This window comes from Nelumbo lutea, chromosome 5, assembly GCF_056320005.1.
Source record: "Nelumbo lutea isolate HS-2025 chromosome 5, American lotus-T2T, whole genome shotgun sequence".
NCBI classification, from domain to species: Eukaryota; Viridiplantae; Streptophyta; class Magnoliopsida; order Proteales; family Nelumbonaceae; genus Nelumbo; species Nelumbo lutea.
In genome coordinates, this window is record NC_142688.1 from 46,312,403 (window position 1) to 46,456,581 (window position 144,179).

Consider the following 144,179-nt stretch of genomic DNA (forward strand, 5'->3'; position numbering starts at 1 on the left):
TTGGAAATTTATCATTTTTTTTGGAAATCACGTAAATCCACTTTTGGGAATTTTCTTCGATAATTTCTCATAAAGTGATTATTACGATGATTTTTTATAATTATTTGTAATTTTCTGTTGTTTTCTACTAATTTCTGGTAATTATTATATTTTCTAGATATATTAGTTATTTTCTTGGTTTTTTTGTTCATTTCTACTATTTAATGACAAGTTTTGGTTAATTACTTGTAATTACTATTATTTTTTTTTTAAGTGTATTTATAATAAGTACATATGTTCACATAGTATGTTTACTTCCACCAATAAATCCTGCAATTTGTTAATAATTGTTTATTATTAATTAAGTATGAGAAATAGTAAAAATAATTTGATATTAAATGGTTATTTTTATTGATGTTGATTTTTGGTAAATTATCATATTTTCTAGAAATAATATTAATTCATTTTTGGCAATCTTCTTGGATAATTTCTAGTAATTACTATTACTTTTTTATGATTATTGATAATTAGTACATATGTCTATAATAATAATAATATTAATAATAATAATAATAATAATAATAATAATATGTAATATAATTATTCTAATTATCTGTATTTTTTTGCTACAAGGGACTACACAACTAGGGGGGTAACCCATCCCCCAAACCCATAAACCCCCCCATCCTAGGTGCCAGCGGGATTCAATCCCAAGATAATTATTTTAATTATCTGTAATTAAAAATCTTATCATAAGCTTAAACTATTATCGAATAATTATTTCGAATATTTGTAATCAAAATAATAATAATAATTATCTATAATTAAAAATTTAAATAGAAATTAGATACAACTTAAAATATAATTTATATGTAATTAAATTTATCTAAATAATTAGATTAATATTATCTAATTAACCAAACTAAACTCAAATATAAAGTTGTAAACCGTTAAATTTATCTAAAGAAATATTTATAAGATGTTAAATGGCATCCAATCAAAGAAGTAATTAGTTAAGGTGTGAGAAAAGACTATTTATTATATAGTTATCTACAACACATTATTAGATTACCTAGTATGGCTATATGGGTTTTATTATGGGCCTAGGTTGACCCTTAGGCCTCAACCTCGAGCAAATGCTTAAACGGGTCTAGAGAAACTCAAGTTCTTCTTTACCTGTACATAGAAAAAGGGTCCACAAGCTGGACCGAGTTCAAATCTGTGCCCCACTGCCTCTCACAAATTTGCCCGACAAATGCCCCACACACTAAGCATCCACCACGTGTCCATTCGCATGGGGAAATGCTTTCCGCGTGCGGGGCTAACAGGAAGGCCGTTAGTTTGTCCCATTAGCCCCAAAACTAGCCCAAAACCCTCGTTTCTACATTCTTGCACCCTCAACCAATACCTCTGCTTCAACTGTCCATCCCCTGACCCCTTTCTACTCCCCTCCACCTGAGCTCTCCTTCTTCGGCACCGGCGACCACTCCGGTGAGTTCACCTTGACCATGTATTCTCCAACACTCATATTTTGTTTGTTCATTTTTAATCAACTAAACCTCTATTCTCCGATATTTTGTTTTCTCATTTCAGATCAGAGAAACAACCAACCATTTACAACGACCACCGATGATCATCTAGCCATTTCACTGTCACATTTACTCTCCATCTCTCATATCATCACTCTTTCACACATTTTTCTTATTTTTTTCTTTTTTTCTGATATTTTGCTTTTTCATTTCAAATCAGAGAAAACACCAGCAACAATGCTTTTTCTCAAACACCAGGGATTATCCAGCCATTCTTTCTCTTAAGTCTTACCTATATTGGATTCGCCCAATCATCTGTGGACAAGAAAACAAGCATTGTGTTTCAACTTTCAACATGGTTATTGGCAAGAAACGCGGAGGAAGGATTAGCATTTGTCAACTTTTTGTTTAGAATGGACAACATTTGTCATCTTTCAACTATCACTCTATTGCCGTGGAATTTGTTTTAAACCTCCTCAATTTAGGTTTTATTATGTATTCGTATCCTTTGTTTGAATTTAGTGGATGGAACTTGGAAGAGTAGTTTGGCAAGAAACGTGGAAGAAGGAAATTGAGGTTTTATTTTTCTCCTTTTTTCCATTCTTTTATTCTGATTCGAATGTTCAGATGGGATTTAGCTTCTTTTTTCATTGAATGAAATCATTCTCTTATTGATTTCACTCTAGTACTATTGCTTACAACGTGCTACATCATGTTGTATCTGTTCATTTATAAAAAGCCAATCTTTTATTTTCTTTTTTTTGTATTGTTTTTTTTTTTATTTGTAGAAAAAGCAAGATGAGAAATATATTAGATAGAAAAGGAGAAAGAAATACATCACCAGCTAAGGTCTAATTAAGTCTTGGTTGGCCATAACTTGGATCCACCCAAGTGGATCATGAACAAACAACCCAGACTCTTTTAGACCTTTTTTAGCCAGCACATGTGCAACATTGTTATAAGTCCTATTTACATGTACAAAAGATATTAACAGATCTTTAATTAGCAAGCTGATGTCCATGCACAGGAAATTTGGATCCAACACAAAATCAAAGTTTCTTGTATTTAAAGCCCACATCAGAGCCAAATAATCAGATTCCACTAAAAGGGCTTCGTCCTTGAACATACTGAAAACTTCTAGGCTATTGAGAATTGCCATCGCTTCTGCTTGGATAGGAGATGAGGCTGAGGATTTACCAAAAACTACCGCTATCATAGTCCCATCAGAATTTCTTAGCACTGCTCCAAAGCCTGAGCTACTTGGACACAAAAAACTCCCATGTACATTCAGCTTTAAGTGGCTTGGTTCTGGTGCTTCCCAAAAAATGGTGTGCAACTGACTAAGGTTTCGATGTTGAAAAGAAGAATCTCACAATTCTGCTTGGGAAGTCATCACTCTCTCTCTCCACATCCTGTAAGTTATAGCAAGAGTGACCCTAGGATTTGGATCAGAACTTTCAAATACTTTAAGATTCCTAGATTTTCAGATATTCCACAACAGCAAAAAAGAGAAAAAAATTAACCCATCCTTTCTGCCACTATTTTTCAAGAAAATATCCAACCACAGAGAAAGCCAATGTTTAAAAGAAGAAAAAAAATCTGCCCCTGGAGACCACATAATTAAAATGACACCCAAACCAAGTTGCTTGAGCATGATCACACTCAAAAAGCAATGTAAAATAGTTTCTGAATGTTGAAGGTAGACAAGACATTTATTATCATTAGAGAGCTTTCTTTTGTAGAGATTTTCTTTGACAGGTATGGCATTTTGAGAACATTTCAAAATGAAATTTTTTATCCTTGGGTCAATTCTTGCTTTCCAGTTTTGGCCTATTAGTTTTTTTCCCAAACCCTCCTCATTTCCAGTATTTGCACCCACATTTATTGAATTACTGTAGTTTGAAATTAAGGCATAGTATCCAAATTTTACAGTATAAAGAGCCTTTGGGTGATAGGTCCACTTAAGTTTGTCTTCCCAAGTACCCTTAGCCAGATTTAAGCTTAAGATGTTTTTAGCAATTATCTCCCCAAAATTCTCCTCAATCAATCTAGTGTTTCATTTTCTCCCACTATCATCCACTGGGTCAGCATTTGGTCTAGGACCCATTACTCTAAATGATTATATTTAATGCAGCCAAGGGTCCTCCCAAATCTTTACTTTTGTTCTAGTGTTAACTGCCTAGAGGCCCCTTTTTGGAGGACCTCTTTTGCTGCTAACAGGCTCTGCCAGCCCCAAGAGCCCTTAGTTGGAAGCTTATCAGTCAGAAAACTTTTCCCTTTCAAGTGTTTTGCCTTGATAATTTTTACCCAAAGATTATCCTCATCATTGCAGATCCTCTAAACTTGGTTTGCTAGGAGAGCAAGGCTAAATTTATACAGGTCTCTAAATCCTAACCCTCCTGCAAACTTATTTTTACTGAGGACTTCTCAACTCACCCAATGAATTTTCCTTTGATCTTTAGAGCCCCCCCCCCCCCCCCACCAGAGTTTAGTTTGAATTCTTTTTAATTCATTGCAATCCTCCTTAGGGAGCAAAAAGCAGGACATGGTGGAATTTGGAATGGCACTAGCTATAGCCTTTAATAGGATTTCTTTCCCAGCTTAAGAGAGCACATATTCATGCCACTTGGATAGTAATTTTCTAACTCTTTCAATTAGAAAGTTAAAGAGGACCTTTTTTGATTTACCAATCTTTGCGGGGAGTCCTAGATAGATAGAAGGAGAATCTACTCTCTTCATTTTAAGAAATCTATCCAACAATTTTTGGAGTCTATGATGTAAATTTCTGTTGAGAGCATCCAGGATACATTACCCATCCCCCAGTTCTACTTTAGAAAATATATAACTATCATCTGCAAAAACAACAAATGAGAGGCAGTTGGACAATTTCTAGTAATTGAAATGCCATTAATCTTCTTTTGGGAAGCAAGATTTGCGAGTTTTGTAGACAAAGTTTCTAAGAAAAACAAGAACAGATAAGGAGACAGGGAGTCTCCCTATCTCAGCCCTTTCTCTAGAAAGAATTTTATGCTAGAATTTCCATTTTCCAAAACTCTTTAGGAAATTGTGATCACACATTTTATGACCCAATTAACCCACTTTACTCCAAACCCCATCTTTTGCATTGTTTTTTCAAAGAAACTCCACCCCACCCTATCATAGAGGCTTTACTCATATCAAGCTTGAGAATCATCCAAGGAATTTTACTCCTAGTGTTTTTCATGAAATTAATTATCTCATGAGCTGCCAGGATATTGTCTTGGATGTATCTACCCGGAGTGTAGGCACTTTGGTTCTCACTAATCAGACTACCTAACAGGGGTTTTACTCTATTAACCAAGACTTTTGCAATGATTTTGTAAACCAAGTTGCAGAGGCTAATAGGTCTAAAGTGGGATGCCTCTTCAAGGTTCTTTACCTTTGGAACCTTAGCAGATTTCCAGTTCCAAAGAAATTCTTGATAGCTTTAATAACCTCATCTCCTACTATTCTCCAAAATTTTTGAAAAAAAAAATTGGATAACCATCTAGACCGGGGGCTTTCTTTGGGGCCATTTGGAACAAAGCTTCTCTTATCTCTTCATTTGTTACCTCCCTTTCTAAGTTTTCCTTATCATGCTCACTCAACTTTGGTACCAAACTATTGAGAAACTCATCTTGTAGGCTTGGGTTAAACGAGTTGAGCACATTTTTGAAATGGTTTTTCTAACTCCATAGTGATATCCTCTTCTATAGTCACCCAATCCCCATTAGTTTCTTTGAGATGTACTTTTTATTCCTAATGCTCATTACTTTTGCAATTGAGTGGAAAAACTTAGTATTTTTGTCACCAGATTGCAGCTAGTTCACCCTTGATTTCTGAAGCCACATCATTTCCTCCCTTCTAAGCCAGGTATTTAGTTTAGATTTTAGATTGTTAACAGTATTATGATTGTATTTAGTTCCTATTTTGCTTAACTCACCGTAGAGAAGAGTTTGGCTCAATCCCTTTCTCTTTTTTCCTAGGACTTCTCAAGCAAACTTTGAAAATCTTCATGGTCTGTCCACATCTCCTCAAGCCTGAAAAGTTTCATTCTTTTATGATTCCCAGTTTTAGTTTCCAACAAGATTGGGAAGTGATCAAAGCCAAGAGCAACAATTACTTTCACTTTGGAATTTGTAGATTGCTTTTGCCACTGGGAGTTGCAAACTACTCTGTCTAGTCTTGCTCTAATTAGCCTATTACCTTCCTTCTTGTTTAACTAGGTGAAAGCTGGTCCCTCACTTTGAACCTCCTGTAAGCCACATTCCTCTAAAAATTTCCTGAACTTTTGAAGTTGAAATTCACTGTAAAACCTCCCCCTCCTTTTCAGAGCTATATAGAATGAAATTAAAATCCCCTATACAGGCCTAAGGGCCTATTATTAACTTTGCCAAATTACTCCACTTCTTCAAGAAAATACTTCTCTTTACTCTTTTTGGTTCTCCATAGATGAATTAGTACCAGACAACTCCCCACAGTTTGTGAATTTAACATGGATAATGTTTTTGTCAGCATAAAGGACCTTCCCCTCAATGTCCTTTTTCTAGAAGAGAGTTAGGCACCCATTGAGACCTGAAGAATCTACCCCCAACCATTCCAATCCTTAAACAATTTGAGAGATTTTTTGCAGTTTAGAAAAGACTTTTTAGTCTCCATTAAGAAAACGGAGTCAACTCCTAGATTTACATAGGAATTTACGAATTGTCAAAGCAGACCCTAGTCCCTAACAATTCCAACTTATAATCCTCATTTTTCACCCGGGGTCTATTGCAGAACAGAACCCCAAACCCACTTTTTTTTGTTATCCAACCAAGAGTACAAGGTAGATTCTTTACTGTGATTTGAAGAAACCCTTAAAATAAGATTTGAGGGATCAATTGTAACCCCAATCGGCTTCCTTTGATACCCCCTAATTCCACCAGTCCTCACTCAACCTCTTTTTTTCTTACTTTTAACATTTTTTTCCTTGAAGCAAATTTCCTACTACAGAGAGTTTCCCACTGTAACCATTGTAGTTTAAAATAATTTTTCCTAAGGCCTTTTATTATAGGCATTTTTAAAAGATTAGTCTTCCTGTATAATAATGGGGGTACTGAGATGTAGTTTTTTATTTTCTTTACACTTGGCCTTACCCCTATCCTCTTGAAACAAGTTTTAACTGAATTTAAATACTGAGTAAATGAGGCACAAACTCTAGCCAAGTCTACTTTAGTAGTGATAGCAATGGGATACTTGGAAATCATAACAAAATGATGAGGAGAACTTATCTCTTCAATGTGTTGATTACTGTGTCTTATTCTCCTCACCACGCAGCTTATAGCATCAAGATCCATATCCATTGTAGCTAAGTCTTTTTCATTATCACCTACATCATTTTGCTCAATATCCTCCACATTATCCACCAACAAATCATCAATGTCACTGTCCTCTTCACCATCCCAAACTTCAGAGACTTTCTGGTTCTCCCAACCAAACCCAGATCTACCCTAGTCGCCACACCTTGCAAGTATCAGCTTCTTAGTAGCTCAATCCAATTAATCTTCTGAGTTCGAGTTTGAATCTTCTAATTCTCTAATCAATACTCCCTCTGCTCCTCTTTTTTTCGAAGAACCATACTAAAGTTCTCTCTAGAAAATTCATTATTTCTTTCTTTTGTTTTTGTGCTCTCACACAAACAGACCCAGTCCGACCCCTTAACTCCAAGTCTCTCATTGGCTGACTTACCCCTTGCCATGTCAGCTTCGGTTCTCAGTTCGTAATGGGCCCGCTGTCATTCACTCTATGACTAATGTGCCCCCATCTGAAGCAAACCAACTCTCAAGCACCCCCCCTCTGGCATGCATTCCATCACAACCTGTATCATCTTCTTCCTCGACCACTGATTGCCGACGGGATTTCTCCAGAGATATGATCACTGTGAAGATACCCTCCAGTGGAAAGATGTTTCGGTTTCCTAGCTTAGGGTTGGAAGCCTCCTGGAACAACTTCTTTCTGCATGAACCACTCGACTTAGGCAAGTTGTTGCGATTTTTAATGTGTTTGAGAGAAACTTCCCTTGTAATGTTGACCCCCAAATTGGTTGGGTTCTTTTCCGTTTCCGCTCCTGGATTCCATTCCATCACACCAACTTGTGATTCCATGGCTTGCCTTGTAGTATTTTGCTGCTCTGCTTCCTTGCTGGCTCAATTGATAAATTTAAACTCCTTCCAATCTGGCAATGCTCTGAGTGAAGGGTCATAGTTAACTAACCCACTTTTCGAGTTCAAGTTATGGCCAGCTATTCTGTATGCAAGCTCTTCCATCATCTGCATGTTGGAAAACTTCTGACAAGTTTGTTCATCATGGCCAATAATCCCACAACGATAGCAGAATTTCGAAAGCTTTTCATACTGGAAGCTATACCACTCCTTACCCCCATTCCTATCCTCATCAAAGTTTCTAAGTCCAGTGGTTTACTTGTATCCAACTTGACCCTAATCCATAGAAATCTCTCCCATAGGAGCTCCACCCCCTCTGTTTCCTCCTCATTTGCAGTCTCATCATTCTCTTCTTCCTTCAAAGGTTTGCCTACAACTAAAACCATTTTCACACTCCATTCCCAACATTGGTGCCTTCAAGATTCATATTGTAATACACAACTCCTTAAACTCAACTTGATCTAAGGGAACATTCGTACTCCATTTTTGCAGCAATAAAGGGTAACCATCTATTAGTCAGGGTTCCTGCTGTAAGAATCTCTTCATTTCCTTTTCTTTCTTGAAACTCACCCATAAAACCTTCCAACCATTTTACTTCATAGTTACCACTCGCCCAGTAATTTTTGACTTGTTGAATAACGCCTTGGGCGTTCTTCCTGTCTACGATAAGGGCCCTTTTGCATTTGTTTTGAAGTGCCTTCAGTCTTCTCTCCATGGTGTTCTCTTCCTTATTCAACATAATTTGTCTCTCCATACGCATGCAGACCTTTCTATCAAGCTAAAAGTAGAAATTTTCCAGACGAAAAGACCTAAAAGAGCTCCTCAGAGCATATGAGCTACAGTAACCTCATAGGGTTATGTAGCAATTGGATTTTTTGATCATCCTAAAGTTGGATTTTCTAAGCTACAATATCCTCTTTTAGGAGACCTAAAAGAGCTTCTTTGAGGTTTTGGTTGGATTTTCTGACCATCCTTCAAAAAATGGAGATCCTTTGTAGTTTACAATAGGCTATCTCATTTAGATCTATGTAGATTTTTGTCCTATAGTGGATGGAACTCTGTATTTTATTGACATGCATGAGCATTTGATTCATGTTCCTCAATTGCTACTGCTCATCTTGCTCACCTTTGTATCTGGCCATCTGGGTAACAAGCATCCTCTTGAGTTCTAGCAATATTGTGGAAAATCCTCCTAAGACTAAAATTATTAGAAGAAGATTCTATTATTTCTTACTTTGTTGGGAGATCGCTGGTGATAGTGAAATGGCTAGATGATCGCCGATGCTGGAGAAAAAAGACTATTGCTAGTGTTTTCTCTTATTTGAAATAAAAAAATAACAAAATGTCAGAAATAAAGAAAAAAATAAGAAAAATGTGTGAAAGAGTGATGTTATGAGAAGTGGTTAGATGATTGCCAATGGTCATTGTAGATGGTTGGTGGTTTCTCTGATCTAAAATGAGAAAACAAAATATTAGAGAATAGAGATTTAGCTTATTTGAAATGAAAAAACAAAATAGCAAAACAAAATATGAGTGTTAGAGAATACTTGGTCAAGGTGAACTAACTGGAGTGGTCGCTGGTGCTAGAGAAGGAGAGCTCGGGTGGAGGGGAGAAGAAAAGGTTTAGGGGATGGCCAGTTCGAGCAGAGGTATCAGTTGATGGTGTGGGAATGTAGAAATGAAGGTTTTGGGGCTAATCATCCCGCCCCCTCAACCACCGTTAGCCCTGCATGCAGGAAGCATTCCTACATGTGAATGGATAGGTGGCAGACACTCGGTGTGTGGGGCGTTTGTGGGGCGAGAGGTGGTGGGGCGCAAATTTGAACTTGACTGGACCTAGTTGATGCAAGGACAAAAAACCTAGACTATGTTTTAGGACACATGCACATGACAATTAGGAGGACAACTATGTTTTAGGACCTACCCCACTATTGCAATAACCGATAATTGTGAAAGGAAAAAATAAATAAATAAAGAATAGGTGAAACTTCCCATCACAACATAGCTGATGTTCAATTATAAACTAGTCAAACTACCAGTTGCCAGCAAGATTAATGATTCACGAACACAATAAATAAGGGCAAGGATTAAGGAGAATATACTTGATTTGAACACAAATTGCTGAGTCAAACTCAAATTTTGAACTTATTGAATAACCTAAATGGATCTACAACTACAGTAACTAAAAATCATTAACAAAGCTCACTTCATTTATAATTAATTATAAATTGAATAAACTTAAATTTTCTTCAATTATTCAAAATTAATTTTATAAAAAATGAAAGTAAAATTAATATATGATTGTTATTATTTTGAGATTAATTAATAAAAATAAAATTAATTCAAGAGTAATAAAATGTAATAAAAAAAGTTAAATTTATGATAGGTAATAAAAATAACACAAATTTATCTAACAACACTAATTATATTGGAGTCGATACCACTTGACCCAATTAACATTAGATTTAGTTTCATAATTTCTTTTTATTTTATAAAACAAATTCATTAACTACTCAAAAAGAACATCATCAACAATACAATCCTTCAGTAAAGACGAGAATTATGGACCAAGTATACATTTGAGTAAATAACAAGAGCATGACGTGCAATCCTATATGCAACCTTTTTGATTCAGGGACAAACACAAATGCAATTCTCTCTGTCGTGGTTAATGAATCTCACTCTAAAGCGGAAGCTACAAGACAACAATTCTCTCTGTCGTGGACAAATATAGCATAATATTCCAGCACATAGGGTAGTTCATTGGGAAATGAATCATTAGAGTCAAACTTTTGTGGTAGAAAATTATCCCTCTAATAGGTAGCCAAGGAGCCTTCAGTCAGTCAGTCAGTCAGTCAGTAGGCAGCCTGCGGTAGTCTCCGCCAAGTCACTCATCAGTCAGTTAATCATCAGTTAGCCAGTACTCTCTCTATTTTGAGAGAGGCTCCCTCTCAAAGGTTTTTTAGGCTTTTGGGTCTTAGGCTTATTTTCTATTTATTAGGGGCGGCTCCCTTCGGGGAGTCCTCCCTTTCTTTCTGTTTTTTTTTTATGTTCTCCATTTCTTCCCTCCTCCATGATTTCATTATTCTTTCTTTCTCCCATCTGTTCTTTTCTTCCTCCCATTTGTTATTTTGTTCTCTTTGTTTCTCCTTTGTTATCTTTGTTCTCCCCTCTTCCTTGCTATCTTCTTTTTTTTTTTTTTGCTTTCTTTCTTTCTGTGGACATTTTGATATGGAGCTCCTTCTCTAGAATCCTTTCTGCTATATCCACCGATGGAAGTTGCTTCTCATATTGCCTTCTTGGGCGATTTGGATTGAAGTTAAAGTTCGTTTGGCATCCTAGATGGCGGTTATAGTTCTCTGACATTGTGGATGGATGTTATAGTTTTTCAATGTGTTGGATGGAAAATTGTAGTTGACGGTTCTCTGATGTACTGGATGGCAATTACACTTCTTGGCCTTGCCGTCTTTTACAAATTGGATTAGATTGGATTGGTTGGAAGTAACAGATCATGGCTGTTTGGCTTTGTAACTTCCACTTTCAATTACCGTTTTTGTTGGAAACCTCTCATATCAATTATGCTTGCTGGTTATGGTGGTTTGGAGATGTACTTATCCACTTCTGTTGGTGATTTAATTCACTTTGCTTTGGTTGTAGAAGTTCTGTCGATTCTCCTTCATCCATCTTTTTATTTTGTTCTTGATAAATTGTCTTTGAACTTAAATTGGCCTTTTCGGCATCTCTTTGTATCGATCTCTTGAAAGAATGAAATATGTTTTAAGCCTTAAAAAAAAATAATCCCTCTTGACCATCCATTGTGCAAGACTTTGTAAACTTGTGTTTCAACTAATATAGTTTCAATTAAAATAATTTCATTATCAATAAAAAACTGAAGCTACAAAGAAAATTTGATACTCATTAGGATAGTAAAGCTTCACTTTGACTAATTATTATATTCTATAGTGATTAAGTGCACTTCAATAGCTCTCTCATTCTCTCATTCCCCCTTCTCTTATCTCTCCTTAAACCTTTTACCTTTCTCTCATACCGCTTCCCAACTCTCTCTCTTTCTTTGTTCAAAAATAGTAAGGCTCAGTTTGGAAGGAGTATGAATGCAAATATATACATCATAAATACATACAAAATAATACAAAATATAAGGTTTTGCACTCTACATATTTGCATTTGTACTCCTTCCAAACTCAGCCTAAAGAAGGCAGAATAGAACTTATCAGAAATCGCTTTCCAAACCAAGAACTTGCAAAATTGTAGTGTTGTAGAATTGTGAAACTAAGAACTTGTATAGAGAATGAGGGCTGAGTCATGCCACTTGTTCACTCTCTTTAAAATCGTATTTTCCCCCTACAATGCAGCCAGATGATTACAAATCGGTCAGTAAGATAAAACAGCCCACTAGCCATTGGTAGGCGTGCACTTGCTTACCAAACCTCCACAAACCACCAAGAATGATGCTTAAAAAATTGACACTCGATTGATAGAGAGAAAGTTGTGTTGTGCGCAATGATATGTGCTTCTGAGTCAACCAACACTCATTTTATAGAGTGTTCTTAATCACTCGAATGGACACAAAAGTGTCCTTTCAGAGAGACCAAGTGGTACGACTCAGCCACATATACATGTACAAGTACACTCACACACGCATGCGCCCACGTCCTGTCCTGGCCTAGCCCGGCATGACGTACGTGTGAAAAGCACCCCCAACCCGCCTCACATGCATTTGTACTCCTTCCAAACTCAGCCTAAAGAAGGCAGAATAGAACTTATCAGAAATCGCTTTCCAAACCAAGAACTTGCAAAATTGTAGTGTTGTAGAATTGTGAAACTAAGAACTTGTATAGAGAATGAGGGCTGAGTCATGCCACTTGTTCACTCTCTTTAAAATCGTATTTTCCCCCTACAATGCAGCCAGATGATTACAAATCGGTCAGTAAGATAAAACAGCCCACTAGCCATTGGTAGGCGTGCACTTGCTTACCAAACCTCCACAAACCACCAAGAATGATGCTTAAAAAATTGACACTCGATTGATAGAGAGAAAGTTGTGTTGTGCGCAATGATATGTGCTTCTGAGTCAACCAACACTCATTTTATAGAGTGTTCTTAATCACTCGAATGGACACAAAAGTGTCCTTTCAGAGAGATCAAGTGGTACGACTCAGCCACATATACATGTACAAGTACACTCACACACGCATGCGCCCACGTCCTGTCCTGGCCTAGCCCGGCATGACGTACGTGTGAAAAGCACCCCCAACCCGCCTCACATGCATGTGAATATATATAGTGCTTTCCTCCTATGGGTTCTTATCCATAGAGAGAGCAAATTTATAGATATATTCCAACTCAACTCCCTTCCTAAGCAATGTAGGACAAGGAGTCTTCCCATGCATTCAAATGAGGGAAGAAGAAAAAACAAAATTCAAAGAGTACAAGGGAGGGACGAGAGATTTTTGAAATTTTGAATCTCCTTCCACCACACACACACACACGCACTCCTCCCCTTCTCTTACCTTGACCTCCCATTTTGCCACATAGCATCCTCTCAACCAATCTCAAAGATTCACAATCATAAAACAAAGAGGAACTTTCCAAAGAACAGTTATTTACATGCAAAGGAAAGTTGCCACCTTCCCTCAAATCTCCCAAATAGATCTCTCAGGTTATTCTACATTTGAAGTAGACCTGTATTTTACTATTTTTCCTCTATTGAGAGTTCTCATATTGTTTTGGACGAATCTGAGAGTTCAGAAGTTAGCCCAAGAAGTTCAAACAATCTTTAAAGGTTTGTTGTATTAAGCAAAGGTTCTTCTTTTTAATATTGTTTTGAAGTTTTAAAAGTTGAAAAACTCATTTGTATTCGTTGAAGTTGTAGGAACCTGGTTCGTGTCCTTTTAAGTTTTAGGCATCTCTTAAAACAGGTTATTTTAGATTTGAAGTAGATTTTTATTTTACTATTTTTCCTTATTGAGATTTTGGACGAATATGAAAGTTCAAAGGCCAGCCCAGGAAGTTTACACAATCTCTAAAGGTTTGTTGTATTAAGCAAAGGTCCATCTTTTTAATGCTTTGAAGTTTTTGAAGTTGAAAAACTCATTTGTATTCGTTGAAGTTGTAGGAACCTGGTTCATGTCCTTTGAGTTTTAGGCTTGTTAACCTTATCTGAAACAGGTGGGTTTTACTGTTTATCATGGACAGTTAGTCCCCTCAATAAGTTGTGGTTCATTAATCCTGTCATGGGTTCATTACTGCCCATTGGTGTAAAAAGTAGTGTCTCTCTTCCTCCTGCTCTGTCACCATTGAGTTTCTTTTGTTGGCACCCTCTTCCCTCAAGCTTCCTGTTTCCATAGTCTTTTTCGACTCCATGTGACCCTCTTCTCTCTTTCACTCTCTCTCTCTCTCTCTCTCTCTCTCTCTCTCTCTCTCTCTCTCTCTCTCTCTTTACACACACACACATTGTTTGTTCTTATTGTAACAAGGTTTGGATGCACTCTTCTCACAACATAGAGGATGTTCCCAAGAATCTCATCGTCCCCATCTTGTGACAAACAAGAAGGTACATACCTAAGCCAAATTTGCACGTTGTCTTTCTCCTCTGAGGGAACGATGTCAACTCGTCTCAAATTTGGAGACAACCCACTATAGATCTATGATTTGTTTTTCTATAGTGTTTATTTATTTATTATATGTTGTGTTTCTTAGATCTGGGATTTGTTGTTGTATTGTGGTTCTTAGATCTGCGATTTGATGTTGTATTTCTTAGATCTGGATTTTTTTATTCAACTGGATTTGTATTCCTTTGAAGATAGGGTCGTATTTTCCATTTATTTTATCTAGGTCTCTATATTCTTTGAAGATATGGTTGTTTTTTGCATTTGTATTTCTTGGATTTGGGTAGCTATGCTTTGAACCCAAACAATCAAAACACAAAAAACAAAAGGAAAGAAAGAAATCAGATTTCATCGACAATTATATTATGATGAAATTAGATTTCAGATTTCATCAGAATTGTATTATATGCTAGATTTCATAAGAGACATGAGAAATCAAAAATCATACACAACACAAGGTCAAGGTCCTCAAAAAATGGGGGACTGATGTAGGAACATTCATTGTGTTTAATGAACATTATGGGGCTTTCCTCAACGTCAACAATGCTATGGGTAGGTGACGGAGTTCACTTTTAATCTGTAGTAGTGCTTAATCTCCATGTTATTTTTTAATCTGTAGTAGTGTTTAATGAACATTCATTGTGTGAATGGATGGATGATGTAGGAACTATGATAGCAGGCACAAGAAACAGACTAGACTTTTATTTGTTGAAATTGTAATGCTTTTTGGCTTGAAAGGTTCATCGGTCTTCAATTAAAATTACAGGGACAGGAAACATACTAGACATTTTTTTTATTGAAAGTTGCCCACTTGAGGATAAGAATAGTTTTTTTTTTTTTTTGCATTATCTGTATAAATAAATGTTATTCTAAAATTACTTTGTTTTAGTCAGATTCTAATTGATACATATTTGGAATGTTATTCCCATGAGCATTTTCATACCCATAAAATGTTTCATAAAAATAATAATGGTATCCAAGGATCCTTCTAGCAAATTAAACATGGCCCTTTGACAGACTGAACCTCACTGTTTACCTTATTTTATAAAAATAGTTATATGTAGGAAAGAATTCCCACCACATGATTTTACTATATGTCAATGACTTACTGATAATGAAGTATGAGATTCTCTATCACTGAATTTCTAGCTCTAATTCACTAATAACATGATTTTTATATATTAAATTAAGTAAAAAGAAAATTTTGGATTTATTACAGCAGAAAAGAATAAGTTGACTCCTTAGAACTTGAGCTTGAGAAGGAACCGTATTTTGTCTGAGAAAGGTGGGTCAGAATATTTTCCGAACAGTATTTGATATGAGACATATCGATTTGCAGCCTCAGTATAGTGGATTCCATCCCATCCCAGTTAACATATTCAGTTGTATCATTGTACCCTTTGGCTATAATTGAGCTCCCATTTAGAGTCTTAGTTTGGCCTTAAGAGATCCTGATGTCATAGTTCAATGGTAGTGCACCTCCATACCCACAACAAGTCGTTATGGGCTGTTCAAATCCTGAAATTTTTCTTAAAACAAAGTGAGGATCATTTCTTAAAACAAATCAAAAAGCCATTTGACCATTTAGGAAAGTATTCAATCATCATCCTAATAGAGAAATCAACTGCCATATATCTATTTGTGTGTGTGATGCACAGATTTGTGATTCAGGTATCAGGGTGTAACAAATGATATCACTGCTTACCTTATATTACTCTTTTTCAGGAAAAGAAAAACTAAAAAGCAGCTAGCAAAGTAGAGTCTAGCATTGATTTAAGAATTATCAAAGTGACAAACATCACAATATTGGTTCAGTACTTAACTCACAAAGACAACCAACTGATTGGCAAAATGAACCTATAGTTGTTGATAGATTCATAGATCAGTGCTTTAATTCAATTCCATATGTTTTTTTTAATTTATTTAACTTTATGGTTTCATTTATGTGTTTGTTTTATACTTGTTATCTCTATTTCCTAATTAGATGACTTAATTGGTGCCTCTGTGGCTTTTTGATGCAGCGTGGAAGCAATGGAAATCGGGCTGGCTTTGCAAGCACCGGGTGATCACTAGCTTCTAGCGAAGAAAACCGAATTCTCTAGAGGAGAGAGAAAAGGTGGCAAAAATTGAAGAGAAAATCTGAATTGAAAGAACTCGACCCTGAGTCGTGACCGGGATATGCAAGCGTCATCTCTGGCAGGTAGCAATGGATGTCAGCAACATTGAAGGTCTTAGAGATACCCATATGATCTGGTAGGTCCACGACATAGGCATTGTCGTTGATTTTCTTCATGATCTTGTATGGATCGTACTTCTGAGGCTACAACTTGTTGTATTTTCCCATGGGAATCATTTCCTTCCTCAAGAATACAATTACTTCATCACTGGCATCAAATACTTGGGGTCGATGATGCTTGTCTGCTGCCAACTTGTACATGGCGTTGGTTTGCTCTAGTTTCTGCTTCACGACTTCTTGGACGGATTGGATCTGGTCCGCCATCTGTTATGCGGAGGCACTATCATTTGGTACTCTGGGTAGATTCACTAGGTCCAGTGCATGATTTGGAACCTTCATGTAAACAATGGAGAATGGGGATCTACCTGTAGAACTGTGCACTGCATTATTGTAGGCGAACTTGGCTTGGGCAATGGCGAAGTCCCATTGTTTTGGCCTCTCCCGACAAATGCTACGAAATAAATTACCAAGGGTCTAGTTTACCACCTCTGTCTGTCCATCTGTCTACGGATGGGCTGTGCTGCTAAAGTTTAGTGATGAGTCAAATAACCTCCACAGGGTCATCCAAAAGTGACTGAGGAACCTTGTGTCTCGATCAGATGTGATAGTCTTGGGCACCTCATGTAGATGGACAATCTCCCTGAAAAATAATTTGGCTGTCGCTGATGCATCTGTTGTTTTCTTGCATGGGAGGAAGTGAGCCATTTTAGAGAACCTGTCAACCACCACAAAGATGGAGTCCATGTTCCTTTGGGTTTTTGGCAAGCCTAGCACAAAATCCATGGACAAGTCTTCACAAATAGCAGTAGGAACGGGTAGAGGCATGTAGAGACCAGTGTTTTGGGTTTGTCCCTTAGTTGTCTAACAAATATAACATCTGCTTACAATAGTGGACACATCCCTTCTTAATTTCGGCCAATAATAACGCCCTTTAACTGCTTCAATTGTCTTATCCCTTCCCAAGTGTCCTGATAATCCACCCCCATGCAGATCCCTGATGATCTTTTCGCGGAGGGAGGTGCAAGGAATACACAGTTGTTCCCCCTTCATAAGGAACCCTTCACACATTTCTCCCATACAAAGTCATCTGCTAGCTGTCTATTCACACATTTCTCCCATACTTGTTGGAAGTCCTCATCCTGGGCATATAGGTCTTTTAAGCACTCAAAACCCACAATTTCAATACTAAGGGTCTTGATGAGGGCTACACGCCTACTAAGAGCATTGACTACTTTATTTTGTTGTCCAGCCTAGGAATGGGGAATTTGTACCCAATAGTAATTTTGTTAATGGCCCTGCTGTCGACACACATTCTCCAACTGCCATCCTTCTTAGGTGTTAGCAAAGCTGGTACTGCACAAGGACTCATACTGATTTGAATGTGTCCCTTCTTCAATAATTCATCTACATTTTCTTGTAAGATTTCATTTTCTTTAGGACTCGTCCCGTAATGTGGGAGGTTAGGTAGACTAGCACCTTGAACAAAATCAATATGGTGTTGTATGTCTCTCATGGGAGGGAGTTCACTTGGTAATTCCTCTGGAATTACATCATAGAATTCACCAAGTAGTTCATGCATTTCCACTGGAATTTTATTTTCATCATTTTCTCCCTTTACTACTAACAAATGTACCTCACGAGTATCCTTACATTCTTTTACAGATTCAGCATGATGATGGATAATGGTAAGGAAATTTTTTTCATGTGCTTTTGGGGCCTTTGTAATATTCTTTTCAGCCATGGGTAACAAAGTATAACGTATACCTTCTTTTTCAAGTTGGTAGGTATTCTTCCTACCCATGTGCCTTGCATCTGTATCAAATTGCCAAGGCCTCGCTAACAAAATATGGCAAGCGTCCATATCTACAATATCACAATATACTTCATCATGGTACTTACCAATAGAAAAAGGTACATTGCAGCGTTCCTCCACTCGTACGTCGCCTCCTTCCTTGATCCACCCAATTGTATATGGGTTGGGATGTTTTTTAGGAAATAATTGTAACCTTTGTATGACATCCCTGCAAATAATATTTTCTTGATTGTCACTATCAATAATTAAATCAAATAATTTACCCTTGACAGTACATCTAGTACGGAACAATCTGTGCCTTTGAGAAATATCTTTATTTTTCTGGGATAGCATTAATTTTCTCACAACACAGATATACTCTTCATGTTCATATGGACCCTTTTCATCTTCCCCATCAGGTCCACAATATATTTCCTCCTCTACATCTTCTTCCTCCTACCTTTCTACCATGTTAACCACCTTCCTCCTAGGATAGTCACTGGATCTATGTCTAACCTCATTACATTTAAAGCATTTAATAGGAGCAGAGTTTGCATAGGGATTAGTAGGTTTAGGAGGATTGAAAGGGTTACCTCGAGTATGTCCACCTATAGTGGCCTTACCGGCATTAGTTGTATTTGCCGGGTGAGAAGGATGTACTGTTGGGACTGATTTGTTCCTGTCGATAGTTGTCGGTCTGTTGTCGCTCCCGCTATACCGGTGATAATTATCATTGTGTGCCTTGTCTTGTAACATCAATTCTGCTTTCAAAGCTAGGTTCCTTGCTTCCTACACACTAAGAACCATTTGTACACCAATTTTATCTCTGATGGATGGTCTCAAACCGCTTAGATAACGGGCTGCTTGCTGGTTATCGCTTCAGATAATTGATTTCTTTAAGCTAATCTCAAAAATTCAGATGTATATTCATTAACACTACGAGAACCCTGCACACACCGTTGGTAAGATTCAAACATGTACTGTTCATAATCTAGGGGTAAAAATCTACCTCTTATAAGTTGTTTCGTGCGCCTCCAGGTTCGAACAGGACCCCTTCCTTCTCCGATCCGGGTCTCTCTCAGGCGTTTCCACCAAACAGATGCGCTTCCCTTTAATCGGAAAGCTACCAGTTTTACCCTTCGTTCCTATGGTATCTCCATGCACTCAAAGAATCTATCAACTTCTGCGATCCAATCTAGATGTCCCTCTATGCCAAGATCTCCACTAAAAGTAGGAATATCTACCTTGAGTTTAAATTCATCATTATTCCTACGGGGATTGAAATTACCTTGATTGTGCCAATTTCTGTCATTGTCGGGAAGAACTGGAGCACCACCAAATTCTAAATCATCTTCACTATTATCGTCAAGAACTGGACGTCAAAACGCAGTATTGACGGGTGGTTTGTCATGGTCGTCTCCTTCGATCTGATGTGGATTTTCCCGATTCCGTGGAACAACCTCCCGTAACAAGGTTCGAAGTTGTTCAATCACCTCTGTCAACTGTTGTTCGATGTTACGTGTGATCGTGCGCTGCTCTTTAATCGCTCTCCAAACAGCTTGTAACCCCTGATCTCCGTCACGGGGTGGGTTGTGGCTGATACCGTCTTGGTTGGCCATCTGACTGGGCGAACTCCCTGCTCTGATACCACCTGACGCAGCGTTGAAGCAATGGAAACTGGGGTGGCTTTGCAAGCACCGGGCGATTGCTAGCTTCTAGCGAAGAAAACCGAATTTTCTAGAGGAGAGAGAAAAGGTGGCGAAAATTGAAGAGAAAATCTGAATTGATCTTGAAGTGTTTATTAACTGAAAGCAATACCAGTATTTATAATACATCTGGAAATCATAGAATAACTAGGAAAGAACAACTAAGATAGACACCAAACATCTCATCTGAATGGATCGAATTCTTCTTGATCTTGATCTTGATAGGATCGGATTCTCTGCCATGATCTTCCCCGTCCGATCTCCATGCATGAATCTTGGAAGTCTGGATTATCTTGATCTCTGGAATTCTTGATGAATCTTGAATCCCTTCTTTACTTATCTCTTTCTTGGATCTTGGCTTATCCTTATCCTAGGAGCTGCCGCCCCTAAAGTGATGTGGGCCTTGGGATGGGCCTCCATCACTTTTGCTGAATGAGTTGAGCTATTGAATTCTAAGATAGAGGTGTTTATATTAGAGAAAGTCTTAAAACTTAACTAAATCCTACTATTTTTGGAAGTCTTCAGATAAAAAAACTGCTTAATGAAATGATCTTAGAATAATGCCCATGTTCCAATGCTGTAGTTCCCGTGTTGCTTGTTAGATTTTCATTTTCATTTTTTTTTTCTTTTAAATGAGGCAAACGGGATTGTGATATGGCACATCATCCAGGTATGCGAAACTTACCTAGTCCCGAAAATGGGCATTACATGTGTTCTGAGTGATTGCTGGGCCTAGCCGCCTAGGTCCAAATTGTAAGGGACGATGGCAATCTCAGGAGATGTTTACATGTGGGCCTAGGTCCAAATTGTAAAGGACGATGGCAATCTCAGGAGATGCTTACATGTGGGCCTTGAATCCATGCAACAGTTGAAAAAGGGCACCAACCAGCAGTTATCAATTCTGGGTGTAAACACCCAATAACATTTACCCGGTTAATTTTTCGCGCTAACACGGCTGACCAATTTTCTTCTACATCGGTGTAGTTAGGCTTCAGTCAGGGCCAAGCCGGACAGCTTGCATTGAGAATATCAGTATGCTTTATTTTAGGAGGAGATATTACCAAAGCAAGGGTAAAAATGGCTGTTAGAACGGTGTGGGTACAGCTTTGCCCTGATAGAAGTGAATCTTAATTTTGTGTTTACATCTCTTCCAAACGCAGCCTTATGGAGTTTTCGGCCATTTAGTTGTGCCCTCAACTAACCTATAATATCAATTCATTTCATTAGATGCGGGCATAGAACTAGGAGGTAAAATTGGGTCTTTCAAGACTTGCTTTGCCTTCACATATAGCCCCCCCTGTTCACTTTTCGGTAAGTTATTTATCCAAGTAAATGCAATTATGTGTGTAAGTTTTTTCTAAGAAACATTTATCTAAGTAAGTACATTTATCCATGTTTTTTTTTTTATTTCTTAGGTAACTAATTTAATGATCATTTTAGCCATAAAAATCCATTATTAAATGGGCATTTTTGTCCCATTCAAGTGTTAGCAACTTTCTCCCTATGTGGAAAAATTATTTATCCACCTAAGAGATGGGTATCACTTACCCGGGTATGTGGTACCCAGGAAAATAAACTTTCCTTGGTCCCCACATAACTCTGAAAAATGAACATGGAATTATTGATCAATAGGAACCAGAAGCCCATTACCAACTTCCCCCCTTTCAAAATTAAAAAAAAAAAAAGAATGCTCCCATAGAGTTACCCAAGTTTAATATTACAACCCATGTATTACTTATGTTATTTAACGTATCAAGTTATGGTTGAATAAATTAGACCGATTCAACAACATATTAAACCCATTGAAATATGGTATTATGAAAAATGTTTTGGCCCTACTTTCCATGTTTCAATGGGTTAAAAAACTTTTGATCAGTCAATTAGAATTATAAACATGATAGCTAATTAGGTACTATCTATGAAAATTGATAATTCATGGGTTGATTTTGATTGGTAATAATTTAGCCGTTTTGGCCCTTTTCCGCATCATTGATAATAATTTAGCCGTTTTGGCCCTTTTCCGCATCATTGATAATAATTTAGCCGTTTTGGCCCTAAGAAGCATACCTATTGAAGTAGGATGGGTTCACGGATAAACCCTGCATGAGTTTAATGAGTTTAATGAACACAAACCGCAGACCCAAACTCTAGATTGTGGGACCATTAAACTTGACCATTAAAGTAGGATGGGGTTGAAAGACTACATGTCAGACCATGCATTGCATTTTAACAAAGTAGGGCCACCTATTTGAAGTAGGATGGGTCCTTTAATTCTCAACTTTTTATTAATTAGTATTTAATAATTTAATAATTATCACGTTTGATTGGTTAGTATTTAATAATTTAATTAATCAATGTACCATTTTATTTTTCAGTTAATTAACATATTACTGCTTTCTTATTAAAAGAAAAATTATGGAGAGATTGAAAAAATAGCAGAGAATTAAGAGAAAATGAATAAAAGTTAACCAAATTATTGGTATTTTTAAAATATATAACAAATTTTGTTATTTATAGTTAACAAAAATCACTATTAATTACAGTTAATGGAAATTACCATTAATGATCACTATAAATTGTAAGTTATCAATTTAATTATCAACTAAATTACAATTAACAATTTAAATTTTAAAATCTTTGTAATTAAAATAGAGTAACAATAATTATTATTTACTTACTATAATTGAAAAATCATTAATTTAAATTATCAAGGGTAATTTATGTAATTAAATTATGGTAATTTAAAATTTTAAGTGGATAAGAATTACTATAATTAAAAATAAAGTAACAATAATTATAACTGAATTGTTGTAACTTAAAAATCACTATTAATTGACCTTAATAGTAATTAAAAATATCAATTTATAGTAAATTATATAAGTTACCATAATTTATGTAATCTAAAATATCAATTGTAATTTATGTAATTTAATTATGGATAATAATTTATAACTCAAGGGAAATTTAAACTACATTACTTTGTTTTACATGAGCATACATGATTCAATTATTTGTTTTAGATTTTGATATATTAATTACATTGGTTTATTTACATACATTACAATTTTATTATATATATTATTTTATTCACTATTAATTAATATTAAATTAATAATCAAAATTTGTTGTTAATTATCTAAGAATATTCAAAGGTATTGTTAATATCTACAATTTTAATAATTGTTATTATTTTTAAATGAAATTTTGATTAACTTTAAATAAACAAAAGTAATTATAAAAGCTAACGCTTTTATTAATTTTACTAATAATTAACAATTATATAGAAATGACAATAGGGTGGGTTCATGGCAGGGCACCCCATCCCTGTCTCTACCCTATAGCCAAGATACTCTACCCCATCCTTGCCCTGTCCCTAGTGTAAAGTAAGTTCAGGGCAAGGCAACCACTCCTTAATGTCAAGCAACTTAAGGGGCAAGTCACCTCACTACTCATCAAGGATGGGGAAACCTCAAATTTCCCCACCTCGTCCCTACTATTGGGCGGGTTCAAGTAGAGGTGTAAATCGGGTTGTGTTGGGCCAACACAGCATGATCTGCATGTGGCCCACACAAAGTGTGGGCCGTGCTGTGTTAGCCCACGGGGTCGTGCCGTACTTATGTTATATATAATAAATAATATATATATATATATATATATATATATATATATATATATATATATATATATATGTATGTATGTATGCTTCTTAAATTATTAATAAATATCAATTTACTATTAAGAAATATAAATTAGTTTATTAATTTATTAAATTATTACTAAACTAATATAGTATTAGTTTATAAAAGTATACTAAAAATAAGACATTTTGTGTATAGTTCGGGCTTCGGGCTTTATATAAGGGTTGGGCTCGGGCTCAAGTTCAGAGTCGTACATTTTTTGTTGATAAAAAGTCCCATGTTAATTATAATGCTATGATTTTTTACAAATTAAAATTTTTATTAAATTATAGTCTTGTATAAAAAACTATATATAACATTTCTCTCTCTCTCTCTCTCTATATATATATTAATATAAAATTTGTTATGTAAATATTATAAATATTTACCATATATGCATATAACTTCCAAGTTGAGCTTATTAGGGGTTGTTTAGCTTGGGCCCTATCCGCTAAAGCCATCATTGGACTTCAAAAGTTTGATACCAAATTAAATTTTAGATTTGATTATCTCTGATAATGTGTAGGCATGATGCATATCTCAACTAAACCTAACTGAAAAGAAAATAGTTGCTTGAGCCTACAAATTTATAGATCTAATTGGATTAGGTTAAGTTATAAATGATTTGTTATTTTTTATTATTAATTATTAAAATATTGTGATTGTTAAATTACTATATTTATTTAAAATATAGTAATTTCTAGAAATTCTCATATTTTCAGAAATATTGCTAATTTCTTGGCTAAAACTAATTAAATGTAATTTTCTACTATTTATAGCTTAAATTATAATAACGGTTAATTATAGTTTTAAAAATAATTATTGTCAATTATATTACTATTAATAATTAAAATACATTATTTTTTTTATTATTCAGTATTTTTTGCAATAAAATACAATTAATTTAATTTTTTAATTATTTCTAGTATTTTAATTAAGCTTTAGGTTTTTCAAAATTTTTGGATTTTTAATTAATTTTGATGTTTTTCATTATTTGATGAGGGCGGATTTGACCCTCCTGTGAAATTATGACACCTGGCACCTCATGCCAACTAAGTGCGGCTTCTAACAACTAGACAGCTTGATCTAGCTACAGGCAGCTCGTCACCTACAGGTAGCTCGCCACTTACAGGCAGCTCGGCATAGGCAACTCACCACAGGTAGCTCGGCACTTATAGGCAGTTCGCCACTTAGAGGCAGCTCGCCACTTACAGGTAGCTCGCCTCCTATTAGGCCACGAAGACCTGCCTCGGGTAGAAGCACCTCGGCACATTATCGGCAGCTTGGTGAAAAGTAGCTTGGTGCAAGGTAGCTCGTTGTAGAGTGGCTCGGCGTATTGTAGGAAGATTTCCTACCTGACAACCGTACCTGCCAAATCTGGAGACCTGCGCCCACGTCTCTCATCGTGCTTGCCAGCCCCGAGAGGTTTCCCTTGTTTGGCAGGGTCGTACTCTGCAACGGTTACCTGCACCCACCAACTCAACCTTGGCAAGTAACAACTACGATAGAGAATCAGAGGCGGTTACGCCAAATCTGTCAGAACACCGCTATATAAGAGCTCCGACCCCCAGAGAGGAGGGAGGATGAAAAAGGGAGGTAACCCCTGCTCTCTAGCTCTCTCATTTCTCTAATATCATCTTCAAGCTCTCAACTATCAGAGTGTTAACTTAAGCATCGGAGTGGCCTCGCCGGGTAAACACCCCTGGGTCCTCTGATTTAGTTCTCGTAGGTTCCTTGGCTCTCGCCATCTTTAATTAAGCTTTAGGTTTTTCAAATTTTTTGGATTTTTAATTAATTTTGATGTTTTTCATTATTATTCAGTAATTAATAATTTTTAGTATTCTCATAATTTATTTTTGCATATTAGCCATTACAAAATTAATTTGCATTTTATTTTAGTAAAAATAAATTAAATAACTAAATAAATACCATAGTTAATTAAAAAGATAACTAATTTTCAATATTTTCAATAATTTCTAGCTTGGGTATTTTTTAATAATTTTTGTTATTTTTTAAAAATAAAATACTATTAATTGTACTTTTTAAGTATTTTTAGTAAATACCCTTATTAATATAAAATATTAATAATTTTAATCATTTTTAGTATTTTAATTATGTTTAGGTTTTTCAGATTTTTAATTAATTATTGGTATTTTAAAACTATAAATTAATACTTTTTATTAGCGTTTATTAATGTCTCAACTCATAAGTTATCTAATAATATTATTAAAACTATCAATTAATATTTTTATGTTTAAATTTCTTGTTTTTATTAGCATTTATTAAGTTGGATTTTTAAGTGGAATTGAAACACATTTTTAATATTTACTAAGTTTTGTTAATATTTATTTTTAGTGAAAGACAAAACCAAGAACCGGTTAGGTGATCGGTTCCGTTTTACCCTAGAGCCGTTATTTCACCAAAAATTGTTGATTTGGTTAGTAAACCGTTGACCTAGGTGGTCAAACCGTTTGAATCGTCCAACGGTTTTGACCGTTTTTTAATTTTTAATCTTTTAATAGTTTTGTCAGAAACGGGCCATTTATTTGGTTCAAATGGTTGGACCGTCCAATTTGGGAACCGGATCTCTGACCGGTTCTTTATTCGGTTTGATTTTAAAAACCTTAATTTATATTATTACTATTCTCTCTCTTTTAAATATAATAATATGTATTAAAATAAAAAGTATTGAAAAACCCAGAGTCTCTCTTGAATATCTTTTTTTAAATATAATAATAACTTGTATTAAAACAATAGGCTTTAAAAAACTCAAAGGTCTATATTTAATAATATGCAGTTTTATTGATATAATGAAGATAAACAATAATTATTATTTTATACTTTCAAAAAATAAATAAATGAAAAAAAAATAATAACTTTTCTCAAACGAGAATCATAATCACGTCGATTTCCACTTTTATTAATATATAGATTGAAAGTTTGGAACCCGCCATGCATGAGATATGCCGTGTGAGATTACGAAGGTTGGAAGTTGGAACGTGTTATGACCACTTGCTTATGTGGCTTGTGGAACACGCTACCGGCGGCGTTACTGCATCCTGCATATCGCCGGTTTCACGGTTTGTACGTTCAACAGGAACCCCTCGACTTCCCTAGATATAAAGAGCTCCCAGGAAACTAGCAAGAGCATCGACTTTGAAGCGGTCCGTCTGCAGAGCCTAAACCCAGGTTTTTGTACAACTTCCGGTTTGCTTGCTGTTTTCTTTGTTATCTCTTCTTATTGTTTGTTCCATGTTTCCGAATTCTAAGCGTAACTCCGTTTACTCCAATAGCTACAAATGGATTCATGTTATTTCTAAATTCTATGTACTTGGTTTCTTTTTTTATCTTTAGTTGTTTTTGAGGCTTTCTTTCAAGTGGGTTCTACGTAATTCCACTTTGTTCGTTATGATATGGTATCTGTTTCATGAGATTTGTGAGAGAGAAGAATTTTATAAGATGCAGGATTTGGGGGCCACGGGGTGTTTTATTTTTACCCGAAAAGAGCAGGACTACTCCATGCCTGTCTTCTTTATAGTTGGGATAGTTAAGGCTGTGTTTAGTTTGAAAGAAAAGGTTAAGCTGTCTTCTTTATATCAGGTTTCCCTACCTTTCCATTATTCCTTTCCCTATCTTTCTCTTTCAAACCAAACACAGCCCTGAATGGTTAGTGAATTGGTTCCCCTGCTGCATGCATGGGATGGTTAGAACTTAGAAAAAACCTGGAACTTGAGATTGGCCTTCATCGTACAGGAAATCGTGCGCTCGTATGATATCTAGACAGGCTTGTGTGTTATCTAGACCTATTACACCTTAGTTTCTATTTCCTGTACTGTTGAATGAATTTTCAAAAAATCAATATTATTATTATTGATATTCCTAAAAATTTTTCACCTTAGGCTGCATTTGGATACCATGTAAATCAAGATTTTACATCAGTTTCATTTTGTATGCGTTTGGAAAGAGGGTATAATTATTATCTACGTCAAATTATGCTCCGGTTCAGTTTTGCGTGCGTTTAACATTTTACATACTTCCACTCATCATTATTTTCAAAAAAACAACGGTCAATGTCAAATGCAGCCTCAAGTAAACTTATTATTAGTATAATAGTTGATTCTCCTCATAAATTTGTTTTTAATTTCACATCCAAAGTGAATAGAAAATCAAGTATTAGCATCTGAAGTTCCACCATTTGTTTGTTTTACCTTTTAGCTAATTATCCTATACAAAAAGGCAGAATCAGACAAAAAAGTTTCATCCTAATTTTTGGAGGAACCTGGGCCTAATGCTTCAAGCCTTGTCTAGGCCTGACCCAGCCTGCATATCTTTAAATATGTATTATATATATAATGTATACATATCTATATATGCTATTTCATGTTTTATTATATATAAATATTATATATTACCTTATAATATTTTCTATATAATATAATGTATAAAATAAGTTTATATGGATGTTATATTCTATTCAATATAAATACTATATATATGCAATATACTCCAGATTTGTATATTCTTCTGTCAATTTTCTTGTTCTATTTTTCTTCTAATGTTGTGCCTCACTTCGTTTAAGGTTTGCAGTTTTGTTGTGCCTCTTACTTTTAAAACACTGATTCCCTAAAATACAATGGGAAGTCGTAAATGGAGGATAGAAACCATGGAGCAAACAAAAGATGACAAGACCACAAGGCTCGCAGAAAAGCAGAAGGTGTGCTTGAAGTTGAATGAATTATCATACGAGCAACAAACAAGTAGTTTTGTTTTATTTCTAGAAGTTACATAATTTTTTATTTGTATGTAAATTTAATATCAGAGACAGGGAGAACTTAAGAGACGATTGGTTCAACTAGAAAAGAAAACAAACCCTAAAGAAGTATTGGCCGTGGAACTTGAGAGAGTGAAAGATACTATAGATCTTATGATGCACATGGGTGAACAGTATATGGATGTTAAGATGAAGATGGGCATCATTACTACAGACTTAAAAGTGAAGATAAAGGCCATGAATGAAGACTTGAATGAAAAGATGGAAAGGGTGGATGATCTAGAAGCCTTAAGTCAAGTTCTTTTAGTCAAGCAGAGCAAGATCAATGATGAGCTGCAGGAAGCTCGGAAAGAATTAATCAATGTAAGTTTCTTACCACCATCTTGGAACTTCACATACATCATCCAATTCTCAGATCTGTTAAGTCTATGAATAACCTCATATGTTGTTGTTTCTTGATTAGCACTTAAAATGGATCACACCAAATTTGGATAGGGGTATATCCAAATTTGATCTATTAAAACTTGGCAGATCTCTATTTGATCCAGAATCCGATGGATAGGTGAACCATAGATGCTAATTTATTTCATTTCTATATCTGGATATCTGATATGGTTTAAAACTTAGGGCATGATTGGTAAGGTATCTGTTTCGCCTGGAAAACAATTTTACCTTGAAAATCTGGAGGGCAGGTAAGTTGTGCACAAGCTCCTGTGCATAAAAGCACCTACTTAGTGAATCTGTACAAAAGCAACATAAATCTATAGATTCTATACAACTAAATATAAAACTATCTATAAAATTAGACTTTGGCTAATCAGATCCAGCAGTTTCTGAATCCAATTAAATTAATAAATGAATCACATTTCCAATTCTGATCTGATTATGCTTAAGTGAATATTGGAATCCAACTTAAACAAAACATATTCAAATTCGAATTGGACTAAATTTGATCCATTTGCAGCCATGTTTTTGTGGTACACTTTTTGCTACTTAATCTGTTGCCTTATTAAACTGCAATGCAGAATTCTGTATTCCATTTTTATGGACTCGAGTTAGTAAGGATTACTCTTATGTAACTATGGATCCTATGCTTCTAATTAAAAGTTCCATAATGGTGGAATGTAGAAGATAATTTTTTTCAACGTGACCTGCAACTTGTACACATCTTCTTTATATTTTAAAAGCTTTGTCTTCCTTATCATGGCATATTTCCTAAGATTGATGATAATTATGACTAGTTTCCATTTCCATATAGGGTTTACAAGATGTATCTACATCAAATCATGTAATTGGAGTCAAGAGACTTGGAGATCTTGATGATAAACCATTTTTCAATGCAGTCAAGCACAAACGTTCTGGAAAAATGGAAGAGGAAAAATCTTTTGATCTTAGTAAAAAAGCTATAGATCTTTGGTCATTATGGGATAGACGAATAAGAGATGCTCAGTGGCATCCTTTTAAAATAATCAAGGTTGGTGGGAAACACCAGGTATGCATTTTTAATTATGTTCCTACTTCATTCATACTTCTCATTCTGCATATGCTGCATACTCTTCCATCTTAATTTAGTTTAATAATTTCTTAGTAGAAGACAATCCAATCTGGCATTTCCTACTTTCTGGGCTTCAGAGTACAATATTCAGGGAAGGTAATAAGTGAACCGATTACCATGTATTCAAGGTGGTGTTGGCATCCCTCTGAGGATGCATAGGGGTGCATACCCGCAGAAAATCTGGCTCTGTTTATTGTTTATCTGTGTGGGTTAACATGCATCCGTTCTACCCTAATCCTACTAACTGGATAACCTGTGTAGTGTATAGGACCTTGCCCATATGAGCAAGAAAGCAGCATTCATCACCATCATCATTATCTAAGCCTTATCCCAACTATATGAGGTTGGTTACATGAAATCTGTTTCACCATTCTGTTCTGTTTAATGCCATATACTTTTTTAAATTATAAGTTCATAAATAATTTCTTACTCCTTTGACCTCCCATGTCCTTTTTGGTCTGTGGCGTCTGCCTTTGGCCCTTCTAGCCTCTTTAGCTAGTAACAAATCACTTCCTCTTATAGGTGTTGTAGGTGGTCTTCTAATCACATGATCAAACCATCTTAGACTAGTAATGCAAGAAAGCAGCATTACTACACCAAAATTAGGGTGAGACAGTAAATAATATTAACTGCTGAAAAATAGCCTACTTGACTAGGATTTCAATGGCCCAACCTCAAAGATTCAGTAAATGGGAAATCAATTTTGTTTCTTGAGATCCATAGCTTGAGTATGTATATTTAGAGAACATATTTTCATCAGGTAATTGGTTACCATGTTTCATTAAGCTCAACTTTGATGGCAGCAGCTTGGGAAACCTGTGGCAATCAGGAGTAAGAGGGGTCTTAGAGATGAAAAGGGGAATGTAATGGCTGTATGGAACTTACAGAAATTAATTATAGAAGGGAATTCAAAAAGTGGTATAGGATTGTTATTGAACCTTGATATGGCGAAGCCCTATGGATATTTAGAAATGAAATGAAATGAATAAAATGGATGAGAAGAAATACGACAACTAGGCACTATGGGTGAACAGATCAGCTAATTACTTGGCTGATACCTTAGCTAAGCAAGGAAGCATGATGGATCAATTATTTTGGGCAATCTTGTAATATACAAATGATATTGAGTGGGCAGAAGTTTAAGCCTCCCTAAAAACAAACCATTATTTTGATGATTTTAAAAACTTTGATTGCTACCTTGACCAAGATCGTGTTTCATTTTTTTTTTGCTGATCTGGGAATTTTGAAAACAAATGAAAACTTTAAACATTTATGATGTAGAACACCACCTTTTGGGTGTTTTTTGTTTGTTTGATAAGTCAGTAAGATTTTATTAGCAATAAATATAGGCAGTACAAGCATCCTCACATAGGCATGAGGTGCTACCTCTTGCACAATAAGCAAATTACAATTGAGCCCAATGCAAATTATCTCTGTTTACCCCTTGTTTAGCTACATCTGCCACTTCATTAGCCAATCTCCAAATCCAAAAAGTATCCTCAAATTCATACTTCTAGTAAGCCATTTAAATTCCTTCATCTCATTCCTATAGCACCAAATTATAGACTCCATATCCTTCAGGCTTCAGCCATCCTACCACCAGTTTCTTCCCCTTAGGGTGTTCTTCAATGTGAATTATTTTTATTTTTTTGTTTCTTAAACAAATCAAAACCATCTGGTTTGAAAACAAATTATTTTTGACATAAAAATATAGAAAACATATTCTTGGTTGTATATGTGCTTTACTCCCTACAGCTAAAACGTACATGTTTTTAATTTATGGTTTAAAGAACATGTTTTCATCAGGTGATTGGCATCATGTTTGATAGATCATTTAATCTGTCTTCCAAAAGTTTTTGTTGTTTTAGAAATCATTATTTTGATGGTTTCAAAAACATGATTTTTTTGAGACAAAATGACGTTTATGCTTCTCAAAACAAAAAATATAATTGAATATGTATTTCAATTTTTTGGCTGATATGGTGATTTTAAAAACAAATGAAAACAAAGACATTCATGTTGTAGAATACCTCAGTTTTTTAACTAAACACTAAATATAATTTCCTAAAACTCATATTGGGAAATCCTGTTGAATTACTGACTATAGTTGTGAAAGTACACCGTTCTCATCTTTTTTAAGTGTTCAACTATGAACCATACTCCATGTGTACTTAAGTGTTCAACTTTCTATGCTGCATTTGGTGTTGTGTCCAGTACTACTGTATTCCGTGTGTACATTAAACATATTTAGGTACTAATACATGGTGATTGTGAAACATAAAATGGGCTAATGGGCTTTTTAAATAACAAAAAATAACTAGGGTGAACTTCTACTTTAACCAAGGAAATAAAATCAGAACTTGTCAAGTTTAAAAGTTTTGGAAAAAATATAATAACAAAGAAAATTTATCCATTGTATACTTGAAAAAGAATTCCTTGAGCAAATCTGCATAGACAAAAGAATACAGGCTTTAGGAATACAAATTCTTGACCTACAGTCCAGATCCATAGAACCTTATGGGGTTCCACCCTTCCACCAACCCTAAACGCAGGGATAAAGAAGGAAAAAGATAGGGTGTTTTTTACCAGTCATCTCAACAGCTCCAGATGAAGCCATTGATCTCTATATAAGGACAAAACATACATCAAAGAAACGTAGAAATGCCAGCCTGTAGATTAGGGCTGTTCATAAGAATGCCCAACCCAACCAAACCGACCAACCCGGACCGACCCAACCCGAGTCGGTTGGGTTTTCATCAGTACCGGTCGGTTTTGGGTTGGGCAAATATATAAACCGATATATCGGGTTGGTTTTGATTTTCTTGTGTGAAAACCGAAACCAACCCGACCCAAACCGAACTAGTCTTCTACTAATTCGGTAGTTCCTAGTTTGAGTAGTTTCTTAATTAATTATAACTAGTCTTCTACTAGAACTAGAAGGCCCTTTAGGCAATTACAATTAGAATAGGCAATCTATCCTAGTTTCTAACTTTCTACAATCTTTTACACCAAATAGGCAACCCATTAGGCAATTACAATTAGAATTCAATTAGGTGCCCTTTTGTACAGGAGCAAAACCGAAACCGACCCAAACCGACTCAAACCGACCAGGTCGGTTTGGCCTATCAGTGGGTCGGTTTCAGTTTCCACCTCAGGTAACCCGACCAGGTCGGGTCGGTTGGGAAAACCCCAATAAACCGACCCAACTCGACCCGTGAGCACCCCTACTGTAGATGATCTCTTATCCCGGTTTGTTGGTTTTGCAACTTTTCTGGTTTTCTTTATTTTGTGCACCAATCTCTTGAAAACCCTTATAGGATGCAAAATTCATCAAGATTTTCTCAAAAATCCTCGAAAGAAAGCCTAGGTTAGTTGATCATGTAATGATCAGCCCTTCAAATCCGCTTGCACACTTCTGATCATGGTAGTCTAGGGGTCATGCATAGGAAGAGGCACTGATACCAACTTGTCTAGTAAAGTAGTAATGAAATATGATTTGCAATAAGATTGCAAGATGGGAACAAAAACGGGAAGAGAGAAGAGTGAAGATGTCAAGAGACTACTCAACATCATGGGAGCCATCAGTTCTCCCGGTTCTATTTATAGTAGTTTCTGGTAGGGATGTCAATTGGACCAGATTTGGTCCAATATTCCATTACAGATGGACCAGGTCCAATCCGATCTGATGAATACTTAGACCAATTTGGACCATTCCAATCTGTTCAAATTAGTTTTAATTTCGATTGGTTCCAACCCAAACCTGGTTGGTTTATACCTGTATTCTTATTTTCTATCAATGGACCGGCTATTGGTTCAATCTGATCCAATCCAATATAAATCTCACCCAATAAATTAAGAGTTCTAATCACTATACCATACAATGACAAGTCTATGATCAGTAGCATAGATTTAAAATTAAGACTTTTAAGCAATCTTTTATAAAAAGTTGAAAACTAAAATTGATTATTTTTAATGAGATTTATATTAATTTCATAAGTAAACATGCATATTTTAATTCTTACCATTGCCATATTTCTTGATATGTTAAAATCTTATTTATTTGGATTTTCCTGTGTATCCATGTATTTTTTTTTTTGTTTTTCCACCATATATTATGTTTTCAAAGTATTTCCTGTTGTCGTACCTTAAGCCTTGGACCGTTGGACCAGTGCAAAGTATTTATTTTCTTCAATGGAGGGTGATATCCGACCAAATGCGTGCCTTCAATTTTGTCATATCCATTTATTGGAAAATATTCATGTTTTTCCAAATTCATGGTTGAGAACAAGGTTCAAAATATTGATATGCCCGATATGCCGGTAGGGGCGTACTGGGCGATATCGATACTGTTTTTTTTACTTTTTTAATTTCTTTTTTTAAAACCAGTTCAGGGGGGCTTGTTTAAGGCTCCTCCACCCCTGAACTTTTTCGAACCCTGGTACACCCACTGTATGGGGAGGTTCCAGAACGATGCATACTTGGTTGATAATAATATTGTTATAACAAAAAGGGAAAATTTTTTAAATTACCCTTATAGTTTAGTTAATTGACAAGTTCTTTCTTTACTGTTTATATATTGTCTTAAAGCATCCCAATTAAGTCGAATTTGCCCTCAATTCCTCATTTTCAAAATAAAATCCAATTGATTTTGTTAGTATTTTAACACCCAGTTATCCGAATAGGGTCGATGGTACAAAGGATTACAGACAAAGAAGTCCATTGATCCTAATAATAATAACATATTTCGTACTTTGATCACCATCACTCAATACTCTCTCAGTTGCAAGTCTTTTGCATGGTCAAACATATGATGTGGTGCCACTGCCAATTGCATTTGGTATAACTGGGCTTCTATTTAATCAATATGCTTGGAAATCATGCCCCACTTGCCTTCCCCCCACCCATATTTGTCTATCTCATTTCACCATCTTCATTTTTTTGTGAGGAACTGCCCCATTTACTTTGCCAACTAGTTTCAAATATAGCGTTGAACTCATCTTTTTTCATCCAAACCATTTCGAAGCTCGGCGTCCTATTACTCTCCCAACATGCCATGAGTGTAATAAGGTGGGCATGGTTACTATCCATCCTGCCCCATTTGCTTTGCCAACTAGTTTCAAATATAGCGTTGAACTCATCTTTTTTCATCCAAACCATTTCGAAGCTCGGCGTCCTATTACTCTCCCAACATGCCATGAGTGTAATAAGGTGGGCATGGTCACTATCCATCCTGCCCCATTTGCTTTGCCAACTAGTTTCAAATATAGCATTGAACTCATCTTTTTTCATCCAAACCATTTCGAAGCTCGGCGTCCTATTACTCTCCCAACATGCCATGAGTGTAATAAGGTGGGCATGGTCACTATCCATCCTGCCCCATTTGCTTTGCCAACTAGTTTCAAATATAGCGTTGAACTCATCTTTTTTCATCCAAACCATTTCGAAGCTCGGCATCCTATTACTCTCCCAACATGCCATGAGTGTAATAAGGTGGGCATGGTCACTATCCGTCCTGCCCCATTTGCTTTGCCAACTAGTTTCAAATATAGCGTTGAACTCATCTTTTTTCATCCAAACCATTTCGAAGCTCAGCGTCCTATTACTCTCCCAACATGCCATGAGTGTAATAAGGTGGGCATGGTCACTATCCACCCTGCCCCATTTGCTTTGCCAACTAGTTTCAAATATAGCGTTGAATTCATCTTTTTTCATCCAAACCATTTCGAAGCTCGGCGTCCTATTACTCTCCCAACATGCCATGAATGTAATAAGGTGGGCATGGTCACTATCCATCCTGCCCCATTTGCTTTGCCAACTAGTTTCAAATATAGCGTTGAACTCATCTTTTTTCATCCAAACCATTTCGAAGCTCGGCGTCCTATTACTCTCCCAACATGCCATGAGTGTAATAAGGTGGGCATGGTCACTATCCATCCTGCCCCATTTGCTTTGCCAACTAGTTTCAAATATAGCGTTGAACTCATCTTTTTTCATCCAAACCATTTCGAAGCTCGGCGTCCTATTACTCTCCCAACATGCCATGAATGTAATAAGGTGGGCATGGTCACTATCCATCCTGCCCCATTTGCTTTGCCAACTAGTTTCAAATATAGCGTTGAACTCATCTTTTTTCATCCAAACCATTTCGAAGCTCGGCGTCCTATTACTCTCCCAACATGCCATGAATGTAATAAGGTGGGCATGGTCACTATCCATCCTGCCCCATTTGCTTTGCCAACTAGTTTCAAATATAGCGTTGAACTCATCTTTTTTCATCCAAACCATTTCGAAGCTCGGCGTCCTATTACTCTCCCAACATGCCATGAGTGTAATAAGGTGGGCATGGTCACTATCCACCCTGCCCCATTTGCTTTGCCAACTAGTTTCAAATATAGCGTTGAACTCATCTTTTTTCATCCAAACCATTTCGAAGCTCGGCGTCCTATTACTCTCCCAACATGCCATGAGTGTAATAAGGTGGGCATGGTCACTATCCATCCTGCCCCATTTGCTTTGCCAACTAGTTTCAAATATAGCGTTGAACTCATCTTTTTTCATCCAAACCATTTCGAAGCTCGACGTCCTATTACTCTCCCAACATGCCATGAGTGTAATAAGGTGGGCATGGTCACTATCCATCATGGGAAGATGTTGGAACAGACACCAAAGGGAACAATCTCAACCATTCATAAGTGAATGGTTCCGACTTCCGATTGAACCAAGTGAAAGCAGGATCACTGAAGCCAAGTTGAGAAGCCCACAATCTTGAAATAAAGCCTGTTTATTATTTTAAGATTATGTTTGGGAGTGCTTATGTTAAAAAATAAGTGCTTATTCAAATAACAACTTATTTGCATTTGACATTCAAGTTTTTCAAGTGTTTATTTTAAAAAATAATCACTTATTCCATATTGGGTGTTTGGTAGTCTTTTTCTCCAATAAGCACTTAAAATTGGCATTTGTGACTATTTTGTCCTCAATTTTCTTTCAAATTTTATAAAAGTACTTTTATGAAAGCACTTTTGCAAAAGTAATGTTATGAAAAGTATTTTTACATGAAAGCATTTTTACGAAAGCACTTTTATGAAAGTACTTTTATGAAAGCACTTGTCATTATACTTTTATAAAAGTACTTTTGCAGATGATAGATACATCTTCTGAAGGCAGATATTTCTCAAAGTCTGCAGTTCTTGGAAGTTATAACCTATGAGGGAACTCAAAATCTGAAGCAGTCTTTAACTTATGAGTGTTGAAGCCAACCATCTATCTAGGTCTTCCCAGGAGTCGAAAGAAATTAAACAAGGGTCTTGGATTCTGAGACCATCACATATTTAATGTGGCTTTGCTTGCAACGCTAGCATGGAGGATCTATACAAATCAAGATAGTCTCTAGGTCAAGATCATGAATGGAAAGTATTTCCAACCCCCCCTCCCCCTCCACTAGCTCATGGGGCGGTTGGAGAGGCCTAATAGTAGGTAAAGAGCTTCTAAAACAGGGTATAGGTTGGGTAGTAAATAAAGGGGAAATAATAAGATTTGGGAGTCGAAATAGATTCTAGTTCTAAAAGATTTGAAGGCCAAAGGTACTCTACTAAAGAGACTTGTTTTATTTGTAACAAAGAAGTGGAATCAATCATGCATGCTCTTTTGTACCTATGATTTTGCTAGATGCATCTAGTTTGGATGTAACCTCAACTTGCATATGGATTCCTGTGCCAGTTTCCTTCTTTTGTTTCATGGTTCTATGGTTGTATGACTTGGTGTAAGAGGAAATACACTAAGGCTGCATTTGGAAATGATGCAAATGGAGTGTAAATTCTGGTTCTGGGTTAATTTGCACTCTAGTTCACTTTTTGCCTGTGTTTGGCAACATTGCATTTATGCATTGACAAATGACAAAAAAACACATTTTCTAATGCATATTTACATCGATAATGAGATGTAAAAGTACATCAATAAAAAAAAGAAGTAAATTTGCAATCAAGTGGGTTTTTGATAAAAAAAAGACATGTTTTATTGGAATTCTTGTTTGCATCAATTATAGCTAAAAGTCTGTTTGGTAAGAAGATAAATTTGTCAGTGCAAAACTAGCCCAACTTCGCAATTTAAATGGACTGTTTTACACTCTAAATATTTGCATCGCTTCCAAAAGTAGCTACTAGAATGGTTATCTATTCTAAAACAACTGGAAATTCTATTTGGAACATTTGGAAATTCTAAAACAACTTTGTTTTTAAAGAATCTAACCTTTTTCCTTTTCTTATTGATGTTATTAACAGAGCTTTATAGAGAGGAGGAAGATTTTCCAAGCAAGATATTAAAGTCCTTCCCCTCTAGAGATACTCTCACTTAGTCAAGTCGAATGGGAGGTGCCAGAGGAAGGCTAGATCAAGATAAACATAGACACTAGCTTCATAAATAAAGGTGTTTTGGGCTTTGATTTTGTAGCAAGAGATCATTTGAGCATGTGTCTTTTGATTCAATTTGGTCCTTGTTCAGCGGTGAGCCCCCTTTTGTTCCATTTCCACAGTTTAGACTTGAGCCAACAACCCTTGTCTTTTAGAGCCCTTCTAGTTTGAACCCCCCTTCCCCAAGCTTGTTTTTGCCAAACATCCTTAGCATGAGTGACACACATCTCCTCAAACCTAAAGGGCCTTTTGCATTTGCCTACCAATATGGATTTGTTTCAAGGGTGATAGAAAGATGGTCAGAACCACTCAGGGACATATTGAAAACAAATGCTTATGGAAAGAGCTTAAACCACCTAGAGCTTGCAACACCCTTATCCAACACCTCTCTCACAAGACCCCACAGTCCCTCTTGCTACACCAAGTCTACTTTGGCCCCGTACTCTTAATATCGCTCGGACCCAAACTAAAATTTCTTTTAACCTCCCAATTTGCTTCCACAGCTCAAAAAATTAGGCTTTCTTTCCTCTATTTGGCTCACTTTAGAAAAATGAACAGTACCACACATCTATGATCTATATATTAAAATGGAATGTGCCAAACCTGTACTTTTCTGCTTTCTGGTTACTTTTCATTATCTTTTTTTATTTTTTTTTCTGGTTTTCTTGAATTTTCTAATTTTAAAGTTGAACAAAATAACTCAATTGATCAATCATCTTTAAGACTTTTAACACTCCTCATTAATTCGCCATTCTCTCTCTCTCTCTCTCTCTCTCTCTCCTCTTTAAATAAATTTTCCTCATTAATAATGCCATTAACTCTCTACTTCAATAATTAATACCATTAATTCTCTCTCATCTCCATTACTCCATTAAATTTCACAAAATTCATTAACTTTATCTATATCTTTATCCATTTTATTTAACTACGATTATATATATATATATATATATATATATATATATATATATAAGATAGATAGATAGATAGATAGTTAGATATATTTACATTAAATTGTAATTATTCATAAAGATTATATTAAAAATGAGATATTCAATGATATATTATTATGCTAAATAATCTACTTCCATTTAAAATTATAATTCATTTATATTCCATTTGAAAATAATAAAATTAATTATCAATAATAAAAATAATTCAATAAAAGTTATCTAAATAAAATAACTATTAATTATTGTTATTGATAAAAATATTTTTATTAATATAATAAAAATAATTTAATTAAGAAAAGGAATAATATAAATTAAAAACTAAAATCAACTTAAAATTTATATAAAACTAATACAAAATTATCTAATAATTATTAGTTTTATAATTAACTTTTTAGTAATTTAAAACTAACTTAAGTTCTACTAAAAATAAAAAATTAATATAGTTAATAAAATTTCATAAGGAATTTAAATTTAATAAAAACTTAATATACTTAATTTAATTTTTACTAATTTAAAAAATTAATATAAAATATTAATTTTAAGTATAGTTTAATTATTTTAAAAGAAATTTAAATTCCATTTAAAAATAAGGAAAAATATAAAAACCTCCTTGGGTTTTCTAAGAATACTATCAAACTTCCTAGTGTTTTGACCTTGACAAAAACATCTCCTATTGTTTTGAAAATAGGTGCAAATACGTTCCTTTCGGCATCATGCCAAATAAAAAATGTTAATGTAATGCATTAATTTTACTTCGCTTCAGCCTTTTTGCCTTTGTCCAAGAAGAATAAGAAAAACTATTCTTAGAAAGTTGTCTAGCAAAATAAATTAGTGAAGGGTAAAGTTGAAGCTTTAAATTGTGTATGATAATGCATAAACAATGATAAGGGTATTTTGGTCCCTTCAATGTCTTTGTTACCAAAAGCCACAGGAAATGAGATATTTACACTTTTTTTCCAAAATTATAGGAAAACCATTGTTAGGGTCAAAACACAAACATGGTTTATAGAATTATTATTTAGATTCTTTTTATAAATTTACCTAAAAATAATAATAAACCAATAAAATTTAATAATTTTTTTTCAATAGAAATAATACAAAGCCTTTTGACTAAAGTGCAACTTAAATGAACACTACATTATTGGACCTCCTACTGTGAACACTTCTAAGTTGACCATTTGACTTCCTCCTTCAATCCACCAAACGGGCATTTAATAGGGTCAAAGTTCTCTCCGGAGCCCATAAAAAAGGATCACGTACACGTGACGTGAAAGATCTCTTTCCGTTATCCTTTTTCTAGGGTTAATTTTTCCAAGACACATGTCTGACACGTGTCAGAATAAACCTACCTATTCCTTATCTGGAATTTAACTCAAAGTTGGATTCGAATTTTTAAAGGGGTATTTTGGACATTTGATCGAAATCCTAACTGGAAGGAGAAACGATTATATCGGACGGCAAGAGTTTGGCCAATTCTCTCTAACAAACACCAGCCGTTCGATATATGGGTCTCACTTCAATAAGCGCCCTAAAACCGTTCGAAGTCGACAGCCGAGGTTCCAACTTCCCAGCAGGAGAGAAAGAGACGAAAAGGGAGGGAGAGGAAGAGTCGGAGAGAGTGGGATATTACAAGCTGCCACCATTAACGATGATTCGATCTCAGAGGGAGAGCTTACTATTAGTTGTGTGGTAACTTTCCTTTTTTCCGATAACAAAGATGGTTATAAAGAGTTAGGGCTTGGAAACGAATTGGTTGTACAAACAAGAGGCCTTCTTTTACGATCGCCGATCGAAACAATGGCGCAGGAAAAGAGAGTGATGGGGACCGTGAAGTGGTTCAGTGGGCAGAAGGGTTTTGGTTTCATTACTCCCGAAGAGGGAGAAGATCTCTTCGTTCACCAGTCGTCGATCCGATGTGACGGCTACCGGACCCTCTCGGAGGGTGAGCAGGTTGAGTTCGTGATCGAGAAGGGTGAGGATGGACGTTTGAAGGCGGTTGACGTGTCGACACTGGGTGGAGGAAACATCTCGGGAGGCGGTAGTGGAAGAGGGTTTTTTGGTGGAAGGGGAAGAGGCGGCGGTTATGGTAGTTTCGGTGGTGGCGGGTATGGAAGAGGGGGAAGGAGTGGCGGCAGAGGAGGTAGGAGTGGAGGGTTTGGAGGCGATGCTGGTGTTTGTTATAATTGTGGTCAAGCTGGTCATCTTGCCAGGGATTGTAATCAGGGAAGTGGTGGTGGGGGTTTCAGTAGGGGTGGTTCTGCTGCTTGTTATAACTGTGGGCAAACTGGTCATCTTGCCAGGGATTGTAATCAGGGCAATGGTGGTGGTGCAGGCTACGGTGGGGGTGGTGCTGGTGCTTGTTTTAACTGTGGTCAAACTGGACATCTTGCCAGGGATTGTGATCAGGGACTTGATGGCGGCGGAAGCAATTGGAGGTCGGGCAGCGGCGGAGGTTTTTCTGGTGGTGGCGGGAGTTGCTTCAACTGTGGGGAGCAAGGACATTTTGCAAGGGAGTGCCCCAACAACGATCAGAATATGACCATCTAGTGATGAGTTTTGAGTTTGATATCATTTTATAGTTTTACTTTTTTTTTTTTTTTGCATTTTTTCTAGGCTTATGGGAACTGATGGATTTGGGGTTAATGCAAAGTGGAGGGATATTGTTATTACCATGCAGTTCTCTCAAATTTTACTTCTTTTTGGATGCTTCTCTTTCCTATTTTCTGGTAAAGTCTCAGAATTTGATATGGTGGGTAATTGTTTAAATGAAGATATTTATAGTTTTTCCTTCAATTTCTCCCTTTCCCCAGTGGATTATCCTTACATGTGATTTATAAGAAATGGAACATCTTTTTGATTGTTCCTAACTTCCTACCTGTTGATGTTTAAGCTACCGTTTAAGTTTGATCTCTGTGCAGCGTTATGCTCGTTTCTGTTTGAAATTCTGATGGTAGACTTAAATTGTCTGGTTTATTTGTTATGTTCAAATAATACTCTTCAATCATTTGATTTTTTCTATACACGCAAAATATTACACGGAAACCCTTTGCCTTTTGATTCGCTTTGATGCTTTTGCAGAGTTTTTTGAGGTTCCTATCTTAAATGGTTCGACAAAAGGGCTGAGGTTGCCTTGGTCTTTTCATTGCCTAATCTTTATATGTTGATTAGATATGCTCGGAGTCTTTTAATTTTTTATTTTTAAAATGATACTATTTTGTTTCTGGCGACAATGGAAAGAGGTAATATGTTCTGGATGGTCTTTTGTTTTTTTTTTTGTAATAATCAAGAAGAAATGTTTATGAACTGTTACCCTTGGGATGCCATAAGCCTTGGTTTATTGTTAGGGTTTCTTGTTTCTTTCTATGGGTAAACTATGTGATCTTATGGCCTTTTTAATCAAGAAGAAATGTTTATGAACTGTTACCCTTGGGATGCCATAAGCCTTAGTTTATTGTTAGGGTTTCATTTCAACTTTTCATTGTATGTCAATTATCAATTAATTTGAGCAAGAACTAATTTGTATTATATTTTTGGTGGAGCTTGAACCAGAAGATGCCTTGTCCTATCTGAATAACTGGATCAAGTGGCGTTTTTTCCATTGGGTTTAACTTTCATTGCTTGGTATGCCTTGCCTATTGTCATGTACTTGACGTTCCAATGGTGCTCCTTTAATGATTGCCATTTGCCACCTTGTATTTTTATACCCAGCATCAGTCCCGTGAAAACAGAAACATATCAGTAAAGGGAGTCAATAGTTGTAACTTGTAGGACTGTATAAAGGAAGTGATAATAATCTGAACACTTGGATATTGTGTTAGAATGGGAATTCAGAACTAGAAGAATGTGTGTCCTCCTATATGTTCTATATGTGTGGCCCTAGTGCTTACAACTAAATTTAGGAAGTTACTAGAAGAAAATCTCGGCTTATCAGATTCTCCTGGCTTGTATATTTTTCTTAAACTAGTCATTATGATCCATAATTCAATATGATGGGTCAGAAAAATCAAGTTGTCAATTAGAATTGAAAAATGCTAGTGTGTGAAAACACTTTTTCATATGATATGAAATGAAAAGTGAGCCACACAACCCCCCTGAATTGGCATACCTCCCACTTGATGACCTCAGCTCCCATGAAGTGAGGCTGAGGTTTCTTCTTTATCGTGTGACAAATGCTAGTGTGTGAAAACACTGTTTCATATGATATGAAATGAAATGTGAGCCACACAACCCCCGTGAATTGGCATACCTCCCACTTGATGACCTCAGCTCCCATGAAGTGAGGCTGATGTTTCTTCCTTTTCTTGTGAAAAATGAAGCTTTTCGTACAGTAGTTAGGGCCCATTAGAAGTATTTAATTTCTGATATTTGGCGATGGTTTAATTTTTGGACCTAGTATCCTTTTTAAAGCAAGTAAATAAATGAATAAAATCTTTTCAAATTATTTTTTGACCTATTGCCCTTGGATTCCTGACCTATCTGCATGTTTTTTTCCACATGTGATGTTTGCGAAAGAGTAGTACAGATGAACAGGATTGGCTTCTTTTGGAATCCATTTTGATTTAAGTATTCCTCCAAAGATGACAGTGATGGTTAATGTTATACATTTAAATAAGTTGAAAAGAAGTGATGGTTCAGTTCTGTTTACACTCAACTTATGACTTGTCCTTCCTTATTCCCATCATTATTTGAAGCATTAATAGTTTTGGAAGAACACTTTTTATGTTGACCGATTTTAGATATGCCTTTAATTCTTTTGAACTGTTTGCAAAAATGCCAGAGCACCTGGCAGTGCAAAACATCTTTTTATGGATTGGTACTTATGAATTTAGCATTATGTATATATATCTATTGATAATGTATTACTATTCATAATGTGGTTTTTTACTTTCTGTGATTGTTCACCATGTCCTTTCAATCCTATTGTATCTTCTACTTTTTTTCCTTTTGTTGGGTTTCTTTTACTCCTTGATAAGCACCAAAATACTCCTTGTCCTTGGTTTCTTGAAGTTGGTGTGATGGTCTAAAAATATAAACATTGAGAATGGTTTGAAAACAATTTTTAATCTCTGAGCTCTTGTCATTTTTGTTAGTTCCATTGTGGTCATCAGGATTGTGAATGAAACAGTAAAAGCTTAAGTATGGTATATACTTGGACTAATTGTACTCTTATGATTATAACTGCTTGCATAAGAGTTTTCCTTGTATGGTGGGCCTTCAACATGTTCTGCTAAAAGATTCAGACCTTGTTCTGCAATTTGGAGGTGATTCCTAAAGACGTAGTACTTTAGTGAGTTGTTTATTTTAGTTTATGGAATTTTTGCAAAACCTGGTTTCTTTTTGTAAGTTCAAGGTTATAGTAATGTCTTCATTTGAACATAAATGCTGTTGAATGAAAGATGCAAGGTTGTTGAATCTGTGTTTGTACTGCATGCCATGTATATCGCGGTACGGCATCTAGCAAGTACGAACATGAACACACTAATTTGATGATTTGCAAGGATTTGAATGAGTTTGATCTCCAATTATCACATATTTTCTGTTTAATATTCTTGGGTCATTCTAATACAAGTGCTACTGCAGTAGAGGCATTGATCATCATCATCCAAGCCTTGTCTCAACTACGTGGGGGTTGGTTACATGAATCTTGTTTTGTCATTCTGTTCTGTTTAGTGCTATATCCATTGTTAAATTATGGATGTGTAGTTGCGTTGAAATCATTTTTTTATACTTCCATGCAAGTCTTTTTCGGTCTGCCCCTAGCCTCTGCCAGCCCCTTCAACCAGTCAGATCACTTTCTATAACAAGTTCTCTTCTATGCACATAACCAAAACTATGTTGATCTACTTTATTCTTAATTTTTCTCATATTGAATCTTCTTTTAGGTTTTTCTTCGAGTATGACTTAATTTTACTGCCCATCTATCTAGGCATTTGCGTTTTTGCCACAGTTATTTGTTGGAGATTTTTTTAATTGGTCAACACTGTTATTCCACTAATTCTATGGGAGACATCCTCCTTAAGTAATGAAGGAGGCCTCATTTAGTTATTTTGGTCTCCAATCATGTGTACCTTGGTAGTTTGGTTTGCATTCTTATTATTAAGTTTACATTGCATATATCATGTTTATTTTAAAACCTATTGCTTCTAATGTTGTCCATAAGCAAACATCAGTCACTTACCATATTAGGAGTTGAGGATCTCTTTTTTAATACTCTTTAGCGTCTGTTTGGCATTGATGCCTTTTCTCCAGAAAATGGTGACACATCAGCATCACATTTAAAAAAACAGTGCTCTAGGAAATGTCTGTATGTTTGGAAATGTTTATCCATAAAAAACAATGTTCTAAGCCACGCTTTGAAAATCAGGAAGGTGTAGCTTGGAGTAATGCCTAATTTGGGATCCTGGAGCATTGGTACCAAATAGAAAACACTGCTGTTGCTCTAGGAAATGTGCAGCAATGTTTTCAAAAATAAAAGACATTGTTTTCTTAAATAACGGTGCTTTTAACCCACACATCAGCAATGCTTCCAAAAAAAGACACTGTTTTTAATTACTAAAATAATCTTCATTATTAATATTTTATTTTTATAAATTTTGTTTCCATCCAGTATTGTATGTCTGGTACCAAACAAGATATGTCCCGCACACAGTAAGTTTTTTTGGTCAAACATGTACAAGAAATTGATTCCATTGTTACGCATGTAGAGCCATCGCCATATCTTTTGATCAACCAATGATGTTAATTTATAATTAAACAATAAATATTTTAAAAATTAAAATATTTTTATGGCGGTCTGATCTATGATGTTATAATTAAAAAGTTTGGTTGAGATCCATATGGCGGTCTGGACCAGATAATGAACACCCCTAATGGCTGTTAGAATGGTAATGCGAGTCAAGCAATAGTTGTGGTAACATAAGCCAAGGGATGGAATAAGAATGATGTTGGATCATTAGGTAGCATAACAGAACTTAGTGAGGTTGGATGGGGCGGAACACGGCGGCAATGCACAGGACTTGGTGATGAGCTATTCTTAGAAAGATTCAATAACTAGGTAGACACTAAGGGGCTGGTGGTACACACTCCTAAACAGGGGGATAGAAGATTGACCAGGACACTTGCGGATGGAAAAACTTTAGACGTTGGGGGGTCGACAAATAGGCCTGTTGAGAGAATTTCAGAGAATGTCACGTTATTATGAAAATGGATAAATTAGTAATTATATATTAATTTATTTTTACTAAATATCAAAGTATGGGCGTGAATAAACAAACTACCCAAACATGTTAGAAATGGGAAAGGTAATTGTGGCAGCTAAGCCAAATAGTTGGGAGAATGTTAGAAATGCATAAATGATATGGGGTAGTGTTGGGAGAGAAATAGGATGGGAGGGCTTAGAGATCTATGTTATCTTATTTTTGGAGGGGCTTTTAATGGAATTTTCCTGTTTTGGAGGAGCCAAGCACCTACTTTATTACATTTTCATCCCTGGTTGGCATTAACATGGTTGCCGGTAGTTGTCTAGTAGCCAGCCTTGGTACCTGTGTGCATGCTGAGCCATGCCATGGCCTTATGTTTGGTCCATGCGGCTCAAATTGACATGGCCTTAAAGTGCTTTTGTTCTAAATAGGCAAATTTTAGACAATATTCTCATTGCTCATGAGATGTAGGCTATAATAAAGAAAAATAGACAAATCTGAAATCTTGACTTGCAAAATTAATATAGAAAAGTCCTATGATAGATTGAAATGAGATTTTATTGAAAAGTATTAGAGAAGTTTGATTTTCACAACAAATGGATTAAATGGATTATGGAATACATACAAAAATGCTTCTTACCAGATTCTTATTGATGGGTCCCCCACAAAGGTGGTGAGAGTCAGTAGGGGATCATGTAAGGGAATCTTCTCTCCCCATATATTTTTGTCTGTATGCTGAGGCACTCACTAGTTGCATGAAAAAGGAAGCCAGTAATGGTGACATGCTTATTGGTTGCAAGGCTTTTAGAGGTGGCCCCACCATCCCTGTCTTGCAATTTGTAGACGGTTGTATTATTTTTGCTAAAATATCTATTAATGCCTGCCTTAGAATTAAAAATATTACTGATAAATTTGCTTTAGCTTCTAGCCAATTGCCAAATTACTCAAATCTACTCTCTTTTTCCATAGATATTCCTATTAGACTCCAAAAAATAATGTCTAGAATTCTTAAAATCCCATTGGAGAAAAAAAATAAAAGTTATCTTGGAGCCCCTATAATTGATGGGAGAGTGTCTAATAAAGTGTTTAAATCTCTCAGTGAAAAAATGAAGAGTATACTAATTGGGTGGAAAAAGAAAATCTCTTTCTCTTGTGGGGAAATTAACTCCTATCAATTCTGCAGCATCAATGGTCCCCAATTTATGATGTAGTCTTTCAAAATCCCCAATAATGTCATAAGTGATATGGAAAAAGCCCAAAGGGGCTTTATATGGTCGTGTAAACTAGAAGAGAATGTGTATGGCCAAAACTCTTGGGGTATGGGTTTGAAAATTTTGAAATGGGTAAATAAGGTGAATTTGTGGGTGAAGGTGGTCAGTTTCAAGTATTTAAATAGAATGAACTTTAGGGATGTTGAGCCTAAGATTCTTGGGTAGGTAGCTTTCTTATTTTAAATGTTGTGAATCTAGAGGCAGTCTCCACTATTGATTTACAAGTACGAGTGTTATTGACCATGAAAGAAACATTTGGAAGGAAGACCTTATTAGGTCTTTAGTTCTGAATAATGTTTGGCGTTGTGTAAAATCAATTTTAGGATTGTTTGGAAGTTCACTCCGGATGGTAAGTTATCAATTAAACCAGCATATAATAAAGGGTGTTTTTGTAATAGAGAAAATGACAATTTTGTTGATGTTCAAAAGACTTCCTTAAAAGCTTAAATTCCCCCTAAAATTAAAATGTTCCTTTTTCTATTAATTGCGCGTTTTGTGGAGTGGTAGAGAACTCATATCATTTATTTATTAATTATTCTAATACTAAGCAAATATGGCTTAGTGTAGATTCCTTTCTACCAACCCCAGGGAGCACTGATACCTCGATTAACAACTGGTGGTCCAAAGTCTTGAATAGTTGAATTAATAATAATGATCGGTTTGTTAAGGAAAAGCTTGCAATTTTGCTTTGGTTTGTTTGGAAGAAACGAAATGACAAATGTTTTGGTAATAAATCTTCTCAGATCCAAATTATTGTTGATAAAGCTTTTTCTTATTGGAATGAAATTAAAAATTGTTTCTCAAATGAAGCTTTAAAATAGTGGAATTTTATTAGTTGCCACAAACCCAATCCTAGTTCCATCAAGGTCAACTTTGATGCTTCTTGTAGGCTGGGTGCTTGGTACTCTGTTGGGTGCACTGCTAGAGACCATTTGGATTTAGTTTTGGATCTCAAATCTTATTCTATTGGTTACTCTTCAATAAACCAAGCCAAAGCCAAGGCTGCTTGGAAGGCCATTAACATTGTTTTGAATTTTAGTTTCCAGTATGCATTTCGTGAGGCAAATTAGGTAGCAAATTGGCTTGCTCATAATGCTCCTTCAATGGGTTCTGTCGGTTCAAGCGTTGTCCTAAAGCGTCTTAGGGAGACTTGTTTCTTTGATTCTTTGGGTAGAGCTACCCTTGTCTTGTGTATCTTCTCAGTGGTTCTATAATAGCCGATGAAGATACAACGACTGGAGCGAGCTGAATAGTTGTCATGAGTTCTGTGTATAGTGTGAGAGTAACAGAGACATCCAAAAACTCTGAGGTGGTCATAAGATGACATTTTTCCAAAGAGAAATTCATATGGGCTTTGCCCTGATAGAACCGGACTAGGTAAATAGTTGATGATCTTGATGGGAAGACCAGCATGGAACCTTAAGGCTCTTACCACTTCTAGTAGATGACGATGCGTTTGACAACTCCATTTTGTTGTGGGGTGTCGACGCAAGATCGTTGGTGAGTGATGCCATGATCACACAAACTACTGTTTTAAGGGTCCATAAACAAACTCGCTACCATTATCAGATCCGATCCCTTTTATTTGAAGATCAAATTGAGTGTTCACCATATTGCAAAGCATAATAGTGTGAACAAGAACCAGATTTACATTTTAACAAGTAAACCAATTTGTTCTGGTAAAGTCATTCACTATTGTTAAAAAATAATGGACTCATGTGAGAAGGAGTTTTGTATCCTCCCCATATGTCACAATGGACTAACTCAAATGGTGAGGTAGTAGTATACAACTTAGTGGAAAAGGTGTTCGTATTTGCTTGGTTGAAACAAACATCACAACAATCTATTTTATTGTGTACAACCATCGGCAAATCTTTTATTTTTGAGATACTATTGAAGGAAGCATGGCCCAACTGATGGTGCCAAATGCTTGTAGGTGTGGTGGTATGACTGGTGGAATGTAGGGCTATGATGGGAGAGAAATAGTTAAGTAGTAGAGACCATCACGCCTTTGACCCACTCCGATTGGCCTCTTGGTTGGTAGGTCCTATAAAATACAAAAGGTGGGGAAGAACAACACAATGCAGTTATAATTAGTAGGGGTGAGCATTCGGTTTATTCGGTTAAAAATCAAATTGAATAAATCAAAATTTAGAAAAACTGAAATAACCAAACCAAAATTTTCAGTTATTTTGATTAAAACCAAATTTTAATTATATATACTTTATTATATATATTATAAAATAAATCGAATTTCAGTATATTATATATTAATATATAAATATATAGTATATTATATATTATATATTACATATTGCATATTATATATTACATATTATATATAATAATAAAAAGTTTGGTTAATTCGATTAACCGAAATAGTCGAACCGATTTAACCAAAAATAGGAAAAACCAAACCAAAAAATCCAAAATTGAAATTTTCGGTTCGGTTATTCGGTTTTAACCAAATTATGCTCACCCCTAGTAATTAGATGTGAGTTTGCTGACAGATATAAGGTTGCATCAAAAATTTGGTATGAACAAAACATCGTGTAAGGGCAAATCAGGAGTTAAGGTGACATCCCCTTGGGAGGAAACCACCATTGTTTATCCATTAGGGAGTTGAACGGGTTTAATCACAGGATTCAAAGTCCCGGATGTGGGAGCCATGTGATCAGAGGCTCCACTATCCAGAATCCATACTTCTGAATCAATGACCCAAGTAGGTGGAGTGGATGACTTACTAGCAAAATTGGCAGATGCCAATGTACTAAAGTTGTTGAGCAGAGAAATGAACTACTAGTATTGTTCCCTTGTTAATCCAACAATTGGAGATCCATTGCAACACTTACATTTTGGATGGCAGCCTCCCATTTGATTTGTCCAATCCATGATCTTGATCTGTTAGTGATTGAGATTTCCCTTTGCTATCACAATTTGGAGGATAACCAACCAACTCATAGCACCAGTCTTTAGTGTGACTGGTTTTCTTGCAATGGTCGTAGTAGTATTGCGACCAATCTTTAGAGTTCTTTGTATTTAGTTTCTGTGAATTGGTTACTTGAAATGTCGATGCATCAGATGTTGGAGATCGTCCATCGGATAGTGTTTGGTGTCTTTCATCTTGGAGTACTAAAGCATAGACTTTCCTTAGGTTTGGTAATGGTTCCATTCCCAAAATGTTGGATCAAACATTACTGGATTTGTCACCGAGTCCCATAAGGAACTGGTATACTCGCTCGCATTCTTGCTCAAGGAGGAACTCTTTCGAAGATTCACACGTACACAGGCCATAGGTGCAAGCGAGAATACTGACATAGACAGCAAGCTCGTCCCATTGACTCTTCATTTTTGTGAAGTACATAGTAATTGAAGGAGTGTCCTATTTGAGAGAGCTCAATTACCTCTTTAGGTGAAAGATTCGAGGATCATTTGTTGGGGAAGATGGGGTCACTATAACTTAGGAGGAGAAGATCTGAGGCGCATCTGAAGACACTGTCTTTATAACGTTATTTGCCCCCACTCAGTTTTACTGAGTTTGCTGTTGGGTTACAGGCAAATTCGTTCCCAGGATACAACAGTGCCTTGGGCGAGAATCTACAACCAGCAAAGTTGAAGAGTCTCCAAAGAAACCTTCTGTGAGACTGTAGCAGACCGGACAGAGAGAGAGAGAGATAGTGAATTTTGAAATTGTGTGTTTTGGAGTCTGATTCATGCTCCTTAAATAATTTATGAAGAGGTATAAGGGAAAGGTAGGTGTTGGTTTAGAGAAGGCACCTTGAACCGTCACAATTTCAACCATTGTAATTGTTTAAAAAGTTGTTAACAGTTGGTGACTGTTAACTTTGAATTGTGCCTCTTGATCACACCCGATCGAATTGTGACCGTTGATCTCATCAACGGTGATCAACGGTCATCAACGCACCAAAACCATAGCCACCCATCGCGAGCCACGCGGGTGCAAGCAAAGTGCGCCTCTAAAGCACCTCATTGCGCCATACACACGCTCTCACACGTGCGCGTTGCGCGGTATCGAATCCCCATACTCTCCTCTACTAATTCTAAGGAGTGTAAATCAACTCCCATTGAAATACTGAAAACAAACCTTGTAATTATCCAATGTGGGACAAGTTCAAAACTGGGTTTTTTTTTTTTTTTTTTTTTTTGTAAGAGAAAAATTGATTTTTCAACCAAGTGTGCAGGTGCAATTTCTCATGTAATTGACCAATCAAACCCATTGGATTTAATCTCTTATGAGATTAAAATCCAACAACATTGCTTTGAGAATACATGTCTTCAAGATCTTTCCATGTCCCTTGCACTATCAATGTAGGCCACACTATCGTGCAGATCGCTCGTTAGAGAATTGTAGATCAATGAGATTACAATAGAGTTACAGTGTTTTCAGGCTCGTTGCTCCATTGGTTTTCTCGAGTCTAGATTTTCAATTAATCCATCTACAAAACCGAATTTGTTCTTGGCCCATAGAGCATTCAACATTGCTCTGTGCCAAGTTGTGTAATTATCGACATTGAAAGGAGACAACATGAGTATAGTACCCGGATTATCAGATGGATGTAAGTAATAGGGAGAATTTGGACCCATCTCCATGTCCACTATGTTTTGATCGCCGGTGACTTCTCCTGAAGTCGTAGTGATCGTTGATAAGAGATGACAATCTTGATCTTAGCAGTAGTGGTGGCTGAGTTTTTCCCACTCTGGTACCATGAAAAATATTAGACAATAGTGAAAATGAACAAAATACATATGAGATGATGTGGTGAGTTGTACCACGTGAATCGCAACAAACTAACTACAATAAATTAACTAATTTTGTTATTACCCCCCTCAAGTTGGAGCAAGGAGGATGCAAATGCCCAACTTGCGAGTTAAGGAAGAGAATTGATCAATGCCCAGAGCTTTTGTGAGAAGATCAATAGGTTGTTGTCTAGTGGGAAGATGATGAATAGCAATCTCTTTCTTGGCAAAATGTTCATGAATGAAATGGCAGTCTATCTCCATGTGTTCGGTATAATCGTGATGAGCTGGGTTGTTGGCTATGTGTAAGGCCGCTTGGCTGTCACAATATAGATGCATTAGTCACTGAGATGGTGAGATCAGTTAGTATATGCTTCAACCATATTATCTCTACAGTTGCAACTACCATTGCACAGTATTCTGCTTTAGTAGAGGACCTAGAAATTGTATTTTTCTTCTTGGTCTTCTAGGAGAGTGGGGAATCACCTAACAATTTAACATAACTTGTTGTGGACCTCCTAGTTAAAGGACACATGGCCCAATTTGAGTCATAGAAGGCTTTAATAGCTAACCCAACTGTAGAGGAGAGGAAAATGCCATGGGTTGGTGTTGCTTTAAGATAACGTAATACTCATAAGGCAACATCAATATGTTCTTGAGTGGGCTTTTGTAAGTGTTGGCTTAGGATGTGAATAAAGTAGTTGAGTTCTGGCCTTGCTCCATAGGTGTAGGGCTAGGGTGGTATTCAACCATGCTTTTATCTTGTAAAAGATCCATAACATATTTGTGTTGACATAAGAAGATGCCAGATGCAGAGCGATTGACTTCAATCCCCAAGAAGTAGGTGAGAACTCCAAGATTTTTTATGTGGAAACAAGAACATAAGTACTGCAATATAGGCATTAAATTGCTGATGATAGAATACAGAGTAATCAGCGGCAGATCGGGTAAAGCCATATTGTTTGAGTGCAATGGAAAAATTTTCAAACCACATTCTTCAAGCTTGCTTGAGTCCATAAAGAGATTTGTGCAATCGGCATACCAAGTTTGGTGTTGTTTTGTCAAAACCTTAAGGAATCTTCATGGAGATCACTATTAAGGAAGGCATTGTTTATGTCAAGTTGGTGTAACAACCATCCCTTAACTACGACAACTGCAAGAAGGCAGCGAATTGTTGTATGTTTAGTGGGGTATAGGTGTCATGATAATCAAGGCCATCTACTAGGATATACCCCTTGGCTACAAGAAAAGCATTGTATCGTTCGATGGACCCATCAACATGAAATTTGATTTTGTATACCCATTTGGATCCAATGGGTCATTTGCTGGGTGGCAACTGATAAGGATTAGACTCTCAACGGAAGCTAAAAAATTGTGTTTCCAGGTTTATCTTGGGCTTATCTATGTTATCCTCCATATTTTATCTCTTGTACTATTAGACTTCTATTAGGACTCGTCTACTTGTATATTTCTTCCACATGTACATAGGATGTATTCAATTGAAATCTATATAAACACACCCACCAGGCGTAAGCCGGAGTGTGAACTTTTCTCTCAACCCTCAACTATTTTATGGTATCAGAGCTATATCAGACCTACGTCAAAACACCATGTCAACTCCATCCATTACCCAATCCATGTCATCTAAGAGTCAAACTATTACCCAAAGCGGAAGGATAAATCTTCCAAACACCTTTACTGTTCGTCTAGATGGAACCAATTATTTGCTTTGGAAGTTATCCATTCTTCCAGTTTTGAGAGGAAACCATCTATTGGGTTTTGTTGATGGCACAGAAAAATGCCCACCCAAGCAAGGCAACCACACTGACACTACTGAAGCATCTACTGAAGTCATCGTAAGCTCGGCCTATCGAGACTGGGTGCAGCAAGACCAACTATTAATGGGTTGGTTGCTTATGACACTTACTAAACTGATACTTGCACAGGTTATTGGGTGCACCTCCTCCCGATCTATATGGATAATCTTGGAGAAGTTGTATGCTTCAAAATCAAGAGTTCGGGTCATGCAACTTCATTTTGAATTGCGTAGTTTGAAGAAGGGAGCTCTCTCTATTCCTCAATATCTTCAAAAAGTAAAGAATCTCACAGATAATCTTGCTGCAGCAAGTGAGCCTCTCTCTGACACAGATTATATTCTCACTATTCTTAGTGGGCTCAGTTCAAAATATGAATCATTTATTACTGCTGTCACTACACGAGTTGATGCCTACACATTGGAGGACATCAAAGGTATGTTACTTAATCAAGAAATTCAATTGGGTCAACTCAAAGGCTCTCATGGTTCTCTTGATTCAAATTACCCAGTTGCTAATATGGCTGTTAGGGGTAATGTTAATTTCAACAACATAAATGATTCTCATAATTTTTCTAAGGGCAACAAATCTTACCCTCAACTTCTAAACCTCAATACAAGTGTCAGATCTGTTGGGGTAAGAATCACTCTACCTTTTAAGTGCAAGTACATGTTTGACAGGAACATTGAAAGAGAAAATTTTAAACAACAGAAGCAAGCCTTTCATGTATCTACTGACTCATCATGTGGTGAAGCTTGGTACCCTGATTCAGGTGCAACGAACCACCTTACGGTTGATCTTTCCAATTTGAATGTGCATTCAGAATACACTGGCCCGATCAATTTTGTATAGGCAATGGATCCAGTTTGCCTATAAAACATATTGGTTCTTCTATTATTCCTTTTTCATATCAAAATTTGCATTTGAGAAATATTCTACATGTTCCTCATATTACTAAAAATTTATTATCAGTTGGCCAATTTTCGACAGACAATAATGTCTATTTTGAATTTCATCCTAATGTCTTTTATGTGAAGGATTTTCTCACCAAGAAAGTTCTTCTCCAAAGGGTGAATGAAGGCGGCCTTTACAAGCTCTCCAATTCACATAACGTGGATACACATACACCATTTGCAGCTATTGGAGAGCGCACAAATATTGATGTTTGGCATAGGAGATTGGGCCATCCAACACCTAAGGTGGTTCGTTCTATTATTAATAGATTTTGTTTACCAATAGGTTCTCATAATAAGTTAGAATTTTGTGGTGCTTGCCAAATGGGCAGAAGTCAAAAACTACCATTTTATTTTGATTCTACTACAATGCATTCACCATTAGAGGTTGTTTTCACAGATGTTTGGGGGCTTGCCCCAGTAGCTTCTCACAAATCTGATGCCCTTTCTATATTCATTAACTTTAAGCACCTTGTTGAGAATTAGCTTGACACAAAAATTAAGGCCATTCAATCTGATATGGGTGGGGAGTTTGTTAAGTTTCATGAATTTCTTCAATCCGAAGGCATTGCTCATCAATTTGCCTATCCCCATACACAAGAGCAAAACAGTAGAACTGAGCATAAGCATCGACAAATTGAAGCTATATCATTGTCCTTACTGGCCACGACATCCATGCCCAAGCATTTTTGGCTTGATGCCTCTCAAACTGTTGTTTATATGATGAATCAGCTACCTAGTGTTATAGCAAATGGTACATCCCCTCTTGAATGTTTATTTCACAAGAAGCCAAATTATTCTTTCTTAAAAATTTTTGGGCGTATATGCTTCCTGTTGAGTGGGCTGATTTATGTTGGGCCGATTTATATTTAGTTTGTTTTCTTTTAATTTAAGAAGTTGTTGGGCCTTAGGCCCATTAGTCTTTTATTTTTAAAGGAATTGTAAGTACTTAGTTTAGTTGCCGCCCTACTAGGGGCATCTTTGTAATATCCCATATTTAAGTTAATTATAAATAGAATGAGGGGCTGGCAGCTAGGGTTAATCATCACTATCCTAGTCGACCTTCTTCTCTTTTCTCCTCTTTCCTCTGTCTATTGCTGAAATCTCCAACTTTCTCCTCTTCCTTTCACAAGAAGCTTGGTCGAAATCAGCACACAAGGTTTTCTACTTGGTATCAGAGCAGGTTGAAGGATCTTGAAGAGATTCATTCTTGCAGCCCTAGATCAGTCGACTGCATGGAGATTTAAGAGGTTGATCGAAGCTCTCAGGTAAGCCCGGTTTTTGGATTTTCTTGATGGATCTGTATGCCCTGTAGTTGGTCTAGGGTTTCTCCTTAGAATCAGGAAAAACTAGAGAAAGGGGAAGAGTCCTGATTTTGTTGGACTCTTCAATTTTGACCTAAGTAGTGGCGCCCTAATTTTTTAGGGTTCCTCTAGGTTTTTTTGTAAGGGGCGATTCAAGTTCCATGTGGTTTGGAGGCTTCTAGAGAGGGTGGTTGCTTCTTCTCTCTCTCTTTCCCATCTCACTGAAAAGGAATCTTTCGTGGAAAGAAAGTCCAGGACACCAAAAGAGTGTCATTGGTTCCAGAAGGTATTCTGTTTGTTCTTGTTGCATTTTTTGGTTGTTTTCTGTACCTCTTTGAGACACATGGAGGGACACAGTTGATTATAAGCCCGAGAATGAAATGGGACCAGTGGAAAGAGGTGTTGGAGACCCCTTCGGAGTCGGGACCATTACTACAATTAGGTTGGATGGTACAAACTACTTGGAATGGCCCCAATCTGCAAAGATGGCCATTAGAGCTCGTGGAAAATTGGGGTATATTACTGGTGAAGAGGTAAAACCCGAAACTGGCAACTCCTAGTGGGTGCAAGAAAATTATATGGTAATGACATGGTTGTGTAATTCTATGTTGCCACATATAAGTAAAAACTTTTTATGGGCAAACACTACTAAAGAGATATGGGATGGGGTTGTAGAAACCTATTCACAGAGGGAGAATGTTGCTAGGGCTTATCAGCTGAGAAATCAAATTATTGCCACAAGGCAGGGTGATAGATCTGTTGCAGCCTATTTTTCGGTCCTTAAGACCCTATGGTAGGAGATCGACCATCTAGAAACCTTTGCTTGGGAAACCACCATGGATGCATCTACCTATCAAAGACATTTAGAGAAGTATAGGGTGTTCGAATTCCTTGCTGGCCTTAACCCTGAGTATGACATTGCACGACAACATCTTCTTTCCAGGGACAATGTCACTCTCTCCCAAGCATATGCCTTTGTGTCAGGAGAGAAGTGCAGGAGGGATGTAATGATGAAAACTCTCAGTTCTGATCAGTCTGCTATGGTAAGTGCTGTGAAATCTAAACAGAATGGCAAAAAAAAACAACAAGAAAGACAAAAGGGACTTGGTCTGTGACTACTGTGAGAAGCCTAAGCATACAAGAGACATTTGTTGGAAGCTTCACCCACATCTTATACCGACCAGATTGAAGAATAAGAAAGGAAATGCACACATGGCAGTTACCGGTGATACTTTGGCCCCCCTACTACAGCTGCTTTGGAGTCCGTTGCAGTTGCTGCAGTAAGGGCCGAGCTTGAGAGGTTTGGGTTACTTCTGAATCAGAGGGATATAGCTAGTTCCAGTTCAGCCGTAAGTGGACAACAAGGTACAAGTAGCACAGGTGGAGCTCACTCTACCTCCTTTGCCCACACAGGTAGTTCACATGTCACTGCAAACTATGTTTCTACTTCAGGTAATGAGAGATCTCCTTGGATTATAGACTCTGGAGCCTCAGAGCATATGGCCCATTGCTCCACTATTTTCTCCTCTTATCAGATCTGTTCTAGCAGAGATAAGGTCTCCACAGCTGACGGATCCCATGTTCTTATTGCTGGGAAGGGATCTGTCAAGATTAATGATTCTATTTGCTTACCCTCTGTCCTACATGTTTCTAGATTGAGCACTAATTTGTAATCTGTTAGTAGTTTGACTAAGAATCTGAATTGCTCAGTGATTTCTTCTCCTAGACGCTGTATTTTGCAAGATCTGGATTCAAAGAAGACGATTGGGAGTGGTCGTGAAGTGAATGGAATCTACCTCCTGGATGCTCTCCCTCTTCACCAAAGAGCACAACCGTCTGGGTCATTTATCCTTTTCTTCTTTGAGTTGTTTGTTTTCAAAATTGTTTGAGTCTGAGTCTGTCAAGTTTGAAGTGTGAGGGTTGTGAACTTGGAAAGCATTGTAGACACTCTTTTAAACCTAGTAATAAAATATGTTATTCTCCCTTTGATGTTATTCATTCGGATGTGTGGGGACCTTATCATGTTCCCTCTATGGGTGGCTATCGCTATTTTCTCCTGTTTGTGGATGATTTCTCTCGATATTCCTGGATTTACCAGATGAAATCATGCGATGAAGTACCATCCTTGGTGAGGCAATTCCACCATATGATATTAACACAGTTTGGGACAAGAATAAAGATGTTCAGATCTGACAATGCTATGGAATATTTTGAAAGACATCTTGCCTCATATCTATTGGAGTATGGTATTGTCCATCAGAGCAGTTGCTCCTATAGTCTATAGCAGAATGGTGTTGCAGAGAGGAAGAATAGACACATCGTTGAGACGACAAGAAGCATGATGATCACAACCACTGTTCTTGTTCGTTTTGGGGGTGATGCAGTTCTCACGGTAGTATATCTGATTAACAGAGTGCCCTCTCGTGTACTCGGATTTAGGACCCCATTCAGCCTTCTTTTTCCTCAGGGGGAGATGCTTCATATTCCTCTAAGGGTATTTGGATGTGTCTGCTTTGCACATATTCTTGGTCCTCACTGTTCGAAGGTGAACCAGTGAAGGACCTTGGGAGATACCAAAGACTTGTGGGTTGGCTACTATACTTGTGTATGACAAGACCGAACATCTCCTATGCAGTAAGTGTAGTGAGTCAATACATGCATGCTCTACGAGATCAGCACTGGAAGGCAGTTAACAGGATCCTTGCATATTTGAAGGGACATCTAGGCAGAGGCATATTGTTTACTGATCATGGACAACTGAAGCTAGAGACCTATACAGATGCGGATTGGGTAGGATGCCTTGATGACAGAAGATCATCTTCAAGAGTGTGCACCCTGGTTGGGGGTAACCTAGTATCATGGAAGAGTAAAAAACAAACAGTTGTGGCAAGATCAAGTGCAGAAGCGGAATATAGGGCCATGGCACATGGAGTTTCAGAACTTCTCTGGATCTGTTCTCTGTTAGAAGAAATCGGTGTACAGGCAAAGGAACCTATGATGCTATAATGCGATAACCAGGCAACAATCAATATTGCCCATAATCCAGTCCAGCATGACCATACTAAGCACATTGAAGTAGATAGACATTTTATCAGAGAAAGGGTAACTTCTAGAGAAGTTTGTCTTCCATACATTTCTTCTAATCTGCAGCTTGCTGATGTTCTCACAAAAGGTGTTATGAAGAATAAGCTAGAACATGATCTATGCAAGTTGGGAATGTGTGACATCTATTCCCAACTTGAAGGGGAGTGTTGAGTGCGTTGATTTATGTTTAGTTTGTTTTCTTTTAATTTAAGAAGTTGTTGGGCCTTGGGCCCATTAGTCTTATTTTTAAAGGAATTGTAAGTACTTAGTTGAGTTGCCGCCCTACTAGGGGCATCTTTGTAATATCACATATTTAAGTTAATTATAAATAGAATGAGGGGCTGGCGGCTAGGGTTAATCATCACTATCCCAGTCGACCTTCTTCTCTTTTCTTCTCTTTCCTCTATCTATTGCTGAAATCCCCAACTTTCTCCTCTTCCTTTCACAAGAAGCTTGGCCGAAATCAGCACATAAGGTTTTCTACTCTTTCCATGCGTGCAGCCATATAACAAGGACAAGCTAGACTTCAGATCTATACCATGTGTATTCTTGAGCTATAGCCTCCAATACCATGGCTATCGATGTCTACACATACCCACTGGGCGTCTTTATATCTCTCGCCATGTAGTGTTTGCTGAAGAATCATTCCCATTTGCTTCTATGCAACCAACTGCAGCTCCTGTTAAATCTTCTTTTGTGTTATTAGATGGGCCCTCAATTGTTACTTCTCAGCCCACTACTCACAAAATCACTACTATTCCATCCACAACTGAGAAGGCCCACATTCAGGATACTGCTATGGCCCACAACACACCCTCTCATTTTGATCATTCGACTGCAGTCATACCCCTTATTTCTAGAGGGCTTGACCCCCCTAGTTCACTAGATAATCATGCAAATATCACCTCTGGCCCTCCCATCAATCCACTCAATACACATCATATGCAAACACGCCTCAAGAGTGGTATACGAAAACCCAAAGTATATTTGGCATCTAAACATCCTATTGATGCTTCAGTTGAGCCCACTTGTTATTCTGAGGCTGCCAAACATGCCCATTGGCGCCAAGCAATGGAAGATGAATTTAATGCTCTTTTACGAAATGGGACTTGGACCTTAACTCCTAGAAACCTCACATGAATGTGTTGGGCTCTAAATGGGTTTACAGGATCAAGAGACAAGCCGATGGATCTATTGACCGTTATAAAGCTCGTCTTGTGGCCAAAGGGTTTCATCAACAAGAGGGCCTTGATTACTTTGAAACATTTAGCCCAGTAGTTAAGCCCACCACCATAAGAACTATTCTTAGCCTTGCCATCTCAAATCATAGTCGAATTCTTACATTTAATAAGTTTTCTAATATATTTTCTAATTATTCATTCATTTTATTAGTTTGTTAATTATTCTTACTGATAAATTAAATAATTTATTAAGTATTTGTTATTTTTGGTATTACTTATTTGGGTAAAAGACTTTTTTGCCTTTCATAATTTTTCAAATTTTCAAAGAAAACCAAAGAAAAGGTGAGATAAAAAAAGAAATGAAACTCTAACTTTCATCTCTATCCAACCTCACCTGCCCATTTTCATTTTAACTCGTTCAAGTCCAATGGTCAGCCCATAGGGCATTTTTAAGTCTATTTCAAAAATTCAGGGTATATTTAAGTCAATTCATGATAACTTAGGACATATTTAAGTCTTTTACCCTACTTATTTAGGTTTTTTTGTTTTATTGAATTAGCTATTTATTTAATTATTTTATTTTTATTAATGATAAAGGGGGGTGTCATGCAATCCTCACGTGATCACTTGAAACCCAAAGTAGAGCATTAACAGAAAGCACAAAGTCAAAAGCACAGAAAGCTTTTGGGCTTTTCAAAAATACATGTAAAATGCAAATACATACAAAATACAAGGTTTTCACTATACATATTTATATTTGTTGTCCTTCCAAACTGAGCCTATAAGTTCCATTTGGGGAAGGGTGTAAAATATTAAGTGGGATGGGTTGGAAGTATACCTGGCAATTGGGTTGGGTGGGTCGGGTTCGGATTGGGTCAAGTTACTTTGGATTGATTTCGGGTCAGGTTGTCAAATGCTAGACCCTAACCTTAAATATTTGGGTTAGGGTTGACCCATGGGTCAAATTGGGTCATCCCAAAAAATTATTGAAATTTTAAAAAATAAAAAAAAAATTACGTAAAAAATGTCAAAATTAAAAGAATTAACCTTAAAATTCCAAATAAATAAAAATTTTGAATATTTAACAATTTAAAGAGTAAACAATAAAAAGTAAAGACTAAATAAAAAAATTAAAAGTGGAAACTTTTAGCAATGCATAAATAATCCCAATTAGACTTGACAATCGGGTCAACAGGTTGACCCATGACCCAACCCAACCCAACCCAGTTTTTTTCCAGGTCGAGTCGGGTCATTTTCGCATTCGGGTAGCTACATATGAGACCCTAACCCTGCTTTTTCGGATTGGGTTGGGTCGGATTCGCGGGTTGGGTCCACTTTTTGCCAGGTCTAGTTGGAAGGGTCAAATGGAGCTGGGATTAATATTGCCAGCGTTACCGGTTAATAAATTCTCTTTTGAAGCGGGAAAAAACTGATAACCAAATCAAAACAGATCACAGACAGCCAATGAACGACCGTAAAATAGAATTCAATCACATGTAAGCATCCGGACATCTATTTGATATTGTTCTTAGCATTTCAACTTATAGAAGCATTCCAACCATTCTCCACATTTTATATTTACAGGGTTACAGCCAAAGGTTTCAAAGAAACCCATTTTTCTTGTGCTCAACTGTCGGACGCAGCTCAGTCTGGATGTGGACATCTCAAACTTCAAACCTTGAAAGTCTTCGACTCACCAACCCACAGGCCACAGCATGCAGAAGTCTCTGAAATGACTTAATCTCGAGTTTTGAACTACATCAGCTCCCGAACGCTTGGTGTACACAGATTCAGATTCAGACTTAAGAGTCATTTGCATGACGCTTCGCAATGACAACCTGGAGTTCGAATAAACCAGGAATCACATAAAGGTAAGAATATAAACCTTGCATGAGAGCAGCTTTGGAAACCTTCCCACCCAACCTCCCTCTTAAGCTTTGATGAGGCGGGTATCGTAACTCAGACAAACTGGCTTGTACTCCTTTCCATATCGAGGATGCAGTAAGGGAAATACAACTCGCGTATCACAAGGACTCAGGACTAGTGGAAGGTCTGATTCTGGCAGGCATTCTAAAAGGGTTCTCCAATTTATTTATCAACCCATTTTTCAAGGAATTCCTGGGAGTAATTGACATTTTATTCAATTGGTACTCAAATTCATCAAGATCGAGATCATGCTCATCCAAACTCCTTGTGATGCCACTCTCCATGTAGCTTTTTCCATTCCCATCAAAATATTCATTGATATCTTCTTCACTGCTGCAGTCTTCACCATCATCATATGTAGTTTTAACCATTGACCAATACACAAAACTTGGGCGGATAAATCTTCACATGAAATGGAATAATTAAGAAGACATTAAAAAATAAGCAGAAAGAGCATGCAGAAATACTTGCAATTATGTACGTATAAAGTATAAAAGCAAATGAGTGATTTTCACGGCTGAACAGAACATAAACATTTATAAAAACATTATATAGGAAAAAAAAACATACCTGTCACATTTTTTTAATAAGCATGGATCAAATGGGAAGAACATGTCAAGCCTTTCCATCCCACCAAAGGCCTTTGACAAATCTGATTCTAGCAAGTTGTTAAACAGAAACGTCTCTGACACAGTGAACAGGTGAGCAGCTTTTGCCTGACGGAGGAATTCCTCTACAATGGAGGGAAAACACGCCTGTTACAACACAAAACCAAGTTATTGGACTTCAGCAGTTGTTACATACGAAATTTATTTACCAACATCGAAACATTCTTCGTACATATTTAAGGTTTGCAGTTGCAGTTTTAGAAAGAATCTGAGACCTGCAATTAGACTATTAGAGCAAGGGGCCTTAAATGAAGGCCTCAATGCTGAATTTTGAGGGTTCATACCTTGAATCATAAGGTCATACCTCACTACATACCTTTTGATTTTCTATAGTTCTTTAAGAAAAATTTTCATTTATTATATTTAAATTCTAAACTGTTTATGAATTATATTTGACATGTGATGAATTATATTTATCATAACTTCAATTTGTTCCTACCACAATTAACTAGAGTTCTAGAATAGAAGACCTAGCAAGTTGCAAACCAATCCATGGGGAACTAATTTATAAGTTTGATTGATCCTTTTATTCAGTGGTTTGAAAGGTTGCATTGGGTGGGGTTGATGAATTTTATTTCATCTCTATTCTCAGTGATATCTTATCACCATTGTACTCATTCTAATGGCTATCCTTTACTATGAAGGAAAGGAAGAAAATTAAAAAAAAGGGAAATATGTCACCTTATGCGAAAAAGGTGAAGACTCCCATTATGCCATATCAGACACTTTTCCATTTGCACTGCCAATTCCATGTCCCTGTGATATGTGGGTATTATAATTTGTGTGTGTGTAAAGTAGAAAGAAAAAAATTGGGCCCAAATAACAATTGTTGTGAGGATTATTTAATTGTTATTTTACAGTTGCTCTTAGTGTGCTGTCAGCCAGTTAGTTTCTTTCTTTCTTATTAGTTTGTTACTAGGGAGTGCCACCAGGGACATACTTGTAATCTCCCATTCCTTTTATATTAAGTTAATATAAATAACTAAACTGGCGGCAGCCAGAATAGTTTTTTGTCTCTCAATCATATCTTCCTCTTCTCTCCTCTTCTCTTTCTCTCTCTCGTCTCTCTCTCTCTCCATGAATGATTACATGGTATCAGAGCAAGGTTCTGGGCTATAAAAATCTGTTTCTCCCATCTGAACCTGCTTCGTCCTCTTTCTTCTTTGATTTCTTGGATGTGGAAGACAGAGAAACCCTAGCAGGCCACTTGCAGCTCTTCCTTTGGGTTCTTCCTTGGTCGTAACATCAAGGAGACCCTAGCAGAAGAAAGGCGATACAAAAAAGACTCCCTTCCTTATCTGTTCGATGCTGTGAAGTTAATTTCTGGGTTGGCACCTTCGTACAGGTGCTGGACAGGGTATGTGTTCTTGTGTTTTTCTATGGCCAATGGTGTGAAGGCCTTACTTTTTTGGTTTTATACCTTCGTTTAGATGCTGGACTGTTAGATTGCATGTGCTGTGGTCGAACTGCTAGCATACTATTCTAACAGCTGGTGCTGGACTGATTACTGGGCTGTTTTAATGGCTGAACCACCACTGAGTTGATTTCAGCAGTTTTTTGTTTTTTCCACATTCCAGAAGTAAATTTCTTGGGGGTTGGTATTCTGATTGTGGCTGTTGTGTAGTTGTGCGGGATTTGGTCTGATTCAGCAGTACTCTATGGCAAACTATGATTCAACTTCATTGGGGGTTACACCAACCCGCAACACAGTTGGTATGGAAAGTGAAAACATGATGTTTCCCATGCCCATTACCCCTTTAAATTGTCTAAACTACCTGGAATGGGCTAAAAGTGTAAAACTTTATGTAACAGCAAGGGGAAAAGCTGGTTACATAAATGGAAGGGTGAAAGAACCCAAGAGTGAGACAGCTGAACATGATAGGTGGGACCAAGAAAACAGTATGGTGATGTCTTGGCTCCTTGCAGCCATGGAACTGATGTGAAGAAGAACTTTATGTGGGCAAACACCACTAGTGAGATTTGGGAACAGGCCAAAACCACCTATTCTGAGCAAAGGCATTATGCCAAGGTTTACCAGTTGCAAGCTGAATCTTCAACCTGTAAACAAGAAAATCGTAGTTTGTCTACCTATTATTCAGCCCTTACTTCCGTATGGAAAGAATTGGATCATTATCAGGCTATAGAGTGGAAACGTGATGACGATGCTAAGTGATGGAGCGCAATCCAGCCAGTCCCATCTGTCAACGACCTTGCCTCTGACTGGAGCAACAGGGGGGCCTGAAAGGAAGAAGAAAGTGGGGAATCTCTGGGGAGGAACCCGGCGAGATCACTCCGAAGCTCAAGTTAGTATTCTCTCAAAGGCAAGATAAAACCAGATGGCGCAATGTTCACATACCTTGTTCTTGGGGGGTAGGGAGCCTTTTATAACCACCTCGCACACTCACTCCTAAGCTTTTGTCAGGTCGGGTATGATTATCTATGTGCTCCTACAGTTCGGGTGTCATCACCCCTACTGGACAGAACCGTCACTGCGCTCTTTGTCGGAGCCGTCTCTGCAACTGACGATGGCAGTGGCAGGTGGCAGGTGGCAAGTGGCAGTGGCAGGTGGCCGTTGAAGTGCGGCTATCAAGCGTCAAATCCCAAGTCAGTCAGGTGCGCCGCCCTTGGATACGGACCTCCTCGGTGTCAAGTACGTTTGTTCAGTTCGACGTCCTGAAGGCGAAGTGTTGGAGTGGTGAGCGGGGTGAAGTCTTGAGTTCGGATATAGGAGTGTCCCGAACTGCCATGGGGCAAGCCAGTTCGGGTCGTTGCCTTGTGTGAGGCTCGGGGCCTAAGGGAGAGTTCGGGCTCCTAGTAGGGAGTTCAGACTGCTGGTTCCTCCTTTCGGTGCTCACACCTTGGGCGCGCTGTTGTGCCGAGTTGTTGCCTTTGCCACGTGTTGAGTGATTACGAGGTCGGGCCAAATCTTCCTTCATCAATTGCCCCCCACTCCTTGTGCTAAGGGACTTAGCCTGGCGCGAGGAGTTTGTGAGGTGGCAGGTGGATTTGTCCCGTACTTCGAACTGGTTTGACTGGTGGCGCGAAGTGCGCGTTTTGTCAAGGTTTTTCCAAGTTTTCTCGAGCGCCAAAAAAACGGGAAACGCGCTAATCTGTCTATGAACGCTGACGGGCGTGATGGCGCGCGTTTATTTCAAAATTCAAAAAAGCGAGCTACTAGGAGACGTGTCAGCGGGCATTTTTTCAAATTTGAGAAGACACGCCGCTGCCGCCTTTAATGCGAAGAGACGTGCACTGGCGCTTTTCAGTTTCAGAAAGACGTGCGGCCAATCACGTCTCAGTCTCAGGAGACGTGCGGCCAGTCACGTCTCGGTCACTAGAGACGTGTGATTAGCGCGGCTGCGGGCCGTTGGTTCTCGGTTACTACGGGTATAAATAGTGGGAGACCCCAGTCACTATCACTATCCTGCGTTTTCCTTCTTGAGCTCGCGCCTCAGTTTCAGTTCGCGTCCCAGCTTCTAGCTCGTGTTCACGTTCCCGTAGTCCGTTTGCTTCTTTCCGGGTGAGTACTTTCCTGTAATCCTTATTCTCCTTCCAATGTCTAGCTCGGATAGCTCAGACAGTTCTTCAAGGGGGGTCGGATGCAGATTCTACGAACCGAGTTGCATCCTTCAACAGTCCTAGTGACCCTGAGGTAGAACTCGAGGAAGAGTTCGAACCCGTAGGTCGAGTTGCCTCGGGCTCGTCGAGGTCGGATGTTGGACAAGTTTGGGCCTTCGACCATGACTCTCAAGGGGCTTCATTCCCTTATCACCCAGTACAACTTGCCTAGGGAGTACACCTACTTCATACCTTCGGGCAGTTTCCCTTGGGAACATGGTTCTGATGAGATCATGATATTCCGGGAGCAGCTCACTGCTGGGTTGCGCCTTCCTTTCCACCCCCTCATTGTCGAGGTAATGAACCACTTCGGTGTTACAGTCAGCCAACTTCACCCGAACTCCATTCGTAACTTTGTGGGGACAAATCTCCCTATTTTGCAAACAAGTCCCCCTCCCAGGTGATCTTCTCCATTTTAATGCTTAAGAAGCAAGCGGGTCCCCCTGCCGGGCGTAGGCGGGTGTATCACCTGTCTCCTTGCCCGGGTTTTAAGCTTCTACACGAACTTTCCAACAATGTCCCGACGTGGAAACAGAACTACTTCAGGGTGCAAAGTGAATTGGGGTGGCCGTTCCAAACCAGGTGCGGAATGGCTGCCCCTGACGTCGGTGTTACGCTTGATAAGGAGACGGCGAAGGGCCTCCGACAGTGGGCACGGCTTGGGCTACAATTCCATCAGTATCTGACGGAGGCCAAGCTCATTGCGACCGGTCTGAGTTTGGGTAGGTTCCTTACTCAGAGGTTTTTTGTTTTGCTCTGTTCTTTCGTTTTTTTTGGATGCCAAACTCTTTTTGCAGGTGTGATGGACTCAAAAAGGACTCGTGGTGGGCACCTGTTTCAAGGCATGAAGAGGAGGAAGCGAGTCGCCAAATGAACTTGTGTCGAGCTGCCCCGAGATGTCTCCTCCAATGCAAGCGGCAAGGGCCCCTTATGCCAAGACTACTTACAAGGGAGCTCCCGCTTACTCTGGTGCTCCTGCTTACTCTGGGTCTGCTTATACGCGAGCTGGACCCTCAGGCTCGGGAGCCCAAGGGGAACTCAGGAGCGTGTTGTCGCCGAACCACGCTCTTCAGAAGAGTAGGGAGGCCATTTACCCTGAGGAGGTCGTGGCGTGGACCGATCTTCCTTTGAACCAGGTGGCCTGTCGTGTTGCCACTCATGCCATGGTGGTAAGTCAGATTTCTTGTCGGGCTCTTTGCTTTTATTCCTCTCACTGTCGTTCTTTTAATCACTTGTTCTTTCCTTTTGGTAGGTGAACTCTTCTATCCATGCCTTGGCGGCCCAGGTGTAGAGGAGCTCGAGGCAGGCACGAGCTGCCAAAGAGGCTTTCCGTGCTGCCGAGGCGACTTCCCGAGCTGCTGAGGCGGCTGCTCATGCTGTTGAAGTGGCTGCTCGCACTGCACAGACCAGGCAGGCGAGGTCTCAGAGAGATGTTGAGGCCATGGGAGTTGTGGTGAAGCACATGGCGGACCTGAGGCTGGATTTGCAGCATCAGGTTGAATACCTTCAGGAGGATATTAGGGAGAGGACGCAGATCTTTTCTTAAGGCATCGAAGACGCCAAGAAGGCTGTCGTTGAGTACATCGCCTTGCCGCGCTTCGATGACCTAATGGTGGATTCGTAGAGAAAGGGTTTTAAACTAAGCCGGTGGATGATCCGGAATACGTACCCCGAGCTCGACATTAGTGCCATATCCACTTCGCGTATTACTTAGGAGATGGCCAATGCCGCTGATGGTGAGCCGGATTCCAAGGGCGAGACAGGACCTTCGGGCATCGTTGAAGTGCCTTCTGATGGTGAAGAAGTAGCTTTGGGCCTGTAAAATGTATTTCTTTTTTTTTTTGAAATGTACATAGTATTTTGCAATGGAATGATTTTCTTTTGATTAAGTGTTAGTCTTTCTTTCCTCCGAACTGACCATATGCCGATGCCCCTACTAGTTCGACACTTTGCTTGAGCTTTTAGTTTGCATCTTTTGCCTTTGTTCATCTGTGTCGAGGTCGTTGTTAGTTCGGCATCCAAGCCCTTTGGCTCTAGTAGTACCGTAGGTGATTACCGCTTCAGTACCATAGGTGAGGTTAAAGGGGGTTTCTCCTGTGGTGGTTTTTTCCGTGGTTCGATGAGTCCATAGAACACTTGGTAGCTCGTCCATCCACAACCCCTTAGCTCGGTCCAGTCGTGCTTTCAGTCCGTGGAGGATGGCTCTATTCATTACTTATGTCTGACTGTTTGCCTGCGGGTGTGCGACCAGTGTGAAGTTCTGTCTAATTCCCATAACCCGAAGCGGCATACTATTTTCTTCCAAAAGAAGTTCTACACGTTTCGGGCTATAACTGTTGCCAAAGGTTCAGCTTCTATCCACTTTGTGAAATAATCTACCGCTACCACTAAGAACTTCCTCCCACCTGTTGCTGGCGGGAATGACCCCAGGAGGTCGATGCCCCATTATGCAAAGGGCCATGGACTGGTGAGGCAATTGAGGTCGGCAACGGGCTGATGGTGGATATTGGCATGCTTTTGACATTTTTCACACTTTCTGACGAGCTCGACAGCCTCTACCTTCAACATTGGCCAGTAGTACCCTTGTCGAAGTGCCTTTTGGGCAAGGGCTATGCCACCCAAGTGTCCGCCGCACAGACCTTCACGAGTGTCACGGAGTACGAGCTTGACTTCAACAGGTCGCAAGCAACGCAGGTAGGGGAGCGTGTAGGACCGTCGGTACAGCCGTTCATCAATTATGACGTATTTGGCTACCTGACACTGCTCTCTTGGCTGCATTGCGGTCCGCAGGGAGGGTTCCGTCTAGCAAGAAGTTCGCGAGTGGGTTGATCCAACTCGGCTCTACTTCAAGGATAGGAGAGACATCCTCTGCCCCACCGAGAATGCTAGGCCAAGGTAAGTCCTCTATGTACACGGTTCTCATGGTGTTGTGACTCGTGCTGGCTAACCGGAACAGGGTGTCGACCTTAGTGTTCTCTGACCTCGGGATTTGCCTGATGAAGTGTGACTGGAAGTTGAGCAGAGCCACCTTTACTTTTGCCAAGTATGTGATCATAGTGAGCTCGCGTGCTTCGTATTTGCCCGTAACCTGGTTGACCACAAGCTGGGAATCGTTGCAAATAACTATGTGTTTTGCTTTTACCTTTTGCGCTAGGTTCAACCCGGCTATCAGTGCCTCGTACTCCGCCTCGTTGTTGGATGCCGCGAACTCAAAGCGTAGTGTGTATTCCAATTTCGTGCCACCCGGGCCGCGCAACACTATTCCAACCCCGCTGCCCTGCTAGTTCGAGGAGCCATCTACGTGAAGGATCCAAGGCTCCTCATCCCAATTCGCGTTTGGTCTAACTAGGAGAGATGCCACACTGGTTGCTACTTCACGGGGTTCAGACTCTATTGGCTTGGGAGCTTCGGTCTCACCCGAACTAGGGATCTCAGGCTCAACCGGCCTAGGGACGTCGAGGCTAAATGTGCACTTGGCGATAAAATCTGCTAAGGCTTGGACCTTAATAGCAGTTCGCGGCTTGTACTAGAGGTCGTACTCGCTGAGCTCGATGACCCACTTCGTTAGCCGACCGGAAACCTCGGGCTTAAGTAAGACTTGCCTCAGAGGTTTGTCAGTCAAGACGATGGCAGTGTGGGCCTGGAAATATGGGCGGAGTTTTTGAGCTACAATTACCAGTGCATAAGCTAGCTTTTCTATCTGCGGGTATCTCGTCTCTGCTCCCTGCAGAATTTTACTAACATAATAGATGGGTCGTTGGACCCGATCTACTTCTTTTATTAGTACCGAACTGACCACCTCGTCGCTTGCCGAGAGGTATAGTTCCAAGACATCGCCCTTCTCGGGCCGGGCTAAGATCGGCACACTAGCGAGGTAGTTTTTTAGCTTGTCGAACGCGAGCTGGCAGTCTTGGGTCTATTCGAACCCTTTGCCTTTGATTTCTTTAAAGAAAGGCAGGCAGCGGTCTGCCGATTTGGACATGAAGCGGCTATGCGGCCGTTTAGCCTCTGAACCTCTTTTACTTTTTTGGGTGGTCTCATATGTAGGATGGCCTTTATCTTGTCCGGGTTGGCCTCAATACCGCGCCGGTTGACAATGTACCCTAGAAACTTACCCGAGGTGACACCGAAGGCATTTGTTTGGGTTCAGTTTCATGCTAAATTGACGCAGAATTTGGAAGACAGAATCTAAGTCTTGTATTAATTCCTGTGAAAACTACGTCTTGATGACCATGTCGTCGAGATAACATTCTATTTTCGTGCCAATTAAGGGCCGAAACAGCCTATTTACAAGTCCTTAGAAGGTTGCCCCAGCATTTTTCAATCCGAAGGGCATGACCTTGTAGCAGTACAGGCCGAACTCGGTTATGAAGCTGGTTTTCCCTCATCGGACTGGTCCATCCTGATTTGGTTGTAGCCTGAGTAGGCGTCCAAGAAGCTTAGCAACTCATGTCCCGAGGTCACGTCCACTAGGCGGTCAATATCTTTCGGGCAAGCTCGGTTCAGGTCGGTGTAGTCGGCGCACATGCGCCACTTGTCGTTTGCCTTTTTCACTAGCACTGGGTTGGCTACCCAGCTCGGGTAATGAACTTCCCTTATGAAGTCTGCTGCGAGGAGATTTTCGACCTCCTCGTCAACCGCCCTCCAGTGCTCTGGGCTAAGTTGAGTTTCTTCTGTCTAATGGGTCTGACTACAGGGTCAGTATTAAGTTTGTGAGTTATAAGGCTGGGGTCAATACCGGGCATATCAACCGCGAACCATGCAAAAATATCTAAATTTTAAGGTAAAAAACTCACCAGTTCGGTTTGTAGAGGTTCCTTGACGGAAGCACCGATCTGTAGTGTGCGAGCTGGGTCCGTGGCCAAAGTCGGGATCACGACCGTTTCCTCTGTGGGCGAAGCTCGTCCCTCGCCTTGCTCCGTAGGCCGCTCCAGCTCAAGGTCGTCAACCGCCTTGGTTTTTCCCTTCAGGGCGGCAACATAACACTTGCGAGACTCAAGTTGGTCGCCCCGTGCTACCCCCACACCGAAGTCTGTAGGGAACTTCATTGCCAAATAGTAGGTGGAGACCACTTCTCGCAGGATATGCGTAATTGGCCGCCCTATTATGGCATTGTATGGGGAGGGGGTCGCGACCACCAGGAAATCATGGTTGAGTCTGACCACACAAGGCCATGTGCCGACTTCCACAGGTACTGTTATTTTCCTAAGGGGCCTGACTTCCTCTCCGCTGAAGCCCACCAGAGGAGTGTTTGCAGGCTTCAGCTCGCTTCTCTGCAACTATAGCTGATCAAATGCCGACTTGAAGAGGATGTCCGCCGAACTACCTGAATCCACAAGTACACGCCTGACTTCGAAGTCGTTGATCCTTAGTTTTATGACAAGCGCGTCATCATGAGGGTAGTGGACACCTCGTGCATCGTCTTCCGTGAAGATCGGTTCTTCAGTCTTCGGCTTCTTTGGAGGGTTCTGTTCTTCTCAGGCTGCCTCGCAAACTGACGTCCGGGCCACTGCTGAAGTACACCCTACTACCACCGAACCTCCCACTATTACGTGGATGGTTCACCGAACTGGCCTCTCTTCCGGAGGCTGTCTTTGTGATGGTTCGGCTGGCCTGCTGCTGGATTTTGAAGCATCCTTACTGTGCTCCCCTTGCTGGCCTGCCTTATTATTATTATGTTGTACAAAATTTCTCAAGTATCCGCGACGGATGAGTCCCTCTATCTCGTCCCGGAGATTATTACATTGTTCGGTACTATGACCGTGATCTCTATGGAAACTACAGTATAAATTTTTATCTCTCGTTTGGATTCCCCTTTAGGCAAGGTGGCCATTTGACGTATGGGACGTCTTTGATCGTCATCAAGATCTCAGTCCGCCTTGTGTTCAAGGGTGTGTAGTCCGTCCGAGCTCTACTAAGGGAACTCGGGACGGCTGGCTTGGCTTCGCCTCCCGAGCCGAGTTTCTTCTGTCACCTGGGTTGGAGGGCTCGCCTTCTCTTTTACTTTTCTCGACCCCGCCTCCAGTCCTTTGGTTAATCTCTAACTCTGTTCTCATGAACTTGTCCGCGAGCTTGAGGAATTCGGCCACGGTCGCGGGCGGGCTGGCTACCATGTGTCATTTGAACTCCTTGTGTGTTACTCCTCTCTTGGCCGCCGCGAGCTGTACCGCGGGGTCCAGTCGCGGTATCTGCAAGCACGCATCATTGAACCTCTTGATGTAGCCCCGGATGGACTCTCCTTCCCTCTGAACCACTCCGAAGATGCTTTCATTGGTTCTGGGGCATCGCTTGCTGGTAACGAAGTGTGCGATGAAGACCTACACAAACTTGGTCCAGCTTCTTATTGACCCGGGGGCTAGGTTTCTGTACCAGGTGCGGGCAACCCCTCGGAAGTGGTGGTGAAGGCCACGCACATGCACGACTCACTGGCCCTTGCTAGGTGCATTTGGGATTGGAAGGCATCGACATGGTTGCTGGGGTCGAAGGACCCATCGTACTTGTCCAAGGAGGGGAGTTTGAAGTCTCTGAGCATGGGGACTACAAGGAGTTCTGATGAGAGTGGGGAAGGAACTGAGAGGATAAGGGTTGCCTTTACCTCGTTCGAGCTTGTCTCTTCTTTACCTCTGAGCTCAGGCAGGACACGGGTGGCAGTTCGGCGACTTCGCCGGCGCCTTCGTTGTTGAGTGGGCCTAGTACTGGCGTTGTTGGCCTCTGTGTTGCCGAGCTCGATGGGCTCGGAATGTTGGTAGAGTGGAAACATGATGATGATGCTAAGTGATGGAGCGCAATCCAGCCGGTCCCATCTGTCAACGACCTTGCCTCTGACTGGAGCAACAGGGGGGTCTGAAAGGAAGAAGAAAGTGGGGAATCTCTAGGGAGGAACCCGACGAGATCACTCCAAAGCTCAAGTTAGTATTCTCTCAAAGGCAAGATAAAACCAGATGGCGCAATGTTCACATACCTTGTTCTTGGGGGGTAGGGAGCCTTTTATAACCACCTTGCGCACTCACTCCTAAGCTTCTGTCAGGTCGGGTATGATTATCTATGTGCTCCTGCCAGTTCGGGTGCCATCACCCCTGCTGGACAAAATCGTCACTGCTCTCTTTGTCGGAGCCGTCTCTGCAACTGGAGATGGCGGTGGCAGGTGGCCGTTGAAGTGCGACTGTCAAGCGTCAGATCCCAAGTCAGTAAGGTGCGCTGCCCTTGGATACGGACCTCCTCGGTGTCAGGTACGTTTGTTCAAATCGGCGTCCTGGAGGCGAAGTGCTGGAGTGGTGAGCGAGGTGAAGTCTTGAGTTCGGATAGGGGAGTGTCCCGAACTGCCATGGGGCAGGCCAGTTCGGGTCGTTGCCTTGTGTGAGGCTCGGGGCCTAAGGGAGAGTTCGGGCTCCTAGTAAGGAGTCCAGACTGCTGGTTCCTCCTTTCAGTGCTCGCGCCTTGGGCGTTTTGTTGTGCCGAGCTGTTGCCTTTGCCACGTGTTGAGTGATTACGAGGTCGGGCCAAATCTTCCTTCATCACTAAGGCCTACAGGAAGTTGGTTTCTCAGCAGCATGTGTTTGCCTTCTTGTTGGGACTGAACCCTGCCTATGAACCCTTGAGAGTTCAGATCTTATGAAGTAAAGAGTTGCGTCGGTTCACGAGGTATATACCCTTGTTCAATCTAAAGAAAGTAGGTGGAGTGTGATGGTTACAACCGAGGGGGAGCAACAAGTTGCATTGGCTGCAATGAGTAATAACAACATAAGGAAGAAAAGTGACACCAAGAAGGCTAATGATAGAAAAAGTTGTTTTGTACCCACTGTCGGTGCTCACGACATACACGACACATGTTGGGACATTCACAGGAAACCCAAGTGGGCAGTGAAGAACCAAGAACAGGGTAAAGGGCAAGGTTAGAAGAAGACGGACACAACACCTAATGCAACACATGTGGCACCCCAAGATACTCAGGCTGTTGGTACTACCCGGGACCACCTTACTAATTCTGACCCCAAGGAAGATATCATGAATTACTTCAGAGACCACTTGGAGTCATATGGTAGGGCTTTGCGACAGATGGATAGTTCAGTCACTAGTACTCCTACTTCATTTGCATCTACATCAGGTAATGCAGCTTTTGCATTCCATGTCACTACTACCACTGGTTCCCCTTTGATCATTAACTCAGGGGCCTCTAACCACATGACCGATAAGCCGAACTTATTTCAGACTTATAGCCTTTTGTCAGGAAGGGATAAAGTGAGGCTTGCAGATGGATCATTCTCCTCCATTGTAGGCCAATGATCAGTATCTCTTCCCCATGGCCTTAACCTGAATTGTGTATTGCATGTCCCTCAACTTCCTATAAATTTGCTTTCAATCAGTAGTGTAACCTTTTTTCTTGGTTGGTAGAGGGAGCCTAGTGGATGATCTCTACATTCTCGACAACAAAGCTAGTCTCTCGGTGTCATCCTCAGAGTCATATAATCAATCAAATAAGAGTCGATTTTCTTTTGTGGCATAGTCGGTTATGTCATGTTTCTTTTGAAATAGTAAAGTCTTTGTTTCCGGTTTTATTTTAGTCGTGTTCAGTGTCAGAGTTCTAGTGTCAAACGTGTCAGTTGAGCAAACAATGTAGAACAACTTTTTACTCAAATAATAAAAGATCAAGTGTTCCTTTTCATGTTGTGTATTCTGATATGGGGGCCTACTACTATAATCTCTAAGGGCGGATATAAGTACTTTATCACATTGATCGATGACTTCTCTCGCTATACATGGGTATTCCCTATGCGTAGTAGAGAGGAAGTTCCAAAGATTGTGAAAGACTTCCAAAGGAGGGTATTTATGCAATTCCATTTTGAAATACAGATCTTCCAATCAGACAATGCAAAAGAATATTTCCATGGTGAGCTCAATGAGTTCTTTGCCTTCCACGGATCTATTCATAGGAGCTCATGCGCAAGAACACCACAACAAAATGGTGTTGCAAAAAGAAAAAACAGACACCTCCTTGAGGTAGCTCACGGGATGATGTTACACACGAATGTTCCAAAAAGGTTTTGGATGGATGTTATACTTGCAGCTGCTTCTGTCATCAATTGCATGCCCTCCAAAGTGCTGAACTACATGGCCCCTCATCAGTTGTTGTTCCCTCAGTCCCTTTTATTCTCCATTCCCATGAAAGTTTTTGGTTGTCGTGCCTTTGTCCATGATTTGTCTCCGTCTCGAGGTAAGTTAGACCCACGGTCCATCCCTTGTATCTTTTTGGGGTGTCTCTCATCTCAAAAAGAGTATCGATGCTTTGATCACGTTAGTCATAAGTTTTTTGTGTCCATGGATGTGTCCTTCTTTGAGTTTGAACCGTTCTTCCCTACTTCTCAGGGGGAGTAGTAGTGTGGAAGAGGAGAAGCAGGTTTAGGTCCGCTAAGTCTCTCTTCCTTCTATTCCGGACCTTTCTCCCTTTCGTGTCTTCCAACATACACGTCGTAGAGATCAGCAATGTGATAGAGATGTGGAGCAGCCAAACATTGAGCAACCGACACTGTTAGACTCCTAGGAGGTAAGTCCGAACCCTATTGCACCTACTGATACTCCTACTCCTACTGTGAATGACCTTGACATTCCTATTGCTCAAAGAAAGGGAGTCAGGTCATGCACTACCAAACACCCCACTACCCAATATGTCTCCTATGATCACATTTCCCCCTCATACCGAGCCTTTCTATCTGCAGTTGATTGCATCCAATGTTCCCAGAAATGTTGCAAAAGCCTTAAAATGCCCTGAATGGACAAATGCTATGAAGGAGGAGATTAATGCCCTTCATAAAAATCAAACTTGGGAATTGGTGGATCTCCCAAGGGGGAAAGACCCAATGGGGTGTAAGTGGGTGTCTATAGTTAAACACAAGGCAAACAGGACAGTTGAAAGGTACAAAGAAAGATTAGTAGCCAAAGAGTACACTCAAGTGTACGAGGTTGACTATGATGAGACTATTGCTCCAATAGCTAAGATGAACTCAATTAGGGTCCTCCTATCATTAACTGCTAACCTTGACTGGGAATTGCATCAACTGGACATAAATGTTTTTTTAAATGGTGACCTAGAGGAGTAAGTATACATAGTTCAACCCCCTGGATTCTGTGCCAAGGGAAGTGAAAATAAGGTGTGCAAACTGAGAAAGTCTCTCTATGGTTTAAAACAATCTCCCAGAGCTTGGTTCAGTAAGTTTCACATGGCAGTTTAGCAGGTAGGCTTCAAACAATGTCAGTCTGATCATACACTCTTTGTGAAAAGCTGTCAGGAACAGGTTGTTGTATTGATAGCGTATGTGGATGATATCATCATTACAAGAAATTGGAGTTCAGAAATACAAAAATTGAAACAATTCCTTGCATCTAAATTTGAAGTGAAAGATTTAGGTCCCTTGAAGTATGTCCTTAGAATTGGTCACCCGCTCAGAAAGGGGCATCTTCATTTCTCAAAGAAAATACACCATTGATCTATTACAAGACAAGCAAATTAGGTGCAAAGCCAACAGATACTCCCGTGGATGTTGATCACAAGTTGGGTGACTGTGATTGTGAACCTCTGAAAGATGTGAAACAGTTCCAAAGGTTTGTGAGAAAGTTGATTTATTTGTCCATGACCCGCCCAGACATTGCCTATTCAGTTAGGGTTCTAAGCCAATTCATGCAATCTCCTAAGAAACCACACATGGAGGCAGCAAAAATAGCTCTTAGATACTTAAAAAAGTATCCCAGAACAAGTCTACTATTCAGTAAACATAATCACCTAAAGGTGGAAGTCTTTATAGATGTTGATTGGGTAGGTGCTATGGATAATAGAAAGTCCACAAGTGGGTATCGCACATTTGTGAGAGGAAACCTAGTGACCTGGAAAAGCAAGAAACAAAGTGTGATAGCAAGGTCAAGTGCTGAAGCTGAATATAGAGCTATGGCACATGGGGTGGCTGAAGTCCTTTGGCTAAAAAATCTTCTAGTGGAGCTTAGAGTTGTTCATAATCCTATGTCTCTTTATTGTGACAAGAAGGCAGCCATAAACATCGCCAGCAACCCTATCCTACATGACAGGACCAAGCACATTGAGGTGGACAAACACTTCATAAGGGAAAATTTGGAAAAATTGATATTTGCATCCCTTATGTCAACTCCAAGGAACAACTCGCTGATGTCCTCACAAAAGGACTTCCATACTCACGGCACAATGAGTTATGTGACAAGCTGGGCATGATATACATATTCAGCCCAACTTGAGGGGGAGTGTTGTAAGGTTATTTAATTGTTATTTTACAGTTGTTGTTAGTATGCTGTCAGCCAGTTAGTTTCTTTCTTTCTTATTAGTTTGTTATTAAGTTAATATAAATAACTAAATTGGCGGCAACCAGAATAGTTTTTTGTCTCTCAATCATATCTTCCTCTTCTCCTCTTTTCCCTCTTCTCTTCTCTTTCTCTCTCTCTCGTCTCTCTCTCTCCATGAATGATTACAACAATATTTAAGAAAAGTATGCAAATCAGAGACTAATATCAGGATCATTTTTTTTCCTTTTATTAATTATGCAAGAAGCCATATTTTTATGCAAGAAAAATATGAAAACTTGAAGATTTCATTAATTATGCAAGAAGCCATATTTTTCTGATCCCCACTTGAAGCTTCACAAGAAACTGGGATCATTCAATATCAGCAAAGAACTCTGAACCATAATTCATCAATACAGTTTTTGCATGACATTTTCAGAGAATCATTTTGGAATACAGTTAACATTTGTTTACGATTGAAACAAAATAACAAGCTACATAAAGGTCTAGACAATGTAATAAACAAGCATACATTCACTTGATTGTATTTCACTCTTAAAATCCAAACTAGAAATCATGGCAGGTCAATTAACCTGATTAGACTAATGACCAAGTGAACAGAAGTGATCAATTGATCAGCACTCTGACAAAAATAAAATGGACCAGGTGACGGTGCCAATTAGGCTTGGCTTATGGATTATACAACTAGACAAATTGGATTGATTGACCATATTACTAGTTCAATGTACCAGTCTCGGATCAGATCAAGCTTTTAGGGGGCAAGTTAAAGTATAAAGCAATCCAAATTCCAAAACTTTGTTATCCATACTGGCATAGATGTACCGAGGTTTATCTTACCTTCAATGGATCCAATTGATGACAAAATATTGGTTCTAGAGGCATGTGAAGTAGCTGTGATTTCAGACGGTGAGAATCCATCATTGACCTCATACGAAAGCAAAGCACATACATAATAGCCTGTTACAGAAAGGAACAGATAAACCCTCAGGTTGCATCAATGTATTCATGTCCAAATGATGGAATTCTAACCTAACACTCATGAACTATAGATGCATGGGCTTGTAGACCAACCTTCATTGGCTACTTGGTTGACAACAAAGAAACAACATTAGTCATTAAAATCGTATAATGATATATTTTCTTCTTTAAAAAGAAGGCAGCATAGCTTTGAAATCATTAGGTCACTCTACAATGGACCACATCCATAAAATCATATAATACTATGGCAATCTGGAAAAGAGAAAGGCCTAAGTCTGTTCCTTGAGGTATGATTGTCCATTTGGTTTTGGTTACTAATGTGCCTTCTGTGCTTGTAACAGATACTCCAGCATCCCAAGCGGAAGTTCCAGTCACGGGGAAGAGAAGAGAGATTGGCAGTCCTGAGAATGAACTGAGAAAAGAAGGAGTGGCCCCTTGAGAGAGACAAGAGGAGGAATTAGAGAGAATATGGGAGATGATATGTGAGTTGTTGGAGTACAAAGTAAAGGAGGAGTTAGATCAAAGGGAGAGAGCAGAAATTTCTCAAAAGAAGGACTACCACAGAAGTCCTAAGTTGGGGGGAGGGGAGGCAAAAACAAATGCATCATCTAGGAAGGCCGAGGATAATAATAAAAGGAAAAAGAAAAAGAGATCAGAAGTGGAGAGGTTGATTTCAGATATTGAGGGTGACATTGAATTTAGTGGGAGAGGGGAAAGAAGAAAGATTCCGCTGTAAGGTGGAATTTTTTGGGAAGGATTTTTTTCAAAAGAAGTATTCAATGAAAATCATCAGTTGGAATGTGAGAGGACTGGGAAGCGAAAGAAAAAGAAGGGCCATCAAAGACTTACTAAGAAGAGAGAAACCGGACATAGTGTTGATACAGGAGACCAAGTTGGCAGAAATGGATAAAAGGTGGGTGAGAAGTGTATGGAGATCAAGAGGAGTTTGTTGGACATTGGCCCCTTCCTGGGGAGCCTCTGGAGGTCTAGTAACATTATGGAGGGAAGATGTGGTAGAATTAGTAGAGGAGCTAATAGGGAGATTCTCTGTGTCAGTAAAGGTCAGGAATGTGGGGGAGGATTTACTTGGGTTCTAACCAATGTCTATGGGCCAAACACTTATAGAGAGAGGAATGAGATGTGGGAAGAGTTGTATGGAATACGAGGCTTATGGAAGGGTCCTTGGTGCCTTGGGGGGGATTCCAATGTAATTAGGTTCTGTAATGAAACTAATAACCCCCAAAGAACAGTTACTACCAGCATGAGAAAGTTCAATGAATTTATTAGTGACTGTGGCCTAAAGGAATTACCTCTCTTACAAGCCAACTTTACTTGGTCTAATTTCCAAGAAAACCCTCTTTGTTCGAAATTAGATAGATTCCTCTTTAATGAAAATTGGGAGAGTCATTGGAGAAACTTGATGGCTAGAGCATTACCCAGAGTCACTTCTGATCACTGCCCTATTCAGCTAAAAGCCTTGAAACAATAACCTCTGGTCCACGGCCTTTTAGATTTGAGAATATGTGGCTGACTCACCCGGACTTTGTGCATCTGATTGAGGAGTGGTGGAAAGAAGAGTTAAGAGGGGTGAAATGGAAGGAAGTGAGATTCCACAAAAAGCTGAAAAGGTTGAGATCAAAAATTAAGGAGTGGAACAGGGAACATTTTGGAAGAGTAGAGGAGCAAAAAATTAGTTTATTGTCTAGGATTGAGGAATTAGATTCCAAAGAAGCCCAAAGGATGATGAGTGAGCAAGAAAGGGTGATAAGAAGAAACCTAAAGAAGGATTTGAAAGAGGCCCTTTTAAGAGAGGAAATGTCATGGAGGCAAAAGTCGAGACATAAATGGATTAAGGAAGGGAATGGGAACACAAAATTTTTCCATGCACTGGCCAATGGGAGGAGAAGAAAAAATTTTGTGGCCAAGTTAGAGGTGAATGGGGAGGAAGTAACAAATCAAGATGAGATAGCAAGGTTGTTTGTGGATCACTTCAAATCAACCTATAGGAAACAATTGAATAATAAGCCAACATTGGAAGATTTGGATTGGACTAGGATAACAGAAGAACAAGAAAATTGGTTAGAAAGGGATTTCAGTGAAGAAGAGATAGGCATGCAATGTTTTCAATGGATAGATCCAAAGCACCTGGTCCAGATTGCTTCACAATGGCTTTTTATCAGGATTATTGGGATGTGGTTAAAGAAGATCTTGTTGGGATATTTCAGGAATTTGCAGATAAAAAAAAGGTAAGCCCTAGAGTTAAATGCAACCTTCTTAGTCCTTATCCCAAAGAAAATAGATGCAAAGCACCCTAAGGATTATAGGCCGATTAGTTTAATGACAAGCATCTATAAAATCTTGGCCAAAGTGTTGTCCATGAGAATCCGAATAGTACTACGATTCATCATCAGTCAAGCACAAGGTGCATTCGTGCAAGGAAGGCAAATAACAGATCAGATCCTTATAGCAAATGAGTTTGTGGAGGACATGAGAAAGTCGAGAAGCCAAGGTTTTGCGTGTAAGCTAGACTTAGAGAAGGCTTATGATCTTGTGGATAGGAGTTTTTTACTAGAGATCATTGGGTGTTGTGGCTTTGGAGATAGATGGTGCAACTAGGTAAAGGGATGTATTAGTTCCTGCCATTACTCAATCTTTGGTCAATGGGATGGCTAGAGATTTTTTCCCAGCCTGTAGAGGCCTTAGACAAGGTGACCCACTCTCCCCGTTTCTTTTCACCTTAGTGGCAGATGCTTTCAGTAGATTAATCTCTAAGGCAGATAGGGAACAGGAGGTGAGTGGTTGGAGGATAGGAAGGAATAATGTCAGAGTAACCCATCTACAATTTGCTGATGATATCATAATATTTTGTGAAGGGGGTGACAGGCAAGAAGTGAGGAACCTTAGAGCATTGTTACAGCAGTTTGAAAAGGCTTCCAATTTGAAGATAAACATGGATAAGAGTTGTGTGGTAGGAGTCAATATGGATGAGGAGAGTATTCAGTCTGGCAGATTGTCTAGGTTGTCTTGTCTCTTCGTGGCCCTTGCAGTACCTAGGTCTCCCTCTAGGGGCTAATCCAAAAGAGAGTAGTTTTTGGAACCCAGTTTTGGAAAAGTTTGAGAAAAGATTAGCTACTTGGAAAATGAACTATCTCTATGGGGGGTAGAGTGACTACTGAAACCCACCCTAGCGAACCTACCAATCTATTTCTTATCTGATTTTAGGATTCCTAATAGGGAGGCTAAGAAGTTGGAGAGATTAATTAGAAATTTTCTTTGGGAGCCAGGGGAGGAAAAGAAAGATCATTTAATTAATTGGGAAATAGTATGTAGGAGCAAAGAGGATGGTGGACTGGGGTTAGGAAGGTTAAATCTCAAGAATAAAGCCCTCTTAGGAAAATGGTTGTGAAGATGGCATAGAGAAAGGGAGAGGTTGTGACATGAAGTGATAGCGAGTATACATGGCAGACTAGAAAATGGATGGGATGCGGGTGTATCACGGCAAGCAACGTTGGCATCTCCTTGGAAAGCAATCCAGAGTATCCTCCCTCAATTTCTCAACCTTGTAAGGTATGATGTCAACTCTGGTAACTCTGTTTTATTTTGGGAAGACACTTGGGTGGGTTTTGTTGCTTTAAAGGACCAATTTCCGTCCCTTTACTCTATTTCCCTTTACAAGGAAAAAGTCGTCTCTCATTTTCTCCCTTCTCCTTTTTCACCCTCATCCTTAAGTTGGGACCTTGGCTTTCGAAGAGGGTTGAGGGATGATGAACTTAACAGTGTTTCAGACCTGTTGTCTCTGCTTGGCAATGTCTTTTTGGACCCTCAAAGTGTGGATGTGAGATTATGGTCCCCTCATCCAAAAGGTTACTTTTCTTGTGCATCCTTTTTCAAGGCTCTTTGCTCTTCCTTGAGTCAGTGGGGTTTTCCAACTAAGGAGATTTGGTCTAGACCTGTTCCACCTAAAGTTGTTATTTTCTGCTGGGAGGTGTTTTATAGAATAGGAAGATTAATACCTTGGATTTCTTGCAGAGGAAAAGGCCTTTCATGTGTTTATACCCTAACTGGTGTGTACTTTGCAGGGCTAGTGGTGAGGATTGCTCCCACCTACTTGTATCTTGTTCCTTTTCTAGAGTAATTGGAGTTGGATTTCTTCTTTATTTGGGTGTAGGTGGAATCTGTCCACAGACTTAAGCCAATTGTTCGATCCCTCTTTTTTTGTGTGGCCTACAAAAAAAGGAAAATTGATGTGGAGATGTATTAGAGCAGCTGCATTGTGGACAATTTAGGAAGAAAGGAACGCAAGGATTTCCAAAGAAAAAGAAAGAAGCATTCAGGCCGTTGAGGATTGTATATTGACTAGGGTCATTCACTGGTTGAGAACTTTTCCTTTGATGATATTTGGAGAAACTGGGTAGTGGTGGCTAACAGCCATACAAGGAAGGATAGGGAATTTGTAGTGTGGACCCCTCCGCCTGAAGGATGGGTAAAGTTGAACTTTGATGGCAGCAGCCAAGGAAACCCAGGCCCATCGGGGATAGGAGGGGTGCTGAGAGACATGGAGAGCAACATATTAGCCTTGTTCTCAGGCCCCGTGTAAATTTTAGCGGCGGTACAAGGTATTCAGATTGCAGAACAATTAGGGGTTCAGCACTTGATAGTTGAAGGAGACTCTCAAATTGTGGTGGGATGGTTGAAAGACCCAGCTTCAGCCATGTGGCAACACAGAGATTTATTAAGGAGAGTAAACTGGCTTACAAGAAATATGACTGTTACCTCTCTATGGGTGGGAAGATCAGCAAACACCTTTAGCAGATGGGTTAGCTAAGCAGGGGGCTACAAGGGAGAAGCTATTTTGGGCTGCTTTGTAATTTTATTTATGGTTAATTCTGTTTTATTTTGATGTAATACTTTTCTGAAGAGGTAACAGCTCGTGCCTCTTCAGTGGTGTTTCTTCTGATTTAATAAATTTCTTCATTCATCAAAAACAAAAAAAAAAATCTGGAAAAGAGCCAACATTGCCATTTCAAAGCAATAGAAGTAAATCACTCAAATAGTTCATTGGAATGGTGTGGACTCTGCCCAGGAATATCTACCAAGCAGAATTGCCCAAACATGCAACAGCTTAGATCAATAACACCTAAAATATGACCATCCGAGAGTTAAGGGAGGACCTGGAAGGCAGTGGAGAAATACATGGTAGATAGTAGATTAATGAAATATTAAAAAAAAAAACTTACAAATAGAACAATTCATTGATGAAAGAGTAAAACAGAAACAGGATTTTATACCATCCAACTAGACATCAATGGGCTACGAAAAATATGTTATTGGAGAGAGAAATCTACCAATTTGACAAAATCGAAAATAACAGACAATACAATCATGCATTACTGGGCTGTTGCGGTGTCTCTTTTTATCTCAAAATCATTGAAAATACAATTGTTTAGAACCGAAGTCTTGTACTGCATAGTTAGATTAAAACATACCTGGCATCCAGAATAAAACACTCTATGAGCTTCCAGATTTATAGTTTTCTCTTCTCCATTCTGAACATGGCAATATTCGAGGCACCAATCCACCAGTCTGAGAGAAAGTGAATGAAAGAATGAATCGAATCAATAATAATTGCTTTCAACACATCAGAATGATGTTTTAATAAAAAGAAACAAAAATGATAAAAGACCTCTTCAATGTGCTGGCAATCAAGGAGAGTGACAAAAACTTCCCACGGGATAAATAACTAGCAAGGTAAGCAACAGCACTCATCCTGTAATCAAAACAAAACAAAAGAAAAGAAATTGAGAAAGACAAATGAACTCTCAAAACATTACAAATGAATTGTGGAATCATTTGAGAACCTCCATCACAAAGCATAACAGTAATAAGAATTCGGTTATGCATATGCAATACAAGACCAAGCAATTGTAGCATTTAGTAAAGCAACTACACAAGCCTATTGAAATCAAGTTCCAAGTTACCCCATCCATCTCTGACTTTTACATATGTTAAAAGCAAATTCTAATTTACCTTGTAAGTGCGGGATGGGTTCTGCATACAAAAATATCAGCAAGAAAAACTGCAAATCTCTCACCACAATGTTCAGGATCCAGCGAGCAGGCATAGAACATTACAAACTGCAGTAAGAAGGTAACCGTGTCTATGTATTAGATTGGAAGTTACCCTAACTAGTGCATGCTTCAAATGCTAGCTCAGAAAAGAGAAGCCATTCAAGATGACAATAACTTTTTAAAGTATACCATAAGGAGCATATGAAACAAATATGGAAAATCAAAAATCCTTGTAATTCCCTTTTTTTCTTTTCTATTTTATGAATTTTTCTACACTATCAAAAAACCATGAACATTAACAAACAAGCTGAAGTTCAATAAGAATTACTTGGGAAAACTTCGACTTATATGCATTGAGGACAGTTACCCAAAAAGACTGAAGAAGTGTTTCGAACACCTAACTCAGTAAAAAGCATAGAGACAGATCAGAAGGCCAAAGGTCAAGGATAAAAATGTCTTTATTGAAGAAATACCAATGATAAAAATACACTATTGGTATTACTATTACCTTTGTCAGACGTTCGCCATCAGCACATGATTTAAGATGTTCACATATGAGTACCATCAAACTATCTAATTTGTCAGCAACTGCATTGGTCCCCAAAATCTGACTGCCAGCAGTTCCTCTTGGGTGCTGAAGAAAAACCCCCATTATATTGGTATTTGCTAATAAATATTCTAAATAAACACATCCATGCTGGAGTCCCTAATTTTCACACTGAGTACTTGCACCAGGAGAGACCTGGAAGAAGCTATCAAACCTGACTCTATAAGACACTTCGCACAGATAAAGGGTGACTGGGGTTCACTTAAATAGAAACAAGAAAATGTCCAAGAAAACTACTCTAATAATGTGATCTCATACTTTCCATGTGTACAGCATATGGAAGAGAATTGCTTCATTCATTCCTCTCCAAGAACAAGGGCTCCTAAACTTACAAAACCAATGCATATGCGCAAAATGTAAATGCATGAAGAAACCATACCTCAAAACCATCTATCTCTGCATGGTCTATAATATCATCCACATCTTCTAGTTCCATGTCAAAGATCCCTTTACCAGAGTCTTCGTGTATAATGTCATCCCAAGATATCTCCACCTAGAAGTCCAAATGGAAAAGATAAATAAATATATTGAAGAAAACAGTTACATATCCATCTTGTACCCAGTATAGCAATATTTTTTTAGTCTAGGAAAAAGGGGTGTCTTCGTGTATAATGTCATCCCAAGATATCTCCACCTAGAAGTCCAAATGGAAAAGATAAATAAATATATTGAAGAAAACAGTTACATATCCATCTTGTACCCAGTATAGCAATATTTTTTTAGTCTAGGAAAAAGGGGTGATCATCTTTAAATTTTATTGCCCAATATCAAAAGGTAAACCTGGTATAGTGATAGAAAATTCAAGTGCTCACATCTAAATCTATAAGCCTGTCCATCAATGCCATTAGCATTGTGCTCCCAACAAGCTCTCCAAGTGCACTGCTCTCCAGCCGCAACATGCTCTCCACATATATCACAATCAACTACATGATCAAGTAGATATATATTAACTTATTGATTTACAACAACATTCTAACTAAAAAGAATTGCTAAAGAAAATAAAATAAGTAGTCTTAGTTCCATGATATAAAGCATTGAACTTCATATAAGTAACAAAGAGGATACTCATATTGTGGTAACTTGGGTACTCTACAATTTATTTACTGAAGTAGCACTAATAATATAGAACATATTACAACGAAGCCATGCAAAAAGTGGCTTTTAAAACAAAGATATATGCTTGTAAATAAAGGGAAAATGAAAGAAAAACCACCAAACAAGGAAATTTTATCTTAAAGTTCAGGGGGTCTCATTGTCAATTTTAAGCCAAGCAATATAAATATATGGAATTTTCCTATGCTAAAAATGATAGTTGTACATCAGATATATGTCCCCGGTAGGTTGAGACAACTTGTTCCAAATATCAAAAACAAAATCTGATTCGAGTAAATTATGAAAAAAATTAAGGGACATTGTGTTACAAATAACTAGTAATTCTTAATGATACAAATAAAGAAAATTGTAACATATGACAATATAACATAACTTAGACATATGGTAAAGAAAGAAAAATAAGCAGTGACAGGAGATAAATGTCGTCAATATTTAACATGAAAATAGAACTTTGGACATTGTGACAATATTATCCTAAGGCCAACATATATTTTTAATTTACTTCTAGATCAATGACACGACCCCTACTTAACAACAGAATAAATGTGTATATCTTTGAGCAAAGTGTGCATGATCACCCTATGCTAAAATGGAATTCAGATCAGTATCAGCAACACAACATATGCTTAAGGCCATGAACAATGCAACGTTCCCAACCCAGGACTCAGCAACATAAACTAATTACATAAACATACAAAACACAAATACAAAGTATGCATTACATGGACAAATGTTAATACAGGTAAAGTAGATGCATAGTTTGATTAAGTCTAATAAACAACAACTTTCTATTAGTCCCAACAGGGAGATGGAAAAGCATGCAAACAGTAACAATGAAGATCTTATGGTTTAGGACTCACAGCTTCCTTGTCAAACATGTGTGGCATTCTCTGGAGAATCATAGGAGTTAACCTCATGGGGGCAAGAGGCACCAAATCAGCTATGTGGCTTAAAGCCGAATGCACCCGATCAAGAACTTCATGTTTTCTTGCAAGACCACGAGGAAGACCAAGTAAATCGAAGTAAGCTTTGGGTGGCATGAAGTTTCTAACAAGCATGTCCAAACATGAATCAACAAACTTTCCATTTGAAGCAGCCTGAAATTTTATGATAGTAAATAATCATCATAACAAACAAACCAGAAAAATATCATCATAACAATCGCAATCAACTATTTTAGCTTGAGCATACTAAATCAAAAGCTACATACCAAAGATATAATTAGTTCAACTAATGCATCCATTACATCAGGTCCATAGTTCCACATACTCATCCCAAAAATCTGAAATATAACTGAAAGTGAGAAAGCATTCATGAATAGTTACAAATATAAAAATACATATATAAATATACATGTACACACTTACAGATGAGAGAAGAGATTCATGGTGAATGATGTCAATGTAAGAGATAGATCCTGACAATGCCTTTAAACTTGTCTGGAATACACGTGGGGAAAACATGGCAATAGTAATCAGATCTTTAGTGATAAATAAAATAAACAAGATAAATCAATTGCATTATCAGCTAGGACGCGTCAAGCAAAACATATGAAACCCAAAAAATAACCTACCACAAGCATTGCCACCTCATCAGGAGCAAGACGTCCAGTATAGTGCATAACCGCAATCAACTGGTTATAACGGTCACTATCACCCTATAACAGTAAATCAGCTATTAAGGAAATTGAAAAACCATTAGCCCACTGATATGCTTATCACAAATTCATCAAGAAACATATAGATTACCAAGAAAATAAATTACTTAGATTGCATGTATCATATTAATTGCTATTGTAGTTTCCTAGATCATAACCTCAGTACAAGTTGACAAATAGCATAGCAATGGCTTTACTTTGCAGAGTCTTCAAGATAAAAGATGAATCATTTAGAGGAAGTGATGTGATGTATTGAATAAAACCTTTAAAGAGAACATGCCACACAAGTAGATAAGAAAGAAGTAAAATAGAAACAAGAATACGAAAAATAGAAAATAAGATATCCACTATTTATACGTCAATATGTGCATGTTTTTGTGTCTGTGTCTACATCAAAATCACATCCCATTCTCATTCATGTGGCTTCAAAGGACAAATGACAACCAACCCTTGAGCTAGCCATAAGCCATGCAATTCAATATAAAAATATCCAAAAAGATTTTGATTATGCATATAAAGAAAATCCTACAACCCAATGAACAACTTGCGAAATTTTCCTTCCCTTTTGTCTTTTGCTGAAGACTTACATGAAGAATAATAATTGGCAATTAAGCGCTTAAAACCACACTTCTCCTGTTATATTTCTTTCACACCGGTAGCTCATTATCGACCACCCAACAATATTGACAGTATTAACATAACATAAGCAAAGTTTATGTAGTATGAGAGGTGATTATAATCAAAAGCCTAATAACAATATGGTTCAGCTTAATTACCTAAGAATAAAAAATTCAGGTACCAAAGAATCACAACCAATTTAAGTGACCATGTAAGACTGATCAAATAAGAGAAAAGATAACTATGAATGAAAACATAGATTTGGGGTTTCCCAGTTTAGTCAACCCTTGTTATGGAGAAATGGCTCAACAATTGTGAAATGGTGGTAATCAAAGCTCAAGCTTTGCTACCAAAGAGGGAAATGTTAAAAATAAATAAATAAGAAGTGTCAAGTATGTATAATCTAAGCTACTTACTTGGGATACTGATTTTAGGGCATCACGGACATGGTACACCAGCTCTGAATCGCTAACATCAATATCTGCCATTTCATAGAATCCAGGTCTTTCAGTTGCCAATTCCACACCCATAGTCTCCAATCTAGGTGCAGAACCTGTTGGGGATTTTGATCTTCTGCCAATCGATCGAGTGGAGAGAAACAAGTAGATGCAATCACATTACAAAGAAAAAAAGCACATAACATATCAAAAAGTGAACCTTACTTGCATCAGAAAGACTTTTTGAGCAAGAAAGATAGTATTTAGAATCAAATTTACGTAGCCCAACTATAATTACAAAGGAAAAGAAAAACAAAGCACTCTAAGGGTTAAAATTTTGAACCATTTACCAGAAAAAGGGTTAAAATTTTGAACTTTTATTTTACTTTTAATAGGCAACTTTAACTTTTAAATATTTATAATTAATAAGACAAGTTAAAATAAAAACAAGAAGCCAATAGACTGAATGAGTCAAATTGGGTGATTTCTGGTATTTTCTTGTGTACAAGTAACATCATCATCTAATCCTTGTCAGTTGTCACAACCATACAGGATCAGCTACTCTTGGGTACATGTATACCATGAGAATTTCCCAAAACACAAGCTCTTGAACGATTCTTCAAACACATACCAATCAAAAAAATAAATAAATATAAACCCTTACAGCAGTTTCTCTCGAGAATTAAAAGATAGTGGAAGAAGCTAACTCAAAGTAAAAACAGTCAAGTAAAAGATAACCCCATCAAGAGACTAGAAGAGATGGAAGTAGTACATGCCACCTATGATCTAGAATTCCAAATCCACAAAAAAGGGTAACGAAGTATGGGAACAAGACTAGAAGTCATGCCGTCTGCTAACTTCTACTTCTATTTCTGAAGGTCACCATCAGGACTCGGGCGTTGGCTGCTGCAGCTGTTGCCCTTTGTCCTCTGCTCGTTGTTGGATATTGAGATGTAGAAGCTGTTACTGGGCTGCCATTCTATTCTAAGAGGTTGAGTATCAGAGAATGAAGTTGCCAGGTTATTGTGGAGACTTGAAAATTCCGACTACTGTACATTATCCACTCGAATGGAAAAAGAAAAAGAGATTGAATGGAAAATCGGGTTTCTCTCTCTTCCACAAGGAAATGTTATATAGTAGTGTTAAGTTTAACCTCTAGACAAGATAACAACATTACGAGTATACCATAAAATTTTAGATTAGCAATTATAATGGCATAATATAATTTTTAATTTTTAATTTACAATAATAAATTGACAACATATACAAACGCAAATTCACAATTTTTTAATTCAAACAATTTTAGCAATCACAAACTCACAATATATTCAAGCAATTTTTAATTCAACGAGGCATTCTTCGACTGCTGCTTCAAGACCCATTTGATTGCTTAATCTATAACAAGAGACTCCAGGAATTACGAGAACTTCTTTCTCTATGATCTACCGTTTTATTCTTGTAGACTACAAGACTAATGTAATTTGGAGATGAATGTAAAAAAGAAATTACCTAGGAGACAGGAAGAACAGGAGGGGCTCTCAACTAAAAGTAGGATAAGGAATGCCCGCCGAATTACAGCTAACGCTGAGATAAACTGGTGTGCTTTCTTTCAAAGATGTTGAGACCACAGTATCAATTAGTTCACGTGCATCTTCCAAGTTCCAAGTTAATGAGCACCGCCTAGATGTCACAAAGACCCATCCACCATAAGCCATCAAAATCAAATTAAACATGCTACAGACGCTGAACAGGGTCCGCGTACCTGTTATAACCCCCCCCCCCCCCTTCCTGTCTAAAAAAAATAAGGGCGTAACCGAATATGACAGAAGTAGGAGAAAAAAGGGAGTTACAGACGCTGGTTTCTTCAGTCCTTCTTCCTAGTTGGGACACACGAACAGGACTTCTTCAACAAAATAGGGGCTGCAACCGCTGTTTTAACCGATGAGGAGATTTAGTCGGTGGTGAAGTCGCAAGGTCCTGGGTTTGGCAATGGAGATTGGAGGGAAGAAGCAGCAACAGCAGCAGCGGCAGAAGGGAGGGAAAACTAGGGTTTTTAGTCATGCAAACCTTTACAAGGTGCCAACTGCCCATTTGGTAAGGTCTCCTGCTGGTGATAGAGGAGACTTGGGATCGAATCCCGCCTTGATCAAGTTTCCGTAGCAGTAGGTCAGTAGCACCATGGAATGGACTCGTGTAAAAGTCGCATTTGGTCCAAGGAATATTTTGGTGGGAATTGATGTGAGAAAAAGGAAAACGGGTGGAAACTTTTTACATTTTATTATTTTATATTATATTTTACTAATTATTTTTTAATAATTAATATTTCTTAATTAATTTTATCATTAATTAGTTAATTAATTATGAATTTTTAAGTTTTTAGTTAATAATTTATTTATTAATATTTATTATGAATTAATTAATAATAATAATAAAATTTAATTATTTATTAAAATGTTTAATATTTTTATTAATTTATTTTAATTATATTATTTTATTAATATGTTATTAAATGATTAATAGTTTATTAATAGGTCATTAATCTAATATTAACTCTTAAAATTAGATTAATAGGTCCAAATTCTTCCATGTGCAATTCTCTAAAATACTTTTTTGGTGCTTACATTTCACAAATCCACATGAATTGTTTACGAGGACCTTTTAACAAATACATAGCAATCAAACAAAGAAAATCTGACAAAATATAATTATGAAAAAGTTCATGGAAAGAGGGACCATTGCGACTTCACAAACCTAACAACATGATATCCAACTCATAGAAAAACCAAAGACAATTAATTCAATGCAAACAAACAAAACTTATACTACTTATCAAATAAACAATTTTTTGTTTATTTCAAGAGATTGATCCCACAATGATCTGCTTTGAGCAACAAGTAACCAGAAATTAACATACAACAATTACATAGAAAAGGACCTCATAACAATAAATGAGGGTTGTAACTTGTAACTCGCTAGAGTTTTCAAATCTATCAAATTGCTTTCTAGGATTTGCAAATGTACCAAAAGGAATTTTGCATATAACTTAATGAAGTTTTACATATCAACAAAATCAGTTACATTTGCAAAAACAATGGAAAATAGTGAACAAGAAGAAGAAAAAATGTGTTTATTGGGACCTAAATTCCCCTAATTTGTAAAAATCCTCCATTCTTTTCTCTTCCCCATTCCTTTATACTATATCCTATCCCTCTTCTCATTATTTCTTGTACCTCTCTTATTACCTAGTTTACAACCCAAGAGGAAAGTGAATTAGGTAATATGATTTTGCAAGTTTTCTTACTAATGCTTCAATTAATGATAAGAAATGAATAAAATGTTTTTCACAAATATGATTGAAATAAATATTCAAGTTTATCAATTCTCTTCAGTTATTGAAACATTTATAGCATGTATACAATTGAATATTTAGTTAAAATTTGATTTCAAGCCTCATACTCAAACCTGGATTGTATTTGAAGCATTAAGTTGTACCAATGATAAAGTTGTGAGACAACTATTTCAAGGAGACATCATTGGGAGATGTTTCAAATACACGGCTGGAATGTGCTATGGGACATTCTGCCCCTTGTGGGGGGGCTGATGTGAACTCTAGATGTAGGCTTAAAATTGGTCGAACCACTATAATAGCATATAAGGGCAACTTTTGGGGTTTAATATCAATAAAAGTAATATTTAAAAAAATCAAAAATAGGTTAACTTTTTAAAAATAATATCAATAAATGGCAAAAACACTGTTCATCATCTTCTTCTTGTGTTAGGTCCCAGTCAAAGCTAGAAGGATAAAAAGGGTATTCTTCTTAAGGTGAGAATAAGACCATAAAAGTTTATTGATTTTCGACTCCTTCACCATGTGGTGAGGTGGTCTTTAAATACATAAACTTTTATGAACTTCCTACCACTGAGATAGCCTCAAAGTAAGGGATTAGCTCTCTAACTACTTAGCCGATCCCAAGGCCTTTTCATACAAACAACTTAACAGAAATAATAAATAACTTATTTGACTCAATCTTATGCTTAAGACCAGCTAACTGCTAACAACATGCTTGAGACTAGCTACCCTCAACAACTAACTGCTTGACCGCTTCTTGTGGTTGGCCGAATCCTGCTCTCCGAGTTCCTACTCTGTTGGGCCGCTACATGGGCTTGCATGGGCCATACATGATGGGCTGGGTATGCATGGACCCAATTTCAGCCCACGTACTTTGGGTTACGTGTGGGTACCCTCTTCGACCTTCGCGGCCCATCATTGCCCCCATCCTGAAGATGGGCCTTGTCCTCAAGGTCCAGATTTATGTACTTCTTGCGCAACTCTTGGGAAGGTGGCATCTTCACTAGGAAGGTTCTTCCATTGGACGAGGCTCTCCTCCACGAAGGTGGATCCTTTCTTCACCCAGCGATTATCCAAAATAGCGCCCTGGTTCAGTGATGAGTTCCCCTTCCTCATTTATGGGTGGTAATTCGGTGCTTGTGGCAATGGTGTCGCCCACCTGTCTTTTGAGTAGGGAGATGTGGAAAACTAGATGGATGCGCGAGCCCTCAGGAAGTTGCAGTCTATAGGCCACTTTGCCTATTCGTTTCTCCACTTTGTACGGCCCATAATATCGACTAGTCAGTTTGTAATAAGCCCGCCTATGAATCGTCTACTATCGGTATGGGTGGAGCTTGAGGAAAACTAGATCGTCCACTTGGAATTCGATGTCTCTTTTTTTAGCGTTGGCCATTTGGGTCATGCGGTTAATGGCCGCATGCAGGTTTACTTTGAGTTGTTGCAAAATGGCATCGCGAGAGAGCATGGCTTGATCTACATCTTCTATTGGGGATGTTCCACCTTGGTAATTTGGAATACGAGGTGGTGGTCTTCCATATAGTGCTTGAAATGGTGTCATTCCGATAGAGGAATGATAGGTGGTGTTATACCAGAATTCTGCCCATGACAGGAAGGAGCTCCACTTCCGAGGTTGTTGAAAAACAAAGCAACGAAGATACTGCTCTAGACAACGGTTGACCACTTCTGATTGTCCATCAGTCTGGGGATGGTAGGCGGAGCTCATCTGCAATTTGGTACCAGACATCTTGAAGAATTCCCTCCAAAAGTGGCTGATGAATATAGGATCTCCATCACTAACTATCGTCTTTGGCATCCCATGCAGTTTCACAATTCCTTCTACAAACCTTTCAGCTACTACCTTCGCCGTATAAGGATGTGACAAGGTCAAGAAATGAGCTAATTTAGTGAGGCAGTCTACTACCACAAAAATAGTGGTTTTGCCTTTGGAGGGTGGTAGTCCCTCTATAAAATCTATGGTAATGTCATCCCATACTTGGCAGGGAACGGGTAGTGGTTGTAGCAGTCCTGTCGGGGATAGAGTGTCTGCTTTATTCTTTTGGCAAATGGTGCAAGAAGCTACATATTGTTGAATATCTTTGCACATAGAGGGCCAATAGAACTGTTGCGCCATACACTTATATGTGCGTAGGACCCCAGAATGTCCACCATAGGGGGAGTCATGGAACTCTTGTAAGAGTATAGAAATGAGGAATCACGACCCGGTTTTTATAACATACCAGTCCATTTTTCCATGTGTAGGGAGCTCCAGGATTCTCCATTGCTTGCTTGCTAATGCGGATCATGTATGGGTGGGTGCTGGCATTTTTCTTGATGGTGTCCCACAGAGATGTTTGAGGCATATAAAGAGTGTTAAGGCTAGGACTCCCCAAGACTCTCGAAAGTGCATCTGCATTAGAGTTTTCTCATCTAGGCTTGTAGATGATTTCATAGTCGTACCCGAGCAGTTTGGATACCCATTTCTGTTGTTCGGGTGTTCCAATGCATTGCTCTAGTAGATACTGAGGCTGCGCTGATCGGTCTGGACATAAAACTTGTGGCCCAATAGGTAAGGTCGCCATGTTCGTATTGCCTAAACAATGGCAAGCATTTCTTTGGCATATGTGGACCAACTCTGTTTGTTGACGCCTAGAGCTCGGCTCATGAATGCAATTGGTCGTCCCTGTTGCGTCAATACCGCTCCAATACCTGCTCCAGAAGCATCCGACTCAATGGTAAAAGGCTCCTCAAAATTAGGCATTGCCAATGTGGGAGTCGTGGTCATTGCCTTTTTTAAGGCTGTGAATGCTTCTTGGGCTTCGGTGGTCCATCTGAATTCACCCTTCTTGAGAAGATTCGTGAGGGGTCGAGCTATGATCCCATAGTTGCGGATGAACTTCCTGTGATACCCTGTAAGGCCTAAGAAGCCTCGCAAGTCAGTAATATGAGTGGGTTGAAGCCACTTAAGCATAGCCTCAATTTTCCCTTGGTCTACCTTGACACCGTGAGAAGTGACAATGTGTCCCAAATACTCCACCTCTAGCTGACTGAATATGCATTTACTAAATTTGATAAAAAATTGGTGATGCCTTAAAACCTCAAAAGCTTTTCGAACATGTTCAAGATGCATGTTCTAGTTGGGACTGTAGATAAGAATATCATCAAAGAAAACTAACACAAATTTACGGAGATAGGGTCGAAAGACAGAATTCATAATAGCCTGAAATGTGGAAGGTGCATTACACAGGCCAAAAGGCATAACCAAATACTATAGTGACCATTGTGTGTGGGAAATGTCGTTTTATGAATGTCCAGCGGGTGGATCCGTACCTAGTGATATCCGGATCGTAAATCAAGTTTGGTAAAAAAAAGAAAGCTCCATACAGTTCATCTAGCATATCATCAACAGTGGGGATAGAAAATCTATCCTTAATGGTCACGGCGTTGAGTGCCCAATTATCGATACAAAAACGCCAAGTCCCATCTTTTTTCTTAACTAGCAAGGCAGGGGAAGAAAATGGACTTGTGCTAGATCGGATGAGTCCCAATCGTAACATATCTTGTACTTGTTTTTTGATCTCAGCTTTTTGGAAATAGGCATACCTGTACGGCCGAACGTTAACAGGTTCCATTCCTCCTTTGAGAGTGATGCGGTGGTCTATCTCTCTTCGTGGTGGCAGTTGTGTTGGTTCTTGGTAGAGATCACTGAATTCCGCCAACAATTGTTGCATATCCAGGCTTAGTTGTGGAGACACTTCTTCTGTGATTGCTTGGAGGCAGACGACAAATAACGAGTGTTCCTGTTTGATCCCCTTCGTAATTTGTTTGGTGGTCGATCCCCTTCAACAACCGGTGTTGGTTGGCCCAAGAAAATTCCATCGTCATACGCTTCCAATCACATGCCATAGTTCCCAATTGCTCTAGCCAATGGATTCCTAGTACCATATCCAACCCAAATAGTGGTAAAGAATAAAGTGTCAAGGTGAATGGAATACCTTGTAGAAGGACATGCACGTTCTCAAATCTTCCTCGACACTTAAGGGGTTCGCCTATGGTTACCTTGATGTTGAACGACTCGGTAGGTATTACTGGTAGGTGCAACAATTCAGCTATCTTATTGTTGATGAAGTAATGGGTGGATCCACTGTCAATGAGAACAATCAGTTCGTGTGATCCTACCTTGGCCATGACGTGCATGGTTCTAGCTGCCGACCAACCCGTGAGAGCATGTAGAGATATTTCTGGCTCCTTGCGCAGTTCGATGAAGCTTTGTTCGGCATCTTCTGGTTCATCGTCGTTGTAGTTCCCGTCGAGCAATAACAGTTGCGGTCCCTTGCATTTATGCCTGGGCCCAAACCTCTCGTCGCAGTTAAAACACAAACCTTGAGCACGCCTCCGCTGCATCTCTGTCCAAGAAACGTTTCAATGATGGGGTGGTTTTCGTCTTTGTCGGGAAGGAGTCGTCGGAGGTCCTGGTAGCTGCACGCAGAGTCCTCTCCTGACGACGCAACTGCTCATCCTTCATTATGGCCAAGCTGATAGCCTCCTTCAAGGATTTTGGTTTGAACATCCGAATTCCATCGGCTATGTCAGTTTTGAGCCCTCCCATGAACGTACCGACTAGCGCCTTCTGGGTCCATCCGTGCACCCTATTGCCCAGTCGTTCAAACCCCTTCTGATAGTCACGTAGAGACCCCGTTTGTCGTATTTTGGATAACGACTCATCGAAGTCTTCACAGTTGGTTGGGCCGAAACGTGCCTAGAGTTCTTCTACAAAAATCTTCCATGTTACCTCCTTTTCGTCTTCGATATAAGTCCGGCGAAGCCATTGCCACCATTGGTTTGCTTCTCCTTCCAAATGGAAGGAAGCTAGTGACATTTTCTGTGGATCCTCGGTGTGTTGGTATTCGAAGAACTGATCAACACGGGCGAACCATTCGATTGGGTTATCACCTGCAACTAACCCTTCTTAAGGTGAGAATAAGACCATAAAATTTTATTGATTTTCGACTCCTTCACCATGTGGTGAGGTGGTCTTTAAATACAGAAACTTTTCTTAACTTCCTACCACTGAGATAGCCTCAAAGTAAGGGATTAGCTCTCTAACTACCTAGCCGATCCCAAGGCCTTCTCATACTAACAACTTAACATAAATAATAAATAACTTATTTGACTCAATCTTATGCTTAAGACCAGCTAACTGCTAACAACATGCTTGAGACTAGCTACCCTCAACAACTAACTGCTTGACCGCTTCTTGTGGTTGGTCGAATCCTGCTCTTTGGGTTCCTGCTTTACTGGGCCGCTACATGGGCTTGCATGGGCCATACGTGATGGGCTGGGTATGCATGGACCCAATTTCAGTCCACGTACTTTGGGTTACGCGTGGGTACCCTCTTCGACCTTCGCGGCCCATCATCTTGCCATTTGTTCAACGCACCGCCACCTCTGCTTCCGGCAACGTTGTCGGAGGTGGCGGCAGCAACACTGGTGGTCATTCTTCTGCCTAGTGCCACTGCCGCCACCTCTGTCTCATCCACCTTCGACAACATTGCCGAAGGCGGAAGCGGAGGTGGGCAGAGGTGGCGGCGACGGCGCTGGTGGTCATTTCTCTGCCCAACGCCACCACCTCCGCCCACCTCCACCTCCGCCTCCGGCAACGTTGCCGGAGGTGGGTGGAAACAAAGGTAGTAGCAACAACGCTGGGCAGAGGAATGACCACCAGCATTGTTGCCTCCACCTCTGCCTCTGGCCACCTTCGATAACATTGTCAGAGGCGAAGGCGGAGGCGGTGATGCACAGCAACAGACGACGGTGGCAGGTGGTAGCGGGCAGCGGTAGATAGCGGTGCTGATGAACAAATGGCAAGAAGAAGATGATGAATAGTGCTTTTGCCCTTTATTGATATTATTTTTAAAAAGTTAATCTATTTTTAATTTTTTTAAATATTATTTTTATTGATATTAAACCCCAAAAGTTGCCCTTATATGCTATTACCCCTAAATGTTATGGTGTCTTGTCTTATCTTTTTTAATTACTCATTGCTTTTACTTGGTTATATTCATTGCACACACTCACACAAGTTATGGATAAGGGTATTGATTTAAGCACTCAATTGTATATCCAAGTATTTCTTTCTTATTAGATTTAACATTTTCATATGATGATGACTATGAGTTGAATATTCACCCAAATATTTGATACAAAGTACTTGTGATTGACATTTTATCAAGTTGCATTGATGTTTGGATTGTTGAGAATACACACAAATGAGTTTGAGTGTTTGGAGACATAAATAGAAGTCCTTGGACAACTAGAATATATAAGTGATTTTAGGTGGTAATAGACGCATACCAAGGACATCCCCTTAAGCAACCAGGATTCATTAACTTGATACATCTTGGATTAAATTTGGAAGAAAAAGGCACAAAGTTTTAGACACAATCCACCCCTTCTTGGGTCAATGATTTGGGCAAAAGATTGCACTTCCCTTTTTTCTTGTAAAAAGATTTTGTGATATTTAACTTTTAAAAAATTATTGCAACACTTCAAATAAGAGATTAGATTCCACATAGGCATAACTTAATGTGTTTGTTATGATCAAAACATATAATATTGATCTAAGCCAAGAATTCTATACAACTCACGTCCACTCTTTACCCACACTTCTCTTGTTGTACCTCAGCCCTCTCCTCATTAGTCCCTATGCCCCTCTCCAACTCACACACATTCTCTACCCTTTAGGTTTTTCTGAATCGCATACTTTGCTTGTATGTCAAGGGGTTCCAGTATTTTGAAATTTGACCACACAAGGTATGCTGTTCAATCTATGTTTTGCCCCGAATTGTCTCTTAAGCTGCACTTGGAAGTGATGTAAAACCTCTTCGGTGTATGTTTTACACTGATCTGTAGAAAAGTTACCGTTGAGCTTCGAAAAGTATGGAGAAAAGCCTTGAGTTTTTATAACGATTTTATCGGTGTAATATTTACATAGATAATCGATGTAAAACTTTACTTTTGATGAGATTTTACATTGATTTACCATATAAAACTCCACTCCATCCAAACGCCGACAAATCTAAACCGGAATGAAGTTTTACATCGATCATGATTTACACTCCATCCAAATGCTAAGAAATCTAAACCAGAATGAAGTTTTACATCAATCATGATTTACACTCCATCCAAACGCTGACAAAACCGAACCAAGGTAAACTTTTAAGTCGATGACATTTTACATCACCTCCAAAGACAGCCCTCATAACATATCATCTCTCTAGGGTTTTTAATTTCGGAATTCAAATACATTGTTCAGAGGTGCTTTTCAATATGTCCACCTCTTTTATTCATTATTTTTTTTATAGGACGATTGAATGGTAATTCAAGGAACTTATATAGATTTATATAGAGAATAGAAATGTTCATTTAATAGTCATTCATGAAGCCACTATTTTTCGGTTGTCAGACTCGAGAAGCTGGCTCTCATCATAGTAATCTGATTGACTCAGGAAGGATGCTGGCTCTCGCTCTCGTCATAGTAATCTGATTATGACTCAGGAAGGATTCTCCAAGGCGTTCTCAAAGAAGAAGCCCCAAGACATCAAGGATGTTTTGAATGACTATTCTTGTTTTGTTACAATTTCTTTCTCTTCCTTGGACAACTTTGGATTTTGTCCTCAAAAAACCATCCTCACAGCCTTTGCAGCCATGCATTGGAAACAGAGTCCCCAATGCACACCATCGTCTTAACAGTCTATCCTCAGACTGTGTGGACGAATTTTTGAGGACCATTTCCAAATTCAGTTTGGACATGTTTCAGAGGATAAGGGGAGTGTCAGATTCTTTATCAAAAAAAAAAAAAAAGAGGAGTTTCGGATAATAGCTCATAATTTGAATGTCTATGCACAAACAAGATCGACCGTAACATAGAATTCAATCACATGCAAGCATTTTGAACATCTATTTATTGGATACCACTCTTAGCGTTTTACCTTAAACAAGTATTCCGACCAATCTCGACCATTATATATTACAGTATTACAACCAAAACATGAGAGGGTAACAGCCAAAGGTTTCAAAGAAATCCATTTTGCCTGGCATTCAACCATCCGACGCAGCACAGTTCAAAAAGCACCAATTCAGCAGATTGCCTTAAGACCTTACAATTTCGCTTCTGGATCTCCACATCTCAAACGTCAAACCTTGGAAGTCTTCAAGCCACCAACCCACGGGCCACAGAAAACAAAACTCTTTGAAATGACCAACAAATCTCTAGTTTAAAACAGCATCAGCTGCCGAGCGGCTAGTGTACACGGACTCAGATTCAATCATTTACATGACGCTATGACAAAATTCTGGAGTTTGAATAAACCAGGGATTACATGACATGGTTATTGATATAAACCTTGCATGAGAGACTTTAGAAAACTTACCACCCAGCCTCTCTCTCTTAAGCTTTTGATGAGACGGGTATCGTAACTCAGACAAAACTGGCCTATCCTCCTCCCTTCCCATATCGAGAATGCAGCAAGGGAAAACAACCCGCATATCACAATGATTCGGGACTAGTGGAAGGTCTAATTCTGGCAGGCATTCTCATATAGTTCTCCAATTTATTTATCAATCCATTTTTCAAGGAATTCCTGGGAGTAATTGACATTTTATTCAATTGGCACTCAAATTCATCAAGATCGAGATCATGCTCATCGAGACTCCTTGTGATGCCACCATCCATGTAGCTTTTGCCATTCCCATCAAAATATTCATTGATATCTTCTTCACTACTGCAGTCTTCGCCTTCATCATAAGTAGTTTTAACCATCGACCAATACACAAAACTTGGTCGGATAAATCTTCACATGAAATGGAATAAATTGTTAAGAAGGCATTCAAAAATAAGCTGAAGGAACATGCAGAAATACTTGCATTTATGTATGTATAAACTATAAAAGCAAATGAGTAATTTTCACGGCTGAACAGAACATAAACATTTATAAAAACATTATATAGGAATAAAAAAACACACCTGTCACATTTTTTTAATAAGCATGGATCAAATGGGAAGAACATGTCAAGCCTTTCCATCCCACCAAAGGCCTTTGATAAATCTGATTCTAACAAGTTGTTAAACAGAAATGTCTCTGACACCGTGAACAGGTGAGCAGCTTTTGCCTGACGGAGGAATTCCTCCACAATGGAGGGAAGACACACCTGTTACAACACAAAACCAAGTTACTGGACTTCAGCAGTTGCTACAAAAGTTGCTAATACTTGCAGTTGCAGTTTTAGAAAGAATGAGACCTACAATTAGACTATTAGAGTGAGCGGCAGTAAATGAAGGCCTCGGTCCTGAATTTTGAAGGTTCATGCCTCGAATCATAGGTCCATGCCTACATATTTTTTTTATTCTTCTATAGTTCTTTAAGCTAGAATTTCATTTATAATATTTAAATAATTAGATGTTTTCAAAACTGTTTATGAATTATATTTGACGTCAAAAAGTTTCTGTAGTAGGCAATGAACATTAGAAGTCAATGGGATACAATGTTTTCCTACCATAATTAACTAAAGTTCTGGAATAGAAGACCTGGCAACCTGTAAACCAATCCTTTAGGACTAATTTGCAAGTCAGTTTGTCTGATCCTCTGGTATGCAGTGGTTTGAAAGGTGGTATTAGGGTGGGATTGATGTATTTTGTTTCATCTCTATTCTCAGTGATACCTTTCCACCTTGTCTTGTACTCTCTTTTATTCTAATGGCTATCCTTTACTTTCACGGTAAGGTAGAAATACCATAGGGTGAAATGGGAAGTAGGGTCTAGAAGTTGGGAGGAAGGTAGCTTGGGACTAGGAAACATTCGGAAGAGAAATGAAGCTTTGCTGGGAAAGTGGCTATGAAGGCTAGCAGGGGACAGAGATAAGTTGTGGGCTAAAGTAATACTGAGTATCCATGGGCAAGCAGATGATGGCTGGGACTCTCTGGACTGGTGGCAAGGTCTACTAGAGCCTCTCCCTGGAGATCCATACATGCCATTTTTCCCTCCTTTTTGCAGCACATCAAGTATGATCTTTGTTCTGGAAACTAGGTGAAATTCTGGGAAAATCTTTGGGCGGGAAATATGCCTTTAAAAGACCAATTTTCTTCTTTATTCTCTCTCTCGGTAAGTGGAACCTGTGTCTTCTTTCTTGGTCCCTTCTGAGTCCAATTTTGGTTTTGATTGGGATTTGGGTTTTAGAAGAGGCCTTAGCCTCAGGGAGTCAGAATTTGAAAATGCTTTGGAGTTAATTCAAATCCAATGGGGTGGTTATGGACCTTTCAAAGAGTGATAGTAGAATTTGGACCCTAACCCCCTCTGGTGTTTTTTCCTGTGTCTCTTTCTTTAATTCTTTAGTTCAATCTGCGAACAATATTTTCCAAGCTTTCTCAGTAAAGGAATTATGGGGTAAACCGATTCCTCCGAGGACTGGAGCTTTTTGTTGGGAGGCTTTCTTGGAAAGATGCAATATTTGTGACAAACTCCAAAGGAAAAGGCCTAATCGGTGCTTGTCTCCAAACGGGTGCATTTTAATTGGGCCCAAATAACCACATTTAAGAAAAGTATCCAAACTCAGAGCATTTTAATCAGGATCAAATTTTTAGTTTTACTAACTATATTATGCCCAATTAAATATTTAAAAGTCATATTTTGCTGCTACCCACTTGAAGCTTCACTTCAAGACACTGGGACCATATATTATCTGCGAAGAACTGTGAACCCAACTTGCCAATACAGTTTTTACATGACATTCTCAGCAAATCATTTTGAAATACAGTCTGAAATTTTTTAATCAATAAATACAGTCTGCATTTCTATAAAATAGAAAACAAAATAACAAGCTACGTAAAAGGCTTTCACAATGTAAGAAATAAGCGTACATTCAATTGATTGTATTTCACTCTTAAAATGCAGACTGGGACTCATGGCAGGCCAATAAACATGATTGGACTGGTGACTAAGTGAATAGAAATGATCAATTGATCAGGCACTGACACAATAATACAATGGAACAGGTGACAAAATGCCAATTAGGCTTGGCTTATGGGTCAAACAACTAAGACAAATTGGATTTATTGACTAGTTCAGTAGTACAATATACAAGTCTCAGATCAGACCAAGCTTTTAGGGGGCCATTTCAAGCAAAAACCAATCTAAGGGTCCATTTGGTTCATAGTTGGAATTGGAATCAAAATCCTTTGAAATCGGAAACAGAATGATTTTTTCCCATAGTTTGTTTGGTTCAGACAGGAATGAGAATGAAAATTGGAATCAGCAGGAATGAGATTTCATTCCCAAGGGGGGGGGGGCAGGGAATGCCATTCCAGCAGGAATGGGAATGGGATTCTGATTCTGTCAAACCAAACAGTTGGAATCAGAATAGCCCATTCTGATTCCAATTCCAGACCCCTATTCCTGCGAACCAAGCAGGGCCTAAAATGTCCAATCCAGATTCAGAAACTTTGTTATCCATGATGGCATAGATGTACCCATGTTTATCTTACCTTCAATGGATCCAATTGATGGCGAAATATGGGTTCTAGAGGCATGTGAAGCAGCTGTGATTTCAGACGGTGAGAGTCCATCATTGACCTCATACGGAAGCAGAGCACATACATAATAGCCTGTGACAGAAAGGAATAGATAAATCCTCAGGTTGCATGGATGTATTCATATCTCAAAAATGGAATAGTAACCCAACACTAATGAACTAAAGATGCTTAGTTTTCCAGACCAACTTTAATTGACTACTTGCTTAGCAACATAGAATCAACACTAATCATTAAAATCATATAATGATACATTTACTTCTTTGGAAGAGAAGGCACACAGCTTTTAAAATGATTGGGTTACCCTACAATGGACCACATCCCTAAAATCATGAAGATCACTATGACAATCCAGAAAAGGAGCAAACATTGCCATCTCAAATCAGTGGAAATAAATTATTCAAATGGTTAGGTCATTGGAGTGGTGTGGACTCTGCCCAAGAATATCCACCTAGCAGGCCAAATATGTGACACCCTAGATCAAGGACCCCTAAAATATGGCCATCCCCAAGTTAAGGGGGTAGGGACCTGGAAGGAAGTGGATAAATACATAGAAGGTGGTAAAACAAATAGAAAATTCAAAGATGAAACACATGAAAGGGAAAAACAGAAACGGAATTTAACATCATCTTACTAAACATCAATGGGCTAGGAAGAGCATGTTATTGGAGGCTGGAGAGAGAAACCCACCAAATTGACTATTGAAAATAACAGAAAATACAAAACCTTGCATTATGGGGCTGTTGTGCTTTCTCTTTTTATCTCAAAATCCTTGAAAATATAATTGTTTAGAAACACAGTCTTTGCCATGTCTAGTACTGGCTAGTTAGATTAACACATACCTGACATCCAGAATAAAACACTCTATGAGTTTCCGGATATAAAGTTTTCTCCTCTCCATTCTGAACTTGGCAATATTCGAGGCACCAATCCACTAGTCTGGGAGAAAGTGAATCAAAGATTGAATTGAATCAATAATATTTGTTTAAAAACATCAGAATGATGTTTTAATAAAAGGAACCAAGAATGATAAAAGACCTCTTCAATGTGCTGGCAATCAAGGAGGGTGGCAGAAACTTTCCACGGGATAAATAACTAGCAAGGTAAGCAACAGCACTCATCCTGTAATCAAAAAGAAAAAAAAAAAAGGAATTGAGAAAGACAAATTAACTCTCAAAACATTACAAATGAATTGTGGAATCATTTTATCACAAAGTGAAACAGTAATAAGAATTTGGTTATGGATATGCAATAAAAGACCAAGTAATTGTGACATTTAGTAAAGCAACTACACAAGTACATTGAAATCAAGTTCCAAGTTACCCCATCCATCTCTGATTTTTTTTTTTTTGATGAATAATCCATCTCTGAATTTTACATTATGTTAAAAGCAAATTCCAATTTACCTTGTAAGTGCAGGATGGGTTCTGCATACAAAAATATCGGCAAGAAAAACTGCAAATCTCTCTCCACAATGTTCAGGATCCAACGAGCAGGCATAGAACATTACAAACTGCAGTATGAAGGCAACCATGTATAAGTCTTTCAAGATGACAATTAGAGCTTACGACCCCTAACTAGTGCATGATTCAATTACGAGCTACGATAAGAATCCTTTCAAGATGACAATAATAACAAGTCTATCACAAGGAACAAATGAAACAAATGTGGAAATAAAAAAGGATTGTAATTCCTTTTTCCTTTCTATTTTATGAACTTTTACATACTAAACAAAAAAATCAGGAACATTAGCAAATGAGCTGAAGTTTCTGCGAGAATTACTTGGGAAAACTTTGACTTATATGCATTCAGGATGGTTACCCAAAAAGACTGAAGAAGTGTTTCGAACACCTAACTCAGTAAAAAGCATATAGATAGATCAGAAGGCCAAAGGTCATGAACAAGAATATCTGTATTGAAATGCAAGTGACAATAATACACTATTTATATTACCTTTGTCAGACGTTCACCGTCAGCACATGATTTAAGATGTTCACAAGCAAGTACCATCAAGCTATCTAATTTGTCAGCAACTGCATTGGTCCCCAAACTCTGCCTGCCAAGAGTTCCTCTTGGATGCTGAAGAAAAACCTCATTATATTGGTGTTTGCTAATAAACATCCTAAATAAACCCATCCATGCTGGACTACCTAATTTTCACATTGAGTACTTGCACCAGGAGAGACCTGGAAGAAGCCATCCAACCTGACTCTAAAAGACACATGGCACATGTAATGAGTCAGGGGTTCACTTAAATAGAATCAAGGAAATGTCCATAAAAAACCACATTAATAATGTGATCTCATACATTGTTTGGGACCCATTCAAGAGTGCCGTGTGTACAACATGGGGGGACAATTGCTTCATTCATTCCTCTCCAAGAACAGGGGTCCCTAATCTTACAAAGCTAAAGTGTACATACAAAATGTATATTCATGCAGAAATCATACCTCAAAACCATCTTTCTCAGCATAGCCTATAATATCATCAACATCTTCTAGTTCCATGTCAAATATCCCTTTGCCAGAGTCTTCTAGTATAATATCATCCCAAGATATCTCCACCTAGAAAAAGTCCACATTGAAAAGAAAATAAATGGAAGAAAACAGTTGCACATTCATCTTTTAGCCAGTATAGTGATATTTTTTTTCACTCCAGGTGGAGGGGTGGCCATCTTTAAAGCTCAGTTTGGATGGAGTACAAATGCAAATATGTAGAGTGCAAAACCTTGTATTTTCTATTATTTTGTATGTATTTGCACCGTATATATTTGTATTTGTACTCCTTCCAAACTGAAACTAAAATTTATTAGCCAACATCAAAAGTTAACTCAGTATAGTAATAGAAAATTCAAGTACTCACATCTAAATCTATAAGCCTGTCCACCAATGCCATTAGCATTGTGCTCCCAACAAACTCTCCAAGTGCACTGCTCTCCAGCCGTAACATGCTCTCCACATATATCACAATTAACTACATGATCAAGTAGATATATATTAACTTACTGATTTACAACAATATTCTAATTAAAAATAATTGATAATGAAATTAAAATAAGAAGACTTGAGTACTTAATCTAGAAATTTGGGTACTCCTCTATAATTTATTTACTTAAGTAGCACTAATAATATAGAGTACATTACAACAAAGCATACAATACAGCCATGCAAAAGGCTGCAAGTTTTAACACAAAGAAATATGCTTCTAAATAAGGGAAAAATGAAAGAAAAACCGGCAAGCAAGGAAATTTTATCATGAAATGGGGGAGGAACAAAATGTCTCACTGTCATTGTGCAGTCAAGCAATATAAAATTATGGAATCTTCCTATCATAAAAATGAAAGTTGTGCTTCTTATCCATTTGTGCATCAGCCAGCTCTAATCTTCCCCAGTAGGTTGACAACCTTGTTCCAAATATCAAAAACAAAATCTGATTCGAGTAAATTATGAAAAATTAACGGACAATATTACAAATAACTAGTAATTCTAAAAATTAGGGAAAGTTAATGATACAAATAAAGAAATTGTAACATATGACAATATGAACTAAACATATGGTAAAGAAAGAAAATAAGCGGTAACAGGAGATAAGTATCATCAATGTTAACATGAATAGGACTTTGAACACTGTCTTATTATTATCCTAAGGTCAATGTATATTTTTTCCTTAAACACAGGAGAAATATGTATACCTTTGAGCAAAGACTGCAAAGTGTTCATGACCACCCTATGCTAAAATGGAATTCAGATCAGTATCAGAAACACAACATATGCTCAAGGCCATAAGCAAAGCAATCCTTCCACCCCCAGACTCAGCAACATAAAATAAATACATAAACATATAAAACAGAAATACAATGTACGCATAATTGCATATGCATGGACAAAAGCAAATACAGTTAAAAGAGGCATAGTTTGATTAATTCTCATAAAAAACTTTCGATTAGCCCCAACAGGGACGTGAAAAATTATGCAAACAATAACAATGAAGATTCTATGGCTTAGGACTCACAGTTTCCTTGTCAAACATGTGTGGCATTCTCTGGAGAATTATTGGAGTTAACCTCATGGGGGCAAGAGGAACCAAATCAGCTATGTGGCTTAAAGCTGAATGCACCCGATCAAGCACTTCATGTTTTCTTGCAAGACCACGAGGATGACCAAGTAAATCTAAGTAAGATTTGGGTGGTGTGAAGTTTCTCACAAGCATGTCCAAACATGAATCAACAAACTTTCCATTTGAAGCAGCCTGAAATTTTATGATAGTAAATAATCATCATAACAAACAAATCAGACAAATATCATCATAGCAATCCCAATCAATATTTCAGCTTGAGCATACTAAATCAAAAGCTACATACCAAAGATATAATTAGTTCAACTAATGCATCCATTACATCAGGTCCATAGTTCCACATACTCATCCCAAAAATCTGAAATGTAACCGAGTGAGAAAACATTCATGAACAGTTACAAATACAAGAAATAGATATATAAATAAATATGTACACACTTACAGATGAGAGAAGAGATTCATGGTGAATGATGTCAATGTAAGAGATAGATCCTGACAATGCCTTTAAACTTGTCTGGAATACACATATGGGGAAAACACAGCAATAATAATCAGATCTTTAGTTATAAATAAAATAAAATGATAAAACAATTGCAATATCATCAGTAATGATGCATCCAGCAAAACATATGAAACCCAAAAATGTAACCTACCACAAGCATTGCCACCTCATCAGGAGCAAGACGTCCAGTATAGTGCATAACCGCAATCAGCTGGTTATAATGATCACTATCACCCTATAACATTAAACCAGATATTAAGGAAACTGAAAAACCATTAACTCACTGATACGCTTATCACAAATTCATCAAGAACCATGCAGATTACCAAGAAAATAAATTACTTAGATTGCATATATCATGTTAATTGCTATTATGGTTTCCTAGATCATAATCTCAGTACAAGTTGACAAATAGCATAGCAATGGTTTTACTTTGCAGTCTCCGAGATAGAAAATGAACCAACTAGAGGAAGTGATGTATCGAATAAAATCTTTAAAGACAACATGCTATGTAAGCAGATAAGACAGAAGCAGGAAAAAAAAGACAAGAATACAAAAAACAGAATATATAAGATATCTACTGTATATAATATAGGAGAACAAGATATTCAAGTGGTGTCATAAATACTGGGCTATGAGGTTAGGAGATGGCTCCTAGAGTATCTTGGTATGCCATTGGGGGCCAACCCTAGGTCAGAAAGTTTTTGGGAACCGGTAGTAGAAAGGTTCACAGAGAAATTAGCTTTATAGAAGAGAAATTACATCTCTATGGGAGGAAGAATTACTCTGATCAGATCCACCTTAGCCAACTTACCTACCTACTTCCTATCCACCTTTAGAATACCAGTCACAATTGCAAAGATTTTGGTAAAAATTATGAGAGATTTCTTATGAAAATAGGGAACCAGGTAATGAAAGAAGAGATCATCTTGCCAAATGGAAACAAGAATGCAAACCTAAAGAATTGAGAGGACTTGGTATTGGGAATCTGACTAAGGGGAATACAGTTTTGCTAGGAAAATGGCTTTGAAGATTTCCTCTAAAAAGAGATAGATTGTGGCACAAGTGCACAAGGTCATTGGAAGCATTCATGGTGTGACATTAAATGGCTGGGATGTATAATTCTACACCTAAATATTATAAATTCATATTCATCAAAAAAATAAATAAATGGCTGGGATGTAAGTTTGGCACTTAATGCTTCTTCAAGATCTCCTTTGAAAGCAATAATAGAGGTATTACTAAACTTTCTGAACTTCACTTGTTTTGATGTGGACAATGGGGATAGAGTTTTATTTTGGGAGGATCTTTGGATTGGAGATTTGCCCCTTAATCTGCAATTTGTCTAATAAGGTCAAACCTATATCTAAAACAATGTTTTAAAATGTGGAGGCATGACGCGAGGCGTTCCACTACCTAGAGGCGTGAGGCATAGTTCAGAACACAAGAGGCGTAAGCCTCCTTAAGAGGAGGGGGGTTAGGAGGAGGATGAAGAGAAAGGGGGGACCTCATTTTTTTCTTTATTTTTAATAAGCAAGACCCCCCTAACTCAAAAAAAAACAAAAGAAAAAACAAATTGGGCTGCATCAAAAAGGGGGCGGGGGGTCTGGGGGGCTTCGCCACCCAGCCAAAGGGGCAGGGGGCAAACCACTTTCTTTCTCCTTACCTTTTCTTCCCTTCCCTTCCCTTTCCTTTTCTTTCCTTTTCTCTTTTTTTCTTCTCTTTCTTTTTCTTTCCCTTCCCTTTCTTTTCCTTTCCTTTCCTTTCCTTTTTTTTTCCTTTTTTCTTTTTTTTTATATCAGATGTGCATGAGGCACATGAGGCGTACGCCTCTAGCATGCCTCATGAAAAAAGCGCAAGAGGTGTACGCCTCAGAGGTGTCAGTGCCTCTGGCATACGCCTCAGGGTGTTTTGGGAGCGCCTCGCTTGGAGGCGCACCTCCAGACGTACACTTCCCACGCCTTTTAAAACACTAATTCTAAAATTGGTTTACTCTCAAAACTTGGTCTAAATTGGGACTTTGGTTTTAGGAGGTGTTGAAGAGATAATGAGTGACTCCCATGTTCTCTTACTGTCATAGCTGGAAAATGTTTTCTTGGACAATTATAAAAAAAAATGTTTTTTTTGGAACCTAACTCTCCAAATTGAAGAATTTGGTTCCCCTTGCCAAATGGCCCATTCTCTTGTCTCCATTTTTAACTTTCTTGTCTTGCCATAACCCTTACGGGTAAGTGCTCCTTGGGAAGATCAACACATGTGATGTGCTATAGAAAAGAAGGCCAAATAAGTGCCTCCCTCGTCTCTCCCCATGTGTGTATCCTTTGCAAGGAAAGTGGTGAGACCCTTCCTCTTATTATTCTCCTGCCCCCCTTTGTCTTGTATTTGGAAATGTGTCTGTTCTCTCTATGGTTGCAGACAGGTACCCCACAAGATGTGGTAGGCTTATTCAACCCCGGTTTCTTAAGGCAACAAAACAAGAGAGCAAGAGTTATGTAGAAGGCAGCAAGAGCAGGGTTGGTATGGCCTGTATGGAAACTTGGAAAGAAAGAAATTAGAGAATCTTTTCAAAGGAGGAACTGATTGAAGTCATAATAGTGAGAACAGTACATTGGGTAAAAACTTTGGACCTTTTTCAAGAATTCTCAACAAATGACATAATTTGATCCTGGACCAAAGTGGCAAAAAAAATTAGACTAGCAGAAAGTGTAAGAATGGTTGGAAACCTCCAACTACTAACAAGTTAAAGTTGAACTTTGATGGTAGCTCGTTGGGTAATTCAGGAAGGGTAGAATTCATAGGAACATGAGGTGATTTTAGAAGCCACCAGAGTGGTAATGACCCTATTTCCAGGACCAATTGATTTTGGAGATTCAGTACAGGCTGAAATTGTGGCTCTTTTACAAGGATAGGCTTGCAGTACAACTTGGAGTAAGGGAATTGAAAGTAGGAGATTCACAGTTAGTCATCTCTTGGTCCAATAAATTCAGATCATCTCCTTGGCAATACAGACATGCTTTCAGGGAAATTGATATCCTAGCAAATAGGTTCAATTCTATTTCTAGCTAGATAAGAAGAACTGCAAATGGATTGGCAGATGTTTTGGCAAAACAAGGAGTTTCAGACCTAGTTTGTTTTGGGCAAAGTTGTAACCTGATGTACTTTGGGTTGTTGGGGTGACCTATTAGCTGTTATTAACCTAAGAATCAAAATTCAAGTACCAAAGAATCAGAACCAATTTAACTGACCATGTAAGACTGATATCACAAAAGATAAGAGGTAACTAAGAATGAAAACATAGATTGCGGTTCTCCAGTTTAGTCAATCCCTGTTATGGAAGAATGCTCAATAATTGTGAATTGGTGATATTTTTTTTTTATCAATGAATTGGTGATAATTAAAGCTCAAGCTTTGCCATCAGAGGGGGAAATGTTAAAAATAAATAAATAAGAAGTGTCAATTATGTATAATCTAAGAAACTTACTTGGGATACTGATTTTAGGGCATCACGGACATGGTAGACCAGCTCCGAATCACTAACATCAACATCTACCATTTCGTAGAATCCAGGTCTGTCAGTTGCCAATTCCACACCCATACTCTCCAATCTAGGTCAGAACCTGTTGGGGTTTAATCTTCTGCCAGTCGACCCGGTGGAGAGAAACGAGAAAATACAATTACAAAGAAAAAAAACACATAAAATATCAAAGAGTGACCATCACTCACATCAGATAGATTTGCAGAGCAAGAGAGATAATATTAAAAATCAAATTTACATAGCCCAGCTATAATTACAAAGAAAGAGAAAAACAAAGCACCATAAGGATTATAAATTTTGAACTTTTATTTTACTTTTAAGACGCAACTTTAATTTTTAATTATTTATAATTAACAAAATCAAGTTAAAAAAAAAGAAGCCGATAGGCCGAGTGAATCAGGTTGGGTGATTTCTGGTATTTTCTTTTGTACAAGTAGCATCATCGCCTAAGCCTTGTCACAACCATAAAGGATCGGTCACTCTTATGTACATGTATACCATAAGAATCTCCCAGAACACAAGGCCATTAGCGATTCTTCAAACACATACCAATCAAAATCTAACTTTATTATATATTACTAATTCGTCAAACACAGAAATTTCTCTCAAGAATCGAGAGATGGTGAAAGAAGCTAACCCAAAGCAATCAAGTAAAAGATAACCCATCAAGAGACTATAAGAGATGCAAGTCACACATACCACCTATGATCTAGAATTCCAAATCCACAAAAAAGGGAACAAAGTATAGGAACAGGACAAGAAGTTATACCGTCTGCTACCTTCTACTTCTACTTCTTCTGAAGACCACCGCCGGGACTTGGGCGTTGGCTGCCACTACCGCTGCCCTTTGCCCTCCACCAGCTGTTGGATCTTGAGATGTAGAAACTATTAACGGGCTGCTGTTACAAGATGGCCTGCTATGGAAACTTGAAAATTCCAACTACCATGCATTGCCTATGAAAAAAGAGATCGAATGGAAGATTAGGGTTTCCCTTTCTTCATCAGGAGGCGGGTTCGGGTAGGATTATGTAAATCGTAGACTACCCGCTTCCCCAAACCTTCTGATCCGTACCCGCACCAAAACTCATACTGGCTTGGATATTTAGAATCTAAACCCTTTTTCATATAAACAAATGCAAAACCCTCTCCGGCTTTTACCCTCTTATATTCAATAGTCGGGGCGGGTTGGCCTTAAAATTTGCATTTAATTTCCTATTATTTTGTATTATATATAAACAACAAATAAATAAAATAACATAAACAAACAAAAACAAATTGTAATTATATGATTAAGATATATAAAAAACATATAAACTAGCAATAATGCATTCACATAAAATTCTAAATATTATTAAATTCAATATCTAATACATAAAGTTTATATGCTTTTCAACAATATGTAGGTTAAGGAGGGTCGGGTTTAACCTAATACCATACCCTACTCAAACCCATATGAGTTGTAAAATCCCAAAAGTTGTCCCTACAACAAAACCCTCGTTGAAGGGAAAAAAACATTGGGGCGAGTACCCACTAAATAACGTAAAAATTGCCATCCTTAGGATTAGATAGTAAAATGCTAATTCTATTGACCATTAATAAAAATGGGACATTCATCAAAACTCCCTGATTTTAATTTTCAAAATTACCCCTCACTATAAATTTTATTTGCTTTACATTGTTTAAAAGTTCATTAGTTTTTGTCTTGAAAACTCTTATTTTTATTTCCAAAATTTCCCTCAATATTTATTATACCATTTTAATTAAAAAAAAAAGATTCTCCATTCATTTCATATAAAAAAGCTTACATGATTAGGATTTGAGGTGTTGTAGTATAGGTTAAGTTGGCCCTTACATGATATATAAGCGGTGGGCTACTTGATTGTAATATCTAGGTATTATGTACAAAACATATTGATTCAAAAGAGGATATCAGTCTTCTAAGATGCTTATATGCAGCAGCTCGAACCATTGAGTTACTTGGTGTGTATTTGCAAATTCAACTAATGTTGCATTATCTATATATACCAAAAGATGTGATATTCCTTTTGTGGAGGCCACTTGAAGCCCTCTTAACAAGGATAAAAATTTCAGCATCATAGTTGTTGAGTGCCCAACAAGGCTTGCCTTCTGCAATGATGTACTATTCATTGGCATGTTGGAGGATGAACCCTCGTCCTGCATAGCCTGAATCTAGATCAAAAGAACCATCAGTAAATAAGGATGGCCTATTACTATGATGTAACGGATGAGGCCGAGATAGTGGATATTCGATAGAGAAATTGCCCGCTGCTTTAATACATGTGTGGGTTCATGCCTAATGTTCTCATAGATCCACTTATTTCTAGCTTTCCATATATGGTAGATAGTCAATGCAAATTTGCAGAGGCTCATTAGAGCTTGTTGTTTGCCTAGGTTTTGACACAATGAAGTGTACCATTCTATAATGATGGTATGGATGGGAAGATGAGGTATGGATGAAGGATTTAAACCAATTTGGGCCCCACACCATATAGCTTACGCAAATGGGCATTGAAAGAGCAAATGATGAATCAATTCTTCGTGAACCTTGCAAAATACACAAAGTTTGTCTGATTCATAGAGCCAAACACACTTGCTTTTTGTGAGCAATCCGTCCCAAAAGGATTTTCCAAAGGAAGACTTGGAACCTGAATGGAATCTTGAGCTTCCAGATTAACTTCCAGTTAAAATAGGTAGCCGAACTTGAAGCACCCAATGAGGATAAGAAGTGGAAAGCTGATTTTACTGTATAAATACCTGAAGCATTATTTTTCCAGATAAGTAGGTTGGTGGATTTGTTTGGCTCTGGATGGATTGCAATGATATGTTGGTTGGTAGACTCTCGAAAGAGTTCCTGGAGTTTGGAGAGGTTCCATGAGCCTTCGGGGTGAAGTAGCTCTGAGACCTTTTGGTCGGACACTTGATTTTAGGAAGATGATGCGTTAAGATGTGGTATGTGTCCAGGTAATGATGGGACCCAATGGTCTGAAGTTGCAGAGACTTCTGAGCCATCCTTAATAGACTACAACAGATTTGAACGCAACAATGGTAATAATTGGTGAGCCTGTTGCCAGCATTGAAAACGGCGTCAACCTTTTTATATGCAAAAAAGGAGGTGTGTGGGAAGTATTTGAATTTGATCTGTTTACTCCAAAAGCCTCTCTTGTCCGTTAGTAGTCTCTATATTTGCTTTCCAAACATAGTTTGGTTCATAGAACCATAAGTTCTAAAACCCAAGCCTCCTTGGTTTTTAGGTTGACATATCTTACTCCAAGGAATGGTGTGTCTAGAAGCACTAGCGATATCTTCCCACCAAAACAACCTTGTCATTCTTCCCAGCTTGGAGGCTACTGCTCTCGGAAAAATGATGTTGACATAGAATAGATTGGAATGGAATAGAGGACAGACTTGATAAGAGTGACTCTACCAGCTTGTGAAAGAAGGTTAGAACTCTAAGAGTTTATCTTCGAAGATACCCTATCGATTATCGCCTTATGTGAACAACAAAGCTAAGTGTTTGATCCCACCTGTACTCCAAGGTATTTGGTACCAATGAGTGGTTTCTTTATCTACAAAATGTGAGAGAGAAATTTGTGGTGCTGACGGGGAATATTCTTGTTATAGTAGATACTTGACTTGGAGTAGTTAATTTTTCGTCCCTACATATTTTCAAAAAGTTTTTAGAACATTAACTAGAGTTTTAACCTGAGCTATGTTAGCTTTGTAGAAAAGAATGCAATCATCTACAAAAAAAGAGATGAGTGATAGGAGCACCATTACGACTAATTCTTACTCCCTCAACCTGTTCTGAAAGTGAGGCTTGATTCAAGAGTTGAGTGAGTACCTCCATGCCTATGATAAATAGATATGGGGAGATCGGATTCCCTTGCTTGACACCACGACTCAGATGGAAGTGATCATGAGATTCCCCTACAATTTTGATTGAAAATAAGGCAGTAGATATACACTAATGGATCATGTTGCACCATTTCATGGGGAATTCCATCTTTTGTGGAACATGATATAGCAATATCCAACCCATTTTGTCAAAATCCTTAGACATATCTAGCTTTATGGCTATGAAACCTTGACCTTTCTTTTGGATCTTTAATTTGTGAAGGATCTCCTTCACCAGTAGAATGTTATTTGTAATCTGCCTTCCTTTGAGGAAACTTGACTGGAATGGAGATATCAGTTCTTGTAATATAGGTTGGAGGTAGAGTACCATCCATTTGGTAATTATTTTGTAAAGCACATTACATAAACTAATGGGACGGTAGCTTGAAGCATCCACTGGTTGATTGTTTTTGGGCATAAAGACTAAATTTGTATTATTGACTTCTTTTGACAGGAACTCTATATCAAAAAATTTAAGTACCATGGCAAAAATATTTGAGCCAATCAGATCCCAGAAGTATTGGTAGAAGTAAGGAGTAAATCCATCAAGTCCAGTTGCTTTATGAGGGTGCAATTGTTTAACCACCACAGTGATTTCTTCTAATGTGGGAGGGAGCAATAGTGAGTCTTTCTGAGATGAAGATAGGTTGGGGAGTGAAACAATGTCCAATATGCATGGATCGAAAACCTCCTGTTGACCCCCAATCTCTAGGACTGATTGTTTGAACACTTGTGCAATCTAGGAATGGTTAGATGACCAAGAGCCATCTAGAGATTTTAATCATACTAAATTGTTTTTTATGTTTTTGAAATTTTCCATGTGGTGGAAGTATTTTGTATTTCTATCACCCTCCTGTAGCCATAGCTCTCGAGATTTGATTTTCCACATATGTTCTTCTTTTAAGAGCCAATAGTGGTACTGGCCTGTGAGTGAATGAATGGAGTTAATTTTAAAGGTTTGCATCCGTAATATTCATTTGGAGGGATGAAATTTGGTTAACCAGCCTTTGAATGTGATTTTGGATTTGACCAAAGTGACTTTTATTCCAGGATTTGAGAGTAGACCTACACAATTTCAACTTTGTGACATTTTTATGAGCAGGAGAACCTTGCATATGCTAGCTCCATAGGTCCAAGACAATTTGCTTGCATTGTGGGTTGTTTGTCCAAAAAGGCAAGAAGTGAAAATGGGGTTTTCTTTGGGGGGAAACTGGTTCCATGTTGATGGAGATAGAACCAGGATGGGACAGCTAGGTTTCTATCCAGTCTTTCCAGTACTTTTACTATGCCCTATTAGCCATTGGTCCATGTGAAAGGAGGCCCTGTAGACTCAAAGTTGACCAAGTTAAAGTTTTTTATGAAGTTTTGCATATGTTTAGAGAGGAAGGGCTTGTTATTTCTATATGACTTATGATCTTTAGATTTATAGATGTCATTAATATCCCCTATCAAAAGCCAAGGCAGACCAACATTTACCTGCATTTGTGCTAACTACAACCATAGATTCTTCTATAGGTGACAAACTAGGTAGCCGTAGAACAACAAAAGCTGCTAGGGATTGTTGGGTGGGTAATTGTTCACTTCTAGGCAAATTTAGTGATTGCTCACGTGTAGTGTGTTAATTTTTAGAGAATCTGGCAAAAAACATAGAAGTCCTCCAGAGAGTCCTGAAGCTTTGTGGAGTATGAACTGAGTGAACCCCAATTTTTTGGCCAATGAGGAGCTTTTTCTTGTGGATAGCTTTGTTTCTAATAAAAATAGTAGTTATTGCTTCTCATGTTTACACAAAGCTCTCTTATTTTCTTTTGATCATTTGCCCCCCGAATATTCCAAGAAATAATCTTCATAATGGAAAGTAGATAAAAAACATAGTATTTCAATAAGAGATCAAGTAAAAAAGGCGGTGGTGGTGTTAAGATGTACTTGTTGAAGAAGTTGGACTGAGAAAGACTAATAGATTGAGAGGATATTCCAGAGCTTCCTGGTCCTCCATTTCGGGTTCCATTGTGAGCGGGTGACCTATCCGAGTGGAGGGGGGAGTCCAAGGGTGATAATCTGTTGGAGGGTTGTCAAGCACTTGTATTGGCAGATGGGTGTGGATCGAGTGTAACAATGTGATTCAGGTTAAAAGACACTCAGAAGGTAGGATTTGGCTAGTGGAGAAATCAGATACGTGTCCATTCTTGATGGCAAGCAAGGTGTTGGGGGAAAGATCAAGGTGGTATGTTTTTGGTCTTCCATGCCTCTTTTTACTAGTAAGTCGATGGTTCCTAACCCTCCAGTTTTAGTAAGATAATGAGTTGTCAGTGCTGACTTCTATCCTTCGGTCCAAGAGCTAAATTGTTGTTGTGCATGGAAGTTATGTGGCACGGGATGGCTCTTAAGGTGCAATGCATTCATGGTGCATGACGTTGCATGAGAGCCATGTGTTGACTGGTGGGCAGGCATCTTTTATGAAGGATTCGACATGACAGGATCTTGTCGCATGGGTGCTAGTGAGTTGCTAGAGACCACCACCAAAAAGTCGCATGAAGGCTTGATGCAATGTCTTTTCTGGCCACCTAAACCATCCTTAGAATCTTCATTTGATCCCTGCTCATTGTGCCGCACTTTGCATGCATCTGGTGTATTGATACTTAATGGTGAGTATACTGGGAGATTGAAAGGCTTTCCAAGCTTGAATTCGGTACAGAGCCATTCACCCGGGAAGTCGATACTTCGTTTTTCAAGGTATTGACGATAATCTGGTATAGAGTGTTCCAAACATTTACAATTGTTCCACACATGTCCAATTAGCCCACAGTTAGCACAGATACAGGGAAGTTGCTCATAGCAAAACCTTAGCCAGACTAGCTTTCTACGATAGAATATGAACCAACCTATAAGCAAGGGACGCCGAAGGTCAACAATGATTTTCTTTCAAACATACAAGCCACGTATTAGGTGACCAGTAGGTGTTTTATCTTGATTTGGAACAATAGAGCTTGCCAAGATGGCAAGAAAGCAGACTCTTTCCTCTTCTACCGTGGCTCGTGGAGTCATATGACTTTGTAACCACTCTTTGTGATCAGACCTTTTCCACCATGTCAGTACTAGAATCATGCCATTCTTCTAATAGTATCCAGCTAGACTAGAAAAACCAGGGGCCTCCTTCCAAGGATGTAAGCCTATCATTATGGTTAGAAAATGAAAACTCTAAGCTACCACATTCGAGAAAATGAACATTTACAGTAGTTGTTACTTTCCATTGCACCTGAACATGGTTAGCTAGAGCCTCTTCAATGACTTGTTGGCATGGGTAGATGTGCCCCTTTAATGTTAAGCTGATGACTTGGATTGCTTCCTCGATTGGCTCAATGGTGGGGGTTGGGCATCATATCCCCCATTTACTACATGCACAAAGAGTGTCTCAAAGTCCTCCGATGCATGTGCAGGTTCTGGTGTGTTAATGACTTCCTTACCTCTTAGAGACATTTACTGGAATAGTAAATGTTCACGTGAAGATGTAATAGTGACAATTAAGGTTAAAGTGTAACAGTAGTAGGGTGGGCAACAGTAAAAAGGTAGTAGTGGTGGGAGTTAGCAAGTAATAGTGAGGGTTAGGAGGTAACAATGGTAATTGTGGTTGGAAGGGATGTTATGGGGTGAGGTTTGGCTAGCAGCTATGCCCCAACGGGAACCCTATGAGGGACCTAAGGTTGTTAGGATGGACTGTGGAGAAGAGTGTGCGAGGAGAGGAGGTATTTTAATGCAGGCAAACAAACAAAGAAGTACTTAGCTGAAGAGAATAAGATGGTAGGTTCTGAGTGGGAGGGAAGGAGATAGGTGGGAACTATTGATCGGAGCATCTACAAGGAGAGTTTTCCTATACTGAAGTTCAAAGGGTTACAGACTCAGGGTCGAGATGTAAAAGCTTGTTTGTTACTTCATCTATAAATTGTTCTTGATATACATACCATTTATATGCTTTACTCTAGTAATTGTAACTGTGTTTATTAATTTATTTTCTTAAAAACCAACAATAAGGGGTGACTGTAGAGGTGTAAATCGGACTATGCCGCTTGCGGTCCAACATGGTCTAGCATGATTTTGAGCCGGCCCGACACGGTTGAGTAGGCCATACCGCCTGTATCCTACATGCCGGCATGGCCCAACCGACGGCATGACAATAACTATAAAATATATTAATATGTAGTTTTATTTTCAATTTTATTATACTATTGCATATATAAACAACTATATACATCAAAATTCATATAAAATAAAATTTTAAGATCTTTTTAAAATTTTGTATATATTTTTTAATTTATGTTAAAATTTTCATTCATTTTAAAAAAATAAAAATAAATATGACTTGACCTGGCCTGGCTCAAGGCTCAGCTCATAGCACAACATGACACGGGCCCACACGAGCTCAGGCCATGGGCTGTGTTGGGCCGGCCCTCCCTAAATATCCTAGGGGAGGGAAGCACAACCTAACTCGGCCCACAGGCTAACACATCACGGCCTGCACTTTGCACGGGGCACATGTGGGTTCTATTGTGCCGGTCTAGCATGGTCCAATTTACACCTCTAGGTGATTGATTGGAAAAATATATGAACAAAAATAATTTAGGTTTTTAGGCACTTGGAAGTAATGGAGTTTCAAGTGTTTTTGCTCTTCATTTTTTACCATACATTCATACTCAGTCTTTTGCCTTTCATCTCAAGAAGTTTCAACAATAATATATGCCAAAATTGTGCTCAATATCATCTTTATCACAATTGCAAAGTTCTATTATCTCTTTCTCTTTTAAGCTCTGAAAATGCACTAGGAGTTTTGGTTTCACATCATGCTTTAGTTTAATTTAGTGCTTAATCCAGTGTCTTTAACAGGCTTACATTTGCCCAAATCAAATTTGTATTTGTAATTTCTAAGCATTTTTCTGGTGTTTTGTAATTTATAAGTTCCCACACACCTAATTTTCTTAACCATTAACGAAAGACACCCTAAAAATACCAAAACTTAGTGCTTGTTCTACATGAAGATCCAATTTGTTTGCTTTCAACATCCTGCACTTGCAAGCTAAGAGCAAAACCCTCGTATTGGTTTGTTTTTGGCATCCTCTAGGTTTGGTTTCAACATCCTGCACTAGAAAGTTGAGAGCAAACCCCCTGCTATTAGACTCTTTAATTGAACTGAATCTATGCCACACCGTTCCAACTAGGATCAATCCTTGGATTTTAATTTATGATCGACATGCTGCACTATGGTTGGTTCCCCAACCCTCTAATCAATTGTGCTAAGGTTGCAATATGGAGCTTTTTGAGAATTTAATATACACACACATTACAATATATGTCAAGTGGAATCCTTGATCATGTTTTAAGTCGGTTTTGTTTTCTTAACATTACCACTCACACTCAATTAGGATGAAGTAATTGAAGTATGATTTCATTTTGGGACAACCAAATAAATTAGCACTAATACAAGCAATGAAGAATCAAGCAAGTGACTATACCTAACTTGGTTAAGATCTATATCTGGTTGTGGTATCATTCATTGGTTCAAATATCCCATGCATCGCATAGGCCATTATATTAGTAATGATAAAAAAAATCTATAATCTTGCCAAAGATTATAGATCAAACAAAAAAGTGTTTGTTTACATGTATTAAGGTCTAGTCTTTAATTTGAGAAAAAAGTAAGGTATGCCTTAAGATTGAAACCAACTTTGAATTGGACTTTCAAAGAAGACAAAAAAGTCTCCATATGATTTCTTTGGATTGCACAAGACAAGGTAGATTTTAGTATGATTGGAATATATTTCATTGGGATTCCAACATTTTTAGGGTTAATTACAAAGACCCCCTATACTGTAGGGTCAATGACCCCCTATAGTTTTTTTGTAACAGGCCCTTTTGAACTTTTACATACAAATACCCCCTTAGCCATTGAGTCAGATGATGGAGTTTGGTCCATATAACAATCCATGTAGTCCAAAATACCCACAAAATTACCAAGAAAGAAGACCCCTTATGCAAAAAGCAGTTTGGCCCATATAGCAGTCCATGCGGAAGTGGGCTGGTCTTGGTTTAATCTAACATAAAAGGGATTTTCAAGTATGGGTCGAATTGGTCCATGCAATGGGCCATCATACCCTTGGCCTAAAATCGATTTTGGGTCACTTAAACATTGATCCAAGGGGATGTGATCAGACCCAAAAGAACCATAATTTCGGCCCAACAAGATTGGACCAAAACTAGGTTAGATCGACCTAGGGTTTGGTGTCCAATACATGCATCAACTCACATATGTAATGATCTGAAATTCTCAGTTATCATTCACAATCATATCAACAAATAAGTAACATATAATCAAAATTAAATGGCTAGGGTTGATAGTGTGATGATCTGAATTCAACCCAGACAAAAACTGCATCCCTATGAAACTGCAATTTGCATATCGATCTCCATTTACAGTCTCTGTCTTCTCTACAATCTCTGATGATTTCTTTGATGTAAAAAGTAGAAAAATCCTAATTCCTCTTACTTATATTAGAAAAAGCTAATACATTCTTTTTAGAAAAGAAAAATATTTAATTACATACCACATAATCAAATTAATAAATTCGGTGTGCACAAATCTTGTCACCATCAAGAGTTTGATCTCTATCACACTTTTCAGCCCAAGATTTCAAGAATCCATAATATATCAAAATATATCTATAAAAAAATTTAAATCATTGGCCCACTCTAAGAACCGAATCCTCAAAGATTTCTTCTAATTGCTCAAATCAGCTAGACTAGTTCTTGCTAATTTGAGTTTGGGTTCAAACATGGTTTGATTTAGTCCAAGGGTTGAACCTAGTGTTTTGATACCACTGTTGGAAGGGCTAGGATCCATCATATGGATGGCCAAACCATGCTAGATGGTTGGGCGAAATTTCAAAAATTTCCTAATTCTTCTAAGAACCAAATTCCTTATGTTTTGAAAAACTACATTTTTTAGGATCGGTCTTGCACTAAACCAGGCCAAATTTGAAACCAAAAAAAGATGGAGACTTATACTTCATACGAACATCAAAACTGATCAGACATCAGAACCGATTCGGGCTTAAGGTTTTCAGATAAAGTGGTAAATATTGTCAGATATGGGTGATCTTGGTATCATTGGATTCTAAATTTTGGGCTTTATGTGTCTGTGCTACCAAATTTCTAACTTGATGTGAGATAAGGTTCATGATCAAAATGATCTCGATTAGATGATTGGAATCGGTTTTAGCTCGGGTCTTGAGATGAAAGGGTAAATAGTATCGGTTTTTGGAAATTTTGGTATTGTCAAATTTGTAATTTTGGACTTTACGTACCTATGGTGTTGGATTTCTAACTTAATGTGAGATAATGCTCATGATCAAAATGATCCCAATTGGATGATTAGAATTGATTCTGACTTCAAGTCTTAAAACGAAGGGGTAAACAGTGTCGGATTTCAGTGATCTTGGTATCATCGGATTTAGAATTTTGTGCTCTACATGTCTGTGCTATCAGATTTCTAACTTGATGTGAGATAAGGTTTATAATCAAAATGATCTTGATCGGAAGATTAGAATTAGTTCTAGCTTTAGGTCCTAAGATGAAGGGGCTGGTAAACATTGTTGGATTTGGGTGATCTTGGTATCGTTGGATATGGAATTTTGGGATCTACATACCTATGCTGTTGGATTTTTAAATTGATATGAAGTAAGGTCTAAGATAAAAATGTTCTTGATCGGATGACCAGAATCAATTTCGATTTCTAGTTTTAAAACGAAGGGGTAAATAGTGTTGAATTTGCATGATCTTGGTACTGTCCGGTTTGGAATTTTGGGTTTCCATGTACTTGTGGTATTGAATTTCTAATTTGATGTGAGATAAGATTTAGGATAAAAATGATCTCAATCAAACAATCGGAATTGGTTTTGGCTTTGGGTCTTAAGACAACTAGACGAAGGAAGACAACTAGACGAAGGGGTAAACAATGTCAGATTTCTGTGATCTTAGTATTGTTGGATTTGAAAATTTGGGTTGTATGTATCTATTAGTTCAATTGGGTGAATTGGGTAATTTGAAGCAAAAATCCAAAAAATACCCCTAGGTCGATATAGAGGTTGGCTTAAGCATTGCTTAAAGATTGAAGTGTTGCAAAGAGATAAAAAAGACTAAATGGCACAAAAATGGGTGTTTACAATTGATAATTTTCCTTTTTGTGCTTGAGAATATGTAATGCATGTCTTAAAGGATTTTTTTCTTATTTTTTTTCATTTCCTTTTCATTTCTTCTTTGTTTTTTGGATTTCTTTTGTTTCATAAATTCTAAAACTACAATGAAAGTGGTTAAGTACTTGTCCTCAAGGTCAAACAAAGAAACAACAAGTGAGAAGCAACGGATAAGAGAACAAATGGTGGGGGTGTCATCTATATTGACTTACAACGGAGCAATTCAATCGATTGATGTTATATTGAACCTCAATGTGGCAAGAGTGGCTAAATCCTTTCTAAAAGGCGATAGTTAATACATTGAGAACTTCAAGGGTAAGCTTTTGAAATGTTAGACCATTAATCTAGAAATCAATCAAGTTAAAGGGATTGTCCTAATTATGATCATTGATTAATGATGTTGCAGTAATGGGGGTCTACCCCAATTTTGGTTAGAAGGCAAACAAGGTTGATAGGAATGATGCTTTAGTAAATGGGTCTACCTTAGTTTGCATTAGAGAGTGGATGTGGTTGGTGGAAGTTATAATTTTGATAGAGGGCTACCTCGGTTTGGGTTAGCGAAATGACATGTTTGGAAATGTGTGGGTTAAATTAAAGTAGGGGACTCAAAATTTCTTATGCTCTCTTTTGAGTAGGTTCATTTGTCACTAGCCAAAAGGTTTGTCCGGGTCCCATGATTGAATTCCAATTTCCTAGAGATCGATGAAGACTTATTAAGTGGGTCAAAATGTGGGTTAGCATGAGGTTCAAAAATTGTTTAAGTATTGATTTCTTGAATTAATAGCTAGGACCTTATGGAAAGATGCATTCTCATCTCATTTCCTTTTTCATCTCTCTTTGTATCCATAGTGATGGAATGTGCTCTCTGTGTCTTTAATTATTATGTCTTGCATTCTCTTATTAATTCGGGAAGCTTTTGAATTATTACAAAATGTATACAAGGGTGAATAAATTGAAAATGATGATCAGATGTCACTGATGAGACCATTATGGCTACCTAGTTTTTTCTTATTACTTTTGATTCCTCTTTGATTAATTCCCTTGTCCTCCCTTAGTTTTGTGGGACATATTGCAGCTTCCTTGATTAATTCCTCCTTTCCAAAGAAGTATTTGCCAAAGTTTTTTTTTTTTCTTTTTATTTCAACTACATGGATACCTCAATTTTTTACATCTATCTGCTTGGAGGCATTTGGTTGAAGAAAAAAAGGGTAACATGGAAGGCTCAAAGGGGAACTAGAGGATATACTTTGTGAAATTTTGGGGTTAGAGGTATTAGGCATGGCAAATGGCTAAGGATGGCCTCCCTTCATCTCATTATTAATTGCATGACACATGTAAATGAAATTTGTGTTGAGCATGATGCATGTTTTCTTGATGATAAATTGACCTTAGGATCTTTTCTTTTTCTCTTTTTTCAAAATTATTTTCTCAACCATTGTAAAGTGCATCTTGAGGGATTTGGCTTAGTTAACCAAAGGAAAGTTCTGATAGATTGGCTTAGTTAGCTAAGTAACGATAAAGAAAATGATAGGGACAACTGGGAAATTTAACGATCGAGGGTGGCCTCCAGTCATTTCTTTGATCAATTGGCAAGGTACTAAGATTTAATGATGGTTCACTTTGTGCTAGTTTAGAATGGATTTTCTCTCGATATGCTTGGATTTGTGACTACCCCAATTAGGGTTATTTAGGGTGATCTTTGTAAAGGTTTGGTGCTCACAATGGCAATTTTAGCATCATAATAGGGTTATCCCTTCATATTGATAATTTTTGTATGTGAGTCTATGATTAGCATCAAACATTTACAAAGGCATGCCCTTGGGATTTATCGTAAGTCCATGATTCAGTAGGGCTTTCGTTGTATAATCATCATGAAAGGAGGCAAACATTCCCTTTCTTATAAGGTTAGCATAGCCTAATTAACTTATTGCTCTACCATGAGTATCAAAGCAAAGGGAGAGAAGTAGTACTGAAATAAAGAAAGAAAACATAGAAGCGACACACTCATTTTTTTTATCAGAGTCGAACCCAAGTGCCATGGCTTGGGCTACCTATGTACCCCTCTGGAAGGGATTAGACCTGTTGTAGTTCTAAGACTCTTTTTTGGACTTTTTTGTTATTTTTCTTTTAACTTTTCTTTTTTTTTTTCTTTTGATTTTCTTTTTTGAAATGAGTATTGCATACATTTTGGGTCTAGATGTGATGGGATGGTTAGAATATAGGTTTTAGGTTGAAGGTGAATTGGGTTATTTGAGGTTGATGCTATGTTGTGGATAGCATAGATGAATTGGGCCTATTCAGGTGGGCTCTGAGGCATAGAGGGTAGGCTAAACTAGTATGGAGTTGGTCCTAATTATCTTAAGCAAGTTGGGTTTGGTTTAGAATGCTAAGCCTAAATAGGTTGCTTTTGAGTAAGTGGGTTAAATAGGTCCAGTTTGGGTTGATCTAATTTGTTCTAAAGGGTTTTGGCTGATCAGATGGACTTTATTTTGGGTTCTAGTTGGTTTGGTTAGGTTGGTTCAATTGAACTCTAATGGGCTTAACATGGTTGAGTATGTTGGTTTTCAATGGGTGCAATTAGGTTAAATCGATTTGGGTTTTATTGGTCTTAAGTGTGTTGGGTTGGATTCTAGAGAATCATGATGGGATGATTGAATTTTAAGGATATTGGCGTTGTTGATGGGCTAGTTTGCTTCTCTGAGATCTAAGCTACTTGTTTAAGGTTAGTCTTTGTAGGCTTATTGGAATTAATTTAGAAGGACTTGGAGGGAGATTGAGTTAGGTGGGCTATGTAGAAATGATTGATTTGGATTAAAGGTTGAGTTATGTGGACTATGTAAAAGGTGGGACGAGTTGGTTAAGATTAATTGTTTGCAAGTTTGTAGGCTTGAATGGTTGGTGATGGGTAAATTTTAATTTGATTATGAAGGATCATGGGTTGTTAGTTGGTCCTAAAGTCAAATAGTGTTAGGTACATGCAAGACTTAAAATGTGAGGATTTATTTAATAGGTTCAAAAAACATTATCTAGGTAAATCACATTTGATGAAAGCCTTATTAGCATTTTCTCTCGAATTTTCTTTTTCTGATTTTTTATTTTTATTTTTATTTTTATATTGATATTCCCTCTTGATTTTTATTGTTATTATTTTCTAAAAGGCTCCTTGTTTTCATTCTATTTTCCTTTTGTTAATATTTTTTGAAATTTTATTTTCTTTGGCTTTGATTTTTATTTTATTTTAATTACTTTATTTTAATTTATTTTATTATTATTATTATTATTTTTTATTTTAGGTTAATGTTCCCTCTTGATTATTAAATGCTCTTTACTTTCCTCTTTTCCTCATCATTGCTTCTTATAGAATTCTTTTGCCCTTTTATTTTTATTTATCCTTTTTTCTTTACATTTTGATATTTTTCCTTTTTATCTTGATATTTCCTTTTTTTCCTTTTCTATTTTTTTTTTAAATTGGGCCTCTCTAATAAGGAAAAGGAAAAGAAAAGCATGCAAGTAAAAAACAAAATCAAGGTGACTATACAACTATTTTAGGGTGGACATGTAGGATACCATGCATGAAGTTGGGGGTGACACCTAGACACAAGATTCCAACACAATTGTTAGTGTTCAAACCTCCATTCATTGGACGAGTGGGCTTCTCAGGTTGGTGGCTGGTTTGAGGCTTTCCAAGCATTCATAGGGCACATTGGTCCCAATGGCTTACTTGTATAGGTCCTCTCCTAGAGGACATGGGTTTCTAACAATCTAACATTATATGCAATGCATGTAAATGCACAAAGAAGCAATCAAATAGTGAAAACACTACAAGCATCCAAGAAAGAACAATATTCATAAACAATTATAGCAACTTTCATATTAAGCACTCAACATTTATTATTGAGGGTTATTAGGGAAGAAGACGGACCCTATAGTTGGGTTGACCTAATGGGTCACAGGTCAAGGGTCATGGGTTATGGGTGTAGGTTATCAATTTGGGTTATGGGTCTAGGTCATGGGTAAAAGTCATGGATTTAGGTCTACACCTATTTGGTCTTAGACTAGGTTTGGCTCTATGTTGGCATGGTTTAGGCTTAAGCCTACTTGGTTTTAATCTAGCTTGGCCTATGTTTGATTTTAGGTTAGGGGGAAGTTGAGCCTAAGTCTACTTGAGTACTTGGTCTTGGTCCACATTTAGTTCTAGGCTAGGATAGGGTTGGGCCTAAGTTTATTTAAGCTTGGATGAAATTGGATTGTAAGTTAGGATAGGCTTGGGTTTGGGATTAGGTTGGGCCCTAGGTATGGATGGGCTTAGGTGTGGGCTTGCACGCTTGTTTGGATTTAGGATTAAATTGAACCCTAGATTAGGATGGGTTTGGGTCTAGTTGGCTTGGGTTTGGGATTAGATTGGAATGGGCTTGGATGTAAGCTTGTTTGAATTTCGAATTAAGTTGGGACCTAAGCTTGGATGGGATTGGCTCTAAACTTGCTTGGATGCTAGGTTGAAATGGGATTGAATCTAGGCTTGTTTGGATTTAGGATTAAGTTGGGCCCCAGGTTAGGATGGGTTTGGGTCAAGGCTTGTTTGGGTGCTAGGTTGAAATGGGTTTGGATCCAAGCTTGTTTGGATTTGGGATTAAATTGGGTTTTGGAATAGAATAGGATTGGACCTAAGCCCACTTGGGCTTGGACTAAGTCGGGCTTTAAGTTAAGGTAGGCTTGGGTCTTGGAATGCATTTAGACTTGGGTTGCACATGCTTATATGGCCTTGGCCGAATTGGAATTGGAATTGGGCTTGAAATTGGGTTTGAGTTTTGGCTATTCTTAGCCTACGTGGCCTTTGCTGAATTGGGCTTGGAATTAGGCTTGAGTTTTGGCTTGTGCTTGGCCTATGTGGCCTAGGCTGAATTGGGATTGGGCCTAAGCCTATTTAGCTATGGCCTAGGGTAAGATTCTAAGTTGCAATAGGTTTGAGTCTAGGCTTAGTTGGATACTAGGGGGAAATGGGCTTGGGCCTAAGCCTATTTGACTTTGGCCTAAGTTAGGCTTTCATGTTACTATGGGTTTGGGTCAAGGCTTAGTTAGATCCTACGGTGAAATGGACTTGGGCCTAAGTTAGGCTTCTAGGTTGCTATGGGTTCTAAATTGAAATGGGTTGGGGCCTAGGTTTGGCTCTACCCACCTTAACCCCTCTGTTTCTTGATTTTTCCTTTTTCTCTTTTTTGTTTTTTGTTTTTAGTCATGGTTGGATTTTAACCTCTTTAACATGACTTTATATGTTCACACACATTCTATCTCACACCTTAACCAATCCCCTACCTTGACCTCTCCCTACTTAATGTTCACACACATTCTACCTCATACATTCTATCTCTTTAATTTCATTTTCCCTTTCCCTCTCCGTTTTTTTTTAATATTAGAATAGGATTGATTTCAGTCCATATCATGTGGTCTCATCTTGCAAATAAGACCCTAAAAGATTGACCATATTAGGCTCCCAAGGCCTTCTCATGAGCTAGGTATCCTTGCACCCAAACTTAATAGGTTACATAATGTCCTAAACTTAAACTAATCACTTGCTTCAAGCAATTTAACAACTAATTATATTTCCTGAAGTTAGACCATTACCTAATGATTTATTTTTCCCAAACGTTGGACCTTGATTCCTAAGTTAGACCAATTACTCTAAAACAAAACTTGCTATCCCTACTTTCTCTTCACATTTTAGCTTAACTAGCTTCCTAAAGCTCAAACATGCTACCCTTTCCATCTCCTTATTATTTTTTCTTTTTGCTTTATCCTATTCTTCTTTCGGTTTCTTATTCTCTTGATTTATTTAGTTGTATGCGTCTAAACATATTCTCAATAAGAGGGCATGTGTGATCAATTTAGCTTTATGTATCACTACGTCCTAATGTTGGGAAAATCTATAATGCGGGAAAGATATAGTATGGAAAGAATTTTGATCAATCAAAAACCATCCATGAATTTTGATAAACAACACCTTATTGGATATCACGTTTATGATTCCAGTTTATTGATCAGTTATTTTCTGGATATCTTTTCTATATCATAGTCGAACCCTCCCTAACCTGTTAACTTTGAAACATTGCACATGAAACATGATTTGAGCACAAGAAAACCAATTCAAACCTCCATATCATTCACATGTCATCATACAATTTGCATTTAAGCATGATCGTCATTCTTAAGCCACCCTAACTGACGTTCCTATTGACATGCATGCGTCAAAATGCATACCAACTCAATGTTTGAAGAACCTTACACTATGCAAACAATTCAAACATTTCAAAGAAAACATAAATATGTCACTTGCATAGTTGAGCATGAATCAACACGTTAGCAATGATAAGGGTGTGAAAATCATCAAGTCACATGGACTTAAAGTTCTAAAACATCAATGGAATGTTTCATTCCTATTGACACATATCCCTCCAAACCCATGCTAACTTAATGCTCAAAAAGCCTCATACCAACACTTCTTGAATGTCAAAAGAGCTATTGGAGGGAGTGGGTACTTACCTTTGACAGCTACATACACTAGTCAATATCACCAAAAGAAACCCATGATGCATTTGTAAAAAACCAAGATCCTCATAAGGTATGCATGACTTGACCATCCATGCTCATGGCTATACTTTCTAGGGGAAGGGATCCTCTTGATTGTCATCTAGCACTCTAGTGTATGTAATCATTTTATTTGCACAAAATGAAGTGTAGGAACCAATTGATGACAAGAGTAGGAAATGCAAGAAGAGAAAATGAGGGAGGAAGAAATGGCACACAATTATGCAAAGGTAGCCATTAACAGTTCCAACAGAATTCAGCCCATGTGCATGCAAATGAAGCTATGAATAATCCTAGAAAATTCAGTTTATATGCATGCATACATGACCATTAACAGTCCCAAAGAGTTCAATCCATGTGCATGCAAATAAACCCATTAATAACAGTCCAAAAAATTTCAGTTCACATGAATGCAGACAAACACATTAACAGTCCCAAAGGAAATTCAGCTTATTTACATGCAAACAAATCCCTTTAACAGTCCCAAAGAATTCAGCCCTTGTGCATGCAAATAAACCCACTAGCAATCTAAGGGGAATTCAGATAATATATATGCAAACAAAACCCTTTGACAATCCTAAAGAAAATTAAACTTATTTTCATGCAAACAATACCCTTAACAATCCCAAAGATTAAGGGGAAGAAGGGAATGTCATACACTCACCTCCTCATGCCTGAGTCCCCCGCATAGGGGACATAATTTTTTTTAATCTTTTTTGGGCATACACACTAATAATTCTCCTCCAAATTTGGTGGTAGCGAATAGCAGAACTCGAATCCACATCTCCATTGGGACAACCCTTCTAACGTATCAAATGAACCACCACTGAATTGGTAAGTTCAAATTGACTTGCTGGTCAACTGAGCTAGTAGGCACCTCCATCGACCTTCATACCCTTCTGTAAATGTCACCTTCACCAGAATCGACAGTGATAGGTCAAGGTTGCTTTGGGTTGATGGACACTATTACGACTGAGCTTTACCAAACTTTGACCTGAAACACCTGCCTTACCAAATCTTGACCTGAAAAACCCTGCAGCCTCATGAAACAGCAGGCTAGGATGCTTGGGGTTTGGGTTAGGACCAGGGTTCAAATTAAATATCTACACGCTTAATATATATACTCAAATATTGGATACGTGTGTGTAAACACTTTCATATCCTTTCTTTGTTTAACATTTTTAATCTGACAACGATGTGCAACTCTGAAGATGTTTTATGTTTATTAACATTTTAACATAATATTGATGAAGTAATATAGATGTTACACTGTATATACTAATAATTAAAACGAAGTGACCCTCCTGCTTCCATAGAGTTGGTTTATCTACAAGGCTGAACCGATAGTTTTTCTACTCCGTATATTATCTTAATTTAATTATACAGTAAACAACTTAAAACAAGAAAATAAGGTCAACCTTGTGATTTTATGATAAAAGTAGCTATTAGAGATTATGAATTTTGGGGCCACCTATTCAATAGCCATTCTGCAGCTAATTACCATATCAACTTCACTCCATTGGATACCATCCCTAGTTTCATATTTCAACACATCATGTTCTTGATAAGCGAAACCAAGTACACTAAGTCAGATTGATAAAAAATCTAAGTTTTCTTTTGATGTAGGGAATATGGTGTAAAAACAGATTTAAGAAATGGAAAATTCTGGACAAATACAGTTTAAAATTTGAATGAGTTTTATGCAGAATGAAAGTATTCAATTACTAGTAACATAAGGCTCTGTTTGTTTGCAAAACAAATCTGAACCAGTTACAGATTTTCCACATACCCAGTTCAGTTTTGCATCCATTTGTTTGTGACTATTATTTGCACCCCTATCTGATGCAAAATTTTTATCACCCTAAGCTTCTTCCTACCTTAATCATGTGTCATATAAAGTGGAGCACATAATTTTGCTTCCTATCATACTCCTAAGGGGGCATTCTTTTTTTTTTTTTTTTGATTTTGAGAGGGGAGAAAGTTGGTCAATGGGGTTTTGGTTCCCATTGACCAAGAACCCCATGTTCTTTTTTCATATTTATGTGAGGACGGGGGACCAGGGAAAGTTTATTTTCTTGGGTATTAATTACTTAGCCGAGTAAGTGATACCATTTCGTAGGTGGATAAATAACTTTCCACTTGGAGGAAAGTTGCCAATACTTGAATAGGACAAAAATACTCCTTTTAATAATGATATTTTATGGTTAAAATGGCCATTTCCTTATTTACCTAGGAAATAAAAGAACATGAGTAAATGTAATTACCTGGATAGGTATTTTCCAAGAAAAACTTACCTAGGTAATTGCATTTACCCGGATAAGTAACTTATCGTAAAAGCGAACAGGGCCTAAATAAAAAGCCTTTTACTCTTTGGTATAGTATTTTAATAGTTAGCAAACAAGAGAAGATCAAATATGAGGCAAAAGCAAACCAGATGTTACACTCAGCCCATTCACACACTCCCATTTATTTACACCAACCGAACCCTAGCAAAGGTGATAACAACTTATCACTGGCATAATATAATAATGTTTTTAACTCCTAAAGCCATGGGATTTGGAGTTCCCATGCACATGATCAACACCAAATATGAATCAATCACACAGTATAGACTTCAACCACTTTTACCATGATACCATCCTCTACAACCCCCTCTTCCTAGAGGGTAGCAATGAATGAAGATGAAGCTGAAGGACAAAGAGGGTGATAACTCTCAACACATTATGTGGATTAGTGTTGGAACCTAATCTGGAGCTTCTCCAAAATGCAAGCAAATTTGACAATGAGGTTGTTGACTAGCTAGGTGACTAGAGGCCAATGGAGGAGAAGGTAAATGCTCACATGTTAAATCGTTAAAGCAAATAACCAACCTTTTGTTTTGTGTTTAGCTAGCTTTTCCAAGAAAAAGTAGACTCTCCAATAAAAGTCATTTGGTTTTGAAATAGTACGTACCCAAATAACAACTGTTCCTGTTTCGACGCTGGTAGATGCTACCTAATAATAGAGGCCACACACTATTAATAGGACCATCGAAGGTCCACTATACTATACAAAACTTTCTTTTGCCTTTTCCTTTTGCTAGAGGCCACACACTTTAATTCTTTAGAAACAACCACTTGACTATATATATCTAAATGTGCAAATTTTCTTTTGGGTGTTTTTTTTTTCTCATGGAGACAATTAAGAGTAAATAGTAGCATGTTTGGACTGTACTTACAATTTATTTCATTATGTACATGCTTTGATATATGTGCATGAATGGGGACTATAGAGATGAAGATAACAATAAGTTTGATGAGTAGTAGTCAAGGGCCCTCTTCAAAGTGGGACTTTGAAGCCTTCTATGGGACCCTCTAGTTTGACAAAATTCATTCAACTTCTTAGTCACATATTACCCATCTCTTCTTCATGTTTCTCTCTCTTTAGGTGTCAGTGATGACCATTGGCCAGAAGGAGAAGAAAAAAAGGAAAAAGAAAGAAAGAGCAAAAGAAAGAGAATGGTCCATAAGGGGATGGAGTTTGTGACTTGGAAGGTCCTTAGTCACACCTAAATAGATATGACATGTTACTTTCTGGTGTGGTTCAATGTGGGTGAGCCAAGCATGTGAGGACATAGGTGGTGCCATATCACAAAATGCGTCAGTCATGCAATAGTCAATGAACCTGACCTTATCCTCATCACTGTTGATTGCAAAACCCTAATCAAGATTTGATTCCTACGCTCACAAGCTTACAACATGAATCAAGACAAAGGGGTTTCATTCTCATCTCAAGAACTGGCCAGCAGATGAGTCGGAAAACCTTCTTCTTCCATGGATAACTTTCCAAAGAGAGCAGGTGATGATAGATCTTCATCACAGTTGTGATATGTTCTTTATGAGAAACCAACTGGCAAGGATACATGGAACTTGGATCCACCATTTGATGTATGGTCCCACTTAAAATAATAAATAGATAAATATAACCTACGTATAGTGGTGAGCTTGAAGATGAACTGCATATGATCGTAGTTTTGTGCATGCAGTTCATCCAAGACGATGTTTGATTGGCAAAAATAAAAGAGAGGTGAAGTAGTAAGGAATGAATTGTCATGAATTTGCTGCCCTTTTCTCTTTATTTTCTTTATTTTATTTTTTATTTTTGTATTTTTGGGGTTCCCATTTATCTCTAGAATTAAAGAATTAGGCAGATGCATTAGCTATATATGGTGAAAAAAATCCATGACAGTGACCAAATTGCTTTAAATTCTCTAAGAAAACTATGGTGGTCGACAAAGTTTGAGTATGCCCCCCAACTGGTCAATCTGCAGGTTCATGCACATACCAGTAAGCTACAGAGTAATTTTTCTGATCAGAACTGTTTTTCTACCTCTCTTTACTAATTCTTGGTAACCTTTTAATTAATGGGTTCTTTGAGACTTCTGAGTTAGACCTTGGAGGAAAAAGTTACTTTTGGACAGCTTAAAAAGTAGAGGTAGTTGATATAAACTGTGAAGAAAAGAGTGAGAAGGTTGGCAGAGTACTGCTGAGAAAGTCATAATAATAATAATAAACCCACCAAGAAAAGAGTGAGAAGGTTGGAAAAAGCTACTCTAAGCCTTTCCATGTTATTCTCATCTCTCTAGGGATTAAAAGCCACTTTAGCAGTTTAGCCAAACTACTGAGAAAGTCATAATAATAAACCCACAAAGGTAATAGGCACCTGCATTGTTTTATTGATTCATGGGCCAAACAACTAATTGATCCCCTATCACATGGGGTGGGGTGGGGGGGATATGGCACTTCTGTAGGGTATACATCCTACAGAAACCACTTAATCTCTGATTTTTTCTAAATGGGTGTTCAATTTATGGTTCTCCAGTTGGCTTGAAATCTCCGAAATGACCCTATTGGTGTACTTTGTATATATACCAGTCAGATCAAATGGGCTTGGATGATGAATTGCAGAAAGGAATTAATGTGAAATTGAAACGGACCAACTAGATTTCTAGACGCCTTAGCTTTCTCTTTCGCCATCACATCGGCCCAATGCTATGCGACGAGCAAGGCCAATCGGTTAGGTCCCCTTATCCACCGTAGCCACCAACCAATCACTAGAGGGTCAAATTTTAATTTGTTCTATCTATTTGTCATGGAACCATGTGCTAGCAATTCAGCATATAAAGGTTTCGATCAGGCGACGTCTAGATTTTGTTGGCTAGTTAAGGTCCCATTGTCCATTGAGATGACATAGGTTGTGACAGAGATAACCATCCAAACTGAATTAGGGTTTGGCCCATATATCGCCACTCCTTTTCTTAACTCTAGCCACTCCCCTATGAGCTTTCTGATCACCTATTTACTAAATGAACCCTTCTGTCTTAAGACAGTGTTTTAAATTGGAGCAGTTGTATGAATGACCTGAGCAAAAAGATCTAAGAGCGGAAATAGCAGCTCCTAATTCATTTCTAATTTGGAAAACCAGGTGAGCAGCAGAAAGATCATTACATGTAAGCGACATAGAAGAGAGCTAGAATTAGGAGAATTCCAAAAACCAAAAGGTGGGTTACACTTTCTCTTAGAGGAATAGTTAACACAAATTACAAAACCAATCCCTTTACATACTGTATAAAATGTATTAATTCCAAACTTTTCTTCTTTGTAGAGATCTCTATATTATTAAGCCTTGCGTGAGGGACACTGGTAGCACTTAGTGAAGAGACCAAATGTATCCACTTGGTGTATGAAATTGATCATGCTGGCCCACCCTCCAAATCCAAATCCTATCACCAAAACCCATACTACCACGAAAATGTTCAGGCAGTATAAGCCAGCCCAGCCTCCTAGGAATGATGGTGGCCTCTCCACTGCATTCTGAAAAAGAAAATATAGAGAACAATAAGCTACTAATTGAGGACTATGCAGATTTAAGCCCATCTCTCCACTAAATAGTGTTGCTCTCTGTCCACATTAATCAATGAAAGGTTAAGAACAGTGATTAAGAACTAAAATGCCTAATTTTTACCTCTCTTGCAGATGCAGGCGCAAAGGTTATCATGTGTGCCAAGGAAGGGATTATGTAGACAGTGAAGCTGACGAGGAGAGACCCAACTGTGGAATTGATGGGGCCAAAGAATGGGAATATGATTGCCAGGAACCATATTGGAATCACAACAGGTAGTCTAGAGAGAGCCCTCTTGAATATGCTCTTGGTGCTGTGCATCCCTATCAACTTTTCCCACACAAAGTAGAGCGGAGTGCAAGCAAATCCAAATGTTATGAACTGCACCAAGAACCAAACAGTGTCACTGGAAAACTTGTAACTTCAGAATGAATTCAAGCTTCAGAGATCTATGATTAGTAAGCCTGACAATACTTATTATATACTTGTGTGTCATGAAGAAGACCCATTTCTAATAATGTGCTTGTGCTTTCTGGTGTTTTAATTTGAAAAGATTGAATGCTCACCTGATGTATGAGCATGAGAATCACAGCAATGTCTCTGAATCCAGACTTTGGGAGCAAAGAGAAAGCATTGGAATGGTTAAGGAGCATATCCCCAAAGGCCCAATAAACAGAAATTGCCGATGGTAGGGTTAGGGTTAGCACATAGAGTGTTGCAATTAGGTAAAGCAGCTTGAACTTCTGTGGCTTCCACATGGCATGCATTATCTCCCTACAGTCAACCCCAAGTTATGATCAAATTCCCTTACTCAAAAACCAGTATATTAATCTGTATATATGGATGTATGAAGGTCGGCAGATATGTATGTTCATGTATGCGGTGATTTATATGCATGTATTCATAAATCCTCACACTGTGACAGCATGTCCTCCAAAGGTGTACAGAATGTTGGTAGCCCCAGTAAAATATAGGACCATTTTCGTTGGGCCTGAGTGCTTCACACCTTCAACCTTTAGATGCCACAATAAAAGGAAAAGAAATCAATTAATAAATAAATTTTAGAAAAGAGAGAAAGGAGACCATGAAATGTAAACAGGGTCAATTAATGGATCATTTCTTCTCTTTTATAAACTGAAATGGAAAATTGCAGAGAATGTTTTACCTGCCCATGGATTAGGGAAGCAATGGTTAGGTACCATGCAGTATAACTTGTCATCATGAGACCCAAAAATGACCAAATTCTGTAATTATGGAATGAAGGGATGAAAGCAGTGGTAGCACAGCAGGCGCCAAAGATGTAAGTCCATGTTCTCTTGTCAAGATTGTCATTAATGTAGTAGATGTTGCTGCATTGTCAAGCAACAGTGAACTGTATATTATTAGTATGCAGATTCAATTCTTTTGTTGAAAAACACAACTACAATTAAAGTATTCAAAATTATAATCTTTTGTTTTTGGGTTTAACTTCTTATTAATGTCTAAAATTACCTTGCACAAGCAATTAGCTGAATTACAGAACCAAACAGCAGGAAAGTGCAGTTGAAAAACAGGCCTACGTTCCTCCAATGTTTCCCCAGAAGCCCATCAAGAACTTCAAACCACTGCAGAGAATTAAAGTAGTTAACCCAAAACTGACACCAAAACAAGGATACTATTTGAATCTTTGGTTAAAATTCAAGAATCTATTTTTTTTTTCTGATTTCTTCTTATTTGGTGGAGGACAATAGAGAAGAATGAAAGACTTGTTTGGTATTTCATTCAATGGAGAAGAAGGACCGATAATGCAGCATGTTATGCTTTCTTACCTGAATAACGTGGTTCCTAAAATCTACTTTCTCTCTCTCCTTTCTAGTTCGGTACTCAACATAAAGTACACTTATAAGATACGCAGTCCAGCTCCCCATCAATCCATAAAACAGTTGAAAAAGAATCCCAGACAACATCCCCAGTTGTGAAAATGAATAAGGCAAGGTGAGAAGAACTTGCGCCACCTACAATCACATATATATAAGCAACAATATATATGACCAAATCTTGTTCCGCAGAACGAACTCAACCAAGCAAACAACAGTAGTTACCTGGTTAGAAGCACAGCTGAACCATGCATCGTAGACAGAACCACCATGCCAGAAGAATCTTGATAATTTGCTCTTAGCAGACTTAGAGCTGCCTTCAGTTTCCATCTCAAGGTAGTTCCCTGCAACTATGGTCTCCACCTTCTCGGACGCCATTATTGCTAGGCTCAGTAGTGTGGAGAAAACAATGAGGAAGTCTTAATACTTTTATAACTAAATCAATAGAGAAAGTGCTTCTCCTGTTGCCTTTCTTCTTCTTCTATTACTTTCTTCTTTATTTCACTGGCTTTACAGTAAGGTATATTGGGCCCTTCTTAGCATGCAACGCACGAGCGGGGTGACCCACGAGGCCTTCTTTTATCAGAGACTCCATATACTCATTCTTCAAAAGTAAGCATGGGAAAGTGATGGAAGTAAACTAGTAAAGAGATTTTTCTTTAGCCTGAAAAAGTTGGGGCCCTGAGGAGATGAATGTCTGTGTTGAAGATGGAGTGAATGATTTTCTTGGAGGTGGGCCTTTTGCTTCACATGATTATACCAAACGGGTGCCAACTGGCCCCTAGGACTTGGTCTACTCCTCTTTCTCCCCCTCCTTTTCTTCACTTTTGGGACCAATGCTTTCTTCATCAGTCATTTTCCAAGAGAAATGACTCAGTACTGAATGTTGACACAAACACAAAGCAAGGTTATGTTCTACTCTTGATGGATCTGACTAAGAATTTCTCCTGTACCAAACAACAGTCCAGTTTGATGATTGTAATCATCTGAAAATCCTGTTGGTTTGATTCGAAAGATAATGATAATTAATCAACGAAAGAAGTAGAATGCAATCTTTAGATCATATGGTTATAATGATTTGATCAGGACTATTTCAAGTGTGAAAAGTACTTTTAAATTACTTACTTCCATGGGGATCATCATCATCAAATGTGTGGCTTTGCCCCATGTGCATGCACAGGGCTAGCTTAATTTCCCAGTAAACCATCCTTTCAAGATAGGGATATGGCAATTCATGAACAGAACCAATTCACCTATTTGGTCACTTGGGTTGTATCTTTCCAAACCTAATCCACTTTTGGAAGACTTGGGCTATCTCCTTGTGGTTGAGCTTAAAATGAAGGAGAACAAATTATATATATTTCTTAAATTTTCTATTTTATAGTGATTGGTTATTGCACGTAAAATGGCTGTGGAAATTGAATATTTATGAAAGATGAGTATCAATTGTAGGAAATATTCCTCTTCAGTTTTACATATAGAAGTCATTTTCAGAACACAGAGGTTGATTCTCTTGATTCCATATCTTGCAATTAATGTACACTCTATATGTTTCTCAACAATTCAGGTTGTTTTTCAAGTTTGGTGAAAGTGAAACACCAGGAAAATTAATTAGGAATAGGATTCATCTTCCTATTGAAACATCATTTCCAATGAAGCCATTCATTTTCCTTCATTCTATGAGCAGTTGCAGCCTTAATTAGTTTGAAAGGTTAGTGTCTTTTAATGTATAGAGAAGACTTTTATATATATATCCAGCCTGGTTGTTCCAGGAGTTGGGTCAACCGGTCAACCATAATTATGCAACCAAGCTCAGATACACACGTTGGCACTTCTGGAGCCAACCCTGCCCAATTGGCATCCCACTTGGCTTCCCCATGTGAGAGGCCCTGGGCATATCCTCTAGCTCAAAGTCGTCGTTTCAAAGTGAAACCTACCCTACAACTTTGGTATGGCTTCTTGATTTTTTCCCATAATTCATTTCTCAATAAATTCTTACATGCATAGACATACAAGATACCTGGGTGTATTTGGCTATGGGATAAGTATTGATAGATCTCATCAATGTTTACAAAAAAAAAAAAAAAAAAAAAAAATCTCATCAAGGAAAAAAAACACGAGGGACACGCAATCTACTATTTGGTTGGTGGAAGGGTATCCCATCCACACAATAACAACAAGAACTAAAAAAGCCATGCATTAAACTAACAAGGACATCAAGGCACTTGATCAAAGAAACCCCTTCCCCATTGTGCTCCATCCTTGCAGCCAAATACGTTTGAACAAAAGGTATTTCATTTAGATAGATTGATGGGTCATGGATCATGGATCATGGATTGAGAGAGAGAGAGAGAGAGAGAGAGTCTGGTTCTATAAATTAGCCAGCTCGGTTCTCCTACCCACAAGAGCTCTATCCACACCCACATGACATGGCAGCCACACACACATATATGAGTAAATCTATGATACCGAAAAGATTTAACCAATCAAAGCATCTCATGAATTGTGGTGAACACCACCTGATTGGTCATCTATTTTATGATACCAGTTGATTGGATGTAAGTTTTTCTGGTATCATGTCTTTCCGGTCTCATAGTTGAACCCCACACACATAGGAAATATCTCCTATGCTTGTATGTTATTATGCATTGGGAGATGTTCCCGATGTTTCCAGTGCATGATGTAGTATTTTGTGGGTACTGGATAGGATATCCAGAGTGCGTTTCAGCAAAATCCTAGTTGTACAAATGTTTGGAAACATGACACCAGATTGATGGAGGTGGCGACCCATCATGCTCCTCTTCTTTTTCTTTTTCTTCCTTTTTAGGATGTTCTTTAGCCTCTGCCAAATGGGTCCTTTGCCATGCAAGAGAAAAGGAGAAGATATGTTTAAACTTATTACTTGTAAGGAAGATTCTTAAAATTCAAGGAAAAACTGGTATTACAAGGTGGACAGAGAAACTACGGACATGGCTGACTCAGAGAGTCCATTTTCAGATCATATATTATTTGTTAGATTCTCCGTGCATCTTTCACTGTGTGCAAAGCCCTGTGTTGCAGGACCCAAAGCACAGCAAACCTCTTAAAAGCCCACAATGGCAGAACAATAATTCCTTTCTTCACCACTAAACGGCAATATAGTAAATAGGAAAACGTAGACTAGTTTTGAACAATATATACATAGATGCCAACGAAGCAGACAAAGAACAGCCATCAACTGTTATGAATCTTCTTCATCACCCGGACTATAGCCATTGCCTTTGTTTTTATGGTTGGAGTTTGGACTAAAGTTATAAAAGCCAGCCTGGCCTACGAGATTGATACATGAAAAATAAGGATAGTATGTCTTTGAAGAGTCTGGATCTGCTCCTCACACCAATCTCACAACATGTCCCAACCACATATATATATCAAGACCATTTTCCACATTTGTGTGTCTATTCATGAGTAGATGTTCCCAATATATGGTGGGATGCATGTGCTGTGAGGTGCATTCTATGAGTAGCAAACCCCACTATTTAGGGTTCTTGAAATGTATGACCAGTACTAAAGATTTGTATGAATTGTTAGAGTTTAGGGTTTTCTTCCTTCTCTACCGTTCCTTTTTTTTTATTTTTTATCTAAGGAGAATTTCTTTTAGCCGTCAAAAAATACAAAAACTAGTTTTAAATTGTAAAAGTCCCCCTAGTAAAGCCCATCAGGCTTGAAGTTGTGGACAAGCACAAACTTATCCATACCTTGTCTGTTGAAGTGTAATTTAATATAATGGGGACAACAAGTATTGAACATTAACTACATAATCAGACATACTACGATACTATATTAAATTAAAGAACCATTCAACCTAAAAACTTAAAAACTGTCAAATGAGAGACCTCAATACATCCTTATTATCTTAACAGCTAGATATGATGGCTGCTAAATATCTGTGTTGAATAGTGCGAGGACATGATTTGGTGGTTTAAGCAATAGTAAAATGAGTAAGAAATTGAAGAGAAACTTGACAAAATCAAAGTGATAGGGTATGTTAGATGGTGTGTCATTTCTCATGGCACCTCGTTTAAAAGTTTTGGGTGTTAGCAGTTTCGGTGGATTTGAGATTGGAAAGAACATCATCAGCATGACAGAAGATGGCGTAGTGGCAAGGGCAGATGTCGGCACGTGCGTCCATTAAGTGTTTCGCATGGTTGGACTCACTTGTTTTGAAGTGTTTTTGGTAACAATGTAAAAGACAGTAAGGCACGACTAAAGCTACAATGTCTATAAATGTGACAAAAAGAAAAGGCCAAATAAAAATGAAAACCTAGATTCATTAATTGAGCTTGCAAAATAAATTAAAAAAATCTTTCACGAGTATAAACTAGAATAACAGGTATGGGGAAGAAAGAATGTAGAAAAGGGAAATATGCATGAAGCATTTATTTTTTTTCTATTTTATCCTTTAATGTAATTGTTTTTCTCCCTAGAATTATAGAAATATGTATCTTATTACTGTTTGTTTAATTTTTTAGTAAGGCTATTCATTACTTAAAAACATTAATAAAATGATATTTAATGTGTCTTAATGATTAAATGATTGATACTTGATGAAGATCAAAACTAGAAAACTTGATCCCTGGTGGAAACCTCGAACTCAGGTGGAT

At 38.2% G+C, this 144,179-nt stretch overlaps 4 protein-coding genes and 2 long non-coding RNA genes across 18 annotated transcripts; 2 read left to right on the plus strand and 4 right to left on the minus strand.

The window, feature by feature from the left end:
• Positions 1-26,767: 26,767 nt before the first annotated feature.
• On the plus strand, positions 26,768-39,102 carry LOC148852147 (uncharacterized). Its single transcript, XR_016099944.1, has 3 exons — positions 26,768-26,955; positions 29,796-30,029; positions 38,372-39,102. It is a non-coding gene; the product is annotated as an uncharacterized LOC148852147 (long non-coding RNA).
• A 1,883-nt stretch (positions 39,103-40,985) lies between these two features.
• On the plus strand, positions 40,986-42,246 carry LOC148852148 (cold shock domain-containing protein 4-like). The gene has a single exon (XM_088943093.1). It carries the CDS (start codon positions 41,251-41,253, stop codon positions 41,998-42,000), a length of 750 nt encoding a protein of 249 aa, XP_088799219.1. The 5' UTR covers positions 40,986-41,250; the 3' UTR covers positions 42,001-42,246.
• A 20,226-nt stretch (positions 42,247-62,472) lies between these two features.
• Positions 62,473-92,683, minus strand: LOC148852149 (uncharacterized). Of its 10 annotated transcripts, none has more exons than XM_088943637.1 (17): positions 91,789-92,683; positions 91,536-91,706; positions 90,006-90,162; positions 88,888-88,971; positions 88,682-88,753; positions 88,525-88,596; positions 88,175-88,411; positions 87,014-87,124; positions 86,581-86,694; positions 86,103-86,228; positions 85,923-85,991; positions 85,554-85,660; positions 85,210-85,293; positions 85,013-85,109; positions 79,386-79,505; positions 63,514-63,698; positions 62,473-63,345 (listed from the first exon to the last, which is right to left on the minus strand). In XM_088943637.1, exons 3-17 carry the CDS (start codon positions 90,117-90,119, stop codon positions 63,042-63,044), a joined length of 1,896 nt encoding a protein of 631 aa, XP_088799763.1. In that variant the 5' UTR covers positions 90,120-90,162; positions 91,536-91,706; positions 91,789-92,683; the 3' UTR covers positions 62,473-63,041. The 10 variants fall into 10 exon arrangements, with proteins under 10 accessions (XP_088799763.1, XP_088799770.1, XP_088799767.1 ...); XM_088943644.1 differs by having other exon boundaries at positions 88,888-88,988; positions 91,789-92,283; XM_088943641.1 differs by having other exon boundaries at positions 90,006-90,159; positions 91,789-92,135.
• Positions 92,684-97,095: 4,412 nt separating this feature from the next.
• On the minus strand, positions 97,096-97,691 carry LOC148852150 (uncharacterized). Its single transcript, XR_016099015.1, has 3 exons — positions 97,552-97,691; positions 97,368-97,460; positions 97,096-97,212 (listed from the first exon to the last, which is right to left on the minus strand). It is a non-coding gene; the product is annotated as an uncharacterized LOC148852150 (long non-coding RNA).
• Positions 97,692-101,312: 3,621 nt separating this feature from the next.
• LOC148852151 (uncharacterized) lies at positions 101,313-114,203 on the minus strand. 4 transcript variants are annotated; one of them, XR_016099013.1, is made up of 17 exons: positions 113,836-114,203; positions 113,013-113,166; positions 109,683-109,766; positions 109,472-109,543; positions 109,316-109,387; positions 108,967-109,203; positions 107,818-107,928; positions 107,406-107,519; positions 106,909-107,034; positions 106,738-106,806; positions 106,362-106,468; positions 105,994-106,077; positions 105,798-105,894; positions 104,911-105,030; positions 102,398-102,582; positions 101,805-102,224; positions 101,313-101,726 (listed from the first exon to the last, which is right to left on the minus strand). XR_016099013.1 is itself a non-coding variant. In XM_088943634.1 (16 exons), exons 2-16 carry the CDS (start codon positions 113,124-113,126, stop codon positions 101,921-101,923), a joined length of 1,896 nt encoding a protein of 631 aa, XP_088799760.1. In that variant the 5' UTR covers positions 113,127-113,166; positions 113,836-114,203; the 3' UTR covers positions 101,313-101,920. The 4 variants fall into 4 exon arrangements, 2 of the variants coding, with proteins under 2 accessions (XP_088799760.1, XP_088799761.1); XR_016099014.1 differs by having other exon boundaries at positions 113,846-114,162; XM_088943634.1 differs by having other exon boundaries at positions 101,313-102,224.
• A 23,079-nt stretch (positions 114,204-137,282) lies between these two features.
• Positions 137,283-140,162, minus strand: LOC148852152 (auxin transporter-like protein 3). The gene is made up of 8 exons (XM_088946988.1): positions 139,762-140,162; positions 139,489-139,674; positions 139,172-139,284; positions 138,846-139,029; positions 138,596-138,693; positions 138,247-138,454; positions 137,804-138,061; positions 137,283-137,652 (listed from the first exon to the last, which is right to left on the minus strand). The coding sequence occupies exons 1-8, from the start codon at positions 139,912-139,914 to the stop codon at positions 137,458-137,460; spliced, it is 1,395 nt and encodes a 464-aa protein (XP_088803114.1). The 5' UTR covers positions 139,915-140,162; the 3' UTR covers positions 137,283-137,457.
• Positions 140,163-144,179: the final 4,017 nt, after the last annotated feature.

Coding starts and splice junctions, on each gene's coding strand:
- LOC148852148 (XM_088943093.1), top strand. CDS start 41,251: ATGGCGCAGGAAAAGAGAGTGATGGGGACCGTGAAGTGGTTCAGTGGG.
- LOC148852149 (XM_088943637.1), bottom strand. CDS start 90,119: ATGGGTGTGGAATTGGCAACTGAAAGACCTGGATTCTATGAAATGGCA. Junction 86,695..87,013: donor ACAGGCTTATAGATTTAGAT/GTGAGCACTTGA, acceptor TTGGACTTCTAG/GTGGAGATATCTTGGGATGA. Junction 85,294..85,553: donor ACCCATCCCGCACTTACAAG/GTAAATTAGAAT, acceptor TTTTGATTACAG/GATGAGTGCTGTTGCTTACC.
- LOC148852151 (XM_088943634.1), bottom strand. CDS start 113,126: ATGGGTGTGGAATTGGCAACTGACAGACCTGGATTCTACGAAATGGTA. Junction 105,895..105,993: donor ATTGCCAGCACATTGAAGAG/GTCTTTTATCAT, acceptor ACTTTCTCCCAG/ACTAGTGGATTGGTGCCTCG. Junction 105,031..105,797: donor TGTTTTATTCTGGATGTCAG/GTATGTGTTAAT, acceptor TTTCTGTCACAG/GCTATTATGTATGTGCTCTG.
- LOC148852152 (XM_088946988.1), bottom strand. CDS start 139,914: ATGGCGTCCGAGAAGGTGGAGACCATAGTTGCAGGGAACTACCTTGAG. Junction 139,030..139,171: donor CAGCTAATTGCTTGTGCAAG/GTAATTTTAGAC, acceptor TTGACAATGCAG/CAACATCTACTACATTAATG. Junction 138,455..138,595: donor GGAGGACATGCTGTCACAGT/GTGAGGATTTAT, acceptor GGTTGACTGTAG/GGAGATAATGCATGCCATGT.